Here is a 121,896-nt window from a genome sequence, read left to right on the forward strand (position 1 = left end):
GCAAGAGAGTAGATTGCGGATTGGCATGCTTAAGGCACTTTTGGTTAGACTTAAACCACTGATTGACATTCTCCTTATGAGCTTTGGAAGCATCAAAGACCTTCCACCATTTGATTAAGGGTTGTTTGTGGAGAATTGGTTGGGCTTTTGTCTTGAGACCATAACGCCAGGCAAATACCCAAGAAAGGGAAAAGATGGTGTAAAAATTCAAACAATCAGGATAATTGTTTAGATCTTTATTCCAATGCTTTAAAAAATGATTGTAACCCTCAAGAACTTCAGAGGGAAAGATTTCCGTAGTAGGTCCAAAGAAATCCCACCAAGAGTGAAACCAATCTGGAAAAGAATATTTGTTGGACCATTTAAAATAAATGAGCCAAGAGTGTTTGAAATTCTGATTTTGTAGACCAAGGATTGTATTCTCCCAAGCTTTCATATAGTCCCAATAGTTGAAACCTACAGGGTCAAAGTTCTGAGAAATTTTTTTGTAACCATTTGGATTAGGTCCAAAGTCAGTGGGACGAAGGACACGGAGAATTTGGAGTGTAGAATGAGTGATAAGGGAGTTATCAGATTTATCCCTAAAATGTTTGATTTCTACACTGTTTGTATCTATAAGGATAAACTCATAGAAAATTTGGGATTTGTTTGGGTGAATGGGATCAAGGTGATTTGGGAAGAGTTTAATGCCAATTTTGTTGGCAAGGTCGACTCCTCCAGAGTTATCCCACCATTCTGGTTCATTAAAAGTTTGGAATTTGGAGTTTATTTTGGCTAGATAACCGGTATTTTGGTTGGGTTGACTGGGTTGAGCAACAACGGGTTTTTTCCCGCAATGAGTTGCTAAGGTTTTGGTTTTATCAATGATGGCTTGGAGAGATTGAAGGTCATCATCTTCTTCTGTCATGCTAGCCCAGGATTTTTTGGGTAAATTGATGAGTCCCTGAGGAACATTATCCAGGCCTGCTTGTTTGAGGGCAAGGAGAGTTGGAATTGATAAAGCATAATCTGCTTTGGTTGTTTTGGTTGGGGAGATTGATTTTGAGCAGTGGGCTCAGATTTTTTATTTTGGACAGTGGGTCCAGATTGATGGGCAGTGGGCCCAGAGAGGATTAAGTCAGAAATTGTAATACCTTTGTTCTTGTGAGAACCTCTGCCTCTTCCTCTGGATGAGGAAGAGCCTTTGGAGGCCATCTTATGATCTGCCCTGCAAATATTCACGAGTGAGGAAATCAGGGAGAGAATTTGAAGATCCTTTTATATATTCAATTTCAAAGTCAAAAACACTTAAAATAGCTTGCCATCTGGCGAAGATATGTTTTGAAGCTAAGTTTTTGACATCTTTTTGTAAAATTTCTTTGGCAGATTTGCAGTCCACCCGGACCAAGAATTTTTTATTGATCAAATCAGATTGAAATTTTGAAATAGACAAAACGATTGCTAAAACTTCTTTTTTGACAGTAGAATAATTCTGCTGAGCAGGGTTCCAATGCTTTGAAGTAAAAGCAATAATTTGTTCCTTGTCAGAAACCTTTTGTTTCAAAATGCCACCAAAACCAATATCAGAGGCATCAGTTTCAATAATTTTGAAAGCTTGAGGATTAGGGAGATAAAGACAAGGGAGATTCTTGACACGAAGTTTGATTTGTTTGACCACATTGGTATGAATATCGGACCAAGGTGGAGGATCCTTCTTGAGTCTATCATGAAGGGGTTTGATTATGGTACTGAGTTGAGGACAGAAATCCGTAACATAATTGAGACAACCCAAGAATCTCTGTAATTGGGTTTTGTCAATGATTTGATCAGGGAATTTATCAGTGAACTCGATGGCTCTATTGATCGGAATGATGGTTCCTTGGTGGATATTGTGACCAAGGAATCGGATTTTGGTTTGGAACAAACTGACTTTTGTCTTGGAAACAGCCAAGCCATTCCTTTTGATTACAGAGATGAACGTATTGAGATGTTTGAAATGTTGATCAAGAGTTTGGGAAAAGATTAGAACATCGTCAATGTAGACAATAGTAAATTTGGAATAAGGATTGAAGATTTCGTTCATAATCCTTTGGAATTCAGAAGGGGCGTTCTTTAGCCCAAAAGGCATAACGTTCCACTCATACTGCCCAAAAGGAACAGTAAAATCAGTTTTATACCTATCCTTCTCTTGCAATTGGATTTGCCAAAATCCAGATTTCATGTCGAATTTTGAAAAGACCTTAGCATCATGCAGTCTGGCTAAGAGATCTTTCTTGTTGGGGATAGGATATCTAATCCAACAAAGGGCTTGATTGAGAGGCTTGTAGTTAATAACCAGCCTAGGGGTTCCTCGTTCTATCTCAGCTTGTTTGTTGACATAAAAGGCTGCACAGGACCAAGGGCTCTTACTCCTGCGAATAAGTTTCTTTTCAAGGAGATCATTGATTTCCTTTTGGCAGAAATGAAGAAGTTCTTCATTCATTTGAATAGGTCTAGCCTTGGTTGGGATCTGTTTGTCTGAAAATTCTTTTTCATAAGGAAGTTCCACCATATGGCTCTTCCTTTCCCAAAAAGCGTTGGGTAGATCAGAACAGATGCTGGATTGAATATTTTCCAAAATATCCTCAATCCTTGATTTAACAGAAGGTTGTTGCAATTGTTCCTCAATGGTTCTGTAAGAGATTTCTTCCTTGAGGAAGTTGATCTGCTTCTCCTTGTAGGATATGACGTTCAAAGTCTTATCTATGGGAGGTTCAGAGAATTTGAACAAGATAGGTTGTCCAAGATGCTGAACAGTGATGCCGTTTTCGTCAGTATTATAGGGGAAGAGTTTCTTAATGAAAGGGGTCCCTATAATGATTTTTTGACTCAAATTTCTGACTAACAGAAATGGAGTTTCGATTTCAAGACTACCATTTTTTATGATAGCTGAGGGGATTTTATACTTGATCTTTAGTCTAGATCCTTCAGCAGCGCTGAGCTTCTCAGTTGTTTTCTCAAAATATCTGGTGGGAATGAGTCCCTCCGAGATACAACTGGAATCTGCCCCTGTGTCAAAGAGGGCAGGGATTTCGAGAATAAAATCTCCAATGAGGATTTTAACATGGATAAAGAATTTCTGAATGGTGACCTGGTTAATATTCTCCAGAAAGTCTTCGCAATTGTTGTAACGCCCCGATTTCTCGAGTGTTACACAGTAACTAATTAACCAATTTTCGTAAAGAGTTTTCGTCGATTCACTTATTAATCTTGAACTAATGATAAAAGTTCAATTTTACAAAATTCTCGAAACTTAACCATTTCAAACTTGCGGAAATAATCATCAACATAAACCTCAAACTTTATTAATCATTGAAAAGAGTATGAAATAAATATCCGGAAGAAAACTTCAAAGTAAATTACATCAAGTTAAACCATCTCAACTAAAATTAAGTAATGGTTCAATACTTCCAAAACTCGGTACTCTCAGCCCAAAAGAAAAATGGATGTCTCAAAACCCAACCATATCCTTGACCCCTTCCTCTTTATCTTCTTCCTCTTCATCAGAAGTGTAGTTGTCATCCGGTAGTGGCTCGTTACGTAGCATCAACTCCCAAGAATGAGTCGTCGCCATTATCTTCACGACCATCTACCCCCCCCCAAATAAACACATAGCAAACAAGAAAGGGTCAGGTCTAAAAGAAAACAACAAGAACATACAGTACAGTGGATATAAATGAACATCATCCGCTATCGAAATAATTCTCTTTCTCTTTAAAGTTTTAGATGTTAGTTAGTCACCTAACGATTCCTCACTTCGCACAACCCGCCAAACACTTCCATGGCCATCTTCGTGCTTCCGCAGAGGCACGGTAATCACGGTGACCGCAGTCAACCAAACACGTGGAGCCGCAATGATCCACAAAAATCACGGTGACCGCAGTCAACCAAACACGTGGAGCCGCAATGATCCACAAAAATCACGGGTGACCGCAGTCGACCCAAAATCTCCCTCGCGTGCAAGCCCATCGTTCTCATGGACCATAGTCTACCCGACCTATGTCCGTAAATTAATTAATTTCACTTGCAAGCGAGTCACAACAATATTAGTTCTTTTTCTCTTGGTTCTTAAGGCTCTAAGTCAGTCACCCTAAGTCTTTTAGCTTAATCGCACACAATAAATAGCACCATTCACGATAACAAGGGAATTACAGCTAGGTGAGCGACCCTTTGAATAATTTCCAATAATATCACAATTCACATAAGGCATAGCACAAACTTACACTTACGCATGGCACATCATGGCATAAATTATCAAATAAGGTAACATAAGGCTTATGCATGGAAAACAACACATTTTCGCAACTTAGCTTTTTGGACAGCAGAAACAACGTTCATTGAAACTGGTCTACAGAATGCGTCCTCCAACAAAAAATCATGTATAATATCTTTCTGGAAAGCTATTTTAAAGATCTACAACTCTCTAGTTAAAATCATTTTCATTTGAGCCCCAGAATTAGGTGATATTACTCCTTAAAGTTTCTGTCCGACACAGGGAAAAACAGCAAGTATGACAGTTACCCAAAACGACCTACAACACACAATACTAGACCAAAATTTATGATCTTTATATGCCTGGAAAGCTCTTTCGAAGATCTACAATTTGTATTTTAATCATTTCTTTATTTGACGACCAGAAACAAGTGAAAATAGGACCTGAAGTTTACTGTCCAGCACAGAAATCTGACAGAGAATGCATTTGCCATCAATTTCGTTTAAGCCATTCTATTCTAAGGGTTCTAAGTCATCTACCAGCATCAAATATAGTAACATGTTCACAGTGTAACCCAATATGACCTGGAAAAGTCCAGCACACATCGCATATTCAAAACCTCAAGCACATCAATCAAGTTCATACATAAAATCATGTCAAAGCATGGCAAGAATCATAATTTTTCCAAGAAAACTCATGATATAACCCCTATTCTACCCAAAAGATCCTAAGACCAGCCCTTACCTTGTTTGGTGATGGAAAAACAGAAGTTTGGAGATGGAAAGAAGGTTCAAAAGCTGCTGTCCTCGTTCTCTATTTCCTCTCCCTCGCGAATCCCTCTCTACTCGCGCTCTCTCCCTTGCTCGCGTGCGTGACCGGCGACAATGGTGGTGGCTTGGGCGGCGGCTCCCTTCTCTTCTCTCACACGTTCTCTCTTTTCTCTCTTCTGCTCTCTCTTTGTTTTTCACGTGAAGGTGCTGTAGTGTATCTCTGTTTTCTGATTGTGGAAGAATAGGGTTTCCCCCCTTGGCTAAAATCCCATGCAACCCACAAGTGGGCTAGGGTTTTGTTTTCCACAAGCCCGACCCAAGTCCAACCTTAACCCACCAGTCTAATTACCTAATCAGACCTGAAACTTACTAAAACCTAAGCCCTCAAAGGTAAATTCATAATTAAATTCGGACTTAGAAGAAAAACAATGTAATAATCCCGCTGGCACTGTACAGCCGGAACTACGTTCACTAAAACGGGGATATCTGGAGCTACAGATATCGGATCGACACGAAACCACTTGGAGAATTTTCTAGACTTGAAGGGCTACAACTCTCATGAAGGAATTTTTACCAAATGAAGTCGTTAAGACCCTCTAAAAATTCACACAAGTTGACAGTTCTAATCTGCCAGTTATCAAACATAGCCAAAAACTTCAATTTTATTCAAACTTCCATAAAATTGTTCCAAATTGAACTTAGGGCCTTACAATTGTCGTTAGGAGCAGGATTGGAATCAGGTATAGAAGAATCATCTTCTTCATAATTTTTAGTCAGTTTCTCCAAAATAAGTTGCTGACTTTTTTGGATTTGCTTGAGACTTTTGACCTCAGTCTTGAGGGAATTGACTTCAAATTGAAGGTCTTGAATAGTAACGGGCTTGACCGTAGATTTCTCAAGACGCTTGAAAGTATCTCTAAGATTGAATTTATTGGTGGTTATAGGACTTTTGGGAGGCCTATCTTCAAGAGTAGATCTGAGGCGTTCCAAATAGATTTTCTTTTCCTCAGGATCAGGGATAGAATTAATAGCTCTGAAGAGAAGATCTTGTTCATTGGTCAAAGTGTTGATGGACAAGGTATTGACGGAAGATGATGATTGAGAATCATCATTCTGAATTTGATTTAGGTCTTCAGAGACCTCAGAATCCGAAGGATTAGATTCTTCTTCATCAGAAGTTTGAATGAGAAGATTGTTGATCTTGTCTTCAATTTCAGGTTCAAGATGAAGCTCAGAGATTCTCTTCTTGAGTCTGCAATACCTGCTAATATGGCCCGGCTTGCCACAGTTGTAGCAGGTAACATCTTTTCCTTGAGAGGGTCTAGTCTCAGGAGGATTCTTTGGAATTTGCGAAGATTGGGGTTTTGATCTAGGCTTGGGTTTCCTATGATCATTCTTGATAGATCTCTTTCTCCATTGTTGTTTGGGAGGAGGATCTTGCTTTCTGGGTTTAGGTTTCTTGGGACAACCTTGAATTCCAAATTGTTCGCAGAAAGTACCCAAATCCCTGCGATTTTGAGACTTCTCCTTAGTGAGTTGCTGTTGGATTTTGTCATCCTGACAGATTTTGAGAGCAACTCTTTGAATGATAGCTATGAGCTGTCCATAACTAAGGGTGTGATATGGGATTTCTCCCCCCGGATTTTGGCTTCTAAGTTTCTCACGAACTTTGTCGCCAAAAGATTTAGGAAGACCAGCCAGGAATTTCTCTTTCCAGAAGGCTTGTTGGCTGTCTTCACGGGTGTAAACTCTGGTTAGGAAGGTATCTTTATACCACCTGAAATCACCCAAAGATTTGCACTTAAGATTGGACAAAAGATCACCAGATCTGTCCTTGATGAGGGAAGGATCTCCAACAAAATGTTGGGCTATGGTGAAGATTAAGGAGTTGACGGCATCAGGGATGAATTTTCCATCTTCCATGATAGGATTACCTTCTTCATCAGTCTTGACAGCAGTCAAGATCTGATCCTTCTCGTCTTGAGTGAGATAATTATCCCACCAACCTTTGAGCTGGCCACAGAAACCAGCAACCAAGACTTCAACGATAAGAGATTCAGGACAATTATTGGCGGTAACATAGGCAGTGGCTACCATAGTCATATTTTGGAGGATTTTGGTGATACCATACTCATTTTCACCATCAATGTTCCATTCATAGACATTGTTGGCACTGAAGCTTTTGAAGTTTGAAGATTCTTCTAAAAGAAGATCAGGAGCAGTAGCTCTAGGATAGTAGATCTTGGTTTCTTTTCTCCACTGATTCTTAGAATTGTGAATGACAGTATTGACAGGAATACTTTTGATAGATTGAACGTCAGATTGTGTATCAGAATCAGACTCAACCTTACCATCTTCAATATTATTTAAAGAAGTAGAGGTATTACGAGTAGAAGTACGAGTTTTTGGAGGAGGAGGAACAGTAATAGTGGGATTAGAAACTGCTTCCGGAGTAGGTTCCGGAGACTCAGGAGGTTCCGGAGTCTCAGGAATAACTTGTTTGAGAAGCTGAAGTTGCTCTACCACTTTTTGGAGGAGCTCATTGTCAGATTCCTTTTTTGCTCGAAGAGTTTGAGCCGAGTGTTTGGAACGGCTACTGATTTGAAAAGGTTTGAAAAGGGGTTTCTCAAGTTGACATCCTTTAGGGATATCAAGATTAGAAGAGGAAGGTTCAATCTTGACCTTTTCTTTTCCTTTCTTGGAAGAGGAATCCTGTACTTGGGATTCTCCAAGAATTTGAAGATACTTATTGGTGTAATTGGATCTTCTTTCTCTTTTCACCCTGATACTTTGCAAAGAACCATTTTCTTTGCTTAGTCCATCGGTCAGAGTAGAAATCTGCTTTGATACTTTCTTTGTCGATGACAAATTCAGTAGTGATTGCTCCAATGAAATCCGAAGTTTCTTCAGGGGTTTCTAGAGAAGAATACGTTGGAGATAAGTTGGATTGATGATCTTCATCACCCTTGTCATAGGTAGTCTTGACAGGAGTGGTATTGACATATCCAGCCAAATGGATAGTAGATCCGTCATGTGAGAGGGAAGGTCGAGCGCTAGACTCAGGCTGGTTCCTTCTAGTCATAGAAAAAGATTTTCTGGACATGGCAGATTGGAAATCATTTGAGGATGTCCTAATAGATCTAGGGATAGAGAAGGAATTTCTCCTATCAAAGATAAGATCTACTTGACCAGATTGGTGTTGGACGATTTCACGAAACTCAGGAGTTTCAACAGGTTGGGCTGGAGTAGCCTTTTCCAAAGACCATTTCTCTGGAAGGGTGATATCACTCCATTGGATGGTTTTGGGAACAATAACGTTTGCCTTATCATAATCTGTAAGGAAAAGAGTTGTTTCTCCGGATTTCTCACAATTGGTTCGCAAGAAATAAGATTTGATAGAGTTCATTACCTTGTATTGAACCCTGTAGATCAAAGAGATTGGTATGGAATCTTCTTTCATATCAAGGCCGTGAAGCTTGATATTTAGGAAGAGAACGTCAAGGATGTTTTTGTCTTCCAGACTGACAGTTAGATCTGGAAAGCAATTGAAAAAGATTGGTCCATTACTCAGGCTGGTTTCAACCGTTCCTAAGAGGGAGTCATGGAATTGATTATGTCTAATATCCCTAAGACAAAGAAGAACAGAGATGTCCAGAGACTTCCTAGTTAGGGGTTTGAGACCAACTTGAACACTACCTATGTGAAGATAGTTGAAGTTCTTGCTGATATGATCTTTGACGCTTTTCTCAGAAAGCAGATGGATTTCTTCATTATCAGATCTGAGCTTGTAGGTTTGCTCAACGGTTTTGATGATGAAGTCTGATCGTTTGAAAAAGGATCCGTTTGGTTTGTAGATCTCAGCATGAGAGATTTTAGGGATTTCCCAGTTGTCGAGATCTTGATTGATATCTTCAAAATGAATTTCTTCTTTGAAGACAGATTTGGATAATTGATTGGATTGATGAGGATGATCGATAGAAGAAGAAGAGGGTTGGGAAGATCTGAAAGAAAGTTTAGAAGAGAAAGAGCGAAGCATCATAGAAGACAGATCTTCCTTACCCGTAAGTATCATCGCCATCACCTGGTTCTATAGAAACAGATAAATAAATTAGAAATATAAGTTAGGTTCTGCGTTGTTCTTAATAGTTGAGCAGTATAGATCTGGATCAGACTTAAGCCACCACAAAAAGAAACTAAACAAGGACATTAAAAATATTCAGAACTTAATAACATGTCTGTAGTATGGCCAATATAGACTTACTGCCACACAGGGACTTACTGCCTTCAACGCCTCCGCTGCAGAGATGATCATAAGTCTGAATAGTAATAATCCTAGAAGGTTTTCAGAAGAGCTTTCATTTTAGTTTAGTTCAAAGTGTACTATCAGTCCAGATCCCGACCATAGTGCTTAATTATATAAGAACAGAACAGAGAAATAACTTATATATATATATATATATATATATTAAATCTAAATAATTGGCTTTGTCTATTTTCAAATTATTTTAATAAGCTTCTCAAATTAGTTTGTGAATAAATGCTTGTATAGTTAGTATAAGTGTTTAATGACAAAGTGTAAGATTTGGGATGTGTGGGTTGGCTTCTTCCGGGGGGCACTGGTTATTTGACCAGGGATGTGACCAAGGTTCCGTGATTGCAGTTGAATTAGGTTCGTGGGTTTCGTCGGCATGGAGGCGATTTGGTCTTAGGTTGTTGTTGATTTGAGGTTTCTCTAGTATCTTGGGGTGTGTGTTGGTGCTTTCCTTTGCTTCTTTTATTTCTGCTTGGTGAGGTAGAGCAGGCCGATGTTATACGGAGATTGGGGCAAGGGTGTACTGATGTTTGGTTTCAACTGTAGTTGTTCTTTGGTTCGTAGGCTTTGTAGTGCCCTTCAATGTTGGGGTGGGGCTCTGTTTATGTCGGATTTGCGTGGCTTTCTCCACTGCAGTCTGGTCCGGATGGAGTCCCCCTCCGGTTGCTTGCTTGGTGTGTGCCCCTTTTTTGGGTCTAGCTCTACGGCGTTGTTGGGCTTTTTGGGGAATGCTTTTCATTGGTTGGTGGTTTATCTTTTTGTTGTATTAATCACCTATTTTTCTTTGTATCATTTTGGGCTTTATTTCCAAAAAAACTTGTGATCCTCTAAAAAATAGATTAAAAATTTGATGCTACCCAATATATATCTTGCAATTTTATTTTCGGTCAGCATCTCGTTCATTGCAATACTGTGGGAAATGGGCCATTCTTGATATCATAATTCATACATAATGGAGAAATTCTTGGGTGGACACACACCCAACACATCACTCTTAAGCACAACTACTAATAAATTTACACCTAATCAAAATAAAAACAAAACTAGAATTTATGAAATCAGTTTTTAAATTTAATTTCCAAGTCAGATCCACGTTTCTCTCCCTTCTTTCTCTTCTGTTTCACGTTTCATCTTTCACCTTTCTTCTCTTTCACAGTATCATCTTCTTCTGGGCAACACTTTCAGATCTCCGTCCTCTCCACAGTCTCTCTGTCGTGCACTTTAAGATCTAATCGCCCCACCATCTCTTCCGTCTCCGACGTTGCATCGAACGCCCGTCGCATCTCCGTTCGCAGCATGCCACTCGTAACCCACTGTAGAATAGATGTGTTAGGATTTGTGGGAGTAAAAAATGAATGGTTGCCTCTCGATGACAAAGTTGTTCTCAATCTCACTCTTTGCCTCCCTCTCTTCTCTTGCTGCAAATCTGTTTTGGATAGAACAGTCAGTGCTACTCTTTTTTTGTGTGTGTTCAAGACTGGTGCGTTTGATTTTTTCCCAAACGAGATTCAATTATGCCCATGTGCTGTTTTTCTACCATGAAACAAATTTTCGTCATTTTTGTGTGCATACAAGTCTTGGCATCCAAAAACTAAATTTGTGGAAAATGATGACAATATGCCATAGTTTTTTAGGCTCTATCGTAGGAGGCTTCGGTTTCTTATGATAAATTGTAACAAGCTAGTAGTGGCAACATGACTTGTGTTTCAACAAACTACCTCCATAATTTTTGTTTAGGACTAGGTTTATTACGTTTCAGCACATATTTGTTATTATATTCATATGGAATTATGGGTGAATTGGCTGTGGGAAGCTAACAAAACAGGGGATTTTAAAAGAAAATGATAATGAAGAAACAAGAAATCACTGTTAAAACCAAGTGAGAATGAATGTTATATCAAGCTAAAGAAACAAAGTGAAATTACACAGGAACAAAAACATCTCTATCAGAAACAAGTTTTGTGTATCGGAATAACTGCATCAAAATTGACACTACATCAAAAGTAATTGCACCAACATTCTTCTCCAACGGCACCAAAATTCTTCTACAGGCTGACAAAGGATTTCTACCAAAATTTAACACTGCACCAAAACTAACAGCACCAAAATATCAACAGGTTGACAAAGGATTTCCACCAAAATTGACTTTCCACCAAAACTAACTGCACCAAAATATCAACAAGCTGACAAAGGATTCCAACTGCATAAAAATTCTTCTCCAACTGCATTATCACTTATGGGGCCTTCTAAGTGCTTTGCAAACCTGCATAAGCCAATATAAGTGCATCAAAATCAATACTTGTCCAGTCACATATTCAACACTTGGAAAATAGAAAAAATAGCTAAAAATAAAAACAAGCCATAATCATAGTATACTTACAACTATTCGTTAATTTTTTCTGGTTCCTTCTCTATCTTGGCAAGTAAAATTTGGGGGGAACCAATCCTAACTTAAATAATCAGTAGTGCACGCTCCTTGTAACATGCTAGTGAATGACATTGGTCAAACGTGATTCTTGATCTAACTGCACACTATAGTAGAACATGGAATCTTGTGCTTGCCTATTTTGCAACTCATTCACTAAAGATTGGGCATCTCCAGCTTCAATTGATTTCATCTTTTCAACATAGACATAATTATGCATATCTTTCATTGTTATGCCTACCTTATCATACCCACCAACCTCTTCCCCTAAGTAGCTCCAAATATTTTTAACTTTTATACCGGCACTCACCATCAACTTTATGATACCTCCTTTAGCTTCTGTCACTTTTCTCATAGAGCGTAACAAATGTCTTTGCTCAGGTGGCACAAAGTCATGGTTGTGATCCACTACCAACTTTGTAATTTTCCATTCTCCATCCTTGCTCACATTACATCGCACCATGGCTTTGCAATCTGCTCTTTCATAAGCTACTTCACCACTAGGTTCGTTGTTCTTAAACCCTTGTTTAGAACAATAAAAGTCTTTCAAACGTATATTCTTTTTCTCATTGTCATGATACAACGTCCTCCCTTTTCTTACACTAAAACCCAATTTGAAAGCATGCATGTTCTTGGTATAAATTATATGCTTCTTCTTGGCTATACACAACTTGACCAACAAAAATTTCTTTTGACTCATCTATTTCAAGTGGTTGACATCCATTATCCTCCATATTTTTCCTAGAGACAAAATCATAATAACTATTAACTTTATAGAACCTAAACATTATTCAAAAGTGAAAATGTAGGAAATGCTTACTTGGTTACGTTAATCACAAAATTGCAGACAAGAACTTGTATCTTTGGATCCTGGGTGGGAAAGATTGAGAAGAAGTATTAAGAAGAAAGTCAGAATGAATTGGAAACATACCAAACAAAGGTGTGAAATAACAAATCTGTTATTGGAAGACTGCCGGTAAGAAACGGTCCGTCGATGGAAATGAGAAGACACAAAAGCAGTTGTTGTCGTCAGTAAAGAGGAAAAACATGAGAAGTGAGGTCGAATGAGGAGAAACAGGGGCATGGAGGCAGAAACCGCAAATGAGAAGTTAGAGAGACCCGCCTTTTCTTTTTCATATTTTACAGGATTGGCATTATTACTCCCTCCGGTCCTATTTATAAGCAACAAAAAAAAAATTCACATAATTTAAGAAATGTAGTTAAACTAGATAAAATGCATTAAATTTGTCTTAAATCAAAATAAACTTTCAAAATTACCCTTTATTATTAGTGTTGGAAAGTGGGAAAGAGAGAGAATAATTAATGAGACACATTTTACAAGTTATAATTAATAAGGGCATCATTGGAAAAAATTAATTAATATAGCTCAAACTTTCATTTAGTTCTTATAAAAAGGACCAAGATTTTTCTTCTCTTTCATGCTTATAAATAGGACCGGAGGGAGTATTAGTTTTGTTTTTATTTTGATTAGGTATAAATTTATTAGTGGTTGTGCTTAAGAGTGATGTGTTGGGTGTGTGTCCACCCAAGAATTTCTCTACATAATGAACAATCTAATAACAACATCAAACTGGAGGCAATTGTAAGAGACTCAATCAACAATCTAATAATAATTGACATAATTGGTCATCATACATAATCACAATGCCAGATGACAGAGAACTACCAAGTATCACTCAAAGAAAATGGCCTAAAAACTAAAACAAAAGAGAATCATCAAAACAATGAAACTGAAAACACCTTCATCACATTCCCATAACAAATCATTGTGGAGGGCAAAATGTGATGACATAACGAGATGCCTTGTTACAAGTCTTAAGCCCTGCTGCATCATCATAAGGGTAGCTATAAGCATGAGGGCAAACAGTCTTGAAGAGACGAGAAAACACTGTTGGCTTGCAGGTTTTTGGGTTAGCAAACTCCCCAGTGCAGCAATACCTATCTGATCTTGCAGCTAAACAAGCACTCTTGCACCCCACCACCTTCCCCTGCCTCTCCACAATCAGTGAAGCAGGGCAACAAACATTCAAGTCTTCCTCACACGCCGCAACACCGCACCCTAACGGAACCAGGAAAAATTAGTAAGTGAGCAAAAATTTAACACATTAATCAAATTCAACAACAGCTAATAGAAAGTGGCAATGTATCAATTTTTAGAGGGCAGTACTATTATTGACTCATTTTTCTAAATTCACTGCACTCATAGCTTCATAGCCTTCTAATCAAGATCAAACATAAAATCTAATTTCAAGTTCAGTCTCTTTGAATCTTAGCCCTTTGGTTTTAATAAAGGATTATAGAGCATGACTGAAGTGAATTTAGGAAAATTTAACAAGCATGATTAAACAATTTAACGAGCAGATATAACACTTGAATACTGATTGCGTCAACCGTTTTAGATGTACCTCGGCTGCTCGCTGCACCGCCACCGCCGCCAACAGGCCTCATGGACACCGGAAGGTTAAACCCTTCAACCAAGCTAACATCATAGAAATGCAACGGTGACTGAGAAGTTCCAAGGGTCATTTCCACAAGGGTAGCAGGGGGGACTCCACCAATTCCCCTGCATTTCAAGAGGCCTCCACAATCTCCTGTTTGGCAAGAGCCTTTTCCTGTTTGTTCATCAAAGCAGCACCCTTGTCTGCCCCAGATTCTCCCTGCCCAGCCCTCAGGGACTTGGAGAACAACCTCTTCGCCGCTCGCGAGGTGAAAACCGCCGTCTTTCGGAGAAGGGAGCCCTGCATTGCCAAGAATTCCAGGCCACACACTCTCTTTGCAGTTGTTCACTATTATAAGCTGTGTTCCATCTGTATCATAACACACAAAGGTACTAAGCAAAAAATATTGTTAACACCTAGAGAGAAATATAATATGTGATATGACAGGAAAAGAAGATCGAGTACTGGTTAGTGAGATGGAGACTAGAATGGAGAGGAAAACGAAGTGATGGAAAGAAGGAGCCATTGGGTTTAGAAATGTGGAAACGTTTGTGTGCTGTTTGGGTTGTTCCTTAGAGTGGAAGTGAAGGTATGAATGGCTTTTATCATGGTGGTACAGGGGAATGAGGTTCCTTGTTTGTAGCCATTTTCTACATAACGCTTGGAAACTGTTTGGTAATGCAGAAACTGGGAGCTCTTTCGTCGCTTTCCACTAACCTTACCACTCCTATATTTTCTCCATTACTTGTTTATTTCTTTTATTGTATTTTTAATTCGAGATAGACTATTCTTAATTTGTGATTTTTGCTTCAAAAACAAAAGACCGTGAAGAGGAAAAGCTAAATAAAATCGTTTTTGCTGCTCTTAAGTCTTATTTTTTCAGTTAGAGAACTGTTATTTATCACAAAAAAAATTGATTAATGAAGTTTAATACGAAAATTTAAACGGGAGAAAATGAATTTTGATAGTCAATGTGCACGTTCATGGTCACACTCTACTAGCTAATGGTGTCAGCTTTCAAAGAAAAAACTTTATCAAAATCGTCTTCTGGTAATTTCCCTTTTAGCCTCATCCTAATTTATCATGGAATAAATTGCTTCGCTTTTTTTTTATAAAGAATAAAAACGAAAAATAAACTACACTAAACCGGCACAACAATGCATATCAGAAGAAGCAAGAAGACGGTACATTTTTGTTCTGGTATATAGATTGGCTTGGACGGGGAGAGTTTTTTATCGGATATCGTTTGTTCATATTTGGAATACTATGTTGAAGGTTTCAGATTTATGGGGAGATGGTCAGTGATACTTTATGGAGCTGCATACAATACTGTCCTAGATGAGATAACGCAAGTTGTTATGCCTTCTAATCCTTCGGGTGCAGATGTGATCCTTTGGAAAGCTTCACACGATGGATACTATTCTAGGACATCCTCCTATGATTTGCTTGCTAGAACTCTAAACTATAATTAAGGGAATCCACCATCCTATTGGCACAGTGTTTGGAAGTGCAAAGTGCCGGAAAAAAATCATTTTTTTCCTAGCTTGTTCTTAAGGAGGCTCTAGCCACAAATGCCAAACGACACCGAAATCATCTCAGTAATTCAACAGCTTGTCCCTGTTGTCTCCTGTGAGGTCGAAGACATCATCTGTTTCGGATTTGCCCGGCTTCTTCCTCCCTCTGCTCTCACTTCCTTTGATACTGTTAACACCAAAATTTACAGGTTTGGAAATTAATCATTGAGATATGGTGTACATGGATGCATGGTATGTTTTAGTTTAATTTTTACCCTTTACAACCAAATTATTATTATTTTCCTATATTGGTCGAAAAATGGTATTGTCACTGGGTCGAAACTCATTTGACAAACTCATTATATCAAAGTGGTCGAAATATGATATTGGCATTGGGTCGAGAATCATGTGGCACATATTTAAATTGCTAAATGATGGTTGAAGTTATATGGTCATATATTAGATTAGTATTTCGACCAAGTAGTATTTGTTAAAGTGGAAAAATATGGCATCATGTTAATGCCAAGTTCAAAGGGAAAACAACGTGGCAGCATGCATGGTGAATTCAATCAGCTTCTTGATTTATTAAAGACTAGTTACATTCAGAGGAGAACTCCACTAACAACTAGGTGGCTTGCTTCGACACATATTGGCTCAAGGTGATAAGAGAAGAATATCAATTTTGACATCAGAGACGAAATGCAAGTGTTGGAAGCAAAGTGGAACTTACTAGAATAAGCCGTTAGTGGAAATTACTAGTGGGCTTAAGCAGTTTATTTTAAATAAACACATGTCTATTAGTAGTGGGTTAGTGGCTATTGAAGTGGAATAGAGAGAAATGTGGCAGTTACTTACTGAAGATGCAACGTGGACGTGGCTTGGAAAATGGAAGTGGTTGCAAGTTATTTTATTTGTAATTATGCCAAGTGTATGGCTCTAGTGTAGGGAGTTATTTTCTAGGATTTAATCTCTACCGTAGGATCTAGTTGCAGTTTCATTCCAAGTTCTATAAGTAGCAAATCTGATTGTAAAATTACTCAGACTCACACAACTACTCAAAACTCTCCATGGATGCCTCCAAGTCTCATGTGACATATGGCTACAAAGAGACTAAGAGTGTGCTGTGATTCTCACCTTTAATTTTCAATGCAATTTCATTTCCTTTGCCATTTTGATTTCCTTTTACTTTTTGTTCCTCTTTTTCCTTTCGATCCTCTACTCTTTTTCCCTTTTGTTCATACCGTTCTTCACAAAAACCCAACCTTGACATTTAAAACGTCTTCACTAAAGAACCCAGAAAGGACTCCGAATCCGGTCCTTAAATTGCTTTTGGATTCTATTTGTTTACCAAAATTCAGCGTAAACAGATACTTCCCTCAACTGCAGTTAATGAACCGTTCTAAGACTAGCTTTCCAAGATACTTTTAGAGAGGCATAACACGCTTGTGGTGGTTGTATAGTGGCGGTCTTAGAAGTTGAGAAACAACCATATCTTTGAGGAGAGACCTTGAGATATCAGTTACGTGCTGCGACAAATTCTTCTAGATATTCACAATTGGTGGTGTTGGGCATTAGCCACACGAAATTCGCTAAGCCTCCGACACATGACACATGCACAACCTTCTCCATTTGCGTCGCGGTGTTCACAATGCAGATTGCGGTGGATGGAAGTTGGAATCCTTTGGAGAGGAAGATGGGATGTGGCGCGGTTCTTCGCGATGGGCTGGACATTGAGTTTCAGGAGTGGCAGTTAGCTATGTCCACGACAATGCATTCTTGGCAGAAATTGTGGCAGTGGAATTGGGATTGAAACATGGCTGGGAACTTGGGTTTAAGAACATTTTTCCACCTCTGATTGTTTAAACGTGGTTGAGGTCCTCTAGAGTCGTGGAGATGTAGCTACTTTATGTGCCCGAGGCACAATTTGGTAGAGTTAGAGCGATGTTGGATTCATACCGATATGTTTTTATTGTCCACATTTCCGAAGATAAAAACCACACGACATACTATTGGCTCAACAAGCTAATCGGGATGGAACACAATGACGTGTTTGGAATCAATCTCATCTAGTTTGATTGTATCCTTGTATCATGACGTCATAGTGTGGTTTTGTAGTTTTTTTTTTCCTTTTTGTATGTAAAAAAATCTCATGAATTAATTTTTACATTGAAGCCAATTGGTATTCAAACAAGGTTTAAATAAAAGTTGAAATTAACTAAGCTATGAGAAAAAGCTTGAATTAGTGTGATTAAAAAAATTAGGGCTAAAAGTAAGATAACACTTGACAAGTAGAAATTCATAGAAATAAAAATTATACAAGCAGCGGCGTCCAGCTCTGGAGAAGAGGATCGGCAGAAATTTCGGTTTTTCCATTCCGTGTGGCGAAAAAAACCGGTCCGGCGCCGAAACCGGATCCATTCAAAGGCAACTCAACCGGATACTCTCTTTACCCTAACCGGTCCATCCAGTTACATCACCACGGTTCTCTTCTCTTTCATATAAACTCGGTTCTCTTCACGAAACCCCACCCAACCCAAGCGAATCAAGGAACCGGGTATGTTCTGTTCTTGTCTCTTGTTTCCCCTCTTGTTTCTCTGTTCTTGTTCTTCAATTTTCGTTTTTTCAATGTGAGAATGAAGTTTTATGCAGCAAAGTTTGAAACCTTATAGTAATTTAGTACTGTTGAAATTGAATAAAATGTGGGGTTATGAGTAGGTTCTTGTTGTAGTTTACACTTTACACTTACAATGGTGTTTTTGTTTCTGTTTCTGTTTATGTTTGTTAGTAGGTTGCAGAGTGGTTGATGTGAAAAATAAATAATGGGTTCGAATCTGGAACTAGTGCCCATTACATCACAAAAACATGATCCTGCATGGAGGCATGTTCAGATGTTTAAGAGTGGGGAAAAGGTGCAGCTGAAGTGTATATATTGTCTCAAAATGTTCAAGGGTGGTGGGATTCATAGGATTAAGGAACACCTTGCTTGTCATAAAGGCAATGCGTCGATGTGCAGTCATGTTCCCAATGATGTTAGGGTTCAAATGCAGGAGAGTTTGGATGGGGTTGTGGTGAAGAAGAGGAAGAAGCAGAAAATTGAGGAGGAGATCATGAGTGTTGGTGCTCTGGCTAATAGTGCTGCCAATACAGTTGCCAATCTGGTGGATGTTAATCAGGGGGTTCAGTCTATTGAAGTGCAGAATCCAGTGGAACAGAATGCGGGTCTGGTGGTGCATCCTGAAGTGGGAATCAGTAACAATGTAGAAAGAAGGAAGAAAATAAGAGCCAGCAGAAATCCTGCACCAATTCATACAAACTCTGCGGGTGCTGTTGCTGCTATTGAGAATAATGCCATTTTCCCCAAAAGGATGGACAGTCGCATTCACATGGCGATAGGTCGGTTTTTGTACGATATTGGTGCACCTTTTGATGCTGTGAAATCAATCTATTTTCAGCAAATGGTTGAAGCAATTGCTTCGGCGGGCTCGGGTATTCAGTGTCCCTCGCATCATGAACTTCAGGGTTGGATCCTGAAAAACTCTATGGAAGAAGTGAAGAATGATATAGACAGATGCAAGATGACATGGGGGAGGACTGGCTGTACAATTTTGGTTGACCAATGGACTACAGAAACTGGTAGAGTACTGATAAGTTTTCTGGCATATTGTCCTGAAGGCATAGTCTTTTTGAGATCCTTGGATGCAACTGAGATTTCCACTTCCCCGGGATTTCTCTATGAGTTATTAAAACAAGTAGTAGAAGAAGTTGGAGTTGGGCAAGTGGTGCAAGTGATTACATCAGGAGAAGAACATTATGCTGTTGCTGGGAAACGGCTAACTGATACTTTTCCTTCCCTTTATTGGAGTCCATCTGTTGCTCATTGCATTGGTTTGATACTTGAAGATTTTGGAAATCTTGAGTGGATTAGTGTAGTGATTGAACAGGCTAAATCTGTAACAAGATTTGTCTACAATTATAGTGAAATTTTGAATATGGTTAAAAGGTATACATTAGGGAATGATATCGTGGATCCCTCTATTTCGCGATTTGCAACCAACTTCAGCACATTGAAAAGAATGGTTGATCTTAAACACAATTTACAGGCCATGGTCACTTCTCAGGAGTGGATGGATTGCCCATATTCAAAGAGAACAGCAGGTTTGGAAATGTTAGATTGCCTAAGCAATCAAACATTTTGGTCATCGTGTGACATGATTGTTCGTCTAACTGCTCCTCTCTTGAGAATTCTGAGAATAGCTACTAGTGAGATGAGACCGGCATTGGGATACGTGTATGCTGGAATGTACCGGGCAAAAGAAGCAATTAAGAAAGCACTTGTTAAGAGGGAGGATTATATGGTGTACTGGAATATCATTCATCATAGATGGGAAAGGCTGTGGCATCATCCTCTTCATGCTGCAGGCTTCTTCCTTAATCCAAAGTTCTTCTATAGTATTCAAGGGGATGTACATAGTGAGATTCTCTCAGGGATGTTTGACTGTATAGAGAGATTGGTACCTGATACAAGAGTCCAAGATAAAATTATCAAAGAGGTAAACTTATACAAGGCTGCTGCTGGAGACTTTGGGAGAAAGATGGCAGTCAGAGCTAGGGATAATCTGCTTCCTTGTAAGAGGACACCAACCTACTCTCTTAGATAATATTAGTATATTGATTAGATTTAGTTGCTGGATTGTTATTACCGCTCCTAACTTTAAGCAATTTAATTGAAAAGATAACTTAGAATCTATACTCAGTATTTGTTTAAATTTTGTAGTATGAGAATGCATGTCAAAACTGGTAAACTGTTTCTGCATTGAATTCTTTTGAAATCCTGCAAAGGTGCAAATGATTTTTATAATGATCTATCTGGAGTTACACAAACAACATTTGGGTTTAACTTTATAAATTTAAATTTCGCATTACATAAGACATTCATTTCAGTATTTCCTTTCTCTCATGACCCCTTAAAGTGCACTTTTCTTTTGCATATGCTATTTTTCTAGCTGAATGGTGGTCTACATATGGAGGAGGCTGCCCTAACTTGTCTCGGTTAGCCATTCGTATTCTCAGCCAAGCATCCAGTGTGATGCCCTGCAAGAGAAACAAGATTCCTTTTGAACAATTAACCAATACAAGGAATTTTATAGAGCGCCAACATCTTACTGATCTTGTCTTTGTTCATTACAACTTACGATTAAGACAAATGTGAGTTTGAACTGTTGTATATTGATAGGTTGTTTTAAATATATTTGACAGTTGAAGGGAACTCATCTCGTAACCTCTGATTTTCTTTCAGGTATATGAGTAAAGAACAGGATTCTAAGGATCCCCTGTCATTTGACAGCACTAGTAACGTTGAAGACTGGATCAGGCCAATGGAATTTTACTCAGAAGAGTATGGGAACTCGGATTGGATGGCACTGGATCCATCTTCTGTTAACACAATGCTTTTAAGGCCTTTAAATGACGAAACTGAAGAATTGGGTGAAGGTAAATTACAATGTATTTCTATGGATATGGAAATTGAAAATAGAAAATGTCATTAATTAACATGTTCTGATCTTTTTGTAGGGTTTGATGATCTTGAAATTTTCAGTTATCTGAAAGATGATGAGAATGAAAGCACTGGAGACAAGTTGGTAAACCCTTAGCAAATGGTCAAAAGAACCATGCCTTTACATGCCAACAACATCCACATGCTTAGATTGTTTCCCAAATGCTGACTAATCTTGCAGATAATTAGAGGGAAACTTGGGAGGAGCTTGTTGCAGAGGTAGCTGGCATGATTTGAAATGTTCTTGTAAAGTTACATCATTGTATTTGATAGTTTTGCAGTATTTATTTGCACTACTAGAGTAGAGTGTACAGCTCTTGCAGTATTTATTTGCACTACTAGGCCAATTGAACCTTTAAATTTTCATTTTTTTGCTAAGGTATTCATTTTATTACTTACACCAGGTTTTTCAGTCCGACTTAGAGAATACAATAGCTAAAGCTTTGCTTCTTTTTGAAGAGGCCCGCCCTCTATTCTGTGGTGACTTATGTTTTATAAGGAATTATGTTATATCTGACCTCGAGCAATTATAATTCAATCAATGTAAGTCATTAGAACCAACGTGTTGATCTAATCCTAGGCAAACTAAATCTCCGTAAAGGTAAGGACACAAGTTTAACTCTAAGAAAATTATTTGTTGAGAGAGTCTATCACGATTTTCAGAACAGGTTTACACTCATCAGAGACAAAAAAAAATGTTATCATTAGGAATGAATTATTGGTGAAAAAGGCTTGGGTCGTTTCCATTAGATTCAATCTCCAGGGCAAATCTTGAGGTAGGGAAAAAGGAGAAACGAGGTGAAGCCAAACTCAAGATAGAATGCAATCAACTTGCAAGATAAATGCCACAAGTGAACTGCGAACAATGATGAAATTGAGAAAGATAGCAACAAAGGAGAAAACTTCGGAAGAATTTTCTTCTTCTAAATAGAAAGAGCAGTAAAGTGAAGGTTCATTTAAAACGTGTGTTCACAACCAATTGTTAGTGGTCTATGCCTTAATGGTGTTCAAGAATCATTTTCGGTTAAAAAACCAACATTAAATTTCATAGTTAATAGTTAAATTGGTCCCTGAAAGTGTTGGACGTTGTTCCGGTATGGAACCACTAAGCGGGCTAATCAAAATAGAGGGCGAATGCAAAGCAAATAAGACAAGTAAAAATGCGTGAAAATGATAGGATCCCCACCGCTGGGGTGGTTCCTGTTATTTATAACTTGGGTTTTGGTCCGAACGAACCATGGGTTGCCCGACCCATTTAATATCCAAACGTTCAGCCCAAATGTCTTATATATTGGTACGCCCATATCAGACCACAAGCCCACAAGACACTAAGGCTTAGAATAAGACGAAAGTGTCTTTAATCAGCCCACAATCATTAAAGCATTCATAATATAATTGAAATAGGCGTGTGAATCATAACACATGTACATTTGGATAAAAGCGAATAACAATAACCACGTCAGACTAGCTCTTTCCTCTTCTCTTTTTCTTGCGTGTTGAACCGAACATGTCAAATCTCTGTACCTATCACTTCCTACGCCCTTACTGTGGCAAGAGTCATCATTGTTTTTCCTGCTACAATTACATCAACAGATATCCACAAATATTTGGGAACTTGAGCCGCAACATTATCATGCGTCTTTAAATCCCACTGACATAATTACCATCATGAGAAATAAATATAATTAAAAGCACACGAAATAAATTCAACCTCGGAAAGTTGTGCCCGTTCCAATTGTCCTTGAAGCGTCATGTCTTCCGGACTAAAACGTCCTTTCCACTTGACTTTTACGATGAATCACATCCGTTCAAATTCAAATTCTTGACCAACGTGTCCCTTTAATCTAAACATCAAACTTGACCCTTGAGTGTCTACATGGAAGCACGCGTCCACTTACTTGCTAATTAATTCACCTTTTCATCTCATCCCTTCACCCCTCCTTCCTTCTCTATATAAAGCCTCATATTTTACTCCTCTTATCATTTACCTGCATTTCCTTACTACCCATACTCTCTCAAGAAAAAATCCAACACTTTACTTCTTCTCTGCCAAACCCATTTCTCTGCTTCCTGCACTTAGCATCGACCATCCCAGCAGTCTTCCAAGTTTCAATCTTTCTCTCAGGTAACAATCCTTTTCTTTCTTCTTCTTTATTTCTATACTTTCACATGAACTTGCGCATGAAAGTTCCTACCTTTAACACCCATAACTCTTTCTCTACCCAGAAAACACTGCATAAATCTTGCATTTTAAACTAAAAACTCATACTCTATTCCATCTCCATCTTACACTTCTAAACATTTTACTTTCAGGATACTCTGAAAATGGTTTCCAAACGTTCCCGTAAAGAGGCTTCTACCCCTAGTGTCCCACCTACCGCCGATTCCCTATGGGTTTCCAGTAAAATCAAAAAGCAATTTTCTAAAAACTGTACTCCAAAAGCTATTATAGATTTAGTCACTAAGTACAACTTTAGGAAAGATGGCCTAGATGCACATTTGGATATAATTCACTGCTCTCCTGATGAGCCATGTTGTTTTGGGGGGCCAGATAATCAAGGGCGAAACTTCACCTATCTCTTCGAAAATTTATTCTCCGATTTGAAATACACTCTACCCTTTTCTGATTTCACTTGCTCCGTGTTAACCCTTCTAAATGTAGCCCCCACCCAACTTCATGGCAATGCTTGGGCGTACTTAAAAGCCTTTGAGATTTTATGCCTAACTCTAAAAATCGAACCCACCAGTAATAAGTTCTTCTACTTCTTTGAAACATGTGGGCGAAACGTTAGAGGTGAATATGTTTCGCTTGCTACTGCTAGGGGTCTAGGGCTATTTACTTTATTCAAAAGCCACTATAAACATTTCAAAGGAAAGTTTTTCAAACTTCGTGAGTCAGAACCCTGCAAAGATATATTTTACTTTGATGACGGGAGTCCTCGGTTTCCGTTCTACTGGACGAACCAATATGAAGTCATCATCAAAATTCCCGATGATGCCTTGACTAAAGAAGAATTAGTAGATTGCCAACTTCTATCTGGCTTAGGATTGAACCTTGCAGATTTTATGGCCGCCCTTTCTAAGAATGAAGTGGGTAAATATATTGGTAAGGCATCCCATTATGCATTTTACCTTCCACCTTTATGTAAAAGATCTTCTTATATTCTAACACTTCTATATTGTTGCAGGAAAAATGGCTCGTCTCACTGAAGAAGACCTCCTCCGCTTTCGCCGTGAACAACAAGATGCTCGTGAAAAAAGGAACCCCTCAAAATCTATCGCCGACCAAGATACCAGCCATTCTGGCACTGAAGTTGGCCGCCCTACCAAGAAAAAGAAGAAGAATGAAGAACCTACCTCTCAGAAAAACAAAGCTTCTAACCAGACCTCTTTTGAACAATTCATGAACAAAAATGACTCTCCTGGGGCGAACAAAGGTTGTTCATCAAGCGCTCAGCCTATTTGCTGGAAGAACTTGTTGAAGGAGTTCGAAGAACTAACCTCCACTGAAGTAACTTCACTTTGGGATTCAAAGATAGATTTCAACTCTTTGGTGGAGACGAACCTGGTGTTTGAGGCTGATCGTGAGAAAATGAGGAAGATGGGTTTGAAAGAAGTTTGTCAAGCTATGATGACCAAGGGTTTGGAGATTGCTGCAGTCGCCAAGATGATTGACTTAGAATCCAACGGATTCGATGGCCTCGCCAACGCCAAACTTGTTGAAGAAAAAGAAAAAGAAATGGGGAAGATGAAAGCAACGTTGAAGTTGTTAGACAAATCCAACAAAGCCAATGAGAAGAAAGCCGCTGATTTGGCTTTAGAGATTGAAAATGCGAAGAAGACTGCTGAAGGTTACAAAGCTTCTGTTCAGGCATTGACTGAAGAAAATGACAAAGTGAAAGCTGATCTCGCCCAGATTACTACCGTGCACAATCAAACTCTGGACGAGAATTCTAAGATGAAAACAGAGATTGCTGAATTAAAATGCTCTGTTTTGGATCAATTTGAGGCTGGTTTCGCCAAAGCACTGACTCAAATCTCCTTCCTCAATCCTGACCTGGCAATCAACTTGGAGGGTTCAAACCCCTATGCTCGCATCGTGGATGGTAAACTGATTAGCCCGGATAACGCGGATGAAGAAGGAGAAGAAGAAGAAGCTGAAGAAGGAGAGAAAAATGAAGAAGAAAATGTCAACACCAAAGAAGGAGAAGGGGAAAACCACTAGCTACAAGTCTTGTTCCTTTTCCTTTCAGCAAATTATGTAAAAGACCTCCGGTCTCTTTAATTTTCCCGTTCCTTTATTCCCCTTGCTTTCATGTAACAAACTTTTCCCTTAACGTAATGAATTTTCTTTCAGTATTACATGAATGCCTTAAATTCTTTGCCCTCCAACATTGTCAACTTCTAATTGTTTCGCCTAAAACTTTCATATCTTCCACAATAACGTTATTCCCTCATTCACACAAAGAAGCACCAAAATAACTAATTCTATGACTAAGCATTATTTTACTCAATCACCAAAGCGAACATATAACTTCAATATATTAAAGTTCAAAACATAACTTAACGTAAATTTCATTCACTAACCTTTTCATCAGAATTGATCCGCCTTCATCATTAGTCGAGCACATCGCTTTCTCATTTTACTATATATAGTAAAATACTCTTGAGTGAATCTCAAAAATTTTGTAAAGTTTAAACTTAATCAACTACTTTGGAATCATAAGGCCTTTGTGTATATAACTTAGTCAAATTTCTCATTTTTGACATAGTTATTCATGGAAATCAAAGTCACAATATTTGATTTCATTAATATGCTCGCGTGGAGATTTGTGCTTAGTTTGGACAAGCTTAAATCCAATTTAAGGCTGTGCTTATGAATTCGTGGTCAAATGCTCTTGTTTTAAGAGACTTACTCGTTTCTCAATTGTATGACGTCGCCCAATTGATAGACCTTAGTTGATAAGTTTCCGCTATGGGAAAAAATGAAATGTTACGCCCTTGAACATTTTTAAAAAAGGTTATGCCTCGTTAAAAACTCTCCCGCCTGGGGTAGAGAAAAGAGTGCATACCCGTTATTCATTAATAGTTGATGCCTCGTTAAAAACTCTCCCGCCTGGGGTAGAGAAAAGAGTACATCAAACTTAGTCTTACACAACAAACGTAGTTTTAAACAATACAAAGAACAAACATAGTCTTCAATGCACACAAACTGAAACAACTAACATAGTCTTCAACACACATAAACTGAAACAAGCTGTACAACACAAAGCAAACTGGACGAATATCCTGCACTTCAATTGTAATAGTAACGGAGATGCTGTGCATTCCAAGCCCTCGGTATCCTTCGCCCAGACAATTCTTCCAAATGATACGCCCCTTGTCCCAATTCCCTGCAAATTCTGTAAGGTCCTTCCCAATTTGGTGACATCTTTGAATCATTTGGTCCTCTTGTTTTTCTTCTCAGCACTAAATCGCCCACTTCCATTTGCCTTGGGACTACTCTTGAATTGTAACGCCTTTCTGATCTTTGTTTTACCACTGCTTGTCTCAAACGAACTTCTGCATTAGTTTCCTCTACCAAATTCAAATCCACCAGCCTATTCACCTCATTATGTTCCTCACTATACGTTGCCACCCTGAACGTCATATCTTGCACCTCTACAGGGATCATCGCATCCACTCCATAAGTTAACTTAAACGGTGACTCGCCAGTGGTTGATTGTGGTGTTGTATTATATGCCCAAATAACAGTAATCAATTCATCAGCCCATAATCCTTTTGCTTCACCCAAACGTTTCTTGATCCCATTCAGAATTACCTTATTTGCAGACTCCACCTGCCCATTTGACTGTGGGTGCTCCACAGAAGCAAAACGCATCTCAATACCCATTTCTGCACAAAAATTATTCACACTTCTGCTAGTAAACTGTGTCCCATTATCTGAGATGATTGTGGCCGGAACACCAAATCTACAAATTATCTTCCTCAAATAAAAATTCTTAACTTTATCCGCTGTTATCTTCGCCATTGATTCCGCCTCAATCCACTTGGTAAAATAATCCACTGCAACTAGGACGAATCTAACTTGTGAACCTGCTGGAGTGAAAGGTCCCAAGATATCTACGCCCCACATTGCAAATGGCCACGATGAACTCATCGAACTTAATGTTTCTGGCGGTGCTCTGTGCAAATCTGCATACAACTGACATTTTTCACACCTTTTTGCATATTCCATGCAATCTGACCTCAGTGTTGGCCAATAAAATCCTGCCCTCAAAACTTTTGCAGCCAAAGATCTTCCACCTACATGACTCGCACAAACTCCTTCATGCACCTCAAACATGATTCTATCAGGCTCCTCTTTAGAAACGCATCTCAACAATGGAATCCTGACTCCTCTTCTGTATAATTGATCGCCCAAAAGAGTATAATGGCTTGCTTCACGAATCTGATCTTTAGTGAACAAATGCAAATCAGCTCCCCCTGCTTCCAAACATAACTTAATTTGACTCATCCAATCTTGATCAATCACCATTGGAATAGCCATAACTTCCTCATTTTCCACACTTGGGCTATTTATAACTTCCTGAATTACTGATTTGTTATTCCCCGGTTTCTTAGTGCTTGCCAATTTTGACAAGATGTCAGCCCTTGTATTCTCCTCTCGCGGAACATGATTAATCTGCACTTTCTCCACCTGCTTCATCAAATTCTGCGCTTTTATCAAATACTTGGCCAATTGTGTATCCTTCGCCTGATACTCTCCTTGAATTTGTCTTGAAACTATCTGTGAATCTGTTTTAATTCTGATATTCTGTACGCCCATTTCAATTGCGAGTCTCAAACCTGCAATTATGGCTTCGTACTCTGCTTGATTATTGCTTGCCTTGAAATCAAACTTTAATGATTGCTCAATGGTCACGCCTCCGGGTCCTTCCAGAATCACTCCAGCTCCACTGCCTTTGACATTAGATGAACCATCCACTGACAAACTCCACTCACTTTGTTCTTCATGCTTTTCTTCTGGAGACATCTCATTAACAAAATCAATCAAAGTCTGTGCTTTAACTTGCCCTTTTTTCTCAAATGAAATCCCAAACTCTGACAATTTCACAGCCCATGAAACCATTCTTCCCGCTAGATCATGCTTTTGCAACACTTGGCGAAGTGGCAAATCAATTTTGACTACCACTGGAAAGCCTTGGAAATAAGGTCTTAACTTCCTGGCGGATATAATCAAGGCTAAGGCAGCCTTTTCAATTTTTTGATATCTCACTTCTGCTCCTTGGAGTGCATGACTCACAAAATATATGATTCTCAAATCATCTTTAATTTCTTGCAACAAGACTGAGCTAACAACATTATCAGATATGGAAATAAACATTGACAATGAAATACCTGACATTGGCTTTGATAATATTGGTGGCTTTGATAAATGCTCCTTTAGATTTTGAAACGCCACTTCACATTCTTCTGTCCATTGAAACACCTTATTTTTCCTTAGACATTGGAAAAATGGAGCGGATTTGTCTCCGGAACACGGCAGGAATCTTGCTAGAGCTGCAATTCTTCCAGTTAATTTCTGCACATCTTTTACTGAGGAGGGGCTTTGCATTTCAAGAATGGCCCTACATTTGTTAGGATTTACCTCAATTCCCCTTCTTGTAATCATAAAACCCAGAAACTTTCCACTCTAAATTCCAAATGAGCACTTCTCTGGATTAAGTCTCATATTATGCTTCCTGAGTTCCCCAAAAGCTTCGCCCAAATCTGAACAATGTGTTAACATTTCATCTGATTTAACCACCATGTCATCAACGTAAATTTCCATGTTTCGCCCCACTTACTTATCAAAAACTTTGTCCATCAACCTTTGATAAGTTGCACCTGCATTCTTGAGCCCAAAAGGCATAGTTTGATAGCAATAATTCGCCTGATTTGTCATGAAAGCTGTTTTCTCTTCATCTGGTTCATACATTCTTATTTGATGATATCCTGAGTATGCATCCATTAGGCTAAGCATTCCAAATCCAGACGCTCTGTAACGCCCCAATTTCTCAACTGAGGAGTCACATTAGTAACCTAACAAGTCTAAGGACTATTTCTTAATCCTGAGAAAACACAATATATTTTTTTCTTTTCGAAACAGCTGAACATAATTGAATATATAACATAGACTTTATTCAACAACCCATTCCCGACATAATAATAATAGTGTCATACATCATCATGAACAAGTTTCCAAAGTAAGTACGCTCACTTAGACAAGTGGCGAATATAAGGTTTAAACAACAGAGTTTTTAGAAGGAAAAAGAAACTCAGACATAGTCCACCAAAAAGGGAGAAGCAACTGCTTCATCCACCTCTACTCGACCGCCCACGATCACGGTCTCCAACTTGAACAGCTAAGCTTCAGCGGAAGGCTCTCCATCGCCTAATAGCGTTAAGCGCCCAAACAACAAGTAGCAAATAGAAAGGGTTAACTCCATACAATTACCATGTATGAAAGAGAAAATCATGCTATTCAAATTTAACTACCTATCATGGTAAATGAACCAACAACATAACTAAACTCATTTATCAACAACCTAACATATAACATCAAATCAGATATCAATAAACTAATAACTAAAATCCAACAACATAGGGTTAGGTGTTAGTTCCCTATAATGCAACTATATGCTTCTACCAAAATGGATCGATCAGCAACGTCTCTCAAGACGGGACAATCACGCGGGACCACACCCACCTCATTGCCACTTAACGCCACTCCGGACGGGACAATCGCGTGGGACCACACCCACCTCATCGCCACTTTAGAACATCTCGAAAGATGGGACAATCCCGCGGGACCACACCCACCTCATTGCCACTTTATAACGCCTCGAAAGACGGGACAATCACGTGGGACCACACCCACCTCATCGCCACTTTCCCTATATGCCAAGTCAGTCAACCACAATTTCCAAACCATTAATCAACTCAGAATAACCAACTCAGTTCATTGACAGAAACCAGTAAACGGCCGAAGCCTCTCAGAAAACGAAGACACACGTCTCAATAAGTTTACTCGGCCGAAGCCTTCAGGAAACATTTGGCACAAGCCTAAAAAACAGTCAACATAAGCAAGCATAATAATCATAATCCAATGCCAATCAATATAAACATCTTCATCTCAAACGCAGGCAGTGCGATAAATACAGGCAAGACTCAAAGACGCTCTAAAACTGAGTTACCCTTACCTTCGTGAGTAGAAGTTGGGCATGGAAGTTGTGAACCTAGAACAAGGAAACACAATCATCAACACAAGCCCTACTGGAAGTAACACTATCTAATAACGCTAATCGAAACCGGAAAGAAAGCTTTTAAAGCTTCAGAGTTCCTCTTAAGGCACGATTTGACAACAGAACTTCGTTCGCTAAAACGAGTATAACTCGAGCTACAGAACTCGGAATGACACGAAACCAGCGCCAAAATTTCAACAATCGAAAGAGCTACTCAATGGCTCAGGGCATAGAGGCCCAAAAATTATTTTTGGACACGGTACCCTAAGCAATAGGTTTCGGCCACTATGTAAAATAGGGTTCCCGAACTTTTCCTCCTTTCTCCCTCAAGCTCACCCACAACCAACAAAGAAAATGAAAAGAAAAAGAAAAGAAAGACCAGAGAACGTGGTCTGCAGAAGAAGAAGAAGAAGAAAGAAAATGAAGGTGTGATTTTTCTTAGTTTCTGAAGTCCTATATATAGGAAATTGAAAACGCGAGAAAATGATTATTTCGCGATTCCGATTTTTCCTACTGATTCCAACGTATTTTAGACACGATATTCTTCCCGCTGAATCTTCTAATTCTTCAAAGAAATATCAGTATGATTTTTGGTTTTCGAGGCCTGTTTTTAATGTGTACCGGCTTAAAATGCACTTTATGCACTTTTTGATTTTGACCTCGGATGCAGAAACTTCCTTCTGAAGAAAGATTTGGAACGTCGATTAGAGTGGGCCTATGCGTGTGGAATCTTCGTTTGAAGCTCCGAATAGAAAAAGTCTTCATTGTCGGGTGATTCTAGGGTTTTGAAATACCAGGGTTTCAGTTTCGGCAAACTTCCGATGATTGGAATCGGACGTTCGTAGATCCTAGAGTTTCGCCTCGAAACGATTGTGATATATGGAGAAAGAGAAGTTCTAACACTTCTCTGAAGATTTTTGGACTAAATTCCTACAGTGTTCCAAGGGTGGAAGATTGTTGGAATTAATCTTTTCTTAAGGTTCTTGTCCTAGGTTTAAGCGAATACTGCTTGCGTCATAAGTTCCGTCGATTCGAATCTTGTCCTTAACCTTCTCGTGAAATATCTTCTCCATACGTTTATTCCCTTTAATAAACGTTTATCCAGTTTTCTTACTTCACGTTACGTCGAACTTATTCGTGAATCGGAAATTTTTCTAATTTATTCTAAGCTTAAAAACTTGGGTCTTACACGCTCTATCCACAAGTTTGTCAATATTCGGCAGAGGATACGAATCTTTTGGACAATGTTTGTTCAAATCCGTATAATCAGTATACATTCTCCATTTCCCATTAGCCTTTTTCACCATAACCACATTTGCCAACCACGTTGGATACTTTACCTCTCTGATAAACCCAGTTTCCAATAGCTTGTTAGTCTCTACCTTTACAGCTTCTGCCTTTTCTTCGCCCATTTTTCTTTTAAACTGAACAATTGGTTTCGCACCTGGATTTAAAGCTAACTTATGATAGATAAATTCCGGATCAATTCCCGGAAGGTCTTTCGCACTCCATGCAAACAAATCCATGTTCTCAGCCAAAAGTTTCACCAACCTGTCTTGCTGACTTGCTGTTAAGCTCGTACCGACTTTCAGATTCCTTTCGCCAATGACCACAAATTTGGTTTCTTCTTCTGATGTCATCTTGTTTTCTATAAATCCATCACGAGGATCCAGACTTGTTTCGCCCTGATCCATTTCAACCTCATAAACTTGATGTCCCTCTTTCACAGCTTTTTTTCCCATGTGTCCATACTGCTTGAAGCTTTCTGAATAGCATTTTCTGGCTATAATTTGATCAGCCTTCATGACTCCAACTCCCCCTTTGCTTAGTGGATACTTGATTGTCAAATGTCTAGTCGAAATAATCGCCCCCAATCTGTTCAACGAGGGTCTCCCAATGAGCACATTATACGGCGAAGTACATTTTACTACTAAAAACTTAATAGCAAATGTCTCCGCGTTTTTTCCTTCGCCAAAAACAGTCGTCAATTCCACATAGCCTCTGACAAACACTCTTTCGCCAGAAAACCCCACCAAAGATCCATCATAAGGTTGTAAATCAGATTCTGTCAGCCCCAATTTTTCAAAAGCATCTCCATAAATTAAATCTGCTGAACTCCCTTGATCTAACAGTACCCTCTCAATTTCGTATTCAGCGATCGTCAGCATCACCACAATTGGATCGTCTTCGTGAGGTTGAACGCCCTCAAAATCTCGCACAGTGAAAGTAATATCTGGCTGGTTGGTTGCCCAACTTCCCCAATCATTAGAATAAACAGCATTGATTGAATGAGCATACCTCTTTCAAGCTGAATTAGTTACTCCTCCACCTCGGAATCCACCGAAGATAGAATGAATTCGCCCCTTCGCTTTCCCTTCTGATTGTCTGTTTTGACCATCACTCTCAACTTCCCTTCCATCTTCAGTTCAATTTGTTGAAGTTCCTGCTTCATCTGAATTGCTTCGCCCTTCAAGTTGTTTCATACATCCAGCCTTCACCAATTTATCTATCTCCTTCTTCAGAGTGAAACAATCATCAGTATTGTGTCCCGAAATCCTATGATACTCAGACCACTTCTTCTTATCCACATAACCTGTTGACGGCTTTGGTTGCCGCGGAAAACGGATAACGTTCGCCTCCAAACACGTGTGCAAAGCCTCGGTTAAATTAACCGCCAAAGGTACTGCACGATCATTTTGATTCAGAGTCCACGTCATCGAATGTCCTGGCCCACGCATTCCATACGGTTGAGCACGATTTTTGAAATTAGAACGGTTATCAAATCGGCTGTCATAACGGTTGCGATTGTTATACCCTACATTTCCACGTTCAATCCATCCCTTCGAATATTGATTCGTAACCGCTCCCTTCTTCGCCTCAAACTGCTGTTTTTGCCCTGTAACCGCTGCATTTGGGCGGTTGTTTTTGATCTGGTCGCTTTGCTCCTCCCTGATGTACCCTTGCACCCTTTCGCGTAAATGCGCCATTGTCTCCACATGTTTTCTACTTAAATTACTGTTTAAGCCTCCCGACTTCAAACCCAATTCAAAAGCTGCAATGCAAATTTCCGGCATCTTATCCTCCAAGTGAACAGATAATTGATTGAAACGCCCCATGTAAGACTGCAAAGTCTCATTTGGTCCCTGACGAACATTGAATAATGTCGCCGGAGTCACCTTTTGTGCACGACTGGTAGAAAATTGAGACAAGAATTTTGTTGATAACTCCGTGAAATTGACAATTGACCTTGAAGGCAAAGTTGTAAACCAAATCATCGCTGACTTCTTAAAAGTTGATGGTAGCATTATGCACTTCAACGCGTCTGATGCGCCTACAATAACCATTTTTGTGTTAAAATACACTAAATGGTCATTTGGATCTGAGTCGCCATAATAAGAATCAAGCTTTAACGTCTTCAAATTATCTGGGATGGCGGTGTATGCTATTTCCTCTGTAAAAGGTTGAAAGTCCACCACCGTCTCAGCCATTCGTCGATCGCCCTCTCGTAACCCCTGAGTTTGATTGAGATCAGTAAGTTGATTTTGTAACTGTTGATTGTGTTGACGAAGATCATTGAGATCATCCATGATCCGCTGAAGAACATCGGGAGGAACATCATTTTGTTGGACATGATTCCTCTCTCCGTTCGCCCCGGATCGAGTCACCATTGCGGTGAAAAATGAAGCCTAGGAAAGTATCCTTCGGCCCCACGGTGGGCGCCAATGTTCCGGTATGGAACCACTAAGCGGGCTAATCAAAATAGAGGGCGAATGCAAAGCAAATAAGACAAGTAAAAATGCGTGAAAATGATAGGATCCCCACCGCTGGGGTGGTTCCTGTTATTTATAACTTGGGTTTTGGTCCGAACGAACCATGGGTTGCCCGACCTATTTAATATACAAACGTTCAACCCAAATGTCTTATATATTGGTACGCCCATATCAGACCAGACGCTGACAAGTTGGTCTCTAAATTTAGGAAATACGTTGGTTCTTAGATCCGAAAACACGTTAACTGATGTTAACAGTAATGTTTACGTGTCACGTAAAATGCCACTATGGACTTCCAAATATTTTATTTACAATCTAGTCCGTGCAACTATCAATTTGGTCCTCTTCTCCTCCTCTCTCCCCACACCTCTTTCTTCCACCTCCCTCCCCCACCATTCCACAATCCTCCCCCACCGCCATCAGTGCCCATCAGGCCATCACTTGTCCCCTCCCCACCCTTCTCCCCCTTCCTTTCTAATCACAAAGAAGTATTTCCTAAGTGGAGAAGGAGAAGAGGACCAAATTTATAGTTGTAGGAACAACTAAAGGCCAGTTGGTGGAACTAGAACAAATGTTGAAAATTCGGATTCAAACTAATTTTCAATCATGAAAAGTTCATTGTAGAAGTTAACGTGACATGACATGTAAGCATCACCATTAATGTTAGCTAAAGTTTTTAAACCTATCAACAAACTTGACCGACGTCTTATTACATTACGAATTACAAGAAGTAGTTTCTAAATTTAAGGCCCAAAATTATCCCAACTAATTTAATTATTCACTCTTAAATTTCAACAAAGCCCATAGCTCATATGTAGTTATGTACAAAAACAAAACAAAAATACAAAAAGAAAAGAAAAAAAGAAAAAAAGGGTGGGAAAGATCGCTCCGGCCAACTACCTACCCTCCTCCCGGCCACCGGAAATTGAAAGCGGCGATGCAGAACCAACCTCCACGTCATCACCGACCGACGACGACCACGTATTCTCCCTATCAAAAAACGACGACGCCGTATACGAATGCACAAAATCACCAATCCCACCACCGCCAACCGCGGCGGCGCCACCCCCTTTCTTCCCATCGAACTCACCAATCTCCGGCACCGGCACCTCCCCCTCCAAGTACCTCACCACCTGCCTCATAGCAGGCCTCCCCTCCGGCGACTCATCGGAGCACATCAACCCCACCTTCAGCACAAGCACCGCCTCCGCCTCATCAAAAACCCCACCCAGCCTCGAATCCACCACCTCCAACGCCGCCCCCACGCGCCGCCGATCCCAAACCCACTCCACCAGCACAAGCTCCTCCGGCATCGCCTTCGGATCAATCGGCCTCCTCCCGCACACCACCTCCAACAGCAGCGCCCCAAACGCAAACACGTCGGAGCTCGTCGTCGGCTTCCCCGTCCGCGTGAGCTCCGGCGCCAGGTACCCCAACGTCCCCACCACCCTCGTCGTGCTAGGATTCGCGCCATGATCGTATAGCTTCGCCAATCCAAAATCCCCGAGCTTCCCATTCATCTCACCGTCTAACAGAACGTTCCCTGCTTTGATATCTCTGTGAATCACCGTTTGCTCCCACTCTTCATGCAGATAAACGAGACCCGAAGCCACCCCTTTGATGATCCTGAATCTCTGTTCCCAGCTCAGAATCACTCTCGGTTGATCGAATATGTATTTGTCCAAGCTCCCATTCGGCATGAAATCGTAGACTAGGAGGAGATCGTTTTGCTTCCGGCACCATCCCAGTAGCTGAACGAGGTTTCTATGGCGAAGCTTTCCGATGGTGGTGATTTCTGATACGAATTCTTGCCACCCTTGTTTTGATTCATGGGAGATTCGCTTCACGGCGATTTCGGTGGTGGTTTTTGGGAGCAACCCTTTGTAGACCCTGCCGAATCCGCCGAAGCCGATGAGGTTTTTCTCCTTGAACCCTTTTGTGGCTTTCTTTAGCTCTTTGTAGGGGAATCTGTGTGGACCAACATTGTGCTCCCAAGGTTCGATCACATCAGTGTTTTTCGACTTTTTGATTAGGTAGAATGATGCTAAACTGATTGCGGCGAGTACTAGAATGAGAGCAGAGAAACATAGTCCTAAGGTTAAGGTTTTTTGAGTTTTGTTAGGTGAAGAGAGTGAGGGAAGGTTTTGTAAAGAGAGGGTTTTGGCCTCTCCATTCATCTTGAAGCTCCAACCCAAGATGTAGTGGGAGCTAGCTAGCAATCCTGTTGAGGAAGAAAATCCTATGTACATGGTTTCTTGGAGAATTGGTGAGAGATTGACATTGTAGGATAAGATTGGGGATCTGGGTTTTGTAGAGGATGAGGAGAGTCTAACTTCTAATTGATTGTTAGAGGAATCATAGTCAATCCATGCTTGAATCACCTTGCCACTCTTCAAATAGAGGTCTTGTTTGTTTGCTGATCCGTCTGCGAAAAACGCAGCTTTAACTGATTTGTTGGATGTCATGCTGTTAAGGTTGATGCCAATGTGGTTGTCGTTGATGTCGCCGAATTCAAAGTCCTGGACCGTGTCGAATTCCACTGCGAACAGGTGGTTCGACAAGTTCCCAACGTCGTTCGGGTTGAGGAGGCCTAAGTACTGGCTGGGATACGCGCCTGGAAGCTCCTTGGAGGGAGAAATGGTGAAGGCGAAGCCATGGCCACCGAGTTTTGGGTACTGGGGGATAATTGCAAAAGCAAAAGCAGTGGAAAAGGATAACACTTTGGAGTTGGTGGTGGAGGATGAGTTCTTGAACTTGATTGGGTTTGAGTAAAAGGCATGACCGACTACTCTTTGAGTGTCGTTTGTCAGGCGAAGTAAGCCTCTTTGCACGATCGCTGCAACGCCGTTTAAGCTTATGTTGGTGGCAGCAGCAGCACCATGGAATCCATCAAAGAAGAGCTCATCTTGATGAGATTTTACAGAGTTGGAGGCTAGAAGGATCAGGATCCAGAGAAGAAGCATGAGTGTTTTTGTAATGAGTGTTGAACTGAGTGGATAGGCTAAGTGAAGTAGTACTAAATATGATAAAGATTTCAAAATGTTGGAAGTCTTGTGTTCTGGTGTTAAATGCTTGTGATCTTGTATTGTTGTGCATTGTTTGGGTGAAGCGCATTGAGCAAGTTGGAAGAGTGCGTAGTGCTTTTTGCAGTTTGTGGGCTGGAAATTGAAACGTGGTTGTTGCTCATTTTGTATGATTTATCACGTGGGTGTTCTAGTGCTTCCGGATAGTGACTGAACAGTGACAGTTTCATGTGTGGTTCCTAAACTCCATTCTAGTTTTAGGCAAATGCCTTTTTTAGTGTAGGGAGAATGTTAAGAAAAGGGGGAAATTATACATTTATATATATTATATATAATGTGATAAAAAAATAGTTAAATAGGAAAATGAAATGTATGTTAGGTATCAAAATCCTGTTTGAATATATATTAAAAATGGATTGTTGATTGTATGTGTTAATGTGTCAACTCAACCATCAAAACAAGCAAATATTCTTTCAAACAACTAATTATTCTAAATATTTAAGTTGTTGGGTGAAGATTACACGAATGATTTTATATAATTATTTTTAACACAATCTCACGCAAGAGTCTGTTTGGGTTTGAAATGTGGATTATGCACATACTCACCTATTATGTACTGAAATTTAATTTTTTATTAGAAGAATTGAGGGCGGCATTGATTGAACTCTTGAGCGCTTGTAGTTGACCTGATATCGATCATATTAGAATTTGAAACGTCTAATTCTACCCAAAAGCCTCAAGTGTTGATGATTGTCTTCTCATATATAAGGGTTATCACTTTAGTCAATATGAGACTTTTCAACATACCCCATCACGTTTAGGGCTAGACATCTGAAGTGTTGAGTATTCAAGAATGAACACATGCAGGTAATCCATATACGAATATTCTCCACTTAACATTGGAAGATAATGAGGTGAAGTGAGGTTGAAGAGGAAGAACAAGATGAAGGTGATGGGTGAAGTGAGAAGATGAAGAGGATGGGGAGAGGGTGTATTTTTGGGTTTTACAAAGTAGGGGTGGAGGTTTCAATATCAACTCCTTATTTTTCTTAACATTTGGATCAGGCTCATACCACTAGGGTGGACAAGTTACAAACTGGTCCACCCATATCCACCGGCCAGATATAATATTTTAATTATGTGGTCAGGATTTGCAACCTTTCACCTGTGGTTGTGGTTAGTGACATTATTTTGAAAAATTGCAAAGAAATCCATCTGAGTTAAACCCTCTTTCTCTCTGATATGACATGATGTCCACCAATCCTTTGAAACCCAGTAATACATCTCCATGGCCGCCGTTCATATCATCTTCATTTCACAATTTCTCTGCACCACATCATCTCCATCTCTCTTCTCGAAGGCTACGAAAGAGTGGGTTCCACTAAATTTGTCAATAAAATGAATTTTCCAACAGCGGAGCTGTGCATAGAGCATGAAAAAAAGGTGTATGAGTACTCACTGTTGTCGTTGAAAATGATGGCAATGGCATTGACTCTTGGAAGCGAAGGATGACAAGGATGCCAAACATCCCAAGCATTGGTAGAACAACAAACCTCGAATAGTTGTAGTTTGTGATAAAAAGTGGACAAATTCTGGTTTTGTAAGTTGGGGATAGATGCATGTGAGATGTTCGACGAAATGCTCCATTTGAAATTGAGGTGAAATTGATGACATCAGTGTTGAATTTTCACCATACTTCTTCATTTCTCTTATTTCGTTCACTATGTTGAATGTCAGTGTTGAATTTTCACCATACTTCTTCCTTTCTCTCATATGCCATAGGGTACTTTTGGCGTAATGGCAGTTCTGCTCAAATGGAGCTCAAGAAATGTGGTTTGTAAATAGTCAATATCCCATACCCAGCCTTGTGTTTAGGTTCTTTTTATAGGTTGTGTTTTTGTGAATGGTAGATTGCCTTCCATGTGCCACATTCAGTCTGGTATATACCCTTTTCAGTGTCCTATGGAGGATGATTTTAACCCTTTTTGTGACTTGTAACATATACACGTTTATGTGCCGTTTTGTGACTTGTAACATGTCCTGTAACACATACATAATGATTTTTAGCACATGTGTTATAATCTTAAGATTTAACCAAACCATTTAACCATGAAAATGGCAATGGAAAAATGAAAAATTTGTAACATAAATTTGATTACTAGCCTTGCGTAATTCATGACCTCCTCTATATACGAATTGAATTGCAGCATGATAATAATGTTGAAAAATGATTTAGAGTAACATAAATTGAAATGACATACTCAAATTGAAACACTGGAATACAATCTCTTAATAAGAAGTCGCAAGTGGTTCATAAATAAGGTGCCCTTAAACACAATATCTAGAAATTTATGATTGGATGGCTCAAAGTTCATAAACAACATAACAAGTACTTAAACATAGGTATAAACAAGGCTAATTGTTACGAACGACACTCATGACCGGTCGTAGTTAATTTGGGAGAAAAGTGAAGAACATTGTGCTTCCAGGGGACATCTCTAACTCCTTGCACATCCCGTACCAGCCTTCACATAAATAAGATTCATTCCTGTTTCTTTTGGTGGGACGAATTTCACAATCTGCCGCAGCATTCTTGTTTAACACGCTCACATTTATGGTTGCTATTCCAATAGCTAGGAGTCTCCCTGCCACCCTTGCTGGTAATGCTGCAACAATAAAAGGCATCATATTTCATCACGTGAGGTAAATTGGAGATATTAAACTTAGACTAAATGATATGAAGTGATGGGATCTTACCAAAGGGTTTTTACTATCTGCTAACCTTTTGTTCACAACCATATGCCAATTATTGTCTCGGTCAAAGTCATCATCTTCAGAATCAGATTCAGAGTCAATGTGTATGACCTGTGGTCCTATCTCACCTTCTCCCTCCCACTCTCCCTCGCCTCTCAACCTCCATAACCAATCTGAATCCTCACCTTCATGTCTCTCCTTCCTCTTTAATTTCTCTTTTAATTGTGATTTTCCTTCCATCTTTTTAAAAGAACAAAGCACAAAGGAATATATCATATCATCAACAAAAAACATTTTCCAATAGCAAATAGGCTGGACTTCCAGAACCAGAGATGGCATTCCTCATTACTCAGTAAAAAAAGATAGGATAATTTTAGTGAAATCGCATAAAAAATGGAGTATGCAAAATCAAATCACTTACTACCATTTATTATTTAAAGTAATTACATTGAAAATCATTGCCAGATTTTCCAATTCCAATTTCCCCAGTACATAAAGCCCTGAAGTTTTCAGCTGTTTCTGGGTAACATCAGCAAAAAGTTCCATTAATATTCGCCCAGCTTTCATCTTTCCAATCGCAATATCAAAGAAAACTTTTGGATTTGTCATCTTCACTACAACAAAATTTCCTTGTTCCTTGTAGTGAAACTGAGGTCGAAACAAACAAGATTCAACAAAAAAATGGAAATATTGATTCACGACTATTGGGCTTTGGACATGAAGGAGAGCCGGTTGGGTCCGGCTCAAAAGCTTCCCGGCGGCAAATCTGGTGCGGCGCCGACCGAACAATATTCGTCAAACCTCTCTTCACCAGATCGCCCGCACCAGTGAGTTCTTCATCGCCAATCTTCGAAGGTGCAGTTTTCTTTTCCTCAACGACTCTGTTTGCTGCCGATGTTGCTCTTCGAATCAAGATCATGGACGACAGCGACCAAGAACAAAGTGACGACAACAACAACCAGAGATCGAACGAGCCTGAGATATGGAACGAATCGAACGACCCTCAGAAGGGTAGAAAGTCTCCAAATTTCTGGGTTCAATTACATGTTCGTGAGCTTAAGTGTGTATTACCAAAAACGCTACAGAGGAAAGGTTCAGATTCGAGAGGAATGATGAAGTCATGAATTTAGGGTCTTGGGGTATTGGGGTTATGGTATTATGATTTGCATTTAAGTGCGTACAATTAAGTCTATTTACGAAGGTCATCTTTGCAAATTCAACAAACACTACCCCCAACCCACAAACCTGAAAAATCCGGTCAAAAAGGGTGGTCCATGGGTGGACCAGTTTTAAACTTGTCCACCCTAGTGGGCACCCATAAACAATTCTTCAAACTATCGAATATTCAAGTCTTATTTCAATTTTGTAATCGTATGTTGGATGGTACGATGGATGAATGACTAATGCTTACGTTATAGGTGATTCCGTTTGATTTTGAATCACATGTTATCAGTGGCGGATCCAGAATTTTTATGAAGCCTGGGCAAGTTTAGGCTTAAGCGTAACTGTCCTCACCTGACGTATGACCCAAGGTTTTAAATTGCGGTTGCGGGCACTGCGGCGTAAATATTGGGAGAGCCATAAACATAAAGAAAATGGTTTAGAGTATGGTTTGCCACAAATTCCCTTCTATCATTATATCTATAATATTCACATCCCACACATCCTTCTGATAAAAATTTCCACCTCTCCCAACCTAAAATTCTAATTGATTGATTGAACCTGGTAATAGCTGATCAAGATTATTTTTCTACTTTGCTAGTTGTTCACTAGATCATAAACATAGTTGATTCCACGTATTTTAATCTTTCTTTTTATATTTGTCTTTTAATCCCATCACACCATTTATTATATTTCTCATTTCTCTTAATTTTTTATTCTTATCTTTCTTATATAATTGTGAGTAAAACGAGTGTTTAACGTCATTTTCCTTGTAAATAAGCAACCTCAAGATAAACATATAGCTCTAAACTTAGCATAAAAAAATTCTGATCTACCAAAAAAACCCACCCATATGTAAAAGGAAAAATAAAAAAAGTATAATTTTTCATAAATATGGATGATTTTCTTATTTTTGGTGGAAGGAGTGGTTTTGTTCATTCATTAAGAGAAGCAAACAAACAAACAAAACAATAAGCATGTGCCAAGCCCAACACACACGTCCACACAGTAGGGCCAAAGATCCAACAATAAGCCAGGCCCGTGGACACACAGCAGGGCCTTTATTTTGTTTTCTTTAAAAAATTGCAAAACCCTAAATGTCAATCTTATTCTTTCTTTTGACCAAAAACAAAAAAAATCTTATTCTTTCTCTTTCTCCATCTGTTTCCAGCCGTTTCCTTCTTCTTCCAGGCACAACTGTTTCATCTCTTCTGCAGATTTCTAACAATTTCTAAATAATCCCCCACACCACATTTAATCTCCCCATGACCCTTCTTGCTGGCGCCCTCTCTCCTCTAATTTCACCTTAACCTTTCAATTTTGCCCATTTTCTCTTCTTCTTTTTTTCCCCAAAACTGACCTGTTCCAAAGAAAAAATTGTTTTTTTTTTCAGAGCTTGGGCAAAGGCCCTAGCTAGCCGGGCGGTAAATCCGCCCCTGCATGTTATGTTATCCAGTGAGTACAAAATCTGTGGTATAAGTCTTGCGTTATAGGATCACTAATTTGATTATCAATCACATGTTGCGGTATTCAATTTGTGTTTGTGGTGTAGCTTTCTCCCATTATTTTTTCCATGTGCCAGATAAGTGATGCTCTTATCCTTGGTTTGGCTAACTTAACTTTTAGGCTTAATCACACTTTTAGTTTTCAAGCATCACAATTGTGAGAAGTAAGTCATGTTTTAAAATGGGAAATTTAAGAGTCCACATTTGTTTGACATTGCACTTTTGATCGTTCTGTCACTTCTCTGTTAAAAAAACTAACAGTTTTATTTATGTATCACCAAATGAGTAACATTACAAGTGATGATTAAGATATGTCATGTCAATTTGACACTTAATTGCACGATTAATATCATGTATGGCAAACAAGTAAGCATCTCACTCACGTGAGTATTTGAAAAATCCAACTTTTAGGTGGAGTAGACATTGAAACCTCAAGACTTATGTTGCAAAATCAAGATATTAATTACTGCTAAGCCAAAGTATAATCTCAATTTATATATGCACAACATAATATATAACTACACTATAACTGGTAATTTTAAACATATTATCTTTAGCAAAAGTGAGAATCAAACTATAAACCTTGAAAACAAGAGCAGGTGACTTAGGCACTAAGTTTATGCACAAAATAATATAAACCATAGAACTCTAAACCATAGAACTCTCTCTCGTTGCCTTTGCTTTTAATCAACCCATGCATTTTGCAAAAGATTCCATTTTCTAGTAGTGATATTCTCTATTTAGTGCTGGCATTTGGTAATTATTGTTGGAGATAATAATATAACTTATAAAATTATTTTACCGAACAACTTAAACTTTCGAGATAATTAGTTATTTTGACATAGTATCGCTTCAAGCCCAAACATACAAGCTTAAACAGGTTCTTGTGTGAGAGGGCGTGTTAGAGATAATAATATAAAACCATTCATATAATACTTAACTAACGAATGTCAAAAAAAAGAACACTTAACTAACAATTTAAGTTTTTGAGATAATTGGTTATTTATATCATAGATTCATAGTGGATCGTATTTTGAAGGGAAACTGCAGATTATTATATTGTGGTAGATTTGGAAACTAATGGTTCTTCAAGTGATAGAACAAGTAACTCTTCAACTAAATGAGGTAATTAATAATTTGCAATGTTTGTGATATGGTGAGTGTATCTACTACATCTTATTCTCGAGTTACTATTCATAAGAAACCACCAATGGCATTTCGACATGTGTACTGCTTTTGTGACTTTTTCAAATTTAGTTTTATTTTTTTAGTTGAAATCTATTACTGCTTTTTCCATCTTTTAATCTGGGCCGTTGAATAAAATAATCACAGATCACACAACCCTACCTGTTTCTCTCTCTTCTCGAACATGTGAGGTTGGCAGAGCCGCCGCCTCCGCTCCCCGGTTTCCATGGGGAAGCACCGACCCCATGTCCCTTCAGCCACCCTTCCTCTGTAAATTTCGTCCTTTTTCCCCAATTTCTCGCTTCTCCAACTGTAGCAACGTCACTGATTTCCCCGTGCCAACTGCGTTCGACGTCACTCGGCTCTAAAGATCTACTTCCCACGATCTTCGGCACCTTCCCATGGCTTCCTCGACGTTGGCCATCAAGTCGCTCCATCAACCATTGCGTTGTAAGCCTCTATAACAGTTCTTCTGTGAACCTCACCATTACGTGGTTTAGCTCTTCCCATACGTTTCCTCCTAATTTCGTCCTTTTTTCGAATTGTTTATCTGATTTCATTGATTAGATGTGCCTTTTTTGAGAGATTTCGTACTCTGTTTGCAACCATTCCCCATTGTCATCTTCAGTTCATCCAATTTTTATGCATCTGTCATTTACATTTTGATTTGAAGTTGGGATTAGCTTTGTAGATCTAGGGTTATAGGTTGAATTCTTTACACAACCTTTTCTTCTTTGAATGTTTCTTCAGATCCATTTGCCTATAAATGCTCACACAATTCAACCCTCGCTCCACCACCATTCACACAACCATTACTCCACCACATTTCACACAATCCTCACTCCAATCTCTGAGATGGCTGGTGGTATTAATTCGAATCAAAATGGTGAGTGTATATAATATGTCCTTGAGCTCAGAACTCAGACTTTGTCCCCAAATTCATCATATCCTTAGCACTCACTTGATATCTTCTCATGGCAAACATAATTAAATGTAGAAAAGAAACCTCCAGTATAGGCAGGAAAAAAAGACACCAAATTCAATTTAACATTGTACACAAAATTTTACATGAAGACAGTTCAACATGAAAAAAACATTCAAACTTGGGCATTCTCCTTCCACCCAATACATTGACAAAGCTAAGAATGTTACAAGAAGATTGCATCACAACTTCTAGCACCTGGATCAAAGTTGAGGCATTGGAACACTACAACCTTCACGGGAATATTTACTTGCCTGCACAGAAAACAATTAACTCAAGATCTCAGACCAAGTTTTGTTTGAACTTAATATAATTGTCCTAGTTAGAGGGATATAAAGCTAGATGCAAACCTCCAATGAAGGCTTAGAAAGTTCCCCTCTTGATAGCATCGTCATTAGCATTACCAAGAGCAGCTTCATTCAAGTACTTGTCAGCCAACTGGACTCTCTTCACATTCTCTTGTTCTTGCACAAGCATGTTACCATACTCCAAGAGCTTCTCCAGGGTCATCTTGGGCTGCTCAAATACTGGAGGTCCTTCCTTTGAGTTCACAAGCTTCTTTCCAATCAAATCAACACCAACACCAGAAATCCACTTCCTCACTTCATCATCATACACTCTAGCCCTCAATGCACCAAAGAAATCTACAGCACCACAAAAGGCAGTATAGTGTTAGTACCGCATATACATATTTGGAAATTCTTCTATAATTGATTCTAAAATCAAACCAATTCTTAGTAGAAGCTTCTCTGACTAGCTTCTGGGTGTTAGAATTGATTCTGTGTAAAAATAAGCTGACGTTGCAGGGTACTTACCGATGGATTGACCAGGGAAGGTGTCAACAATCGTGACAACAGCCTCTTCAGACACATTGTCAGTTTGGAAAATCCCCTTGCAGACACCGATGCGGTCTTCCCTTGTAGGCGCCCAGTAGAACTTCTCCATACGCCCGTCACGGATGAGAGGAGCATACAGTGTTGAGAAATCGTTACCGGTGACAACGATGGGCACACGGGGGTTGTCTTCCTTGTTGTACATGCCGGGGAGCTGCACATTTGTGGGGTTATCAGCAATGTTCATGAGGGTGGCGTTAACCATCTGGTTGTTGACAGTGTACTGGGTGGTTCCACCCATACGACCTGCACCTGCATCAAGATCGTTGATGAAGAGAGCACACATCTTTCCCTTCCTGATTATATCAGCAGCTTCGCGGTATCTCTGCCTGATCAACTTCGCGGGTTCTCCTGCATTTCCACTTTCCAGCTCTCCAGCACTCATCATGATGGGGCTGGAATGTAATTGCAACATCGCACAGACATTAGAAGTTGAATTTAATTAGTATACACCGACAATGTAAACTGTTTTACACATACATATATATATATGTGAGTAATAAGTTCAACATAACATTGATTAAAAGATGGCGATAGTTAGCAATTAAGTGAGTTGTTACTCTTAAGTATAGAGTTAATTGTTAATTAGAGTGAGTAGTAATCTAACTAATCAAGTTTGATATTAGTTAGTTAGCATTACTTTCACATTGTTAGTTACATTTTGTACATGTATATTAGCTCATAGAACTGAGTTGAGCAAGTAATGAAAGACTCATTCATTCAGTAAAATTTCTGCAGTTCTCTGCAATTTCTTTCTTCTAGATTCACTTTGAATCTCGTTATACCCACAGACTCATTGCTTTAAGGTTTTGGGTCAATGTGTAGTGTTGGAGCACTATACTAGTCTTATCTTTTAAGCCCGTCGTTATACAGTTCTCGCATCTTCTTTGACACCCTCTCATACTCTAATAGTCTTATCATATTTCATTATCTTTTTTGTTTTCTTTGAATTTAATCTAACTATCATATGGCAATATGATATAACATACACTCATTATGTCTAGCCATTAAACACTTGTAGCAGATTATGTAGCATAACATATATAATATGTTATTCCATTGGAACACATTACGTATCAGTTGTTGAGTTTTAATTTCAAAGTTGTGAGGTTCAATACTTCATATCTATGTACTAGCAGGGTGCATGGAGTTAAATTTAAGAGGGCCTAGTAGAGAAAGTACTCACTTGATTCCCATCTTTTGGAAGACAAGCTCACATTGGAAAGATTTTCCTTGTCCTTTGCCCCCCCAGATACCAAGAATGAGAGGAACCTGCAAAAAACAATGAAAGTATTGAATGTTTCACCCAATTCTGCTAAAGTCATACTGCAGTTTTGTTCATTAACTCATTCATGTATGCTAATTACATACCTTGATGTTGGGCAGGGTCAAGAAGTTCTTGGTGATGTGAACAATAAGCTTGTCCATGAAAGCGGGAGCAATGTAAAATCCACCCTCGGTGTTGTCAAAGTTGTACCTGAAACACCATAATAACCACGTAATAAGTTTAAAATTCAAAAGAAGCTTCATCATTCAAAAGCAAACAACACAATTTGAGTTAAAATTCACAGCATGTGTTACTCACTGGCGAAGACCGGTGCTAATGTACTCATAAGAGCTCATGACTGCATAGTGAGTTCCGGCATTCTGTGGAGCTTGGAAGAGGGGGTCAACCATGCCCTTCCCTCTTGTGATGTCTTGCTGGTCATCGGAAATATCGTAGGCCAGACCCCTCCATCTGTCTCCGTCAGTCTGCTTGCTCTCATCAATCTCTGCAGCAACAATTTTGAAGCTTCCATTGGAAACCTTGGTGTTGGGGAGCCTTGAGATAACTTTCTTCAAGCTGCTGCCAAAGAAAGCTGAACTGGGAACTGAAGCTCCAGCTCCAGAACCATTCAAGCTCAACTGCAATATACATCACAGTAGCGTCTATGATGATTAAATTGATTCAATTTATGAAGATTTTTCTTAGAAAACTAGAATTTGAAAGTTTGAAGCAGAATTATAATGATAGAGAGACTTGATTTGCAACAATTGAAAAGTTGAGTGACTAAATTTGTTAGAAAACTATTGGGGGAGTAAATGCATGTTTGGACAGAAGCAAAAGCTAAAGCTAAGAGAAATTACACATAGTCCAAAATAGGGGAGCAAAAGTGGGATTAAGCTTAACTAAAAAAACTTAACAATTCCCTATATATATTCTGAATCATTGTTAGATTTTTACACACTTTCAATATCCAACATCTTATATCATGCATCATTTCTACTATTGAATCTATAAATTCATTACTAGATTGTTAAGCCACTTCATACCAGCCTAATAGCAACAATCCTTTGAACTCGGTCTGTACTATATGCTGTTATAGTAAAACATAGTAATAATACAATTTAAATCACTTGATTTGGGCATGTCATTTCTCAAACACACACACAAGGCTTATTGAACTAATTTTTTTTTTCTTTTTGTCTTTGACGGGTGTCCCCACCTATTCGGGAAACTACAGATGTCCCTCCCAACAAATAACATTTTCAGACTTCGAACTTGTGTTCTCACTTTTACTGGAGTCTAGCCTGCTTATCACTACCAAAACCTTGTTGGTCCATATTAAACTATCTAAACATGCATATCAAATTATAAGACCTTAAGGGCTATAGTAATTAAACAAGTGCTAAGTGTAACAAAGATGGAAATATGGAAAAGCATGACATACTGGAGTTTTGACAGCTCCAATAGTGGAAACAGAGGCAGCCATTGATGAAGGTGTTGTGGTACAAAGAACTGAAAGAAAGAGGAGAGGTACTTTCTTCAAGCAAATTCAATGCAAGTTTATGAGCAGAGCAGGTGGCTTATATTTAGCTGATGGGTAAGAGTGTAACAACAGGATTGGTCTTAAAACCCTGACATCCACACAATGAAGATTACCTATGCTGCCACGTGGCAGGCATATGGTGCCCGCCAATTCTCTGTCACTGTTAGTCTTGGACATGGACCTTAAGGTTAGGATTGAAGCTTTTTCCAGCTCCACCAGTGTTAAGGAGAGTTTATTGCCACACATGGATAGGAGGATCATCTTGTCTTGGATAAAAAAGATAAGTGTTAATATTTGATGTTTTGTAACCAATAATTATACAAAAAAAATTGACAAACAATTATACTAATAATTGAGGTACTGTTTAATAAAGACAAGCCAATAGATTCAATTTTCAGTTTTGATGAAATTATGACGAGTATTGTCAGGTCGAGATAAATTTAGTATGCATTATGACTGAAAAAGAAACAGAATTTAATTTGGTAAGTCTAATATAATTTTCATAAATAGGGATTGGAGCACCATCACTCTTGGTCCAGAAGGTGGGTTCCATGGACCCAACTGTGAAAACAAGCTCCTTGTTCTCTCTGCTGCTCTCTCCTTATCTCCATTACCTGTGGTATGTGGCTCTAGGAATTCCTAATTTCCCTCATCCTACCATTAGAGGAAATTCAAAACTTCCCAAATTTATTCAATGTAACAAATATTAAAGATTATATTATATATGTATATATCTTTCATCAAGTTCTTATAGAAGAACCAGCAAATACATATTCATAGTATTAGTAATTTATCCAAGCAACGTTACAATTTTCTAAAGGAGTACTATATTATAACATGAGACTGGTATACCTTAAGGCACACAATTATTATAAAAAGATATACGACATCTAATTCGAAATTCCAATTTCCAACAACAATTAATTAACTTCCATCATCTAAACAACCTCATCTAACCATCTTAGCTACCCTCTGTAGAACCCACCACCTAACAGGAGAGCTTATCGAATCTATAAGACTGCTCCAAGAGGAGAGGAGAGAATGAGGACTCTCAAGAGGGGTTAAGGGGTGTTCTTTATTAGGGTAATTGTTACCCAATTAGTTTGGTCAATTTGTGGGGTGGTTTGTAAGTTTACTAGAGCTTAAATATGTTTTTATTTCCTATAAAATGAACAAAATTTGATTTTCATCTCTCGTCGTCAGAGTAAAACTGCAAAAACACTCATATATCATGGAAATGCTTCAATTTTTGTCATCGCTTGAGAAAGAGCTTTGGTAACCTCTGTCCGACCAAGTCTATGTGGCACGTCCACGTGTGAAAGATTTATCTATATGTGCGACGATAAAGCAGTTGTGGTGGAAGCAATTAGCATATTTAGATTATTTCGAACCTGATCGTTTTAATGAATTAAGAGAGACTTGTGTTGTTATGTCATTTAGACAAAATTTGGTTTCTATTCATGCATTGTACAAGTGTGGTTATTCTTGTTCTTTTGAAAGTGTTAAATTTAGTTTTTCTCTTAATTCTACTTTAGAAGCAATCGGTTCCTTAATTGATAAATTATATATGCTGAAAAAACAATTGTTTCATCTAATGAAACCTTGCAAACAATATCAAGAGGTACAAAATGCAAGTTATGATCCCTTAACTAAGTCCTTTTATTTCTTTTGAGATGAGAAACGTGAGATTTCTTGAGGATGTTGTGTTAGAGGGTGGAGATAAAGAAGTTCCACCAGAAGAGCAGACTCAACAACCTCGACAAGAAGTTCCGCTTAGACGATTCACCAGAAAGATATAGAGTGCATCTTGTTACTAAGGGTTACCCATCAATGGTATCACAACTTTCATCAAATCATTGTCTCTTTAGGTTTTGAGGTCAATGTAGTTGTTGATTTTTTTATACAAGTTCAATGGGAGTAAATGTATGATTCCTAGTGCTCTATGTTGATAAATTACTTTTTTTTATCGGCATGTTGATAAATTACTAGTAGCGATATAAACTTGTTGCACGTAACCAAGAGGTTTTCTAAAAAAGTTTTTAAAATTAAAGATCTTGGTAACACTTCTTTTGTATTGGAAATTAAGATACACGGAGATGAATCTCGGTATGTTCTTGGCTATCACAAACAAGTTATATCAAAAAGGTACTGCTGAATTCAACATGAAAGATTGTGCAAAAGGAGATACTCCTGTTGCTAAAGGAGACAAGTTTGGTCTCAATCAGATGCCCCAAGAATGAAATTGAGATAAGAAAAATGCAAAAAGTTTCTTATGCTTCCGCTGGGGAGTCTCATGTACGCTCATGTATGTACGCATTCAGATTTAGCGTGCATAGTAGGCATATTGGGCAGATACTTAAGTAACCACTGTTTGGATCATTGAAACGCAGCAAAACAGATTATGAGGTACTTACAAAAGATAAAAGATTACATGAGCATGTATCAGAATTCAGGAAATTTGGAAATCATTAAGTATTCTGACTTTGATCTTACGGGTTGCTAAGGTATAAAGGATTCACTTCTAGTTATGTTTACATGTTGTCTAGAGGAGCTATATCCTGAAAAAAAGTGCTAAGCAAACACTCATATCTAGCAAACACTCATATCTCTTTCCATTATGGTAGCTTAATTCATACCTTGTTAGGAGGCAACCATTAAGCGATATGGATGCGAATTATAGTTGATGTTGTCTTGTTGAGAACCAACCACACAAGCTTTAGATACATCATACTAGGATTTTAGCCCGTCTTCGTGCGATGCACGGACGAGCAGATCTAAAATTTATCATATTTATTCAATCAATTTATTTCACTCCAATTAATTAACTGTCATACCACTTATTGTAACAATTATGAATCACAACCCAAATATGACTTAGCCGAAACATATGGGTCAATGGACAAATTATAAATATTCATATGTATAACAAAGCTATATTTCAATTTATCTTTGTCAAAATAACTTAAACAAAATTACAGTGTTTTTTTCTCAATAATCAATTGTAGATTTTTTAAAAAACCTCCTTATAAACAATGTTTTTCGTTACATCTCGTTCCTTAACATTCTCGTTGCATATTAGGATCTTCAAACCAGATCTCGTCTTCACACGAGAAACAACAACATACAATTGTCCAAAAATTGACAGAAGTATTCTATAAACTAATGGATTTTTTAAAATTTTATCTGATGTTTACTTGCCCATAAATTGAATGAAAAATTTATTAATTTATATTTTTTGAAGGTTCAAATTGAAGTCCATCTTCAATAAAACCAATTGTAAGTGTATAACCACATCAAAATCTGGAAGATGACTTCTTCTCTTTCTTATATGTTGTTAAAATCAGCATAAGCTTATTTCTTGGCATCTGAGTTCCTTGATTCAATCATTAAATAAAATGAAGGAAATGATAGAAGTCTATTCCCATGACCATCATAATAAGCCTTACATATGATTTAGTCATGCTTATAAGCATATTGTTGGGAAACAAACAAATGAAGATAACATAGTAAGAACTTCACAATAAATACAAACTGTTAGAGTCCCACATTGGCTAGAGATGTGGCCAAGCAATTGCTTATATATGGTTGTGCAAACCTTAACTCTTGAGCTAGCATTTGTGGTTGAGTATAGGCCTCCCAATTTCTAATATGGTATCAGAGCCTATCCTAGATCCATTTGTTGTGGAGACCACCCATATTTGGGCCACCCGTTGTTGATCCCACGTTCCAGTCTGTTCAATCCTGGACGTGAGGGGGTGTGTTAGAAGTCCCACATTGGCTAGAGATAGAGCCAAGATAAGCTTTATAAGGGTAGTGCAAACCTCAACTCTTGAGCTAGCTTTTGTGGTTGAGTATAGGCATCCCAATTTCTAATATGGTATCAGAGTCAATGGTTATTTGACCATGGGCCTGGGCCCCTATCCTAGATCCATTTGTTGTGGAGACCTCCCATATTTGGGCCACCTGTTTCATTCCATGCTCCAGATGTTCTACACTGGGCGTGAGGGGGTGTGTTAGAGTCCCACATTGGCTAGAGATGTGGTCAAGCAATTGCTTATATATGGTTGTGCAAACCTTAACTCTTGAGCTAGCATTTGTGGTTGAGTATAGGCCTCCCAATTTCTAATACAAACATAACAGCTTATATTGATAATAGGGTTACTTAAACTGCAGTTCTGCAGGTCACAGTTATCAAAAGGTTACAAATACCAGATATATACCAAGTTCACCACACTACATGTACTGGTAACATAGGACATCTAGCATCACACTTAATTAAATACAATACTTAGTTCAGTGGCCCCATAGATATACAAAAAAGGGACCGACATAATGCTAACACATAATACCTAGGTAAGCCATATCCACCATCAAGTAATGAACCTCTAAAAGCCAGCAGGTTTTAACTTAGGTTCATGATTTTCCTGGGCCTTGAACCCAGCAATTGGTAAAAAATGACCCTCGCAGTCGGACCCCCTATCATTTATCTTAATTTCCTTCAAGCGATTAATTTCACCTAACATTCCATCATTAGCATTGGCCAAGTCATGAGAACTGATTTCTAGCTTCTCCACCACGTGTGTTTCAACCTTTCTTAACTTGCTATCTGCATCTTCATAAAGCTCACTCCCAGACACTTTCAGTTTTCTTTTCACAAAATTTTTAGGAGCACTATCATTGATACTTTCTCCATATCCAGCAACATGGGCAACATGTCCTCCCTCACCATCTGTCACCTATGAGTTGTTCTAAAAGTTAGTAAATGCTACAAAATTCAAAGATGTCGACTATGTTATAAAAATTGACTGTTTTAAGATGCCTCATATAAATTAGGTAAGAAAAGGATAGACATGTTACATTCACAGAGACACCTCATTCAACTTCTGAAAACAAAGAGATATGTAAAAGATTAGGAACTTTGATGAACACAGAGTCAAAGAAATAATTAAATGACTGACATAACCCAAACAACTCCCAAGAAGGAGAAAACAGTTCTTACCTAATATTGAATAAGATCCATCCTTGATGGAAGTAAGAAATGATAAACTACATAAATTCAACACAAATTGAAACCATAATTTTTGTTGCTTCAACATAACATGATTAAAGCGTAATGTCTCAGGTGCTACCGCATGAATTTATTGCAGGAGGAGTCAAGCTAATTTCTTGTGACTGTTTATTTAAGATTGTATTCTGATTGTTGGTTTCCAGTGCATTGGCGGGTTTCACTCAAGTTACCTATGGTGGGGGTACGTTTTTTTGTTGATTTGGTGGACTGCTCAGGTTGGAGGACAGATCAGATTTGATGCATGAAGAATAAATGTAGAAAAGTGTTTGGGTGATCTGGAATTGATGTAACACAGGTTAAGGGAAGGAGCTAGCAGATGCATGAAGGCGCGATCTCATGTGACTTGAGGCATGCTGGGTTACAATGAATGGTAGATATGACACTATTGTATGGCAAGGGAAAGAATACATATATTTCAATAGGTAGGGAGCTGTATGTTTTTACTTGATTAACTCTTGATTTATGTACTCTTTTTCCTTCCTAATGGTTTTTCTCACTGGGTTTTCCTTAGGGAGGTTTTAATGAGGCACAGTTTCTTGAGTGAGGTTGATTACTTGGTGGGTGTTTCGTTTTGTACTTTTAATATCATGAGAAGGTTTCCTCATGACTGCATTATATCAATAAAGTCTTCTCTTAAAAAAAAAACATGATTAAATTTACTATAAATAATAAGTACAGAAGTTCCCAGTCCCAATCAAGATATCCCATATATTTTGATTAACTTGTAACTAAGGGGTACTCAGAAGAAAGGTACAACAGTTTTCAGTCTCTATAAATCACAAAATTTCTACACTTTAAACTACTGATACAAGGAATGATGTCAAGCTAATGCATCAAAGTTCAATACATAGATAATAGAAATAAACTAATAAATCTGTGATTGGTAAAAAGAAAATAAACAGGTTCAAACATTAGACGAAGAAAACAAATTAAAATTGTGCTGCATCCTTCATGTAGAATTGAGTACAAAGGGGTGACTATTAACATATTAAAACAAAGGACTAAGATCAGATGATGGACAAAAGGACAACAATATAAAAGAAGTACACAAACAGAAGTTACTCGAGATTCAGTTTAGAATTTCGTGCAAGAAAAGATAACACCGGATTGAAGTAAAAGGATGAATATAGGGCACCTAAACAAATCATCACAGTAATAGACTAATTGAATAAAGCACAGCAAGGAGATATCATACCAGCTTGCAATCGAAATTTGGAATAAGAATATCTACAACGAAATGCTAGAGTTAGAACAATCCAGAAGCTGTGGACACAGAGGTTTTAGGGTTGTTGTTTCCTGCAAACGCGAAGAAGAGAAACGGTGAAGGCATAAAAGGAATATAAAGTGGGGTAAAATTAAAATAATTTAAAGCCATAAGTAATAACAACCAACAATTATCTAGACGAAAGAGGAGATGAGCAGAGAAAAATTGCTCGGTGCAAGAACACCAAAATGAACACAAGCTAGCAGTATTTATTTATTTTTTTCGACAATGCAAATATTTATTGAATAAAGCATGAGAGCAAAACTCTCATGGATGGTTCAAATATTACAACTGTTAGAAAGAAGCATAAGTCCAGAGCTTCAACAGGTAGTTTTAGTGCAAAGAAAAAGAGAACAAAGAAAATTAAAAAGCAACATCAAAGGAAATTAAAGTGCAACAAGATGAAACAAATAAAAAAGGAAGAAATTGAAGGCTGTGGCAGCTGCAGCAGCATCACGGCCCTCGCAGATCGGCAAGTCCTGTGTGGTGCTCTTGATGGCCTCTCCATGAAATTCACAGCAACACAACAAAACTGCACATAAATTGAATTAACTGCACCCCAGAAAACAGCACAAGTGCAGCAGGCCTCAGCTTCAAAATTCCTCACAACAAGTGCCAGCCGAAAATTTCCCAAGAAGCATTTTTGTCGTCCATCCACTTTGTCACAACAACCTGCACCTGATATGAATTATCTGCATCCTAGAATGCAGAACAAATGCAGCATTCCACAGCTCCCAAAGCCCCTCACAGCAATTGCCAAAAGAAAAATACCATAGAAGCATTTTTCCTTTCCATCCAAATTGTCCACAACCCATCCTCACACATAGAGCAGCCATAAAACACGAGAAGAGGAAAAAACCATAGCTAGCCGTATTCATAGACAAGTGAAACTGAGAAACATTTGAGCATTTCAAAAATACAATTAAATTAAATTCACATAAATTGAATTGCGTTTCAGAAGCAATCCTGCTTGACAACTATGCATACCAAACCTGTGGTACTAACCTGACATGGCTTATGATACAAATCTATTCTCCTCCTTTAGACAACACATTCTGAACAAATTCAAAACCTACATCATCAGTTCTATTATCCTCCTTCTAATTAACACCTAACGATGGCACACTCTTCAGCTTCAGCCAGAACCCCTTCAACGCAATCAGTGACCTCATCCCCTTCCTCGCAACTTCCACAACTATTCTTGCAATCCAACTACAGTTATACCTTAAACACGCAACAGGGACAGAGCCTGCAGGCATGACGATAACTCACGAACGCTTAGCAGGGAAACACTCCTCACCTTCATCCCATACCCATACTCCATCAACGCGATATGTGATGCCAGCGAAATAGTGTTCCTCGAGTAGAATAGAGGCTAAAAAAAAGCCTCACAAATGAGGGGCCAAGATTAAAGAGTGAAAATGGAGAGAGTCAAATAGACGGCCCATATTGGAAGTTCTTTTAGGAATAGTGATTTCTTGAGTCTCTTTTAAAGTGTAGTAGATTTAACTACATGCCAATCCTCAGAACACAGAAAATTCTCCATCACAAAAAATTATCAGAAGCCATTGACATGTGCTACTGCAATCTCCTTCCTAGTTTGCTTGTGCTACTGCACTCTCCTTCCTAGTTTGCTTCCCAACACTTTCAGAAAAAGCTACAACTTTTAACTCTATACTTGATAAACTCTAAAAATGAGCTCTGGTACAATTGTAAAATGTGGACTGGGCATCTGCTTCAATTTAGTGAAAATGTTAAATGTTAATCATATTTTTCCTCAGATTATACAATTGCATGTTCTTTTTTTTTGATAAGCCAAAATGAATTAAGAATAGCACAAACGGTGCTAAAACTCGTTTACAAGATAGAAGATACAAATAAATTGTGCATAGAACCAAGCAGATTGCCTAACATTCTGCTAAACCAAATTCAGTGTTCCAAACTTAAAGACCAAAAATGCCTGCATGAAGAAACATGACAATTCCATCCCAGTTGTACATTAACCTTTTGCCATCTGCTATCAAGCCAACTATAGATGAAGAAAAGTTTTTATTGCTCTATTAATAAACATTAAACAAGTTTCTGCATAAAGAGAAAAATAATTACACCGATTCAAGTTTTGAAATAATCTAGTGAGTCTTTACAAGAAAGGATTCATTCTCCATTCTCCTTAGCAAGAGTATCAAGACTAGATTCATCTCTAATGTAGTAAAGAAATTTTTTTGCATCTAACAACTATTCAGTTTTACCCAGTAATTTACATTCATATTTTGATATTGTATACTGCTCCCGTACTCAGTCAAATTAATGTATATCATATAAATATCACACACTAGTATACTCAGAATACAATTTTATCAAATCACTTCAACAAAAGGAACTGACTTGCAAAACTATCCCAAAGTTGATAATTAACTTTCAAGGACAATAACATATAATTTAAGCGAAATAATTCAAGCTGGCTATATCGGATAAAGATATTGTTCATTTTCAGAAAAAAAATTGAGCAACATCTGACACCAAAAATCACATCAACAGTATTAGAAATTCTGACACTCTTCACTTGAAAACTGAATATCTGACAGATGAGTTCTACATGAAGCAAAAAGAGAGTTACACCAGGGTAGAAAATAGAAAACCTTTAAACTTGTGACCTCAAACTTGCTTAATCATTGTTGAGCAACCTGTCCATAGATTATTCAAGAGGGTAAATGGATCAATTCTCAACTAAAGCAAGGAACAGAGCTTTCGAAGAAAAAAAGAAAACAAAAAAAAATTGATCATCTCAAGTACACCACTCTCTTGCATTCTGGAACATCCGCAGCCAAGGACTAGGCCCCTTCTTTTCCACATCCCACTGCTTTGGGTACCATGGGAACTGCCACATTAAGAAGCAACGCTCCGGATGAGGCATCATGGCAAGATGCCTCCCATCCGGAGAACAAATAGCTGCAATGCCTAAAGGAGAGCCATTCACATTGAAAGGGTACGTCTCGGTCGGATTGCCAGCATCATCACAATATCTTAGAGGAGCTAACTCTGAATGAGCCACGCGTTCAAACACACCTTTATCCGGGAAATAAGCTCGTCCCTCCCCATGAGCAGTCCATATCCCCAATGTGCTACCCTCCATACCTTTGAACATTATAGCTGGTGAGTCCTTTATTGTCACACTTGTAAAGCGGCATTCAAACCGCCCCGACTCGTTGTGAATGAATCTAGGCTGTGATAGGTCGCCACCATCACCAAGCACACCTCCAACTTGTGGCCCTGGTACCCATCCTAACAAAGCCATAAGCTGACAGCCATTGCATACACCAAGACTGAACGTTTCTGGACGGTTGTAAAACTCCTGAAATTGTTTCAAAAGGGGCTCATTGAACCTTATGGAAGCAGACCAACCTTTTGCAGAATCAAGCACGTCAGCATAGCTAAATCCACCAACAAATACAATTCCGCGAAACTCTTGCAAAGAGATCACTCCATTAAGAAGGTCGGTCATAGTAACATCCCATGGTTCAAAACCTGCTGCGTGAAACGCTGCAGCCATTTCTCTGTCTCCATTGCTCCCTTCTTCTCTAATCACAGCCACTTTAGGTTTTGCATTTGCAGACAAATACTTTTCATCAGTGAAGGAAGGAGTAAAGGAAAGTTCCCATGAGGGCTCATGACGATGTTTTAGACCTTCTCTCTCCATATCCACGCATGATGCTAATCTTTGGAACTTCTCCAACTGAAAACTGGTTTCTTCCCACATGTCCCTGAGGATGCTAGTTTTTTCTGTTAAACAAGTCTCCCCATCAACCTTAACTTCTATTGATGGAGTGGCAGTTACTTGACCAATGATCTCAGCCACAACTCCCACACTGTTCAGTTTATCCATAACAGAAGCCAGATTTTTCTTGCTTACCTCAAGAACTAACCCAAGCTCTTCTGCATAGAGTGTTTGAAAAAGACTGTTACCTCGTGAAGCCAAGTCTAAAACAAGTCCACGATTACCAGCAAATGCCATCTCTAAGGCACAAACAAGAAGCCCACCATCACTAATGTCATGACCAGCAGAGATCAGATCATCGGTAAGAAGCTCTTGAACACCTTCAAAGACCTTTTTAAGGTAAGGAATATCATCAACATCAGGACACTCATTCCCAACTTGGTCAAATGCCTGGGCAAGAGCAGATCCACCTAAACGCCGCTTCCCCTTAGACAAATCAATATGAAGCAGGATACCATCATCACCAAGTTTTAAATCTGGTGTCACTGTTTTAGTTATATCAGGACAAGTAACATAAACACTAATAACAAGATTTCCAGGCGCCTTGACAACTTCACTTCCAGAGTGGGCTGCCATAGAAAGACTGTCTTTCCCTCCATCAATAGCAATACCAAGTTCAATCATTGCTTCAGACAAAGATATAGCAGCATCATACATGGCAGCTCCTTCCCCATCAAGCTTGGCAGCATACATCCAATTACCACTAGCCTTGACATCAGAAAGGGAAGTTACCTTTGCCCATACAAGGTTTGTGAGGGCTTCTCCAACAGCCAACCGGGCCATTGCTTTGGGGTCTAACAGACCTTTGATTGGTTGCTCCCCAATGGCGCATGCACCTCCTGTTAAATCTGTAAAAGTCTGAGCCGTAACAGCAACATCAGCAAGGGGAATCTGCAAAGGGCCAACAGTCTGCTGCTGAGCCACTAGACCAGTGACACACCTATCAACTTTTGTTGTTAAGAAGCGTTTTGAGCAGACGGATGGTAAACTCAGAACCCTCTTGAGAGAATCTATTACTGTGATCCCAGGGGCAATATCTAGAGGCTCCTGCTCATAAACAACCCGATTAAATTCAAAAGATTTCTGAGGCATGTCACCAAGGACCTTCTCCAATTCAAAATCCACAGCCGGGGGAGGTGGAGGGAGCCCATTTGAGAGATTCTTTTGAGTTGCTAAGCTATCAACTAACACGACACGCCCATCACCACTGATAGTTCCAATCACAGCCATTGAAACCTTTTCCCTATTACTGATTGACTTTAAGAGCTCATGACTTTCTGGCTTCACCAATATTGCATCTTGCTCCTGATACTCTGCACCCCAAATTTCTAAAACAGACATTGTATAATCACCAACCTTTACTTTTCGGACATCTATCTCAGCACCTTTTGGATATATAATTTCCTTTACAACATTACAGTTCCCACCAGCACCCTGATCATGAATGCTGATAATTGGATTTTTATCCCCCATCTCAATACAGGCACGAACAAGACGATACAATTTTTGTGCCATCTCAGCATCCCCACGTTGTACAGCATTGAAATCAAGCTCTGCATCATTCTGCCCACTGACCATGCTAGAGGCTGCCCCGCCTCCCATCCCAATACGATAAGCAGGGCCTCCAATTTTAACAACCAGCATTCCAATGTCAGGCTCCCCCTTTGATATATGATGGTGGTCAATCTGCCCAATGCCTGCACTAAACATGATCGGCTTCAACCATTCGCGCCTCTCCCCACTAGGAAGTCTCATTCCAAAAGTTCTGCAGTAGCCCTGGATCAAGGGCTCTCCAAATTTGTTCCCATAGTCAGATGCACCATTACTGGCATCTATAAGAATCTGCAAAGGTGATGCCAAATTTGATGGATAAGTAAATGATAGGTCTTCCCAAGGGGCATATAATCCTGGCGTGTTGAGATTCCCAACACAATAACCAGCAGTAGCTGCCTGGACAAAGGACCCCCTTCCTGTTGCATGTGTATCCCTAATGCGACCTCCTGCACCTGTCTCCGCACCAGGATATGGTGCCACAGCACATGGAAAGTTGTGTGTTTCAGCTGTGAATAAGATATCTAACTCCCTTGCTATCACATCTAACGAACATGAGGTACCGGGCTGAACTGGTCGCAGCGGGTTTACTTGGAAACCTCTGATTGCACTTGAGTTATCCTTAAATCCAATGACAGAGTTATTTGGATTGGCCTGTAAAGTACTTTTCACAATTTGCATCAGAGTCCTATCCATTACCTTCCCATCAATGACAATCTTTCCAGTAAAAAACCAGTGCCTGCTATGCTCACTGTTTGACTGCGCAATATCAAACAGTTCAACATTTGTTGGATTACGCTTGAAGTCTTCCATGAAAAGCTTGGTATAATATTCTAAATCCTGTTCATCAAAGGCGAAACCCATCTCCAGATTAATCTCTTCTAAGGCCTTTCGTCCTCTCTCCATGACAGGTATATAACGAATTTCCTCAGGAACTAAATTGGTCTCAAAGGATGTTAGCTTCTGAGTATAAACACATTCAGTCATCCTATCATGTACCATGGATGCAAATTCATTAATTTGACTGTCTTGCAATTCACCGTTCGTGTACAACAAGTACCTCCTCGACCGTTCCAAACGGTTCACTTCCGTCAAACCACAGGCTTGGCAAATAGACACAGCATTAGCAGACCACGCTGTGGTAAACGATAACCTCGGCCCAACCTCTACTACAATTGCGCTACAATCCTCCGTCCTCTTCTCCTCAAGAAAGCTCTCAGTTCCCAGATTCTCCGGCTCAAACGTTTCTCGCAGAAGCCATTGAAGGACAGAAAGTTTTCTGCTTGAAAGCTGCGAAGTAAGGCCAATGTTGAAACACTGCTCTGTCTTCATTCCCACTATCTGATCAGAGATTTTAGTTTGAGCCTCCTTAAGAAGCTCAGCCGCTGCACTGTCTTCCATACACGGAACACGGAACAAATGAAAAACCTCCAAACCAGGCTTCTGAACCAATCCAGACTCCACTCCAACATTGCTAGAAACCACAGCTCTAGGATTCTCTTGAGCTTGGCACCTCAAAGACAAACCTTTTCGAGCCGAAACCGGAACCTGACCCCTACTACAAGCAGCACCCCAAAGTAAATGAGTTCTCTGTATCTGAGGCTTCTTCAACAGAAGTAAAGTTTGCCTGCAGGTACCCTGAAACCAAAAATCACCAAAAATTAAGCATGCTAAAGTGCTAAACCAATAGGTAAATCAAAAAGTGAAAATGAGAAAAACCCATTTCCAAGTTTCAAAATTTATAACAGAGGGAGAGAAAGCAAACCTGTAGAAATTCAGACACCCCAATTTCAGTGGCAGCCGCCATGTGCTCAATCAAAGCTCTAAAACAGTGAAAAAAAGAGATGAAAAAAATGAAAATTAGAGAAGGGAGCAGTATGAGTATGAGATATGGGTGTGATGAGAATCAACTACCAGGAGTAGTGGTGAAGAACAGCAGAAAGCAAGTGCTCCGGCAGTGTGAAACAGAGAATGAGGTTTTGGTGTGGGCGCGTGGGAAAGAATAAACCCTACTCTCTTTTTGTTTTTTATTTTCGCTTCCATTGCTTTTATATGAATCAGATACATTTTTGGCTGGCTATTTCTCTTCCTTTCTTTTTGCTGAATATGAAACAGATGCTTTTCTTTTCTCTTTAAAATTGATCCGAGATTATCTGAAACTATACCAGGGTAATTTTTATTGTTTTTTTACATAAATTTAGGAATTTTTTTCTGAATAATGCAAAAAATATTTTTAATTAGCAAAAAGGGCTAAAAAAAAATATTTAGCAAGATGGGGTACTTTTGGACACGTTGGCGCTGAGGTGTATGGGGTAGTATGGTTCCGCAACAAAACTCGCGGAACCCATGTATTATTTCTGAAAAAGTAAGTCTGACTGATTGGGAAATGATGGGTTGCAGGGTGATTGGAAACATCATTGTCTTATGATGGTTGGCCGCTAGTTGGATTCGCAAGTTTTCTTGCGTTTTCCTTGTATTCTGAAAAGCAGAGTCTGAAAAGTTGATGGCAATGATGGGTCAATGATGGTGGCAGGTTGGCAGGGGACAAGACAAGACACGGAAACCGCAAACAATGTTGCGAATCCAACTTTTATGGCATGGGGAAGGAGCGCGTGGCAGAGTCAATGATGAAGGTTGGTGTCGCAAGTTTACTTGCGAATTCAGATGCTTTTCAGGTGCTTTTCAGGTGGCAGTACTGACATGGAGGGAAAGGAATGGCTAATATTGAAAACGCAAATATATTCGCGAATCCATGATACACAAAATGACAAAATAAGCGAGATTGACTGGATTCTCATTTTTTTTTGCGAATTCAAAACACTATAAGTTCAAAACTTGAATCTCCTGAGTCTCATAACTTTCTTCTACGAAAAATACCCTTGAATATTTTCAAAACTTCAATCTCCTGCATTTCATAACGTTTCTGTAACGAAAAAAACCTTTGCAATGGATCAAGTTATTACTTTTGTGTATTACGATGGTAGGGTTGTCCATGGCGACCAAGGTGCCATATTCGAAGGTCGGAGAAAGTCCATGCATCTGAAGCGCAATATTACCTTTGACCGTTTGAAGAAGAAAATCCACGAAAGGTTGAAGGTGCAAAGGAACTAGATGATTTCTAGAGTCAGCTCTAGATTTATGACGACATCGAATCCCATTTTTTTTATGCATTTTGAGATAGTTGATAATGTTGATGTGCAAGTCATGATTGATGCATTTAGTCAGCAGTCATATACGGTTCAGCTGGAGCTGTATGTTGAAGTTACTGAAGCTGGAAGTTCATCAATGCCAGTGCCGACGTATCCGTCGTCTACTCAACCGACACCCACTGAAGACGGTGGTAGACATGTTGTTGATGAGGAGGTTCTTGCAGAACCATATACTGTGCCTTTTAGCGTTATGAGTATTGAAGAGGCCAATATCGTCGTTCCTTCGGATGTCGCAGTTAATTTGGGCGATGATTATGACTACCGCCTTGACAATGATAATGTGGACGGTGAAGTCATTCCTTCAGACGATGACGACAATGAAGATGAAAGAATGCAAGAAGGAGGTGACGAGTCTGACACAGACGAAGAGGGAGACTGACACGCTAATCCTCAGCCTCAGATGGCACCTCATCCTGCTGATCAACCCGCGGCACCAATGAATGTCAATGTTGAAACCCAAGGTATGTACAATCAACATATCTCATCAAGCGTTATTTTTTATAAATATATGGTACTTGATATATTTCTATAATTTTTTAGGCCACCCAAACACGGCCCCATTCTGGAGTGCTTCTTCGCATTATACATATATTAACTGGGATCACCCAGATGAAGAAACTGATTTTTATTCTGAAACGGATGTGAATGGATCATGGAAGCTTGGTGATGACTTATGTAAAGGTTTGATTTTTGAAAACAAGCGTGTTGTACAGGATGCCCTGTTACACTATTGTCTTAGACTAAATCAAACTTATAAGATGAGTGAATCCAAGCCAGAGTACTTTACTGCAAAGTGTCAGAAATCCGTAGATGGCTGCCCGTGGAGGATAAGGGCACATCTATCCAAAAAAATTGGTAAATGGACCATATCCAAATGGGAGGGTTCGCATACGTGCTTAAATGCGATGACTTCTCAAGACCACAAGAAGATGACGTCAACCTTCATGTCCAACTACATTCTTGGTATAATGCTTACATATGATTACTATTTCGCTACACATTTACAAATATGAAATTGCTATTAACCTACTTTATTTTTCTTTTATGTCTTAGGCATGGTAAGTGCCCAACCAACTATCCCTATTTCTCTCATACAAGAGAGGATCAGTGGTCAGCTCAATTACAAGGTGTCATACTTTAAAGCTTGGAAGGCGAAGCAAAAAGCACTTGCTCGCGTGTTCGGTGATTGGGAGGAGTCTTACGACCTGCTCCCTAGGTGGTTGGAATATATGCTGAGGTTTTCCCCTGGATCCCATTACGAGTTTGTCACAACTGACTATAAGGACCAGTATGGCAATGTTGTTCCTGATTTCAAGAAATTTGGTCGAGTGTTTTGGACGTACAAACAATGTTGTGACGCATTCAACTATTGCAAGCCAATGATACAAATTGATGGCACATTCCTCTACGGAAAGTATAGTGGAACTTTGCTTATTGCCACGACACAGGACGGGAACAGTAATGTGTTGCCTTTAGCTTTTGCAATTGTGGAGGGAGAAACACTCGGTGCTTGGACGTGGTTTCTTCGTCTGATGCGTGTGCATGTCACCAGGAAACAAGGGATATGTCTAATATCAGACAGACACGCCAGCATTCTCTCAGCAGTGGGGAATCCATCTAACGGGTGGCAGCCACCAAACGCTTATCATGTGTATTGCATTCGCCACGTTGCCAGCAATTTCAACTCCAGGTTTCACAACACAGAGCAGAAAAATGAACTGATAAATATGGGTAAGTTTGCATCTGTTCATTAGTTCAAAATTTTATTTTTTTAATATGGAATATTGAAATTTGTTTGAAATGTGCAGCTTACGAGCCTTGCCCGTATCTTTTCGAGCAACGCTTAGCGGCTTTTCGAGGGCACAACACAGCTGTCCGGCAATGGATAAATGACATCAGCAATGAGAAATGGAGCCGAGCTTGTGATGTGGAAGGTCGTAGATACGGCCACATGACCACGAACTTATCTGAGGCTGTGAACAAAGTGTTCAGGGGTGCTAGAAACTTGCCTATCACTGCACTTGTTAAATGCACATATGACAAGCTTGTGGAATATTTTGTGCAGCGAGGTTCTGTAGCAGCAGCACAACAAAGAGCCGGCGACAGATATTATAACAAGGTCATGGAGGCCATGACAAAGAATGCGACGGTTGCCCAGTCTCACATTGTGCGGACGTATAGCATAGATAGGTCCAGGTTCGAAGTAGAGGAGGGATTCAACCAACAGAACCATCGCAGTGGTTATACGTGGCGACTGAACTTAGATGAAAGAACTTGCGAATGTGGACGCTTCCAGACGTTCAAATATCCTTGTTCACATGTGATCGCGGCGTGCGCCAACCAGAGTTTAGACTATCTTCAATATGTGGACCCTGTTTATACGATTCAGAACATTGTGGATGCGTATTCAGGGCAGTGGTACCCCATTGGGAATGATCTGAACATGCCGCCAAGAGTTGGGCCTAGAATTGCTCCAGATCCTGCCAAAATACGGAAGAAGGGTCGTCCAAGGTCTACCTGTATAAGAAATGAGATGGACTTGAGGGAGACTCAATCTCAGCCGAGTCGGAGATCGGTGTCACTACAAAGATAAATATGTTGCTTTAATTGTGCAAGCTCTTAAATTAATCACCATGTGTAAGCTTGAAGTGTAGTCCAAATGCATGTAAGAAATAATTATGTTAGAGCTTAAACATTGGCTCATTGCTATTGTTTCTAACTTAATATGAATTGGATGCTAGTATATATCAAAACAAGAACGAAAGAATTTAATAGTATAGTATTATATACTCGTATATTATATATATATATATATATATAAACTAAAAGTTTAATGTATAAACTAAATTTTTATTATATACTCGTATATATATATATAAACTATATATATTATATATATATATATAAATGTAAACTATAATTTACGTAAAAACATAAATATTAAACACTAATATATTACACACTAATATATTACACACCAATATATTACACACCAACTTTAAAGTCTAAAATATATTACACACCAACTTTAAATTCACTAATTATAAGTAAATGATACAACAAATCAACAATTTCGACAATTAGGATAAGGACGGTCTCTTGCATCCCGATATGGCCTATCTGGGTCTCCCCCTGCAGCTGCACGGTTCAAGTCCAGTTGGAAGTTAGCCTGTGTCTGCTGGAGCTGGGAAGGGTATATATCTTCCCAGAATTGCGGTCGAGGAGGATCCAGCAATTCACGAATTGCAACACCATCCTAGTCACCCATTGGATTCCAAGTATCTGGATTAACGTCTTGCATATGCACTGGCGGTGTTTGAAAGTTGTCATAGCCATGTTGTGACCCAGCAAATGACTGTTCACTGTAACGCCCTGATTTCTCGAGGGTCACTTTAGTAAATTTTTCCAAAAACGTGAGTAAATTTTTGTCGAAATAAAACCTTTGAATGATAATAAATAAAAGATAGACTGAATGCTGAATAAACTTTATTTTATTAAATAGACCAAGGCTTTTTCTTTATTACATCAGGACTCAATGAAGGAAACTAGTGCTTTCAACCTTTCTTAAGCTCATCCACATACACGATGGCTTTAAGAAGGTATCGAGCCCTAAAACAACACTCGACCTCACCCCCAGTACAGACTCAATTATCCCACTCAATACCCGACTCATAGGCCGCGTGCCCTCCAAGGCCTCCAACGCTCGCATCATATCGTCTCGCATCCTCTACTCTCGCTAGTCCCATAGCTGAACCATCGGTCGCGCGGTCGATATCTCGAGCCTTGCCGTCGTCCACATCAAGCAGGTGCATGGCCGCATCTCGACTGATCACACGCATGCTTGTTGTCTAGGCGTTAAGCGCCCCAAACAACAAACAGCAAACAAGCAAGGGTCAACTTCTAACACACACATATCATAAGTAGGGTATACTACCCTATCAATCACAAGTTCTTCTCTAAGCTAACATTCACAAATAGGGGAACTATATCAAGCTCTAAGTTGCACAAGTATGGGGAAACTATCTCATAATTCTAAGTTATTGTCAGTCAATGCTTGTGCATATGCATGCAGACGCTTTGGATATCCATAAGCCAATCCCTCATGGAAAGGCAGGACGAACACGACTCCACGATCGGGGTTGGACACCTCCAACACACCGCTGCCCAACAGCTTGACGATCGGGGTTGGACCTCTCCAACGCACTGCCGTTTCACGTTCGTCCTTTGTTCAGGTCCATCCCCTGAACGTCACCACTGACTAGCCCAGTCCAGGTCACCAGCCGTGGCCAACCAAGCCCAGTCCAGGTCACTTGGCCCACAAATTCATGCCATGCAAGTCAGTCATCATCACTAGGCCCTAAGCCCATCACGTTCATCTCACATGAACAAAATATCGTAACATAGTAACTTGCATGCATATCAATAAAAGTAGCTAACATCCTAGGCATATAGGCATGTTCATAATAACACTAGCTAACATTTATTGCATCATCATCATATAACATATCTAGCACATATATCATCGATAGTCCTAGTATCATGCTTTCTAACAATCACAATCAGTCATAGCCGAAGTGCCCTTACCTCAAAGGTACGCTTTCCTAGAAGTCTCGGGTTGCTCCTTGAAGCTAGGTCTACACTTGGAAATTTCCTACCAACGAACGGACAGAGTAACGTTACTAATCGGACAATCGAATCGATCATAAGCCCATCCCCTTGTTGATCACGAAATCCCCCCCCCCCCCCCAAAAACCTTGAAAATCCAAAATCATTTCTTTCATAAGATCAAACATTCTTTTCTAAAACATTTTGCTTGAAGATCATAAGAACACTTGAAGAACTTTCGAAGAAAAACATAATTTTCGCATAGATTCAATCCTCCCAAGATCAAAACCTCCTTTATAAAATCCTTTCTTTGAAGATCATAAGAACAAAATGAGAACATCAAGAACTTCTTTAAGAAAACCCTCAAATAGATAAACATTTCTAAGCAACTTGATTAAAATCATTCTCTTCTGGATTTGGCAGATCAGCTTAAGCTGCAACCACAGAGCATATTGAGAATGACCTTGCTCAAGGCTTAGAAACTAAACTAACCTAAGAAAAATAAAAATAAAATAAAGACAAGAGAGGGAGAGAGAGCTCACACAAATGCAGAGGAGAGGAGAGCTCTTGGTGTGAAGAAATGAGAGGGGGAAAGGCTCTATTTGTAGTGAGAGGTGAGAGCAAGGTATTAATTGCTTTACTTCCTCCCCAAGTGAGGCCCAAAACCGCCCCTCCTTCAGCCCATTCTAGGTTTTCTAGAACTTTCTAAAACTCCCCACTTTTAGCCCTCAAATTTAGGTTTATTTCCTAAATTAAACCCCATAAAAATTATCATTTAAATCCCTAATTATTTGAAGAAATAAAATCTGAGTCACAAGAGTTTTAAATCAGATTTGGAGGGATCCTTGGAAGTTTTAAAACTTTAGAAATCAATCCCCCATCAAATAGAAAATCAAAGAATCACATCCCTAATTTTTCTCCATCATAAACCTAGCTAGAAAAGGAAATTTTTGCAAAAGTCTTCTTTTTCCTTCCTCCACAAGTCTTGGCCGACCACACACTCTCCTTGCTCAGATTTTCACCAAAAATTTTTAAAATAATAATTTAAATAAAAACCCCAAAATAATTAATGCATTAAATGCACCATTTCCCTCCTAAATGCATCAAAATTTCAATTTTAAAATCAAAAATCCTCATCAATAATTTTTGGCTCCAAAAATTCGTGCTCCAGCTCCATGATGCCTCAAAAATATTTTCAGAATTAATTTTGATATTAAACCATAGGTTAAAATTATTTAAATGCATTTTATTTAAATAAAACCCCATTTTATTTAAATAAAACCTTCAAAAATAAAACCAAGGAATATTCTCTCCTAGAATATTCTTAAATCATGCCCAGCACCTCCCCATAAGGTGTGGCCCACGAAATCGTCCTTGTCGACTCGATTCGCCAACTTATCGCCCTGGTCGGGCCGATTTTGACCTAAAAGTCGCCGTCGCAGAACCCCAGCAATATTACTGTCAAAGTGCTCATATCGTCGCTATCATCAACGTCTAGAGGTTTCTAGGACTTAATATTGCTTCGAACAATTAATCACCTTTTTAAAAGGTATAATATCACATATAGCACAAGCAATTCACAGAATATTATTTAATATTATTATTAAAATAATATGCCCTAAAACCGGGTCTTACAATACCACCCTCCTTAAAATAGTTTCGTCCTCGAAACTACTATAGAAAGAAACACCACGCCTCCAATGCGCACTCTGATACCTTCCACGAATTTTCAGTCGTCTCAACGCATAGGTTATCGTCCTTTGTCTCATCTTTCTGGTCTTCACGTGACATCTCTAGTTGTCTGGTTCTACATCATTTCCACAAAGGGAATCTGTCTCTCCTTAACGTTCTTTTCATAGTCCAACTCCAACTATCATTCCGATCACCACTTTCCAATATTAAGTTGATCAGGCTCAATATCCAAAAGATGGCAATTAGAAAAATAACTGGTAAGGATGTTCGATTTACTCACATTACATTGTCTATAACCTAGACACTTGTCGTAGAACCTTACGAAACTCTCCCGTAAGAACACGACCTAGACTGCCTCATTACAATCACACAAAAACAACAAAAGTTTAAGTCAAACAGGTGTTATGCTCACGCCGGTACACGCTGGTCGGCGTCCCGTCCAGGTGATCCAGATGCAACATCAACAGCTCAGACACGGGAAAACAAACTTTCCGGACACCGAGGTCAAAGGTTCCATCCACCAAATCCCTCGTTCGGTGGTTCCATCCACCACCTAGCCCTTCGACGGTTCCATCCACCATCTAGTTTGTCCGATTCATGGTTCCATCCACCATATATCATCGTTGGTTCCATCCACCAATCCCGTTTTTCATGATGTTTCCATCCACCATCTTGGTCTGACCAATGGTTCCATCCACCATTCCTGCTCAACTGATGGTTCCATCCACCATCTCATCGATCTGACAGTTCCATCCACCATCCCGATCGATGCACTCCGATCATTGGCTCCATCTGCCATCCTTCCTTAGCTGACGGTTCCTTCCACCATCTCCGCTAAGCGAGGATAATCGAGAGTGTATCACAAACACACAAGACATCACAAAAACTCAGGAAAGACATTGACTCGATCAATGTGCTTTCCCGCTCTATGACTCCATAATGAGCCGTTAAGTTACATAACGCACATTAGGCACAAACAATTCACATAAAATAATACTAAATTTCATTTATTTAAAGGAGTCCGACTCAGTACCCCCCTCTTAAAATAATTTCCTCCTCGAAACTGCCACGGAAATTCACGCCATGCTTCCTCTGCGTATTCTGATACTTCTCGCGATCCGACATACTATTCCTGTATCGACTCCTCAATTGTCTCAACGCATGGGCGACTGCCTTCTTTTGTTGCATCATCGCACAACCAAGTCCTTGGTGAGAAGTATCACAACAAGCTTCATAAGGTTCATCTTCCCATGGCAATGCTGACACCGGTGCAGTCGTCAGATGCTTCTCCAACTCTTGAAAACTAGCTTCGCACTTTTCCGTCTAAGTGAACAGTTGATTCTTTCGAGTAAGTTGTGTCAAGAGTCCCATCAACTTTGAGAAACCTTCCATGAAACGTCGATAGTAGCCAGCCAAACCCACAAGGCTCTTGATGTCCGCAGCAGTCTTTGGTTATTCCCACTAGGAGCGTTCATTCAAACCTCGATCTTTGGTAAGTGGCAACCCTTAGTTAAAGCATACTTTTGCATCTTCCCTGCAGGTGTTGACATATCAATCCAATTTTCCACACTTAAAGCAAGTTACGTCCTTCCATCGAGCTTGGTTCCCTTGGCCACCATGAGATTCATCATTCTAGGTTGCTTCTACCTTTAGTGCTTTGCAATCCCTCATCGGGTGTCCTAGCTTGTTGTAGTCCCAACAGTTGGCCCACAATGAATTTCGTAAGGATCGCTTGCCAATGGCCTAAGCCAACTGTGTGTTAGATGGATCGTGTCGTGGAGGTATCTTTCAACTTTCACGAGTTCCTCATCTAAGTTTATAGTCCACAAAACACCCAATAAGGCTAAGGACTCCAAGGGTTCAACATCACGACAATGATGCTCCAGACAATCTCACAAGTCAAGCAAACATCTTAGCAAACAGTTTCTACCCAACTCTCTCGAACACGACTCTTAGGGACCACTAACCCAAAGCTCTGGTTTTCTCAACCAAAGCTCTGATACCACAATGTAACGCCCCGATTTCTCGAGGGTCACTTTAGTAAATTTTTCCAAAAACGTGAGTAAATTTTTGTCGAAATAAAACCTTTGAATGATAATAAATAAAAGATAGACTGAATGCTGAATAAACTTTATTTTATTAAATAGACCAAGGCTTTTTCTTTATTACATCAGGACTCAATGAAGGAAACTAGTGCTTTCAACCTTTCTTAAGCTCATCCACATACACGATGGCTTTAAGAAGGTATCGAGCCCTAAAACAACACTCGACCTCACCCCCAGTACAGACTCAATTATCCCACTCAATACCCGACTCATAGGCCGCGTGCCCTCCAAGGCCTCCAACGCTCGCATCATATCGTCTCGCATCCTCTACTCTCGCTAGTCCCATAGCTGAACCATCGGTCGCGCGGTCGATGTCTCGAGCCTTGCCGTCGTCCACATCAAGCAGGTGCATGGCCGCATCTCGACTGATCACACGCATGCTTGTTGTCTAGGCGTTAAGCGCCCCAAACAACAAACAGCAAACAAGCAAGGGTCAACTTCTAACACACACATATCATAAGTAGGGTATACTACCCTATCAATCACAAGTTCTTCTCTAAGCTAACATTCACAAATAGGGGAACTATATCAAGCTCTAAGTTGCACAAGTATGGGGAAACTATCTCATAATTCTAAGTTATTGTCAGTCAATGCTTGTGCATATGCATGCAGACGCTTTGGATATCCATAAGCCAATCCCTCATGGAAAGGCAGGACGAACACGACTCCACGATCGGGGTTGGACACCTCCAACACACCGCTGCCCAACAGCTTGACGATCGGGGTTGGACCTCTCCAACGCACTGCCGTTTCACGTTCGTCCTTTGTTCAGGTCCATCCCCTGAACGTCACCACTGACTAGCCCAGTCCAGGTCACCAGCCGTGGCCAACCAAGCCCAGTTCAGGTCACTTGGCCCACAAATTCATGCCATGCAAGTCAGTCATCATCACTAGGCCCTAAGCCCATCACGTTCATCTCACATGAACAAAATATCGTAACATAGTAACTTGCATGCATATCAATAAAAGTAGCTAACATCCTAGGCATATAGGCATGTTCATAATAACACTAGCTAACATTTATTGCATCATCATCATATAACATATCTAGCACATATATCATCGATAGTCCTAGTATCATGCTTTCTAACAATCACAATCAGTCATAGCCGAAGTGCCCTTACCTCAAAGGTACGCTTTCCTAGAAGTCTCGGGTTGCTCCTTGAAGCTAGGTCTACACTTGGAAATTTCCTACCAACGAACGGACAGAGTAACGTTACTAATCGGACAATCGAATCGATCATAAGCCCATCCCCTTGTCATTTGTGGTTGCATGTGTAAACTCCATAGGAAAGCTAGGAACCGATGCAACGGGATGAGATATCCTGTCACTTGCATGGCAAAGTGTAAGGCAACGAGCAGCTTGGTTCTAAAGGTCATGATCCGTGTATAGTGGGCGACCTTCAGGTGTCAGTCCATACCATACATGCTGAACGCGCATAGCCTACATTATTAATAACAGAGTGAGGATGTTACGTGCATATATGAATAAAGAAGTAAAAATATCACAACAACTTAAATATAATAACCATTTGCCCTCTTGTTGCAGCCGCACGCGTCAACCAACGAACGGAATACTTGTCGTACCAAATCATGTACTCATCATTTGGCTCAACAAGAGTATTAGTCTCGGGTTGGTTAGCCAACCTCTGGTGCCTCTCCGACCACAGCTGTATAAAACCACGCATGTTATGTACCCAATCCTGCTTTTCCTTCCCTTTCAGAGAAATATCATGCATTTCATTAAGTTGAGACGGTGCATCCGGTACAGGTTGAAACATCCCGAATTGTTGCATAACTCGATCCGGTTGATGCCGCTCTGAAACGTGATAGAGTACCATTGACACCACAGTTCTCCATAAATGCATGTTTTCTCGACAACGTTCCGGAAGCCCATTGAGAACACGATCAGAGTACGGCTTCCACACAAACTACATACACAAGAAGGATAAGAATTTAAATGAAAATAAAGATAAGCAAAGTACGACATCCACACAAGCTACTCACGTCATTAGAACTCAAATCGTCTAATTTGGTGCGCCACCACTCGATTTGCTTCTTTGCCCACTTTATTGGTTTTTCCGGGTCCGGGTCCCTCCATCTGTTTAATATATAAAAAATGAATGAACCGTAAAGTTTGAATTTAAGGAAATGAAATTAGCAACGAAATTTATTATTTAAATTATGTGCATACCTTGCCGCGAGTGGGAGGCCACGGTGCAACCTCGGTGGATCCGGGCCGATTCCTGGAATCCTTAGCCATGCCCACACTTGTATCAAATAAGCACAGCCGCCAATGTCTGTACGTGAATCACCGGTTGCATAGCACAACTCATGATAGAGAAGTGCTAGTACGGCTGAACCCCAACTATACTTTGCGGTCTCCTCAAAGTCTCGTAAGAGAATGAGATATCTAAGAGGGACATGTGAACCGGTGTGGTCACAGAGTAAGAAAGTACCAATTAGTCGCAAGATGTATGCTCTTGCAGCATACATAATTTGTATCGGGTCGGCACCGGCTAGATTATGAAAATTAAATTGCGCAGCTAGCCAAACCAACTTCAAGCCACCTCCTTTGATAGCACTGGCGGGTGGCACCACTCCGAGCAAGTCCTCTACAAGCTCAGACCAATCACACCATGTAACTCCGGTGACAGGATTCCCATCAATGGGTAAGCCAAGATGAACAACAACATCTAGCAGAGTGATAGTACACTCTCCGAACGGCATATGGAACGTGTGTGTCTCAGGCCTCCATTGCTCCACCATAGCCGATATTAAAACTTTGTCAAGTTTCAGAGATCCAGCTAAGGCGGCTTCGTAAAATCCAGCTTGACGAAGGTGGCCTTCAATTTCAGCGGGAATAAAATCTCGAAAATCCCGATATTTTCTCACTTTCAGAATTCTATTTATTTGGTTCCACGCACCAATAGACACATGTTTACCTTCTTTTTGCAAATACAACACACTTTCATTCCTCGGACCCAATTTGACCACTTCTTGGTCGGCCATTTAGCTTGAGAGAGATTGAAGATGAATGAAATTGAACAAAAGGAAGAGGTTGTGATGAGAGTTGAGGTTGTGATGAGAGTGGAGGTTGTGGCGGTCTATTTATAGGGGTTCCAGACCGCCACTATTAGGCAATGCAATTCGCAACAAATGTTGCGAGACCCTGTCCATCAATTGCATGCATGCCTCATGTCAATCAATTGCATGCATGCATGCCTCATTTCTGACACCTCGTGGGATTCGCAAGCTTTCTTGCGACACCAATGTCACCGGGTCAAAAGCTCATCTCCCCACGCCCTGCCACCCTGCAACTACCACCATCATTCACCATCATTTCCAACTCAACTTTTCAGTAAAACTTTTCAGAGTACATTGAACTAGCAAGTTTTCTTGCGAATCCCACTATCTGACGACCATCATATCCAATCACCCTGCAACCCATCATTCAACCATCATTTCCCAATCAGTCAGACTTACTTTTTCAGAAATAATACATGGGTTCCGCGAGTTTTGTTGCGGAACCATACTACCCCATACACCTCAGCGCCAACGTGTCCAAAAGTACCCCATCTTGCTAAATATTTTTTTTGTAGCCCTTTTTGCTAATTAAAAATATTTTTTTAATTATTCAGAAAAAAAAATTCTAAATTTAGGGTTAGGGGATGGTGCCCCCAATTCAAGATAAGGAAAATTGTCGGGTTCAAAGAGCATTTACAAAAGACTTACACAAGACTCTATCATGCTCTACCTATGAAGCACGGACACACCTAGACAGTGTTGTGTCCGAGTGTCTGACACGCGGACACAGACACGACACTGATACGTGTGTCCGACACGTGTGAGACGTGTTTGAATAAAAAATTATTTTTTTCAAGTTCAAACACAGCTTGGACATTTAGTCGACACATCTTTGTCACTAGACACATGTAAAGTGACACTTTTAGTGTTATTCATTTTAATTTTTTTATTTATTTCTGAAAAAAATTAACTAGATTTTTTTTTTAGATAAGCAAAACTTGTATTAAAAGGAGGTACAAGGGGTACCCCAACCCTTAATACAACAAGATAGAAACAGTAATAGAGTACAAAAAACAAAAGAAAAAAGCTAAACCAGCAAAAGAGAGCAGCAGTTGAAGAAGTTAGCCAAGAGTCCACCAGGCTAGAGAACAAACGCACACCACCAACCTGCCTCCCAAAAACAGATGCATCAACCAGACAAAGAAGAGAGCTGGACAATCCACTTATAATCCATGAATGCAAAGCAAAGGATTAGTATACCAAGCATAGAATGAATAAGAGACCTCCTTGACCTTTACTTTAGCCCACGCCCAGGATTGTTTTTTGACCAATTCCATAATATTTTCATGATTGAAAAGGCCACCCTTGAAAACAATTGAGTTCCTAGCCAGCCATAAATTCCAAACAGTGGCAAACCACACAGTCAAAGCAACACGTCTTTGTGAATTATTCCAGCCAATTTTGAAGCCAATGAAATGATCCCGCGGGGAAGAGGCAATAATAGGATCCACCCCAAGCCACCTAAAAACCAACTGTCATATTAAAGACGAGAAAGGGCACACAAACAGCAAATGCCAGCTAGATTCCAAGCTGATATGGCAGAAACTACAAGTAGCTTGATTTGGTGCTGCAAAAACTTGACGTTTAAGTAAATTCTCCCGACTTGCAATCCTGTCCAACAAGAGCCTCCAGGAAAAAGCTTTAATATTCGAAGGGGCCAATGACTTCCAAACCTCTGAAAGAGCATGATCCTGCGTCGGTAAGAGTGGATCCTGCATAAAAGAATATGCAGAACTAACCGAGTAAACACCATCACTACTAGGCAACCAAGACCAACGATCAAAAGCACCTTCAACAAGCTGAACACTGCTAATATCAGACAGCAAAGACTCAAACCATTGCAGCTCCCTACCCAGCAGGGGACGCCTCCAAAGGAAATCCCAATACCACACACCATCAATCCACTTACCGCAATCAGATACAGTGTTCGATTTCAATTTTGAAAGATTGTACAAGCGGTAGTCTTACTACGAAAACACCCACGACTTGACCAATCCTCAAGCCAAAAATTAGTGCAGTTACTCATTTGAACTATTTTACGGGAGCCCATATCCAACCAGTTCAGGTCATCAAAGCAGCAAGATTTTTGGATATCCCGCCACCACGCAGATTCCATTGGAAATGAGTGACCTGCGTTTTTAGCTTGGATAACCCTGCACCACAAGCTATTAGGGTCAGAACGTCATTTCCACAACCACTTCCCAAGCAACGCCTTATTGAATAGAGACAAATCTTTAATACCCAAGCCCCCAACATCTTTGGGTTTGCAAATAGACGACCAACTTACCCAAGCAATTTTTTTATCTTCTTCCCCACCACCCCAAAGAAAGTCTCTCATTATCTTATTACAAACCTGTACCACACAAGCAGGGATTTTGAAAAAAGATAAAAAGAATAGAGGGAGGGCGGAGAGTACACTCTGAATAAGACAAATACGCCCCCCCGAAAGAAATAGTCTTTCGCCTCCAGCTCGTAAGCCTGCTCCTGAACTTAGAAATAACTGGATCCCAAGTTTGTAAGCGGTCAGCCCATGCTCCAACAGGAATACCTAGATACACAAAAGGGATACTCATCAATTTACAGTGCAGAAAAGAAGCAAAACGCTAAGCAGTACCCGAATACAGAGCTATGGTAGCTAACTTGCTTTTATGAAAGTTCGCTTTAAGCCCAGAAATTAATTCAAAACAGCGAAGAATACCTTTCATTACCACCACATTCTGGAATGAGGCCTCCCCCATGAAGATAGTGTCGTCAGCGAACTGAAGGAGAGAGATCTCACATGAGCCACTCGTCCCCACCTTGTAACCACTAAATTCTCCCAATTTTACAGCATTCATGAATAAACCATTAAGACCCTCAGAAACAATGAGAAATAAAAACGGGGCAAGCATATCACCCTGTCGTAGGCCTCGTTCCATTATGAATTCCTTGGTCGGACTACCATTAACCAGGATCGACACCGAAGCAGATTCCAAGCAAGATCGAATCCAAAGGATCCATTTATCATTGAACTTCATACGCTTCATCATATACAGTAAAAAACTCACTCGACAGAATCATATGCTTTTTCATAGTCCACTTTAAAAATCAGTGATGAGCGTTTCCGAATCTGAGCATCATGTACAACCTCATTCACATTTGCAACGCTGTCAAGCAAATGGCGACCTCCAATAAAAGCAAATTGACGCTCGTCGATCAACTTCCCAATTACTGATTTCAGCCTCAAAGCAAGCAATTTTGACACCACCTTGTACATACAACCAATCAAAGATATGGGCTGAATTCATTCAAATGTTGGGGAGAACTAACCTTTGGAATGAGGGCAATGAACGACGCGTTGCAGCCCTTTGGCCAAGCACCCCGACAGTGAAAGTCTTTAACCACTCTTGCGAAGTCACCCTTCAAAACTGGCCAAATTTTTTGGATGAATTTGAAGTTAAATCCGTCCGGACCGGGGCTCTTATCTCCACCACAATCCCAAACCGTAGAGTGAATCTCTTCATCAGAAAAAACAGATGTCAAAGAGGGACTATCAATAGCAGAAAGAGAATTAAATTCAACCCCATCTAGTCGCGGTCGCGGACCAACTACCGACTTGAATTTTGTTTCAAAAAAGCTTTTTACTGCCTCCTTGACGCGCACCGGATGCTCCTTCCACACTCCATCAATTACTAGGCCCACAACATAATTAGCACGCCTCTTCCAGTTGATTGTGGAGTGAAAAAAGCTGGTATTTTGATCCCCTTCCGCGATCCATTTCGACCGGGACTTCTGGCAAATTAAAGCAACGACTCATTGAGATGAAGGACTTGCCAAAATTCTGCAGACAGCTGCCTATACTGATCTTGTTCAACAGATGATAAACCCCCCACTGCCGCCTTAGAATCCAGATCATTGATTTTCAAAACCAAAGAATCCCTCCTGCTTTTCAAGTTTCCAAATTCCTCTTTATTCCACTTATTCAGAGCCAACCGAAGACCCTTCAATTTTTCTTTGAGGACATACGCCCCCCATCCTTGTATACGCAAGCCAGTCCAAGATTTCTCAACCACAGTATGTAGATTAGGATCAGTTAGCCAACAGTTTAACACCCGAAACGGTTTAGGGCCCCAATCATCAAACGATTGTCTCAACAGTAACGGGCAGTGATCAGAAATACCACGGTTCAAAACCAGCTGAGAACAATTAGACCAGATCTCACACCATTGATTAATAATGTCAGTTCCACCATTGACATGCCTGAGCACATCACCAGTCCCTGATTCATCTCTGCATTGACATCCCTGGTTCATCAATAGTTTAACTCTCTTAGAAGGAGGAGAATGCTACTAGATTAAGTTAAATCATTTTTAGAGTTTATGTTTTTCAATAATGATGGCGGTCAAGGAGGAGGAGAGAACCATTTGATAGAATAACTCTTTTTTAATGGAGATAGAGTGCTTAACTTGCAAAATAAGGCTTCTTAGTATTTTTTGTGTGAAGCTCATTGACATAAGATTGAAGTTTTAAGTTATTCATAGTAACGAGATTAACTTGTGTTTTAACTTTAGGCAGGTTGTATATAAACTTTAACTTGTCTCATGCTCTTTTAATTTTATGAACATATTATCTTTTTTTTTTTAATCTAATTTTTTCTATTTTTTAATATATATATATATATATATATATATATATATATATATATTAGTCGTTCCCTACTTTTTGGGTTATAGTTGTGTCATTGTTCTTGCCCGTGTCCGTGTCCAAGTTTGTGCTTCATATTGCTCGACTGGACCAACCTTTAATTTATATTGTTTTGAATTATTTAAAATATTATAAGAAAACAAATTGTTACTCTTAAGAAGATTGGTGTAGTAAAACATTAAAACTTCTTAAAATTTATTAAAATAGTCATGTGATTTTTTAAAACTTTTTTAATAAGTTATATATGACATTTTTAAATGGTCTTATGAGTATCATATGACTATTAAAGAATTGGCTTAATTCCAGTTTGGGCCCCTGATGTTTCACAAATGAGCGGTCTGCATCCCCTGTGTTTAAAATGTGCGGTCAAACTCCCTCATGTTTCTAAAACGGTCGATTAAAGCCCTTCCGTCCATCTCCGTCAGTTGACCAAACGGAAATGCTGACGTGTCACTTATTTAATTCATAAAATATAGGCTACTAATTGGTGACGGAAATAATCCGTCACAAAATCCTTCACCCAATACCTCTCACTCTCTTTTCTCCTCTCCCTAACAACACCATCTTCTTCATTTACCTTCTGCCTAACGCTATTCTTCTTCCTTGTCGTCGTCTTCCATCCCACCACCACCACCACCAATCCCATCACCACCAAAATCCTAACCTGCAAACTGAACCACACCCAACAACCACACACTCACCCCACCCGCAGAGAACCTCTTCCTCTTTTTTCCCCCAACAACCCCACCCCCAGCAAACTGAGCCGCGACCACCCATAAACCCAACCCCACCCCAGTAAACACCACAACCCAGAGATGAAGGAGGAAAAGGTGTGACAGAAATAGATCGGAGTCATAGCTGCTGAACGAGATCCAGCCCATGGTGTATGGTGGGTGGGTGAGGGCTTCTGGGTTTTTGGGGGGTTGGTGGGTCTCTTTCTCCTATTCTTATTCTTGTTCTGATTTTTCTAGATTTCAGGGTGTATGATTTTGTGGGTTGGCTGTTGTATTTGGGGGTTTGAAGATGGAGCTTTGGTTGGGGGCGATGGTGAGGGTGGGTTGCAATGGTATTTTGATTGGTGAGGGGTTTCTGGATTTTTGAGGGGTTGGTTTTTGGGATTTGGTGGTTGGGGGCGATGGTGGTGGTGGGCTCGATGGGATTTTGATCGGTGGGGGTGGGTTTCGATGGAGTGAGTTTTGGGGATGGGGTGGGGTGAGTTCTGGGTTCTGGGTGGGGATGGGTTGCTGATGGGTTGCATTTTGAAGATGATGATGAATAATTGAATAATTTTTGCCTCCTCAAATCCTTCTTCTCATCTGAATTTGGGTTGAAAAGCTTAAAGCTTTCAACTTTTTTTCTCATTAAACAAGGGTCAGATCTGGTGGTTGGGGGTGATGCTTCTGAAATCTGGGTTTTGAAAGATGTTGAAGATGAAAAAGAGAAGGACACAGAACATGACACACAAAGCTGCTGGGGAGGAGCCTTTGCCTGAGGAAGATCCTTCAAACCCCATTTTCAAGCCACTACCTGAGCCATCACGGTTGGAGAATTTCCTCATAACAAACCAAATTTCTAACTACTGCAACCAATTTCCGTTTGGTCAACAGACGGAAGCTAACGGAAGGGCTTCGTTAGCACAGTTTTGTAACAAAGGGGAGCTTGACCGCAACTTTTATACACGGGGGGTGCGGATCGCCCATTCTTGAAACATCAGGGGCCCAAACTGGAATTAAGCCTAAAGAATTTTAATGTTGACCTTAATAAACGGTTATGATTCTTTACTATGTTGGGTGGTGTCTAAGGTGCAATAGTGCGTAGGTCACCCATGCCATACATGTTAGAGTCAATGGGATCATGCCTGTTATTTAGTTTTTATCATTTTTTATTTTTTTTTTGAAAATGAAAATTTATTGAATATGAACCAAACATGATACAAAAGTTCTCATGATAGAGTGCCAGACTAATCATCCTCTCAAGCATGACTAACTAACAAACGCAAAGTTGGCAAATAACATTCTAAGAGAGTGTCTCATTAAAACCTTGCAAGGCAAAACCCAGTGAGAAAAAAACCATACATCCCTCTTAAGAAACCAATTTGCACACCTAATAAAAGGCCTCATCCAAAAACAATTCCAATCCCAGATACATGTAAACAACCACAATCAGCACAGCAAGGCCTGAATTTAATTCACTAGTGCAAATGCAAAGCCACAGCAGCTCAACAAAACAGCACCAGCAGCCAAAACTCACAACAGAAACAGCAGCAAAATTCCACTGCACTTATTCCACAGCAAGCGAGGTAGGCACAATAGCTTTTAATCATTAAAACATCATCCAGCAACTTACAAATATATATAGACAAGGCTCTCAGTTATATATAATTGTAAGCATCTTGTTAAGCATCCTTCCCTTGACCAAAATAGTTATAGTCCACGCACAGCAAGCAACTTTTGCATGACAAAATACCTATCCATACTCCTCAACTCAACAAACAATAAAACTTCACGAGTAGCCTAGATGGTCATTCAAGCTTATATAACTTAGACCTGCAAAACCCACAACAGATTAGTCACAAAAACACCCTTCACTCCATCATCAACACGCACCACCCTCCCCAATCCCAGCAAGTCACACCTAATCCCCGACACAGCACCTTAACCACACCAACACCACCTTCAATTTTCAGGCCACCACCCAAAGAGGATCAGTTCTGTCACACGCAGACTTTGCTAAATCATCAGCTTGTTCATTAGCCTCCCGAAAAACATGCACAATACTGACACAATGCCCCTCCGCCCTCAGCAAATTAATCAAATTCAGATATCCTTCCGCCACAAAGTCATCAGTCCTCCCGCTGCATGAATAGCTGGAACACTACGTAATTCCAACCTTGCAGCCCGAAAGCAACCACCCAATAACTTCTCTTGATCTTCCTTCAACTTTGTCTCTTGTAACAAAATAACTTCCGGGTGTACCTGATTAATAGCCACCATCACAGCTTTTGTTTTCTCAGCACGCCCCAAACCCCAGACAATCCATGTCACTCCCACCCCTGTCATCCCCTACTGCTGCTTCCCCAGTTGAATTTGATGAATCAAACTCTGCACAAAAACCTCTTCCTCACAGTCAAAAATTAAACCCGCATTTTGACACCGAATCAATGCTCTTCTAGCTTGAGTCTTTACTCCCTCCTCTGAATGTATATCAGCATGTACCAAAGACCTTTGTTTACCTTCTGACCTCAGCCTCCTCATCTCTGGGCAAACTGCATTTTTCCTTGGCCTCCCATGCTGACGTTTGGGTGTTACTTCCCGCACGCACGAATTATGCTTCCGTGGTCTACCTCTTGGTCTCCTCACGTTAATGGCCTCCTCAACGTGTGCAAATGTATAACCTGTGAATCAATTATAACCTGCATTGGAATGTAGAATTTGAATCAAAACAAAGTTCATCAAAGCTACCATAAGCTAGAGCTAATCCAAAACTAGGCCTAAACATTTAAGACATAATCAAGACTTGAATAACATACTTGGATTCTCATGGACATAATCAATCATTCTAAACCCCATCATGTACTAGTAAAAAAGCCACTCTGCACTACTGTCTCTCATTGCAAAGAGGTTTGTTATTCCTTCCCTCAAATTGGTTTCTGCCAAAACTTTCACTATGCACAGGTTTGGATAAACTTTTCAACAACTACTTATAGAAAAAAAATATATATGAGATATTCCCTGTTCAACATTTTAGATGGGTACACAAAAGAGCATATCAAATATAGCACTGCTGTAAATCATGATATTACCTGGAAACCAGTAACTTTTTGTGATGGGATTTCTTCTTGTCTTGCAGATTGATCAGATTTTTCTAGTGCAATTCATTTTCTGAACACAATATAAGAAAAAATATGATAATCAGTGATCGCACAATCATCATAATGGATTATAGATGGATAAACAGTTGTAAAGAAAAAAACCTAAAATGGTGTCGGGTGTATTAAATAATGGCATCTACCTTTGTATGAACCAACTAGTGCACTCTGCAACTACAAAATAAATAATAACAAAGATGGGTTTTAAAGAGCTTTTATATCTCATATCATAAGAATTTATGCAGATACTTAGTTGAATTTATGAAAATGGCTCATAACCTACCTAGTACCTATATATTAAGCATCTTATATTAACTTAAGAATAAGCTCTGCATATATGTTTTTTTAAGCTTATTTTCTCAAATAATCTTACGAATAACCACTAATAACATATGTACTTATTGGCATAAGTGTTTGATTGAGTTGTTTATCCAAATGCACCTCAAGTATCTATGTACTACCTCGAGTATCTATAAACTAGAAATAAAAGATACATGAATAGTAGTAAGGGGTATGTACCGAGGCAGACAGGACATGTAGGCTGTTCAGTTGAGCTAGCACTGGGTGGCCTAAACATTTAAGTTGAAACAGATAGGAGTGGACAACATACCATAACTGATAAAAAAAGACAACAACTATTTTAAGGAATGAAATTGAAAGAGAAGGGAAAAATGAAAGCGAAGATAGATATTAGATACCCGCAAAATCAGTGAATTTAACAAAACTGGTACCCAATCTGCAAAATTATATTAAATATGAGTGTCAGGTAGGTAAACACCCTCTATATTAGAGTATATGTAGTCACATGCTGACATGGCATTGCTGACATGTCAATCTGTAACAGAATTAGTTAGTAGCTGTAACAGAATCTCTCTCTTAGTAACAGCTTGCTACGCAAGCTTCACTCAATCTCTATAAATAGCATTACGTTTTGACATCAAGACGATGCACATCTTTTGTATGGACTCTTTTGTCAGATATCCCTGAAACATGACACTTTTTAAGTTTAAGTATGAGGAGTGAAAGGGATTATTATGAATGATAGTAAATAGTAAATTGAAGCACCAAAAGAAACTACACTGCAATTCTGCTAAGATGAAAGAAGTTACCTTGAGGCTTGAGCTGACTCTGGCATGAACTTCTTCAAAAGGCACCTGGACGGGAATGAAAGGAATACGGATGAAGCAACCAAAAAACTGATATACTATAGGTACTAATTTAAGTCAAGTGAGGAGGATGAAGAAGGACAACATGATGCAGTAGCTGATTTTGAGTCAAGTGTTTTAGTATACTAATGTCATCCTGTAGCTGCTGATAAAAAAAATAAAAGGCAGGAAAGCATCTACAAGATAAGTACTCAACAAGCCACCGCAAAAACAAAATTGTTGATATAGTAATTGCTCTATTCTTCAACTGTATCATTGTTGATATTAGTGCAGAATTCAATAGTCAGATTAACCTTAGAGGTGGAAAAGTGCACTCTACAAGATAAGTACATAAAAGGAAAACACTAGAAGTATCACTGAGCTTTCAGGAATGAGATAAGAGTGACTAGTGTTGCCAAAGAAACATCAATGCTGAAAAAGAGAAGAAAAACCTGACATTTGGCTTCAATAGAAACCCCAATCTTTGCATTACTGCAACATTAAAGCTTTTGAAGCATTGAATTTACATGTAGAGCTACACACAAAAACACAAGATTGAATGAAACATATAATTGCTCCGGCGGCGGACAATCAGAAGCAACATAAAAACCTTTCACACCTAACATTAACTGATACTATAGCTAATATGTACCCTACACTTGATTACCATGAAATTCCCCAAGTATATGAAACCCTTAACCAAGCCACAATAGAAGATGTGAAGAAGAAAATTACCTTGAAAACGCAGGGCTTTATATAACGTGTCAGGGAAATCGGTTTCCATACCTACCAGGGTAATGGATTCCCCTTATTTTCTGTCCAAGGCTAACAAACACAACACGTTGTTGACCTGTTGAGAGGAGAAAAACACGTTTGGACCAGTAACCGATTTCCAGAAGAGGAAACCGATTTCCAATAGTTACTGGAATGGCTGAAAATGTGTGCTAACACCCACAAAATAATGGTAATCGATTTCCATAAGGTTCTGTACAAAAAAAAAATAAAGCTACTTCTAAAAACCCTAGAAAAGTGATTTTCAAAATAAAACTACCTCTACAAAGTGATTTTGCTCACAAGGTTTACACTTTACATGAGGATGAAGGACAAAGGGGGTGGGTTTTGATGTGTATACGTACACCATAAGGATCAGGTCTTTTTGTAGAACTAGTTGTGGCCTATTGCACTGTGGTTGCAATTTCAATGAGTTTGGCCTACCTCTGCTTTTGGGTTTTAGTATAAGTACTTTGTTTTGATCCCTCAGTTTTATATGAACTGCAAATTGTATTAGTTAAATTCACAATCAACCTCTAATCTATATCTTCATAAATAGACCAACTATCCTAAGTGACTATAAATGAATGCTGATATTTCACCCAGAAGACTAAGGTTCTCCTAGGAATTCATATTGACCCCTTCAAAGTTTAGCTGGCATAATTTCACTGAATGTGGTCTTTAATTTATTGTTGATGTTAGAGTTAACTTTACGACTTTTATTCATTTTAAAAATTACAGCCTGAATGTGATGAAGAACAGCAGAAAGCAAAGAGCTCCGGCAGTGAAACGGAGAATGAGGTTTTGGTGTGGGCATGTGACAGAATAAACCCTACTCTCTCAATTGGTGACCATGGTGTTTCTTCTTCCGTTGATGTCCCTAGAAGCTCTCATGAAGGTGGCGTTGCTGCTTCTGTGTCTAGTAACCGGTTTGCAGTTCTCATGAGGAAGGTGAATTCTGCAGCAGCATCCGTTTCGGCGAGTGAAGAGTCCAGGCAGCCAAGTGCTTCAGAGTTACGTCACGCCGTGCGTCTTCGAAATCTGTCTCTTTGTTCTTCTATTCCGGATTCTGCATTGCGTGCTTTTCATAGAGCTGTGTGGGTGGGGAGTGATGGGAATGAGGAGGAAGTTATCAGTATGTTAGTTGGCCTGGAGCAACGGGATGCACTAGGGACTCGACCCCTTCAAATCTCTGGTGCTGATGTTGGGGTGAATGGTAATCAATGAAGATTCTTTCATTTAATGTAAGGGGGTTGGGAGGTTCGGCAAAAAGAAGGGTTATTAGGGAGTTGGTGGGTCAAAATCAGATTGAGATGCTTTGTCTTCAAGAAACAAAAAATCAGAATATTGATCGTCGAGTTTGTAGTCAGGTGTGGGGTGATTCAGATTTTGAGTGGCGAGTCGTTCAAGCTGTTAATAGAGGAGGAGGGTTGCTTTGTGTGTGGAAGAAAAATTTGTTTGTTTTGGAGGATTGTGTGGAAAGTCCTAGTTTCACTAGGTTGATTGGGTGGTGGGGAGAACCCCAGAAGAAATGTGTAATTGTAAATATTTATGCAGCTTGTACTGGTGTTCAAAAGAGGGTTATGTGGTGTAAATTAGTAGAGTGGCGGCGGAGATGTACTCTAGATGCTTGGTGTGTCGCGGGAGATTTTAATGCTGTTAGATATGTGGAGGAAAGGGTGGGAAGCTCGGAGGGGCAGAATTCACAAAGGAGAGAAATGCAAGATTTTAATGAGTTTATTGCTGACATGGAGCTCATGGATATTCCGCTGGCAGGTAGGAAGTTTACATGGCGACGACCAAACAACCAAGCGCAAAGTCGTTTAGATAGATTTTTGATCTCTTCTAAATGGAATGTGATGTGGCCTGCCTGTTCTCAAGTGGTTTTGAATAGAGATATTTCAGATCATAGTCCTCTTCTCATGTGTCAAACTTTCCAAGATTGGGGGCCAAAACCGTTTCGGGTGCTTAACTGTTGGTTGCAGGATCATAGGCTAAGCTCTGTTGTGGAAAATTCGTGGAAAGAGATTATGGTACAAGGATGGGGAATGTAAGTGCTTAAAGAAAAATTAAAAGGCCTGAAGAACAACTTAAAGCTGTGGAACAGAGAAGTCTTTGGGAATCTGAGAACTAGAAGGGAAGAGGCAGTTAGAAGGATAAATGAATTGGATGCAAAAGAGGAGGATGGGGTGTTGTCTCAGGCAGAGTTGGCTGCAAGAAAGGAGTATCTCACTGAATTTTGGAATGTCTTGAAACTTCATGAATCTTTACTGTGTCAGAAAGCTAGGTCTCGCTGGATTTTGGAGGGGGATCAAAATACGAGTTATTTTCATGCCACTATTAACTGGAAGAGGCGTTCAAATTCACTTGTGGGCCTTATGATTGATGGGGCTTAGGAGGAGAACACAAGTAAAATAAAAGAAGAGGTACGAAGGTTTTTTGAGCTTAAATTTCAATCTGATGGCTGGTCTCGGCCAAATCTTGATGGGGTGTGTTTTAATTCTTTGTCGGAAGCGGATAATAAAGTTCTGGTTGATCCTTTTGATGAGGAGGAAATTACATAAGCAGTCTGAGCTTGCGGGGGTGATAAGAGCCCGGGCCCGGATGAGTTTAATTTTTGGTTTATTCAAAAGTTTTGGGCTGTCATGAAAGAGGACTTTGTTAGAATGGTAAGAGAATTCTGGTTGAAAGGTGCTTGGACAAGGGGGAGTAATGCTTCGTTTATAGCTTTAATCCCCAAGGTTAATTCTCCTCAAAGTTTGAATGAGTTCCGACCAATTTCTTTGATTGGTTGTGTTTATAAGGCGGTCTCTAAGCTGTTAGCAAGCCGCCTAAAGCTGGTACTTGGTAAGGTGATTGATGAGCGACAGTTTGCATTCCTTGGGGGAAGAAATATGTTGGACAGTGTTGTGGTGGTAAATGAGATTGTCCATGAGGCTAAGTCTTGGACAAAGCCGACTGTTTTTTTCAAAGTAGATTTTGAGAAGGCCTATGATTCTGTACAGTGGGAGTTCTTGATTTATATGATGAGAAGGATGAATTTTTGTGAAAGGTGGATAGGATGGCTAAGAGGGTGCCTGGAGTCCGCATCTGTATCAGTTCTGGTTAACGGGAGTCCTTGCAAGGAATTCATAATGGAGAAAGGCCTCAGGCAAGGTGACCCAATAGCTCCATTTCTTTTTCTTATTGTGGTTGAAGGCTTAAATGGGTTGTTTATGAGTGCCGTAAAGCAGGGCAAGTTTACTGGGTTTACAGTTGGGGGGTCTAGTTCAGTTATTGTTTCTCTGCTTTAGTTTGCTGATGATACTGTGTTTCTGGAGGAGGCAACGTTGGAGAATATAATAGCTATTAAATGTGTATTACGGTGCTTTGAGTTAATTTCTGGGTTGAAGGTCAATTTTAACAAAAGTAAATTAGCATCTGTAGCTGTTGAGGAGAGTTGATGACCCGGGATTTAAGGCTATTTTCCTGATTTATTTGCATGTAGTTTAATATAGTTTTTAGGATATTTAGGTCATTTTATGATACTTTAGGCTTAGTTCATGCATTTTAATGTTTTCATTTAGTTTTAGTATTTTTCTATATTCTTTATGTTATTTTTATAGATTTCATTAGGATTTAATCAAGTTATTTGAATTCGGTATCTTACTCTATCTTCTAGTTAATCTCTATTATTGGTTTTTAATTATTTTCCTTTATTACTATTGTTATTTTAGGAGAAGATGTGGAATCAATGAGCAAATCAAGGGAGAGAGCCAAGAATCTCGAAGTCTGGAGCAATCTGGATTTCTTTGCGCTGATTTTGCGCCAATTTCCTCTTGCATCTCGCGCATTTACGCGAAGGAATTAGCTTCTGAAATATTTTGCGCCAGTTTTGCGCGTGATCCTTCACATAATTCGCGCATTTGCGCGAAATGACAGCCAGACTCTATTTAAGTGCGTTTTTAACTTATTTTATGAATCTTTTCACGTTGAAACATTTGGAGAGACCTTTGGAGGCAGAGCTCTGAGTTCTTTAGGATCCCTTACAGGTTTCTATTGTAATTTTGATGTTTTGCTACCTTTTTCTTGAATTGTTTCCTATGACTATGAGGAACTAATCCTCTCTTGTACTGAGGATAAGATGTAGTTTTCTCTAAACTATGTTTTGATACGTTTCAGTTATATATGAATGGTTAATTTAGTTCATGAATTTCTTCTTTACTTTTATTGAATCCAATCGCGAAAGAGTTTCATGCTATCGTTTGCACAATTGAGAAATTGGTAGATGATAGGGATCTAGGAAGAAATTGAATAAGGGTCTCTACGCCTTAGGGATAAGGGTAGCAATTTATTTGTGTTTGCCTGAACATGAAATTGAATCTCTAGTTAATTAGGATTAGGTACTAAGGAATTAGCTATCACTAATTAACTAGAAAGGGTGCTTGACTAAGGGATTAGCAAGTAAACATATAGGCTTAGCACCAGGAACAGATTTAACTAATTTCATATATAATTGTAGCGGGTAGAAACATAGCAAGGGTAAACGAAATCAATTCCCCGGTGCGCTTTTCTCTAAGTGATTTCAAATCAGTAATTATCTTTTCCACGTTTTCTTGCTACTTCGTTCTATCAACCAACTAAACCCTCTTTTAATTTTGCTTTTCGTCCTTACAACGAGAATTTGGTAACATTAGGAAGTAAACTATCACAATCCTTGAGGTTCGATAAATTAAAACCCCGGGCGAAACTGTACACTTGCAGTTTTGCACATCAAGAGTATTGTCCAAAGCTTTACTGCCCTTTTGCATTGTAAGAGGATGGCTATCCCCTTTGTGTATTTGGGCATTCCTGTGGGAAGTCGTTCAAAGTTACAGAGGACTTGGGAGCCGGTTATACATAAATTTAAAGCTAAACTTGCTGCTTGGAAGTTGAAGACAGTTTCTTTTGGAGGCCGTATTTGTCTGATTCAGTGTGTGATGTCAGCATTGCCACTGTTTTTCCTCTCTTATTTCAGGTTGCCAAAGACGGTGGAGAGGATCTGTACTAGCATCATGAGAGATTTCCTGTGGGGCAGGGGGAGTGAATCGAGGAAAATTCCTTGGGTTAGCTGGTCAACAGTTTGCAGAGCAAAGGAGGCCGGAGGCTTGGAATTAAAGATTTGTCTTTGTTTAATAAATCTTTATTGGGAAAGTGGAGGTGGCGTTTTGTTACGGAGTCGGACAATCTTTGGTGTCGGGTTATTAAAGCAAAGTATATGGGTAGCAAGCCATTGAAGGAATCAGAGTGGTGGAAGGATGTTGTTTCTTCTAGCTGTGATGATAATGGTGACTGGTTTGAGCTTGGGGCTCAGAAATCAATCCGGGATGGGAGTGCTACAAAGTTTTGGCTTGAAAATTTGGATGGTAGGGGTCAGCTGCGTGATCGGTATCCTAGACTGTTTAATTTGTCCAGGATGAAGTATGCTTTTGTAAAAGATTGTGGGGAGTGGAGCCATGGGGTGTGGCGGTGGAGGTTTAGATGGAGGAGGGGGTTAGGAGGAAGGGAGCAACAATGGCTTAATTCCATGGTGGATGAGATTAATTGCATCAATCTCTCTCAAGGTGTTCCGGATAAATAGAGTTGGCTCCCAAGTTCAGACGGAGTTTTTACTGTTAACTCTTTTTACTCGTTTTTGCAGGTACTTGATGTGGTGAGTCTGAATCCGGCTTTTAGTCGGGTTTGGCAGTCCATTGCTCCTACCAATGTGAAGGCATTTTTATGGAGACTTTTGCTGGATAGAATTCCTAGTAATCAGAACTTGTGGAAGCGTAAGGTGATTCCTATTGAAGAGGATGTTGTTTGTAAGCTGTGTCGTTCGGATATGGAGACAACAACTCATCTTGCTTTTCAATGTCCGATCTCACTGGATTTGTGGTGGGGATGCTACCGCTGGATTGGAGTTCAAACGATTCTTCCAAAATCACCTCGTGATCATCTGTTTCAGTTTGAGTTTGGTTGGAATAAGAATCAAAAAAGAGGGGCTCTCTCAATTTGGCTTGTTGTAATTTGGTCCATTTGGTTGGTGCGAAATTCGGTTGTATTCAGGGGTGGTGAGTATGATTTTTCTTCTGTTATGGATCTTATCAAGTGGAGGTCTTGGCACTGGAATAAATAAAAAATGAGTGGATTTTCTTACTCATTGTTTGAGTGGTCTTCTAATCCAATTTTGTGTTTAGAAGGCTTGTAGATCGTTGCTTTGCTGCTGTTTGTTATGGTGGGATTAGTTGGTTCTTGTTTTCTCTTTTGGTTTTTTTTTGGCTGGTAGTAGAAGGTTCTGTCATGTAATAGGAGTGTTCTTTGTTTCACATAGGGTTGATTGTTTTGGTGGGTGAGTTGTAGGTGGTATCATCACGCAGACTTAACTGGTTTAGTTGGGTTTGTGTTTTTCTTTTTCTTTTTTCTTTTGCATTTTTTGATTTGTTTTGTACTATCGGTTGAGTACCCCTTGTACTCCCATTAATGTATTTTTTGCCTATCTAAAAAAAACTCTCTCTTTTTTTTTGGTTGTTTAATTTCTACATTTTCTTTTTTGACCGGAAATTTGCTTCCATTGATTTTATATAAGGATGGTAATGGGTTGGGTACCCGTGTTTCCAAAAATTACCCGTACCAGTTCTCATACCCGCGTGGGTAGCAACTTAAATGCTCGTCTCCGTACCCTCTGGGTACCTATTTGCCCGTACACTTGTCTATTACCCACAATTTAGCTAACTAAAATATATTTTTCACTATTTTTGTTAATAAAAAACAAAAATGCAACTAAAATTTTAAATAAAAAACACTAAAAAAAATACAAAAGATTATTCAAATACTTAACAAATAAAATCATTCAAATTCAACTAAGCATATTTTTTTAGAAGGAATAAACGAAAAAGATTTAACTTTAAATTTATAATATAGCCCTAAAGTTGTAGGTTAATCACTTACAAATTTTAAAAATAAGTTAGAGTAAATTAGCTATGATTATGAATACCTTAAATACTCACCTATTTTTTTAAAAAAGAGTAAGTTGGAAAGCTATAGCTTAAGTTGATTTGTTCATATATTACCAAATAATAGTAATAATAATAATATGTGTGTGCGGATATGGGGCGAGTTGGGTACTATAGTACCCATACCCGCACCCATACCCACTAATTTTTGCGTATAATTACCCATACCCAGCCCCATGTCCATCTAGCAGGTTTTTACCCTACCAATAGTGGGTATTTTTTGCGGGTACCCTATGGGTCCAAGACTCGTTGTCATCCCTACTTTTATATCTACGGCTGGCTGGCTACACTCTCTTCCTTTTACTGAATATGAATCATATACTTTTTCTTCTGTCTTTAAAATTGATTGGAGATTATGTGAATGGAATGAAACGATACCAGGGTATTAATTTATATTGTTTTTTTACATAAATTTAGGTTTAGGGGATGGTGCCCCAATTTAAGATAAGAAAAATTGTCCGATTCAAAAAGCATTTACAAAAGACTTACACAAGACTCTATCATGCTCTACCTATGAAGCATGGACACACCTAGACCGTGTTGTGTCAGCGTGTTGGACTCGCGGAGGCACGGACACGACACCGACACGCGTGCGACGCGTGTCCAACATGTGTGAGACGTATCCGAATAATATTTTTTTCAAGTTCAGACACGGCTTGGACATTTAGTCGACACACCTTTATCGCTAGAGTGCTAGACACATGTAAAGGGACACTTTTGGTGTTATTCATTTTTAAATTTTTTTTTTAATTTAACTAGATAGTTTAACTCTCTTAGAAGGAGGAGAATGCTACTAGATCAAGTTAAATCATTTTTAGAGATTATGTTTTTCAATGATGATGATGGTCAAGAAGGAGGAGAGAGCCACTAGATAGAATAACTCTCTTTTTTAATGGAGATAAAGTGCTTAACTTGCAAAATAAGGCTTCTTAGTATTTTTGTGTGAAGATCATCGACATAAGATTGAAGTTTTAAGTTTTTCATAGTAACAATATTAACTTGGATTTTAACTTTGGAAAGGTTGTATATAAATTTTAACTTGCCTCATGTTCTTTTAATTATATGAACATATTATCTTGTTGCTTTTTTTTAAATATAATTTTTTCCTATTTTTTAATATATATATATATATATATATATATATATCAGTCGTGTCCGACCGTACTCTACTTTTTGGGTTATAGTTGTGTCGTCGTTTCCGCGCGTGTCTGTGTCCAAGTCTGTGCTTCATAATGCTCGACTGGACCAACCTTTAATTTATATTGTTTTGAATTATTTAAAATATTATAAGAAAACAAATTTTTGCTCTTAAGAAGATTGGTATATTAAAACATTAAACTTTTTAAAATTTATTAAAAAGTCATTTTATTTTTTAAAACGTTTTAAATAATTTATATATGACATTTTTAAATGGTCTTACGATACCATATGACTATTAAAATATTTTAATCTTTACCTTAATTATTAAATTTAACGGTCATGATTTTTTAATGTTAAATAGTCATAATTCTTAATATACATGATGCATGTCTTATTAAAAAAAAATCTATATTGATTAAAGAAGGAACATGTACAAAACCCTCCTAAAAAAGAAAGCATGGTCAAGCAAGAAAATAAAGCCCCGAAGAAAATACACCCAAGTCAAGCACAAAGACATAGGGAAAGCAAGAAATAACAAAAAAAAGACCCAAAAGAAACCCGCCAAAAGAGCCCTTTGATCCGCAACTGAAACTGAATAGAACAAACCACGTTCGAATCAACCTTCTACTCTTCCTCTGCGAGACCTTACATGATCCACAAGACCTAAATTGGCCACTTCCTTTGTGCCTTCAAGAACCACACCAAGCCTACATTTTTTGTCATAAAAACACGATTGTATGAATTCCCTGACAATAGCTAGAAGCATAAGCAAGAACTTCAACCCACACTCGAGTGATTAAGTCCCGCGTCGCTTTTACCTCCCAATTTTCATCCTCCCTTAGCTTTCTGATATGCTTTTCCATCTCGCACACATCAAATAGAAGACTTGCTCCAATTGCCTTTCACTTGACTCACTTTCTCAATCTCTGTGCAGAGTCTGAGTAGCTTTATGAAAACTTCTTCCTCGATAGCTATGTATAGAATATTTGTCCAATCAATGGAGACAGATATTCACCAATCCCATCAGGCAGCATGGATGTTTTCATAACAATAAGATGCAACATGTACTCTGATAACAATTTGTTTCCTCCTCTAAAACTTGAACCCCTTCCCCTATATGTTTCCTCTTCAAATGAGACAGAGTTATAACATAGATATGTTGCAATATGTCATAGAAGAATGCTTTTCAGAACTTTGTCACCCCTACAATCACAAAATCTCTTCTTCCGTGATGGCCTTCTTTATCTTATTTGTAAAGTGCTGAAAGATAATTCCCTTCAGATTAGGATTAACAATCTTGCAGTTATGTCATTGTGTTTGTACTTCTCATACGACAGCCAAACACCTTTAATCAATAGAGAAAGACAACAGTACTTGCATGCTTTCCTTTCAAACATAAAGGAAACTAATTTTTCCTTTCAAGAGTAGGAGAGGGAACTTTCAGTTTGTTGAACAAGATTCAGAAGTGTAAAGAACAAGATTTGAAGACATCGCAAGCAAGCTTTTGAGCTCATAATTCAGAAAGGTCTATCAACACCATCTGCTTCAAGAAGAGAGAATCTTCAATACTTTCAATCACTTAATCTCTCATGCATTTGAACATAAAGTATACTCCTAGAGTCAAATCTCATCCTCAACACTTTATGATTCACGAACTTAAACCTCTCTACTATCACTCTTGTATAAAGAGATCTTTGTAGAAGCAAATGATCTTGAAAAAGATCGTTTGAGGAGAAGTCCTTAGAATACCTGTAGGAGAAGTCCTTAGAATACTTGTTGGTAGAAGTCATGGAGAATACTTGTTGGGAGAAGTCCTGGAGAATACTTGTTAGGAGAAGCCTTTGATACTTGATTAGTGAAATCTTGGTATAGCCAAGGACTGGATGTAGCCTTATTGTTCTAGGGGTGAACCAGGATAAAATGAGTGTGTGTCTTCTGTTCACTACCCTGCTTGATTATTCGCTGCACCAAATGATCTCGAAAAACTAGTTGAAATTGTTAATCGTTTGGAAAACAAAAGTTTTAAATGACACAATTTAACCCCCCCCTCCTTTCTTGTGCTTTTTCTACACATCTCAAACACACAACTAAACTGAAAATTGAAGTATATAAGGTCAATAGTGACCAAAGTTATTGCCTGAAAGGAGTTATAGCAAGTTTGGTGACTCTAATCAATGCAGCTTTAACTAAAGGAGACATAATTAAGATAATATTGTGATTGCCCATGAGGTTTTTCATTCCATGAGGTTCCTAAAGAGGAGAAAGAGGTGGTTGCTATGAGAATTGATTTGGAGAATGCCTATCATAGGTTAAATTAACTAGAGATTTTTGCACAACACTCTCTTAAAGCTGAGGTTTGAGCCCTCTTCTTGTGATTTGACCCTCAATTGTGTGAGCTTGAGTTCGTTTCAGGTTTTGCTTAATGAGGAAATTAACTAATGTGCAATAACTATGTCACTCGAAAATGATTAAAAATAATTAAAAATAACAAAATAATAATAATAAAACAAATTAAAATAACATTAATATCCTAAAATTAAAATTTAATAAATTAATTTAATATAAATTTAAAAACACATTAACATATTTTAAATTTGTTTTTTTTCTTATTATATTTTTATTCTTTTTTATTTTTTTAATCATTTTCGAGTTATAATTAATTCAGTAAATAATAATAATAATAATATGTCACAAATGAAAGAGATTAGAAAAAGCATGTGTCGAAATCTTTTCAAACTCTCTCTTCCCATCTTATATGATCTCCAACCACCAAACAGAGAGAGAGAGAGATTAATATCTCTCACTTACCCTTTCTCTCTTCACTAATTCTCCTCTACCAAACTCACTACTAGGCTTTGTTTAGTATAAGGAGATTTAGGTAGAGAGAGATGTGGAAGAGAGAGTTAGGGGGAGGAAGAAGGAAGTTCGTGTGTTTGGTGAGTGGGAGGAGGGAGATAAAGGAGAGAAAAAGTGGTGGGTGGCAACCACTTTTTTGGTCTCTCCAAATTGGAGAGAGATGAGTGGGATTTTTTTGTTTGTTTAGAGTTTCGTACTTTACTGGTGGTCTGGGACCCCATTAATCACACTAGGCTAGAAATCATATCTGAGTTTTTATATTTTTTTCTGACTTTCTTCTCTCCAAATTGCACTTTACTGGTGGTTTGAGACCGCCAGTAGTTAACTTCCAATCGGCAGAAAATGTTTTACATTAGAAACAACTATTTTTAAACACATAAAATAACATTCTCTCCCCTTCATCTCTCTTCTCTTTTTAGCATACCAAACAACCTTTAAATTTACTTTATTTTTCACATATTTCTCTCTACTGAACTTCTCTCTTCTCTATCAAACAAAGCATTAAAGTACAAATATTTGTTAGCCAAGGAGGAGGCATTTGAGATTGGTTTCCCTTCGTTAATGGTAAGCAAGCAGCTGTGACATGAGCTATGCTCAAATGACCAAGGGTTTCATTGATCACAAACTTGAGCTGTTTATAGTTGTTAATCTACAATCTTATACCTCCATGTTTTAAAATAACTATTCAAAAAAAATTTAAAAATATAAATAATATTGTTAACTTTTTAAAACATGTAATTTATTTTTCCCTCTTTCCCTTTAAAGTGTATTTTTATTTCTACTCATTTATTCTTCTCATATGAATATTATATGGAAAAACATCAATTAATATTCCCTTCAAATCCTAAGTGGACACCATTATGAATTAAAATAAGCGGACATTTATTTTGAAAAAGAATACTCGTTAGTGTGAATACACAGAACCCGCTGATCTTTACTGCTTGTTCAAAACTAGGGATGGCAACGGGTAGGATCGAGCACGGGTTTTACAATTACCAAACCCAAACCCAAACTCAAACACAAAACCTTATGGGTGATAAAATGAAATCCATGCTCAAATCCATTGGGTTTCGGATTTACCCAAAACCCAAACCCAAACCCATTCCTTACGTGAAATAGCAACCCGATCCATAACCTACATTCATAAAAAAAATAGTGAAATTCATAGAAAGAAAGAAAAACAAATACTATTCATCATCATCATCCATCACTAAAGTGAGACAACAATAGTTTAGAGTTGACTTTCTCAAACATACAAAAGTACAATTAATCATCAAACACTAAGAACAAAGTTTATAAATATATACATGTATGAGAATTTTTTTGTAATTTTATGTTTTGGGTATCTTTGGATTCGGGTTTGGGCGGGTATGGGCACGGATTTAACTAATACCAAACCCAAATCCAAACCCATAAATTGCTATAGTAACGGGCAAAACCCAAACCCAAACCCATAAATTGCTATAGTAACGGGCAAAACCCAAACCCAAACCCAAATCCAGTCAACTCGGGTTTTGTCCGTCAAATCGGATCGGGTTCGGGCAGGTACCCATGGGTTTGGGCAAAATTGCCATCCCTATTCAAAACTGATTTTCTCCACTTGACAATTAGTTAATTATTGAACCATAATTGGTTGAAACACATCATCTAAGCAATTCTTTCTTATGCTCTCTATTCTTACTGAATAACAGAGTTCTATTTTGAACTAGAGGAAGTTTTCCCTCCGTTTCAAAACTATTGTAGTTTTAACTTTTTTGTTTTGTTCCAAAATCATTTTTGTTTTACATATCCAAAGCATTGTATGCCATTCTCTTCCATTTATGCTCTCATTTAATATTGTATCTCATAAGTACCACCTGTTATTTCCACCAATCACAATTCTTACCAAGTAGTTGACCAATGACTTACATTCTCTCTCTTTCATATAACTCATTAAATAAGGGTGTTTCAGTCAAATTATAACATTAATTAATGAACTTTTAAACTTTGTGCATAACCTTAAACTACAATAGTTTTGGAACGGAGAGAGTATTATGTGATGGTCTGATGAAAAAATTGATTATGAGCTTGTTTTACTATCTTCTTAATTTTCTAAATTTAAAATTAGTTTCAAAAGAAGAAAAAATAAAAACTATTTAAGTCATATATTTTTCAACTGACAACCAGTGACTTAAAAAAAAACAAAAAATATCTCAAAAATGTATTAGGATTTCTATTTAAAAAACTGCTTTTAAGAAGAAACAAGTGTTTTTTACACGCGCGTTGCACAGGGAATTTGTTTATTGTATTTGATACATTTTTAAATTATAAAATATTTAAGATGCTAAGAATGTAAGAACAATCATAATATAGATGTAGATATTTAAAGAACATAAATTCAGACACTCAATTTTAGTGTTTTGTAAGCATACACTTCATTAACTAATATAAAGATTTTGAAAAACACAGAAGTTAATAAGTCAAAAGCTTTAAGTTTTGCATATGTGAGGTATAACTGAATTTTGTTTGTGAAGATGTACTCGTGTTGCATAAAGGGTAATGCTTTTGTGTTTTAGATATGTAACAATACATAAATATATAATTATTGTTTAAATTATTAAAAATACACTTAAGTTATAGAAAAAAATGAATTTTTTTTTAACTCCTACAAATTTTCATTTTACATATAAAATGTTCCTCCCCGTGAGATCTCGTAACTCTAATTTGTTAGCACTAATAAATTTAGGTCATAATTTTATAGTACATATGTAATAATATTTTTTATTCCTCGTACTTTTCTTACTATCAAATTATTATAGTTATAAACATATATAAATATACACTCTTAAAATTTTGAAAACAATACTAAAATTAATTATATTAAATTTTTCTATTAAAATAATACCAATCAATTAGTTTAGAATATAATGATTGTATAAAAAAGTATAATGATACTTTTTATAGAAAATAAAATCTCACGTAGGTAGCATTATAGTAGTTTAAAATTAAAACATATCAATTGAAAATTATACGCAAATACAAACAATAGCCGCTTTTAGGTTTCAGAAATATAAGCAGTAGAAAATTGTGTGCATCTCCAGAACAAATATTTCTAGTGTTTTTACGGTGGAATTTGCTCTTGTGTTTGAGGCATGGATCAATACCTTGGTTTATTTCTAGCTTTTTGCCCCGTATGAGCTTTTTCTGTTAATTTTCATGTAAAATGTTTATCTCCGTGGGAACTCTTAACCCTATAGTTTAACTTAAACAAAAATAAACTATATATGTATTAATATTTTCTAATCACCGCACGACACATTTTAATCATCAAATTATCATGCCTTTATATTTATTTCTTTTTAAAATTTTCAAAAACTTATGAAAAAAGTAATGACATCATATTGATTTTTTATTTACCACTTATAGGAATTAGATTTCGACATATAAGTTCAAACAATCACTTTTTAAAATTAGACTTCTCTTGTGCTTAAGACATGTTCAATACCATACTTTAGCAATATTTTCAGATACTAAAGGACATACTTAATGAGAGATATATAATGCTACATAATGTGTTCCTCTAATTTGATTTCTCTCTATTTATAACTCATCTCGTTCTAGTACTAAGTAACTACTATAATAACATCAAACTAACTTAGCAGTCCCTGATTAATTTCCCCTTCTGTTACATCCTTACATGAGTTTGAAAATTTAAGTAAACACACTTCTCTTAGGTGATAAATGGGAACAATATAGAAACAACCGCAGTCCGCAGCTAATGAGAAACTCTGTCAAATTCACCTAGCAACCATCAAATCTCTGCGTGTCCATGGTAGCTCTGTGGACCCTCAGCACCAGATCAGCTCCCTTTTCCTGGAATTAATATTTTATAAAAATAAGAGAAATTAAGAAAAAAATCAAGAAATAAACAACCTAAATCATAATCAAATCTAAAATTTAAAAAGGTACTAATTAAAGATAGATAAAAACTATCAAAATCTAGCAAATCACAATAAAAACTTATAAAATCATAAATTAAATAAAAATCCGAAAATTCAATAAAGACACCATAAAAATTAATTAATAACCTCAAAATAAATCAAAAATAAAATAAAAGATCAAAGATATAATCAAGAAATAAACAACCTAAATCCAAATCAAATCTAAAATTTAAAAAGGTACTAACTAAAGATAGATAAAAACTACCAAAATCTAGCAAATCACAATAAAAACTCATAAAATCCTGAATTAAATAAAAATCCAAAAATTCAATAAAAATACGATAAAAACTAATTAATACTCTCAAAACCAAATACCCAAGAAAAAATCAAGAAATAAACAACTTAAATCCTAATCAAATCTAAAATTTAAAAAGGTCAAAATGTGCTTGGATAACTTGTTGAATTTTTCTTCATATTTTTTGTCAACATGTGATTTTTTTTTATAAATGCCTTAAATTTAAATCCAGTTACCTATTCAAAAAATTAATTCAAAAGGCTTTTTGTGTTTTCCAATATACAATTTTTTTAAAAAAAATATACACTAACTATTTAGAATTATTCAATTTGTATATATTTTATTAAAAACAACATTCAATACGATGCTTTAACTAATAAAATAGGGTCAGGAATAACAAAGTGAAGTATGCAACTTTAGATGACACTATGTCAGAGAACTATATCACTGTTGATTAAACAACAAAACTACATGCATATGTATACAGTAACAAACACTGAAGTTGTTAAATTCTAGAGTGCAGTCCACAATATAGAGGAGACAAATCCAAGAAAAGAAAGGTGAGCAATAACAATGATCACAATTCAAATAACATATCAAAAACATAAAACACAAAACGGTTTCTATTTCAATGTTAGCTTACATCTTCAATCAATTTATTCCTCATTCACGGACTCTGAAACAGACAGCTTGAAGGTCATCCTTGAGAAGGATCTGTGCGAACATAGCAATTTTAAAAATTCTCACATCGAAGCTGAATCAAAACACGTTTACTCTTTGTCGGTCAGGAAAAAATTAAGTAAAAGTCAATCATTCAATCAAGAAGGTAGTCTCCATGGATTAAAGGTAGCATAAAGCAGCAGAAATATAACAAAATATTGTCTATGAAAAGGGTACAAAGCAAGTTGTACGAATAGAGAAGATGGGGAAGAAGAAAGTCCTAAAAATGCAGAGAAGCCAAAGACATATAAGGACTCTGTTGAATATCTGTTAAGATTTAGTTTATTATTAATTATTAATCTAACAAAGAGATAAAAAGAAACTAAATCTATCTAAACCTATCTCTATTTAACTATTTAAGTAAATACTAATCTAAAATAATAAACTAATCTAACAAATAACAATAAAAACAAAACAAAATCTAAAAAAAAAAAATTATGTAGATACTAATCTAAAATAGAGAAACAAATATAGATAAAAACTACCAAAATCTAGCAAATCTCAATAAAAACTCATAAAATCCTGAATTAATTAAAAATCCGAAAATTCAATAAAAATACCATAAAAATTAATTAATACTCTAAAAATACCTGAGAATGACACGTGGAATTTTTTTTATGAGAATTAACGTGAGAATGACACGTCACTAAGAATGAATCTGGTGCTGACACGTCATGCTAGAAGTTGTTCTTTTATAATATATATTGATATTGATATTGATATTGATTTTAATTTTTTTTATCAGGTGAGTTTCTTTTCTATTCTAAAAATTAAAATGTATTTTACAAAACTCTAATCAAACTAGTTCTATATCTCTACTAGATTAAGGTCCTATTTCAAGTCCCCGTAGGATAGCTCAAGTGGTAAGAGCTGAGGGACATATGAGTTGGGTAGGGGAGGTCCAGGGATCGATTCCTGGAGGGTGCAATTTATCTTTCCGATGTACCAAAAAAAAGGTCCCGTTTCAAAGAGCTTATTTAAATTTATTTAATAAAATAAACATTTATGTAAGTGTTTGATAAAACTTATTAAAATAATTTATAATCTACTTATAAGATATTTTGAACTTATTTTCATAAGCTTTTTAGATTAACTTCTGAATAAGAAATCTAATCCTATTTTCACCTTATTTCTTCTCAAATTAATAAGAAATCTAATCTTATTTTCACCTTATTTCTTCTCAAATTAAGTTATGAACGCTTATTGTAATTAAACTTTAGCGTAACTTTATTGTCATAAGCGCGCGCTTTATGCACCGTAAAAATTTGTAATATGTACTTAGAAAGTAAATATCTCCTACAGATCACAATATTTTCTATTTTGAGTATTAGATATAATTTCTTTTATACCTAGTTTTCCCGCATATTCATTTCAAAAAAAAAAAGTTTTCCCGCATATGATAACCTAGGTAAACAACAAACACCCAAGAGACTATGAACAAAAAATTGGCCAAGTATTATTAATATCTCATGCTCATCAATGGAACACAAGTATACTTACCCCACTACTCACTAAATTAGCTCTTTAAATTGTAGGATCCAATCAGAATCCTATAAAGAGTTATAGGAGTACTATATTTAAAGTGCATTTAGATTCGCCAAAACTTGAAGGAGTTGGAGTAAATGTTCCATGTTTGTAGCAAACACTACCCATGAAAAGCATTACAAGGCAGAAAATACAAATGTTGCGTTGCTTGTTCTAATAAATATGACAAAGTTGTTTTCAAAAATATGACAAAGTTCTATAAAAGGAAAATAACAAGGAGACAAGTACATGTTGGGAATCCGCATCTTCATCTGCTTTCAAGTTTCAACATCATCCAAAACAAGGAAAGTTGAGATAGTGTATTATTTAAAGGAACAATAAAAAACATTTAAAACATAGTGAGCATATTGTGGAAACCCCTCCCAGCCTTCATGCTTGTTGATATTAACTATCAACTCACATTAAAAAAATGTTGGTTAGATAGGTCTCTACTTTCCAAACACAAGTGATACAATTAAACTGAAGTCCAGAACTAAAATTAACAGCATGATTATTTACTTTTTAATCCTCCCAGAATTACTTCTTTACTCACAAAAACTACTCCTAGTAGCCTTCTTCCAAAATCAATCCTTCTTGTCCAAACCTGGAAATTTACACCCTCCGGTCACTATTATAAGCAAAAGTTAGCTTTCTAGATTCATTCAATAAATGATGTATGTGACCATTTTAATGACCACATACATCATTTATTGAATGAATCTAAAGAGCTAACTTTTGCTTATAATAGTGACCGGAGGGTGTACACTGTAACAAGTGTCCTTCCTAGTTCCTACAATTCTGAAAAAAGCTGACAAGTAAAATCTAAAACAAGATGGACTTGCACCAGGACAACCTTTTTCCTGGCATCATCTAGCTAGAACAAGCAAAATAATGTTAAACCAGCATGGTCTACTCTTAAAGTCTACACAGCATGATGAATTCAAGGATAAGGGAGATGAACCAACCCCACCACACACCTTTATCCCATCCCCTTAATTACTATCAAAATCAAAATAGCATCTCCAAAAATATCCAATGCCCTAAAATCCAACACCATTTACTCACTAGCTATGACTTTCCACCAATTTCATCACCTCAATGAAGTAGTACTAAGCGGACAACACAAACAAGCAATAGAGTCAAACAACAACAACATGCACTCACCACAAATTCATGCACATTGATGTCTGCAAATTATTCCTGGACCATTTCACATTTATCCTCAACAACAAAATCACGATTGAACTCTCATGTGTGATTGAATACCAGTTGAATTAACGTGAAAGCACATTCATCGGCCATAAGATAAGTTTCATTCACTTTTTACCCCGAAGTATCGAGTGCAAATGCCGATTGGCATGGACGCCAACAAGTATCCAAATATATACTCTACCAAAATACAACACAAGAGAAAGAAGAGAAGCAAACAGCACAAAAGTATCTAAACATATAAAAAACATCAACATCTAGTGAGTTTCTCAGAAACAACCAAATGAACAAAAGGGATAAAAACATCCTAACCTTGATATGCTTACAAGAAAACGGTCAGAACACACTACACACTGCACAAGTAATACAAGTCAGCAAGAAGAAACACCATTAACATTTAACAACCCTCTATAATTCTACAATGTTTCTACCTTCAGAAAGAAGGTGGAGGACGAGGTGGAGGTCCCCAGAACACATCATGAGGCTGCATCTGACCATTGTGCATCAAATTTGGAGGCAAATTATACATTGGCATCGAAACCTGTTGTTGCTGTTCACCTAATCCTTGAGAAACCACAGTAGCAGAAGCTCCAACACTTGCTGATGAATTATTAACCCCTGATTGTTGTTGTTGCTGCCGAACCTGCATTTCCTCTTCACCTTGCTCTTCCGGTTCCAAGGGCAGCCTCTCAAAAGTAGCATTCGCGAATGTTGCTGCAATCACCATCACCGGCCCGGAAGCCACCAGCGAGCCCGCAACCGCGCCACCAACCACCTGCCCCTGCCCGCCGGCTAAGTACACTGTCAGCCCGGTGGCTCCCGGAGGTGATGGTGACGGCAGGAACGCTCCGGACAGCGAGAGTATCTCGAACCTCCCATGGAGGGTAATGATGCCACCCGGGGCAGCCGGCTGGCGGAGAGTCACGTTGGTGACAATGCCGCTCCCGCTGAGAACCGACACGCCGCGGTGGCGGCGGTTAGCAAAGGCGGCTATGCACTCCACCACGTCGCTGCCACTGGAGATCTCCAGCACGTGGCTCCGCATCGCGTTGGGGCTCTCCTTGGTAATCACAACCGGAGGTTTCGGCTTGTTCTTCGACCCCGGCGGCCTGCCCCTCGGCCTCCTCCCGCTGCTCCCCGGCTCCGACCCATCATGGCTGCCGGGATTCTGCTCCTCTGCGTTGTTGTGGTTGTTGTTGTTGTTCTCCTCATCCTCCGTCGCGTTGGTGTTGCTGTTGCTGCTGTTGGTCGGAGTAGCAACAGCGTTTCCGGCGGCGTTGTTGTTGTTTTCCATGAATTCTTGCTCCCTTCTCATAGCCACATTCCCAGTCCACCATCGATTCGCCATCTTTGAATCAAACCCAGAAAAGATTTTGTGAATTGGATATTTTTCCTCAGATCTCTGAAGCTGGACCCCAATAGATGATGCAGCAGCTGAAAACCTTATCCAAACTTATCTAGAGACTTCTTTCCTCAACTCACTGCATGAAATCAGGGTTCAAATTTTGCATGTAAACCCTAGCCACATGTATAAAATATCCCTCTAAATTGAACAAGTCACATCCATCTAATTCAAAGAAAAACAGAGAAGAAAAAGAAAAACTCAGTTATATATATATAACAACAGAGAAACTCAACTCAAGACACAAAAAGCTTAAGGAAAAACTGCTTCAAGTACAAAAGTAAAGGAAACCCCTCAACAACAAGCAGCTACAAGGAAAGGAAATCTCTCTGGTATATAGCTTTTTCTGTACCTCAATCTATGCCACTTATGGGGTCAGAGAAAATTGATATATGGTGGTGGGGTAATAGTACTATACCTTAACTATGAGGGGGACCCCTAGCTGCTTGCTGCTGCAAGATCTTTTTTCTTATTTTTTATTTATTTATTTTCCTTGAAAGGAGATGTTTATCTATTGCCTGATGGGTATGAGAGAGTTGTCCTTTGAGTTAAAGGATGAGCTCAAATAGAAATAATATATAACTCTTTTTTGTTTTTGTTTCTCTCTCTTTTGAATAATTTGAAGTTGATGAAGTGGAAATTTGAAGGAACAGTGGTTTAGCGGTTTTGTGCAGAAAGGAAGGGTGGGGGTGGGTAATGGTTGTCTCCCTGGTAAGCGGTTCTTGTGTTGTGTTCAAAGTTTTCAACTTCCCAAGCAAGCAGAGCCCCATCCACTTGGTGTTGTTGTGTCACCTACTCACTCACCTTCGTTCAAAACAAGATTAGACAGACAAAGAAACAGAGACCAACTTGCGCAATTGAGTGAGAAAGAAAGAAAAAACCGTTTTCCTATTCCTAAGTTTGTGTATGAATGTATTGTATGTATGTAATAACAAAACAGTGGTAAGAGTTACACCTTGAATTTACTCTGTTGTCCTCGTGCTTTGTGTCTTGGTTGGTATTCACTGGAGCACCGCGAGGGGCTTCAGACGGAAAATTATGACCCTGTCGAGGATTGACCCATGTACTTCGTCAATAGCTGCAGCATTCAGATTTTGTGTACAAGAATATTTTTATATTACCAATACTTATTGAGTAGTGTTACTATGTCAGAAGTTTATAAGATTTATTTATTTAATGAAGAATAAGTTTTAAAATCGTACAAAACAATAAAATAAAAATTCGTATATGCACAAGCACAATGTGTAGACCAAGTTTTCCGAAGCAGGAAAAAAAATATGTGTGTACCACATAGGACCGAGTAGAACACAAGGTGGCTGGAGCTCAGGAACCGCGATGACTAAAATTGAGCTATTTCCAAAAATTGAGATATGTTTTATTAAAGAGAGACTAAAATCACAAAGAGACCAAAAACATATATATTTAACTCTTAAAATTTTAATAACTTTATGTGGGAGTAACTTGTGCAACATACGATGGAAGAGATGTTAGATCACATGAGAGGGGGACTAATATGTTTAGAGACTTTGATTCTCTGCATTAAGTAATTAAAGAAATGTAAGATATAAAAAAAATGTTTAAAAAAAGAGTTGAATATGTTTTTGTCCCTACAAAATAGTGAATTATTGTTTTTTGTCTCTTAAAAAAGTATCTTTGATGCACATCTGTTCTGGGGATCGGGAAAATACCCGACCCCCTAGCTTCCCACTCTAGCACGACCACCCAAAGGACGAGGAGACTAACCAACCCTTCCACCCGACAAGACAAGTACACCTAATCCCCCATAGGGCGGTCATCAAGATACCAAACCCAAGTGAGCGCGATTGACCCCCAAGAGGTCGGGCACTCTGATTGACCCCCAAGAGGACGGCCACAAGAGTGCCCGACCAAGACAAGTTCGCTTAAACCCCATGGGACGGGCACAAGTCTGCCCGACCAAGACGAGTACGTTTGAACCTCATAGGGCGGTCATCAGCGTACCGGACCAAGGCGAGTGCGTTTAAACCCCATAGGGCGGTCAGTCGACTGAACGAACCAACCCGCGAACGGAGCCAGGCTACTACGAGGCCTATCCGGGCAACAGAATAGAAGGGAGCCACAATTGGACCGAGGGATGACCTCCCGATCAACCAACGAGACGGCCCCGGTCCAGCCCGAGTACTTGCTCTCCCCTCGCCTATCAACATCTCCCAGAAGAATGTGCGTTTCAGCTCAGCTGTCACATCTCTGACACTTGGCCGCTGGAAAGGAGACATTGGACCAAGGCTCGAGATCTTGTCAGCGGCACCTACGATCTTCAGACCGTTGGATAGCTAGAGTTGACTTGGGTTGCAGGCAGATCCAAGGGTAAGGATTTGCACCAAATCCTAGCCTCTCATAGGCCTCTGAGATTACGTCCACGTCACGGAACTCCCAGTATAAAAGGCCCCTCACCTCAAGGGGCCAAGGTAACTCTATTATTCTATCTTCTCTACTCTTTTCTACTTAGAAAAAAATCCTCAAAATCACCAAGTCTAACTTAAGCTTCGGAGTACCTTGCAGGAACCCCCCTGGGGACTCACCAGCATCCAACTGAAGGAACGCTCCTCCCAGACACCACCTCCTCTCTCCGGACTACTATTGCTCCCCTTCCCTCCTCGCTACCCCTCTCCTGGGTAGGTTTGATTGGCTTCCCCCGATCAACATCCCCATTTGATTGAAAGTTGAAATACCCGTGTTTGAATAATTATATCTTCACACCTAAAAAATGAGGTGTAGAGAGGTGGAGGAGAGAGAGATAGGAAGAAAGGAGAGAGAAAGTAAAGATGTGATAGATGATTTGATTGATAGAGAAAAGAGAAATAGATATAAATGAAGGTGGAAAAGGAGTGGAGAGGTGTGTATATATCATAACTCGAGGTAGTTTTTATTTTACGCTTAGTGGTAGTATAAAGCGCCGCTAAACTAAAAGAATTTGAAATTTGAAATCTTAGAAGGTGGTGGTGGATGCAAAGGAAACCCAACCATTGTAAACACTTTCCTTCCTATTTTGAGAACACATTCCTTCCTCTTCCCTATGAAAACCCTAAGAGGGAAAACTCATCTGTTGTGAACTACAAGCCACCCCTTCCAACATGAGAGCACCTTCCTCTTCCTGCTTGCAACTAAGTCAACCCAATTGATGTGAACTGTCGTCGTCGACTAGGAATCGCTCTACCGTTACGACATGAAAATTGCTAATTATCGAAGAACTTTTGTAAGCACTAAATTTGTTGGTAATTTCAATTTAATGATTATGTTGAAATTTTCACGGTCGTTTCAATGGTAATAAACGGTAGGCAAGAAATATCTTTCAATTCCTAAGTGAATGCAAATGTAACATTTCGCACCCTGTGATTCATCATTGTGCTACCTTTAGAGAACTACGTCAAATCAATTCTCACCAGACAAAGAGTCACGCACATCCACTTGAAATAAACAAAGTTAACACAAGACGATGATTAAGTTTTATTTATACAAATCTTTCCGTAAGGCCATAAAAAAATATGTTGATCGCAAATTTTGAAAGATAGCACAAACTAAACAGGTTCAGCACCAAGTTGCAACTCTAACATTATGTTTAGTACCATTCATTTTCAAGAGAGAGTTTGGGTAGAGATTTCAAACCTCTCCTTGTTTGGTTCATTGGATGGAGAGAGAGATTTGCTAAATTTGGTGGCCCCATATCACTTTATTGACTCTCTCCAATTTGAGAAGAAAGAGGAGGTGAAGAATGACCAATTTTTGTTTTCTTCTCTTACCTCTTGAAAAAAAAATTAATGTATAATATTTTATAATTAGGATACGAATGTCATCTTGTACAAAATCAATCTTCTCTCTTTTCACTCTCTATTCAACCAAACGAAGGGAGGGAGAAGTCACGTCATTCTTTCTCTTCTATCTCTATTCTCTTTCTATCATACCAAACAACCTATAAATCTACTCTATTTCTCACATATTTCTCTCTACTCATCTTTTTTCTCTTTTCTACTCCCTCTTCTCTATCTCTTTCATCTCTACCAAACAAAGTGTTACGGTTTAGTAGCGGAAATAAGTTGTTTAAGTTAAAATCAAAATTTTAAACTCAGCTCAGTTTCCCTTGAGTTAGAATATCAAACCAAACAATAGAGTAACACAAAATATTTATCCTGCTTCTCCCAGACTCCGACACTTCTAGTCCCATTGCTCCTTAAGGCTTTTTTTTCACTAACCTTGCGAAGTTACAAGCATTGACATTTGACTCCGCCTCTTCAAGCTAAACATGAGTAACACTTTTAATAGCCTCTTAAAGCAATGAGCTTGAGGGTTTGATTCCCGGACAATGCAGATGCATTGAGAAAAAAAAATCAGTTATACACGTTTTGGACGAACCATAATTAAATGTTTCATGTATGATTGTTCTTTTAAAAAAAATATTTTGATTATCATAACTTTCATTTATACGGTAGATTTAAAAAGAAAACTTTCATTTATACGGCAGTAGACGCCAATTAACCTTTTTGTAGAGATAGGATAGGATAAAATTATTAATTATTTAAACATCTTACAAATAGTCAACCTGGACAAACTTAAATGCTGAAATTTTTTTTTTTTTGATGCTTACAACCAAAGGAAACAGAAAAACACAAAGAAAAACTACTGCCTAAGCACCACAGACCCCATGGAGTCTGCGATGAGTAAATCCCCCATTCCAGGGAGGGGGTCTGGGAGGAGGAGGAAGCTAACTTCCTGGTTTGCTCCTGCTTTAGCAACAAAATCTGCACAAAAGTTTCCCTCACGCAGAATATGCTCCAAACGCACTCGCCACGGACGATTCAACAGCTGACAAATGTGGGCAATCAGAACAGCAAACACGTGGTACTGAGATGGAGGGTCACGCACCAGATTAACGGCAAGCATGGAATCTGAGAAGCACACTACGTGTCGGTACCCTAGAGTCCAAACAAGTTCCAACCCTTTGAAAATGGCCATGAGCTCCATATGCAGAACCGAGTTTTGCTGGCCAAAACCGAGAAAACCATGGATCCAACTGCCATGGGAATCCCGAATGCAACCTCCAAAACCCGAACGGACTGGATTACCAAGGGAGCTTCCATCACAATTAACTGCTACCTTGTCTTCCTCCGGTGGCACCCAGGACACCAACCGAGGCTGCGCAGTCCACGGCTGGGAGGGCCAAGCATGGAGAAGCAACTCCTTATGATCTCGAATAACCTGCAGCAAGCGCTCCTCTGGGAGAATTGCGTGCTCAAACAGGGCACGATTTCTCGCTGTCCAAATGATCCAAATTGCTGAAAGTGCGAGGGCTTCATCCTCATTAACCATGAACTTGAACCAGTCGCGGGCCTCCAAACAATTAAACGCAGCACGCTGAGTGTTGAAGCCCAGGCGATGCCAAACTCGACGAGCGAACCAGCAATCCCTAAGGCAGTGCAAGACTGTCTCAGGGTAGAGATTGCATCTGGTACACATGGGGGAAGCAGCCATGCCACGAGAGTGCCGCAGATGGTTTACTGGCAACGCACTGTGGCTCCCCAACCAGATTAGAAAAATGATCTTGAAAGGTCCCTTAATACGCCATATCCAATTCCAGGCATGAAGTGCAGTGGTGGGATCAACCAGCGTCTCCTGAGCACGACGAACGTGAATCAGCCAATGGTATCCAGAACTGGCAGTATACACTCCGGAGGAGTCAGCAGTCCACACCATGCAATCAGGCACATGATCATTGATGAGGCTATCTTGCTTCAGAATCATATCACAAATCACACTAGGAAGAGGGGTGTACAAACGCAATAGATTCCACGTACTGTAACACCCCAATTTCTCAACTGAGGAGTCACATTAGTAACCTAACAAAGTCTAAGGACCAATCTGCAATCCCTAAAACCAAGGGAATTTTTTTTCTGTAAAACAACTAAACACTTCGGCTAAAAGGTTGGAAACATACCATAACTTTATTTAGATAACTTGTTTCCCGATATACAGTAATAATAGTTTACAATACCATAAGTAAGGTTCAGAATAAACATGCGCACTTTAACAGTGGCGGAAGCAAGACTTTAATAACAGAGTTCTCATAAAGTAAAAGAGACTCCAACATAATCCACAAGAAGAGAAGCAAAGCTGCTTCTCATACCTCTACTCCACCGCTTACAACTCGATCTCCAACTCGAGTAGCTATGCCTCGGCGGAAGGATCTCCATCGCCTAATAGCGTTAAGCGCCCAAACAACAAGTAGCAAATAGAAAGGGTTAACTCCATGCAATTACCATGTATAAAAGAGAAAAATCATGCTGTTCGAATTTAATTACCTGGCATGGTAAATAACTAGCAACATAACTCAACTCATATATCAACAACTTAAACATAAATCGGACTCAGATAATAATAACCTCAACAATGTAACATCAAATCAGATATCAATAAACCGATACGAAAATCCAACAACATAGGGTCAGGTGTTAGTTCCCTATAATGCAACTATATGCTGCTAACAAAATGGATCGATCAATATCGTCTCTCAAGACGGGACAATGATAGGACACACCTCCTCATCGCCACTTATAACGTCATACATGACGGGACAATCATAGGACACACCTCCTAATCGCCACTTAACGTCACACAAGACGGGACAATCATAGGACACACCTCCTGATCGCCACTTAGCATCTCGCAAGATGGGACAATGATAGGACACACCTCCTCATAGCCACTTGACTCAAGCCCTATATGCCAAGTCAGACAACAACAAAGCCCAACCAAGGACCAATCCAAAGTAACCAATAAACGGCCGAAGCCTCTCAGAAAACGGAGACACACGTCTCAATAAGTTCACTCGGCCGAAGCCTTTAGAAAACATTTTCCAAATTCAGCATAATAATCATAATCATCTGCCAATCAATATAAACATCTTCATCTCAAACACAGGCAGTGCGATAAAAGCATGCAAGACTCAAAGACGCTCTAAAACCGAGTTACCCTTACCTTCGTGAGTAGAAGTTGGGCATGGAAATTGCGAACCTAGAACAAAGAAAACACAATCATCAACACAAGCTTCACTAGGAGCAACACGATCTACTAATACTAATCGAAATCGTAAAGAAAGCCTCTAAAGCTTCAGAGTTCCTATTTAGGCACAAATTGACAACGGAGACTTCGTTCGCTAAAACGAGCATAACTCGAGCTACAGAACTCAGAATGACACGAAACCGGCGCCAAAATTTCGACAATTGAAAGAGCTACGCAATGGCTCAGGTCATAGAGACCCAAAAATTATTTTTGGACACGGTACCCAAGCAATTAGGTTTCGGCCACTATGGAAAATAGGGTTTTCGAACTTTTTCTTCGATCTAAATCAATTCACAAGGTAGTTTTAGGGTAAAACTAAGGCAAAGAAATTGTCGGAACAATTTTCGGACAATCGGGTCGAAATACGACTATCCAGGGGCATTTTGGTCCAAAATAAAGGCTCAAAACTTCAAAGTTATCAGTTCGGAAAACAAATTTGACAGCATTGATCCTCATGACATCCGTGACAACAAATCCTAAAGGCACGAAGTCAGATTACAGCTTTTCGACAATAAAGTTTCGAAATGTGCGACTAATGGGGTTTTGAATCAATTTTTCAGATCTTGGACAACTGAATCGCAATCGGCGATTACTGACAGAGGTTTTAGACTCATGGGAACATAAGGAACATAACCCAACCAAGAAATCAAGGAAATCTGACAATTTTAGAAAAAGCTCAAAACTGTGAGCACAGAAACGACTTCAGAAACGCAACAGAAACAGTAAACAGAGGTAGGATTCATGCTAGTTACCTCAATACCTAGAAGTAGGGACGAACTGCACGAAGATTGGTCAAGTTTTCGCGAAAATTTCTCCTCTCCTCCTCTCTCTGTAAGATCAAGATTTGGTCATGTGGTACAACTCTATGTTTTGATGATAACAAGTATTTATTTGTGGATGAACAACTATGATACTCTAATGTTTGTCTTGAGTGTTTTGAAAAACAGGTTCTGATTCTGACACCAGAAGATATATTCGTCAGAAGATCTGAAGATCAGAGGATCTGAAGATCAGAGGATCAGAGGATCAGAAGATCAGAGGATCAGAAGAACTGAAGATCAGAAGATCAGAAGATCTGAGGATCAGAGGATCTGAGGATCAGAGGATCAGAAGATCAGAGGATCAGAAGATCTGAGGGACCAGAGGCTCTGAAGGTCCAGAAGCTCTGAAGGTCCAGAAGCAGAAGTTACGAAGGTCAGAGGATCCAAGCTTCCCTCTGACTCTGATCACCAAGCTTCACAAGTTCCAACACGAAGTATTCCTCTGATCAGAAGTCATTGGTTAAAGGCAAATGTCTCTATCAAGAAGTACAAGAGCAGTGTACTATTCTGAAAAGCCTACCTACCAAGGTTCAGCCACAGCAGGTTCTGGAAGTTCCAGAAATGCCCTCCAACGGTCATACTCTCTCAACAGAAATATCCTTTGCACCTTGGACTATAAAAGGCTGAAGAAAAAGAAGAAAGCTAAGAGAGAGAGAAAAACCAAGAGCTGCAATACAAGAAAAGATTCAAGCCTCTACTTTCTTCATCTATTCTTATTTAGTTTACACTCAGCTTATTTAGAAGCAAACCTTTGTAAACACCAACCTCAAACAGTTGTTTGATTTTCCTTAAGGGACCGGGTAGGTCAGTATCCTTAAGAAGACTAAGAGAGTGAATCTTAGTGGTGATTCCTTTAGGAGATCAAGGTTGATCGGATCCTAGAGAAGACTAAGAGAGTGAATCTTAGTGTGAGCTAAGTCAGTGTATTGTTAGTCACTTGTAGGTTTCAAGTGCAGTTGTAACAATTATCTGATTAGTGGATTGCCTTCATTCTAAGAAGGAAGAAATCACCTTAACGGGTGGACTGGATTAGCTTGAGGGATTTATCAAGTGAACCAGGATAAAATACTTGTGTGCTTTTCTCTTCTCTCTATCTTTATCCGCTGCACCATTTATCTCAGAGAAACCGAGAAGATTTACTTTAAATCTTAAGGGGAAAGTTTTTATTTTCAAAACTCTATTCAACCCCCCCTTCTAGTCGTTTTTCACACCTTCACTCTCCTTGCTCGCGGCCTTGAATGGGTGAGAATGAAGAGATTTTGCTTTTTCGAGCTATTTATAGGCAGGTGAAATCGCGGGAAAATGAAAATTTCGCGATTCCGATTTTTGCAGCACGTCCACCGAGGAATTCTAAGAGAGATTCTAGCGTCAGAATTCCAGAACTCAAAACAATTATCTATGATTTGGGAAAAACGATATCAAAAATCCCAAAGGCGGTGTAAGTTAATCTGTCCCGTTAAACTACTTTTTGCTGTGATGCTTAGACGACAAAACTTCCTTCTGAAGAAAGATTGGAAATATCGAAACAAATCTGGATACGCGGACGGAAACTTCGTTAGAAGTCCCGAATAGAAAAAGTCTTCATCCATCGCTCGAATCTAGGGTTTCGAAGCAAGGAAATTAGCGTCGTCGGACTTCCGAAAAGTGAATACTATCGTGCGTACAGTCTAGAGTTCCGAAATGAAACGCTGGTCGAAGGAAAAATAAAGAAAATCTTTAAATTTTCCAAGGATTCGAAATCTCACTTAAAACGTTGCTCTAAAGCGAAATTAGCCTATTCTGGACACGCTTGCCATAAGGCGGGTGTGCAGACGACTCGCTCTAATTCCTAAAATGACTACGCAACATTCCTCAAGCAATTCCTGAACTTTCTTCTTCATTAATCTTTCTCAAATATCAAACTCCTGTCACGCTTACACTGATTCTACGCGTGAGTCGGAAATTAGCTTGTTCTGAAAATCCAGGTCTTACAGTACCACCATCCACTATATCACGAACCAAAAGCTGTGTATCATGGATATCCACAACTGGAACTAACTCACACAGCTTGAAGCCCCCGAGCCACTCTTCATACCAAAGAGAAGTCCGCCCATCACCCAGTTTGAAATCAAAGCCATCCCTGATCACATCCCTAGTCTTTTGGATTCCCTGCCAAACACTCGACCCACTTCTAGTTGGTACGGAGAGAAAATTGCCTTGCACCCCATATTTCTCCCTAACTAACGTGACCCAGGGTTTATCTTCATTCTTAAGCAGCTGCCAAACATGCTTTCCAAGAAGAGCAATATTATGATCACGGGCTTTCCGTAATCCCAAGCCTCCCACCCGCTTCGGCTGAGCCACCATGTTCCAATTTACTAAATGAATTCCGTGGTTCGTAGTACCCTTCCAAATAAAACGACGCACCGCTGCATCAATATCATTACATATTCCAGTGGGGATCCAAGTATGCTGCATACAGTACGTGGACATAGAGGAAAGCACAGATTGTGCAAGAGTGACCCGGCCCGCACGATACAAAAGATTATGCTTCCAAGCCGCAACCCTGGAGTTCACCCTATCCACCATGAACTGAAAATCACCTCTAGTTGCTCTCTTATTAAATATTGGAAAACCCAAATATTTACCAATATGAGGTGAGAAAGCAATCCCCGTAATAGTGGACAAAGTATTCTTCATAATCGGAGAAAGATTTTTCTGCCCCATAGCCATGGACTTTCCCTCATTCACACGAAGGCCAGAAGCTCGACAAAACGAAGCTAGGATGTCCCTAACTAAAGTCACTTGCTCCACATTTGCACGTGTGAACAAGAGAAGAACCATCCGCAAATAAGAGGTGAGACAGCTTAAGAGAAGAACCATTCACTGTGACAGGTTTCCATCGACCATCCTCAACCGCCGTCGAAATAAGGGAACTAAGCCTCTCCATACACATGACAAAGAGATATGGCGAGAGGGGATCCCCCTGACGAAGCCCACGTTTTGGGTTAAACCCTTGGAGCCTATCACCATTCCACAAGACCGAGAGGGACACAGACGTCATGCAAAACATAATAATACGGATACACTTTGCCGGTAACCCAAAATCCACAAGAGTGTTCTCCAAGAACCGCCAATCAAGCCTATCATAGGCTTTTTCAAGGTCAAGCTTGAAAATCACATCCCCCTCCCGTCGCTTTGTCTTCATCATGGAATGGACCACCTCTTGGAGGACAATGGCATTATCAGTAGTACTCCTCCCTGGGATGAAGCTGCTCTGAAAAGGGCTGATAAGATCATTGAGGAACGGACGGATTCTATTTACCATGATCTTCGAAAGGAGCTTATGGAGAACATTACACAAACTGATGGGCCTTAATTCCTTCAGAGATTTAGGGTTATCTACTTTAGGAATCAGGACAATGAGAGTTTCCGCAATACTTGGATCGAAATGCCCAAGCTCAAAAGCATCATGAATGAAGGAGAAAACAGAATCCCCCACAGCCTCCCAGTATCGCTTGTAGAAACAGGCTTGCAAACCATCCGGGCCCGGGGCTTTGAAAGACCCCATTTGGTGAACTGCTGCATACACCTCCTCCTTGGACACAGGCTTCACAAGCTCATGCAAGCCATCCGACGGAAAAGAGGCCAGCTGAGGGGTAGATATGCACTGGGGATCCACACTGTCACAAGTAGCAAACAGGTTAGTATAAAAAGAATGAGCCTCCTCCTTGAGGCGGGCTCCATCTGTACACCAACTTCCGTCTGCAAGGGTGAGGCCCTGAATGTGGTTACGGCGCCTCCGGATAACGGTTTGAGCATGGAAGAACGCCGTGTTTCGATCACCATATTTCACCCACTTCTCACGAGACTTCTGGAACCAGAGCATCTCTTCTTGAGCCAAGACATCCTCTTGCTCCTTACGCAACTCCTGAAGCTTCCTAAGAAGAACCGCAGAATCTACATGCTCAAGTCTCTCCTGGATGTGTCTAATTTTTGCTGCCACCTGCCTCTTTCTCTGAAAAATATTTCCAAAGACATTTCTATTAAAGGCCAAGGAATCATTTTGGACATGCTGGATGGAGGAAACCAGCCAAGGATCACTTTTTTTCCAAGCTTCCGCAACAACACGGTGGTATTGGGGATGCTCCATCCATGCAGCTTCAAACCGGAAAGGCTTATTCACCATTCCTACATTCCGCGGGCAGCACCGCAAAAGCAGGGGACTATGATCTGAGTGCTGACGAGCTAAAACTTCCACAGAACCATGCGGGAACCCAATCCTCCAATCTAAAGTAGCAAGGGCCCTGTCAAGGCGGCGATGGAGTGGGGGGCGACCTTGGGCATGGCGGTACCAAGTATAAGTTAGCCCAAAGGACCCCAAGTCAAGCAACCCACAAGACTCATAATTATCCACAAAGGTTCGTGCCCTGGACGGTGAAAAAACGCCTCCTCGAACCTCACTCGAATTTGCAATGTCATTGAAGTCCCCAATTACCGCCCAGGGGCCTTGGATCAAATTCATCAAGCCACGGAGGTGCTCCCACAAATTCTGACGGAGCGAAGGAGTAGGGTTGGCATAAACCCCGGTCCCCACCCAGGAAGCTGAGGATGAGCTGAAGCGGAGGCTGACAGCTTGTGGATGTGAGGCCACCACATCAATCTGAACCTGCAAAGAGAGAGCTCCCAGCGCCCAAATGCCACCAGAGAATCCGTGAGCCTCCTCGATTGCTAAAGGTTTATATCCCAGCTTCAACCAAAAAGAAGCCAACCTACTGAACTGGATATGGGGTTCAAAAATGAAGCAAATATCAGGCTTCAAGCGTCGCACTAATTCCCTGATGTTCCTCTTACACGAGACATTAGCTGCTCCTCTGACATTCCAAGCAAGAATAGAGATGCTGGTTGTGTCAAACATAAATAACTGTTCAAAGAAATAAAACTACTAACCACCTAGATGATTAGTTCGAATTTTCCTTTTGTCCCGAAGGTTCCAGTGGCCCTTCCAAATTTGACCCAAGCTTCTTGATTTGGGAACCACCCCCCACAGTCCTCACTAGAAGCATTTCTGGTTGGGCATGTAGAGAACCAGCTCCACATGTAACCGCATCCTTTGCCAGTTCTTCACGTTGAGTTTGCATGGGTTCACTGGGTCCCCAGGTGATTGCTTTCCCAACGTGCCCACTATCATCAGTAGGCCGCATGAAGCCGGGACGCGTGGAATCCTCCCCTTTCCTCCTTTTCTTCCCACCTGGAGCTTTAAGTGTGTCGGGCCCACCAATGCTGCCCATTACAGGTCCAGAATTCTTCTTGGATTCAAACACAATGGGACCCACTCGCGTACTCCCATTGGATTGCTGCCCATGACTTTTTACACGTTGACCATCCCTAGCAGTTCCAGAATTCTTGGTGATTTGCATGTCCCCCCCCCCCCCCTTGATTGATGGGTTTTTCTTTTTATGCTTGCGTGTCACCGTCATCCACTCACCAGCAACTTCAAGGATAGCGGGGTCCACTTCAATAACAGGTGAAGGCGTTTTGTCCGGGATTTCCTCAGCCGTTACACCCTCCTTAATGATTTGTTCTTGAGATTCCGCGCTTTCCTGAGTGGCAACGGGAACCTGATCAGCTCCTAGGTCAACTGGCGGCGGCTCCACAGGAGTAGTCACCTTAGGTAGTAGTGGCTGCTCCACCGGCGCCGGTGGCGGTTGCGTACATTCTCTCCCCCGGTGCCCGTAGCATCCACACTTTGGACAAATAATATGGAGTCCTTCATAAACCACCTTATACCAAAAACCCTCAAACCAAAATTTCCCCACTACCGGCAACGTGAGATCAAGCTCCACACAAATCCTTGCGAATTTCCCCCGTTCAGCGTTCAATGTATTCATGTCTACTCTGACCGGATTACCGAACAATCGTGCCAACGACAAGAGAAAACTCTCATCATAGAAAGTGACATTCAACCCCGACACACGAACCCAAGCCAGCGTTTTTGTGATCTTTGCAGCAGGGCTGATAAATTCTTTGCTCCACGGCGCAACCGCCAGATAGTGATCAAAGATCATCCACGGTCCCCCATCCATAACCTTCTTCCGATCTTCAGGCCGATCAAACTTCACCATATAAAAACCATTGTCAACATCAAGCAAGTCAAACTCTCCCGTTAACTGCCATATATTGCTCAACCTAGTCTTCATGATACGGTATCCAAGTTTCTTGCCTAGCAAACCCACCACCAGTGCATCCTTCCATGGAGAGCACATGCCATCAATCACTGATTTGTCCACATGCAACTTAGGGAGTTGCCTGTTATCGTTGATGTATGAAACTTTCATCTTGCCTGTCTCAAAAAAATCTTCTAGGGCTTTCGGTGAAGCCTTTGAGCCGTCCCCCATGAGTGTATCTCGAAAGGAGGAACGTGGTTGCCCTCCCCCCGCATCCGGCGGCCGTCCTTGCGCAGCCGTATTCAAACCCTCAGAGTGAGCCTCTCTCTCGGTGTCTATTTCCATCTTTTACTTAAATGCTGAAATTACAAATATACACGGATTAACACATGTTTTTTATATTGAAAAAACCTAAAGCAACTAGGCAAAGTCAACAAAAACTAAAAAAAATTAGTAGAGTTTAATTATGTATGAAGAAATTTAATTGGATATATTGTAGAACTTTTCTAACTATAAGTACAAAATAGTTAAAAAAATTCATAAATCGTATTATCGTGGCTAAAACTCAAATGTGATCAAATTCTGGAATCTAGAAAACAAAGGGATAATTGCTTCCGACATTATCCTTCAAATTGAAATTGAAATTGAAAGAAAACATCGACATCGCTGTCGGTTTCCACAATAGGAAATTTTGGAGAAAGAGGACAAATTGAGGACCCAATATTTCCAAATATGACACATGGCACGAACAGCTGTTGATGGAAACTGGAAAGATTCATTGGTTTAGGTATTACCGTATTAGTGAGAAAACGGTAGATTTGGTAGGAATGACTTGTATGTTGGAGTGTTTGAACTTTGAAAGGAAAAAAATAAAAAATAAAGAAAAATTGTCAAACAACTTGAGCTTGAAGAAATCTGATAAAACAACTTGAGCTTGTGATGCAAAAAATAGCCTAGTGGATAGCCTGATTTTACCTGAGATTTGAGCTCATTTAATCGCTTTAAAAGAGTAAAATAAACATCATAACTATTACTCCCTCCGTTCCTTATTATAAGTCACATTTTTTGAAAAAAATTTGTTTCTAAATATAAGTCACTTTCTAATATCTAGGAAGCATTAAATACTTTTTTTCCATATTCACCCTCATATTTAATATGAAAGAGATGATGAACTTTTTGAATATTAACTTGGAGAGAGAAAATCATAGGAAAATAAATAAGGGTAATCTAGGAAAGTTAATCATTTTCTTGACAAATTTATTACTAGTAACAACTTTTCTTAATCTAAGAGAATTAGTTATTTGTGACTTATATATAGAAACAGAGGGAGTAATAAATAATGATTATTAATTTTGAAAAAGACAATAAGATAATTCAATCAATTACAATGCTTATATTACTCTCTTATCACTTTCAAGGAGCTGAATCACAATAAAAAAAAAAGGAGCTGAATCATTATCGGCCAAACTTTTAAAAAGTCAATTATGATGATTTAACTTGAAAATTATAATGAAAAATAATAATTCTCTTGTCATTTTTCCTCAGATTCTTCTACTTTGGTGATTGTAGCCATCACACCATTTAACCGCCACCAAGCCAAAACCACCCCTCACCTAAACCTAAACCCAAACCTCCACATCCATTGACGATGACAAAATTGTGGAGGAGTGTAAATTGTTGACGACACTGTCCATGTCATTGTTGAGAGGAAAACAAACTCTACATACTCGTTTTTATACATGATTGTATTAACTTATACAATACATTATGAATTTATTTATTGTTTGGTGCTAACATTGTATTGTATAAGCTTATACATCAATCTCCTCTTATACATTAAAATGATAAATTATTTAATTCATCCTATATATGATGGATAAGGCATGATAAGAGTGTGATGTATAAATTAACATGAAAATATTTAATCCACCGCCACCACCACAACCCTCCATCATTACCACCACGCCGTCCACCATTGTCACTACCACTCTCAACCACCACCTTCCACCTCCACCACCGCCGCCTCTACCACCACCCTCAACCACTGGTACCACCGTCGTTTCCACTATACCGTCACTACTGCCTCCAGCACTGTCACCATCATCGTTGTCATCATCGCCATCGCCACTAGCACCTACTACCACCACTATCATCACCATCACTTCTCAATACCACCACCACCGCCTCCACCACCTCAATCGCCATCGTCATCACCACCACCACTACATATCACAATGACCTACCACCATCACTACCGCCACAACCACATCCCTCCTCGCCACCACCACTACCACCACCGC

At 39.2% G+C, this 121,896-nt stretch overlaps 10 protein-coding genes and 3 long non-coding RNA genes across 22 annotated transcripts; 3 read left to right on the top strand and 10 right to left on the bottom strand.

Annotated features, from left to right (window-relative positions):
- Positions 1–11,799: 11,799 nt before the first annotated feature.
- LOC130724909 (protein FAR1-RELATED SEQUENCE 5-like) lies at positions 11,800–12,366 on the bottom strand. Its single transcript, XM_057576174.1, has one exon. The coding sequence runs from the start codon at positions 12,364–12,366 to the stop codon at positions 11,800–11,802; it is 567 nt and encodes a 188-aa protein (XP_057432157.1).
- A 1,089-nt stretch (positions 12,367–13,455) lies between these two features.
- LOC130724910 (thaumatin-like protein) lies at positions 13,456–14,723 on the bottom strand. The gene is made up of 3 exons (XM_057576175.1): positions 14,663–14,723; positions 14,183–14,566; positions 13,456–13,818 (listed from the first exon to the last, which is right to left on the bottom strand). Exons 1-3 carry the CDS (start codon positions 14,721–14,723, stop codon positions 13,523–13,525), a joined length of 741 nt encoding a protein of 246 aa, XP_057432158.1. The 3' UTR covers positions 13,456–13,522.
- A 3,293-nt stretch (positions 14,724–18,016) lies between these two features.
- Positions 18,017–21,668, top strand: LOC130723649 (uncharacterized). 2 transcript variants are annotated; one of them, XM_057574758.1, is made up of 5 exons: positions 18,017–18,265; positions 18,497–20,337; positions 20,715–20,916; positions 21,008–21,201; positions 21,283–21,668. In XM_057574758.1, the coding sequence occupies exons 2-5, from the start codon at positions 18,531–18,533 to the stop codon at positions 21,360–21,362; spliced, it is 2,283 nt and encodes a 760-aa protein (XP_057430741.1). In that variant the 5' UTR covers positions 18,017–18,265; positions 18,497–18,530; the 3' UTR covers positions 21,363–21,668. The 2 variants fall into 2 exon arrangements, with proteins under 2 accessions (XP_057430741.1, XP_057430740.1); XM_057574757.1 differs by having other exon boundaries at positions 18,500–20,337.
- A 13,396-nt stretch (positions 21,669–35,064) lies between these two features.
- Positions 35,065–37,761, bottom strand: LOC130723154 (L-type lectin-domain containing receptor kinase S.4-like). The gene has a single exon (XM_057574110.1). It carries the CDS (start codon positions 37,283–37,285, stop codon positions 35,219–35,221), a length of 2,067 nt encoding a protein of 688 aa, XP_057430093.1. The 5' UTR covers positions 37,286–37,761; the 3' UTR covers positions 35,065–35,218.
- Positions 37,762–38,169: 408 nt separating this feature from the next.
- LOC130723155 (uncharacterized) lies at positions 38,170–39,187 on the top strand. Its single transcript, XR_009014205.1, has 2 exons — positions 38,170–39,003; positions 39,128–39,187. It is a non-coding gene; the product is annotated as an uncharacterized LOC130723155 (long non-coding RNA).
- A 5,777-nt stretch (positions 39,188–44,964) lies between these two features.
- LOC130722312 (ribulose bisphosphate carboxylase/oxygenase activase, chloroplastic-like) lies at positions 44,965–48,694 on the bottom strand. The gene is made up of 7 exons (XM_057572998.1): positions 48,537–48,694; positions 47,411–47,730; positions 47,197–47,302; positions 47,012–47,097; positions 45,748–46,220; positions 45,283–45,576; positions 44,965–45,186 (listed from the first exon to the last, which is right to left on the bottom strand). The coding sequence occupies exons 1-6, from the start codon at positions 48,576–48,578 to the stop codon at positions 45,296–45,298; spliced, it is 1,308 nt and encodes a 435-aa protein (XP_057428981.1). The 5' UTR covers positions 48,579–48,694; the 3' UTR covers positions 44,965–45,186; positions 45,283–45,295.
- An 8,811-nt stretch (positions 48,695–57,505) lies between these two features.
- On the bottom strand, positions 57,506–62,363 carry LOC130727018 (probable phosphoribosylformylglycinamidine synthase, chloroplastic/mitochondrial). The gene is made up of 3 exons (XM_057578345.1): positions 62,208–62,363; positions 62,059–62,116; positions 57,506–61,931 (listed from the first exon to the last, which is right to left on the bottom strand). Exons 2-3 carry the CDS (start codon positions 62,098–62,100, stop codon positions 57,753–57,755), a joined length of 4,221 nt encoding a protein of 1,406 aa, XP_057434328.1. The 5' UTR covers positions 62,101–62,116; positions 62,208–62,363; the 3' UTR covers positions 57,506–57,752.
- Positions 62,364–63,902: 1,539 nt separating this feature from the next.
- LOC130724911 (uncharacterized) lies at positions 63,903–66,095 on the top strand. Its single transcript, XM_057576177.1, has 4 exons — positions 63,903–63,963; positions 64,043–64,465; positions 64,556–65,233; positions 65,311–66,095. The coding sequence occupies exons 1-4, from the start codon at positions 63,903–63,905 to the stop codon at positions 66,093–66,095; spliced, it is 1,947 nt and encodes a 648-aa protein (XP_057432160.1).
- An 887-nt stretch (positions 66,096–66,982) lies between these two features.
- Positions 66,983–68,692, bottom strand: LOC130725936 (uncharacterized). The gene is made up of 3 exons (XR_009014649.1): positions 68,650–68,692; positions 68,087–68,153; positions 66,983–67,350 (listed from the first exon to the last, which is right to left on the bottom strand). It is a non-coding gene; the product is annotated as an uncharacterized LOC130725936 (long non-coding RNA).
- Positions 68,693–76,154: 7,462 nt separating this feature from the next.
- Positions 76,155–77,909, bottom strand: LOC130724912 (uncharacterized). Its single transcript, XM_057576178.1, has 5 exons — positions 77,690–77,909; positions 77,493–77,539; positions 77,279–77,344; positions 76,569–76,895; positions 76,155–76,463 (listed from the first exon to the last, which is right to left on the bottom strand). Exons 1-5 carry the CDS (start codon positions 77,907–77,909, stop codon positions 76,155–76,157), a joined length of 969 nt encoding a protein of 322 aa, XP_057432161.1.
- A 3,825-nt stretch (positions 77,910–81,734) lies between these two features.
- Positions 81,735–87,054, bottom strand: LOC130723939 (uncharacterized). 7 transcript variants are annotated; one of them, XR_009014402.1, is made up of 7 exons: positions 84,652–87,054; positions 84,471–84,525; positions 84,241–84,278; positions 84,062–84,157; positions 83,648–83,710; positions 83,477–83,555; positions 81,735–83,086 (listed from the first exon to the last, which is right to left on the bottom strand). It is a non-coding gene; the product is annotated as an uncharacterized LOC130723939 (long non-coding RNA). The 7 variants fall into 7 exon arrangements; XR_009014404.1 differs by having other exon boundaries at positions 83,686–83,716; XR_009014399.1 differs by having other exon boundaries at positions 83,648–83,716; positions 84,652–87,053.
- Positions 87,055–104,340: 17,286 nt separating this feature from the next.
- LOC130724682 (AT-hook motif nuclear-localized protein 15-like) lies at positions 104,341–106,389 on the bottom strand. Of its 3 annotated transcripts, none has more exons than XM_057575963.1 (2): positions 105,956–106,389; positions 104,341–105,616 (listed from the first exon to the last, which is right to left on the bottom strand). In XM_057575963.1, the coding sequence occupies exon 2, from the start codon at positions 105,481–105,483 to the stop codon at positions 104,569–104,571; it is 915 nt and encodes a 304-aa protein (XP_057431946.1). In that variant the 5' UTR covers positions 105,484–105,616; positions 105,956–106,389; the 3' UTR covers positions 104,341–104,568. The 3 variants fall into 3 exon arrangements, with proteins under 3 accessions (XP_057431946.1, XP_057431944.1, XP_057431945.1); XM_057575961.1 differs by having other exon boundaries at positions 104,341–105,702; XM_057575962.1 differs by lacking the exon at positions 105,956–106,389 and adding an exon at positions 105,890–105,932 and having other exon boundaries at positions 104,341–105,702.
- A 12,001-nt stretch (positions 106,390–118,390) lies between these two features.
- LOC130724913 (uncharacterized) lies at positions 118,391–119,941 on the bottom strand. Its single transcript, XM_057576179.1, has one exon. It carries the CDS (start codon positions 119,939–119,941, stop codon positions 118,391–118,393), a length of 1,551 nt encoding a protein of 516 aa, XP_057432162.1.
- Positions 119,942–121,896: the final 1,955 nt, after the last annotated feature.

This window comes from Lotus japonicus, chromosome 6, assembly GCF_012489685.1.
Source record: "Lotus japonicus ecotype B-129 chromosome 6, LjGifu_v1.2".
NCBI classification, from domain to species: Eukaryota; Viridiplantae; Streptophyta; class Magnoliopsida; order Fabales; family Fabaceae; genus Lotus; species Lotus japonicus.

Coding starts and splice junctions, on each gene's coding strand:
- LOC130724910 (XM_057576175.1), bottom strand. CDS start 14,723: ATGGCTCCTTCTTTCCATCACTTCGTTTTCCTCTCCATTCTAGTCTCC. Junction 14,567..14,662: donor AGTCTCCATCTCACTAACCA/GTACTCGATCTT, acceptor GTTATGATACAG/ATGGAACACAGCTTATAATA. Junction 13,819..14,182: donor GCCTGTTGGCGGCGGTGGCG/GTGCAGCGAGCA, acceptor TGGTTCCGTTAG/GGTGCGGTGTTGCGGCGTGT.
- LOC130722312 (XM_057572998.1), bottom strand. CDS start 48,578: ATGGCTGCCTCTGTTTCCACTATTGGAGCTGTCAAAACTCCA. Junction 47,731..48,536: donor TTGGAGCTGTCAAAACTCCA/GTATGTCATGCT, acceptor TGTATATTGCAG/TTGAGCTTGAATGGTTCTGG. Junction 46,221..47,011: donor TTCCAAAAGATGGGAATCAA/GTGAGTACTTTC, acceptor ATTACATTCCAG/CCCCATCATGATGAGTGCTG.
- LOC130724911 (XM_057576177.1), top strand. CDS start 63,903: ATGGCACCTCATCCTGCTGATCAACCCGCGGCACCAATGAATGTCAAT. Junction 63,964..64,042: donor TGTCAATGTTGAAACCCAAG/GTATGTACAATC, acceptor ATAATTTTTTAG/GCCACCCAAACACGGCCCCA. Junction 64,466..64,555: donor CATGTCCAACTACATTCTTG/GTATAATGCTTA, acceptor TTTATGTCTTAG/GCATGGTAAGTGCCCAACCA.
- LOC130724909 (XM_057576174.1), bottom strand. CDS start 12,366: ATGCATGCTTTCAAATTGGGTTTTAGTGTAAGAAAAGGGAGGACGTTG.
- LOC130727018 (XM_057578345.1), bottom strand. CDS start 62,100: ATGGCGGCTGCCACTGAAATTGGGGTGTCTGAATTTCTACAG. Junction 61,932..62,058: donor GGGTGTCTGAATTTCTACAG/GTTTGCTTTCTC, acceptor TTTTGGTTTCAG/GGTACCTGCAGGCAAACTTT.
- LOC130724682 (XM_057575963.1), bottom strand. CDS start 105,483: ATGGCGAATCGATGGTGGACTGGGAATGTGGCTATGAGAAGGGAGCAA.
- LOC130723649 (XM_057574758.1), top strand. CDS start 18,531: ATGGGTTCGAATCTGGAACTAGTGCCCATTACATCACAAAAACATGAT. Junction 20,917..21,007: donor AACTTACGATTAAGACAAAT/GTGAGTTTGAAC, acceptor ATTTTCTTTCAG/GTATATGAGTAAAGAACAGG. Junction 21,202..21,282: donor AACTGAAGAATTGGGTGAAG/GTAAATTACAAT, acceptor ATCTTTTTGTAG/GGTTTGATGATCTTGAAATT.
- LOC130724913 (XM_057576179.1), bottom strand. CDS start 119,941: ATGGAAATAGACACCGAGAGAGAGGCTCACTCTGAGGGTTTGAATACG.
- LOC130723154 (XM_057574110.1), bottom strand. CDS start 37,285: ATGCTTCTTCTCTGGATCCTGATCCTTCTAGCCTCCAACTCTGTAAAA.
- LOC130724912 (XM_057576178.1), bottom strand. CDS start 77,909: ATGGAACGAGGCCTACGACAGGGTGATATGCTTGCCCCGTTTTTATTT. Junction 77,345..77,492: donor GCTTACAAACTTGGGATCCA/GTTATTTCTAAG, acceptor TGTGTGGTACAG/GTTTGTAATAAGATAATGAG. Junction 76,464..76,568: donor AGAATTTACTTAAACGTCAA/GTTTTTGCAGCA, acceptor TTAATATGACAG/TTGGTTTTTAGGTGGCTTGG.